Source organism: Acomys minous, assembly GCF_964271855.1.
Source record: "Acomys minous genome assembly, chromosome: 16".
Classification (NCBI taxonomy): Eukaryota; Metazoa; Chordata; class Mammalia; order Rodentia; family Muridae; genus Acomys; species Acomys minous.
The window spans coordinates 58024647-58166360 of NC_140498.1; the positions used below are offsets into that span (position 1 = coordinate 58024647).

A 141714-nucleotide genomic window follows, 5' to 3' on the forward strand; every position below is an offset into this window, starting at 1 on the left:
TGCCCACCATATTCCCTGCATGCACACTCTCGTGTCTGTGCCTGGGTGTGCCTAGGTACCTGCAGGCATCTTCTGCCATTGCATCTACCTTCTGTGGTGCTGGGTGTGCTCTGTAGTTTCCTGGCCCCTCAGAGCTGGGGTGCCTCAGCATGCTGTCAGCTCAAGGCTGGGAGTACATACCGCAGAGATTAAAATGGCAGACACATGTGCTTCTGGCTCTGTTCAGTTTTCTAAAAGACTTTAGCTAAAAATAAAGGAAAATGACATTTTTGAAGGCTTCATAATATGACAGTTTGCCCCCAAAGTTAACTCCCTTTCATAACAGAAAAAAACATTATTTTGATTTTTTAAAAATGAAGGTACTTAGAGCCACACACATCCTTCTTAGGACTGCTTTTACTGTCTCTCATAGGTTTTAGTGCTTTCCTAATTCACTCATCTTGTCTTCCATCTCTGTCTGATCCATTGTATTGATGATGCTTTCTACTGTGTCTCTCTCTTCCTTTTCTTTTCTCTCTTTCTTTTCTTTCTTTTTCTGTATTTCCAGACAGGGTTTCTCTGTGTAGCCTTGGCTGTCCCAGACTCACTTTGTAGACCAGGCTGGCCTTGAATTTACAGAGATCCACCTGTCTCTGCCTCCCAAGTGCTGGGATTACAGGCTTGGCACTTCCAAATTTTCTTTTTTTTTTTTTTTCTTTTTATTTATTTATTTTATTTATTTTTTATTTTTATTTTTGGCACTTCTAAAATTTCTTTCTTTCTTTCTTTCTTTCTTTTTTTTTTTTTAACAGAATTAATCCACTTTATTTTTCTTGTAGTAATAACCCTTATGTGGTAGCCACAGCTGGAGCCTGGGTCCTCTGAACAGACACTCTGGTGTGGGTTTTCACAAGATGATCAGTGAATTCCTGATAAGGAGACTTGGTGAACACAGTTTCCAGAGGTCGGGTGTCAGGTAGCTGTAGGTCTTGGAAATGGCATCAAAAGTGGCCTTGGCAAAGTTGCCCAAGGTGGCAGTACAGCCCCTGGCTGATGTGTAGCAGTCATCAATACCGGCCATCATCAGTAGCTTCTTGGGCACAGGAGCTGAAACAATGCCAGTGCCTCTGGGGGCAGGGATGAGACACACCAAAACAGAGCCACAGCGGCCTGTCACCTTGCATGGAACAGTGTGGGGCTTGCCAATCTTGTTCCCCCAGTAGCTTCTACGCACAGGGACGATGGAAAGCTTGGCCAAGATGATGGCCCCTCGGATAGCAGTGGCTACCTCCTTGGAGCACTTAACACCAAGACCAACGTGCCCATTGTAGTCCCCAATAGCGACAAAAGCCTTGAACCTGGTCCGCTGGCCAGCCCGTGTCTGCTTCTGCACTGGCATGATCTTGAGAACCTCATCCTTTAGGGATGCGCCCAGGAAAAAGTCAATAATCTCGGACTCCTTAATGGACAGGGAGAACAGATAAATCTCCTCCAAGGACTTGATCTTCATATCCTTAACCAGGCGGCCCAGCTTGGTGACGGGGATCCACTCCTTGTCTTCGGCTTTTCCTCCACGAGCCCCGCGGCCTCGACCACGGCCACGGCCTCAGTCACGACCACGGCCCCTAAGGCCGCTGCCGAATCCTCCGCGGAAGCCGCCTCGCCCTCCTAATCCTGGGCCCCCGGGTCCTCCGGGCCCTCCCGCTGCACCGGCGTCATCCGCCATTTGGTGTTTTCCCGAGGAAGAAGAAGCGGCACTTCTAAAATTTCAATGGACATTTTCAGTGTTTTCTTTTATTGAATTTCTGTTTCTTATCCTGTATCATTTCTTATTTCATTCAGCTGTTTATTTGCATTACCTTTGAATTAATTTACAGTTTTATTTTGTATCTTCTTTGACTTCAATAGACAATCGTATTACTATTTTTTAAATTATTGGTTTAGATTTAATGTAATTTTTACTCTTTAAAGATTTATTTATTATTTATATGGTATTCTGCCTGCATGTTCACATGCAGGCCAGAAGAGGGCACCAGATCTCATCACAGATGGTTGTGAGCCACCTTGTGGTTGCTGGGAAGTGGTGCTGATGGAGCCCAGAGAAGGTGGCAGTTCCCGAGAACTGGAGTTTACAGACAGTTGTGAGCTGCCATGAGGGTGCGGGAATTGAACTCAGGTCCCCTGGAAGAGCAGCCAATGTTCTTAACTGCTGAGCCATCTCTCTCCAGGCCTCTAGTTCACATTTTATTTGGGGGGGGGGGGATATATTACTGTGGAACTGGTATTGGGAGCCAGAATAGTCCCGCCCTGACTTTTCATGTCAATTTATTACTGTTTGTGTGCATAAGTGTGACGTGTTTGTGCATGCCTTGCGTATGATGGGAGTATGTGTGTGTGTGTGTGTGCGCGTGCGCGCACACGCGCGCCTGTTGGCCTACATGTGCACCAGGAGTGAGCAGTACCTGTGGAGACCACAAGAGGGCATCAGATTCCCCCTGAAGCTGGAGTTAGCTGGCAGTTGTGAGCTGCTTGATGAGGGTGTAGAGAATTAAAGCCAGATCTTCTGAAAGAGCTGCAAGTGCTTTCAGCCTCTAAACCAGCTCTCTGGACCGTAGCTAGCCACGCCTCCGACCCTGACCCCACCCTCGCCCTCGCCTCCGCCCCCTCGCCCCCGCCCCCCAGGTTCTCTCTGTGTGGTTCTGGCTGTCAGGAACTCACTGTTAACCGATATCCGCCTGGCTTCTGAGTGCTGGCATCACAGGCATGCACCGCCACACCTGGCTCTCACAGTAAACTCCTTAAACTTCTGGTAGCTACTCCGTTCTTAGGGTTCTGGAAGACACTGCAGCATCTCCCATATAGAAAAGCATGTCTACTTTCAAATCAGGAGTTTAAATTACGCTTGTCTGCTGTTGTCAGTACGTTTTCCTGAGCTATGGCACTTGCTAGACCCTTCAGAATCACACGCAGCGGAATATAGAAGGAACGTGGCTCGACTGTTATGGTACCTAGGTGCATAACCACGGGTTTGGCTCTCAGGGGTGCATTGCATAGTGTGGTGGTGCAAGTCTGTAATCCCATTGCTCAGGAAGTGGAGGCAGAAGGATTATAAACTCAAGGTCATCCTTAACTAGATTCTGAGGCCAGTCTGGGATATATGAGAGCCTGTCTAAAAAAAAAGAAAGTACCAGGGCCAGGCGTGGTGGCGCACGCCTTTAATCCCAGCACTCAGGAGGCAGAGACAGGCGGATCACTGAGTTCGAGGCCAGCCTGGTCTACAAAGCGAGTCCAGGACAGCCAAGGCTACACAGAGAAACCCTGTCTTGAAAAAAGAAAACAAAAACAAAAACAAGTACCAAAAATTTGCCTTTTTGTTGTTTTACCAGACAGGGTTTCTCTGCGTAGCCTTGGCTGTTCTCGAACTTACTCTGTAGACCAGGCTGGCCTTGAACTTAGAGAGGTCCACCTGCCTCTGCTTCCTGAGTGCTGGGATTACAGGTGTGCACTACCAGGCCCAGCTAAGAATGTGCCTTTTAAATTATATAGTGTGAAGAGTGTGATTTAAACATTTATGTCCTTTTGTCTCTTAAGGAATAAAAAATGTGTAACTTTGTAACAAAAAGAACCTTAAAAAAAAAAAGGCATGTTAAAAAAAAATCCCAAGACTATAGCGCCTCTCTCTGGTTCTGCTCAGTAGTATTCCTTACAAGTCACAGGGCCTCAGGCTGGTGGCTGCTGCAGCTGGGAGCCCATGCTTGGGCTGGGAAACCCCATCGCTGAGGCCTTTTGGTGACCTCGTTTCACTCTTTGCTTCTGTTATACTGAGGACATTATGTATTTAAAACATGGCCTCCCTCTGCAGCCAGGCTCAATCCTCCTGCCTCAGTCTCCCAAGTCCTGAGATTTCTTGCTTGAGCCAGCACACCTACCTAGAGCCTCCTTTATCACTATAGCTCACGCATGTGCTGTATTTTTCCTTCAGCTCTTTTTCATGTAACTCCACCAATGGTTTAGGGCGATTTGGGTTTCAGCCACTGGGTTAACCAGACCTTTTTTCACAGTGATGTGATACTTTGAGCAAGACTCTGCAGGGAAGCAAAGGTTTGTTTGGATCGATCTCTGAGTTCCGTTCATTATGGAGAGGAGGAGGGTCAGACAAGAGCCTGGAGCTGTGGCGCTTCTCTCCCCTCTTTGTTTCTATCTGGGTTCCTAGCCTGTGGGATGGTCCCAGGGTACCTCTTGGCTAACTCTTTCTAGAAACGTCTCACACACATTGCCAGAGGTAAGCACGGGCAGTGTCCCAGTGCTCCTCATGCCAAGCACGGAAACCAGGCAGCTGCACGATGAGCAAGTCTACCGTGTCCCCTTGGCACTGGCCTCCCTTAAGCAGGTTTCAGTTATGGCCTCCAAAAGGCTCCTAGACACAGACCACACATGGGCCATTTTCCAGAGCCTCCATAGCCTTACCAGCCCCAACAGCAAGGCCAGGGTCCCAAGCATCCTGTGAGGCCAAGGCAAATTCTTGGATGTCATAAAATAAGCACAAAGAGGAACCTCAGGATGGAGAAGAGAGACAGACAGAGACTATGAGGGTGGGAGTAAGTGGGAATCCCTTTCTGTGTGTTCTTCCCCCTTGTACTCCTACCCTATCTGGGTCCTCTGCTATGGGGACTGCCAGCTGGGGCCAATCATCTCTGGGAAGGCCCTCACAGCTACACAGATACAGCAATCTCCCCGGAGACATCTCAGCTCTTAGGCTGACAATCAAACCATCCACCACGTGTGTCTCGCTGTGGCTTTCTTCATGGCTTCCTGTTTGTACACTTTACATTTTATTTGTCTGGGGAATGTCTCACTTATAGGCCAGGGCAGATGTACAACTTGCCATGTAGCCCAGGCTAGCCATGCACTCACAGCAATCCTGCCTCATTTTCCAAAGCGTTAGAATTACAGGCATGAGCCATCAATTTGGCTTAGATTTTTGTTGTATTTGGAAAACTTTTGTCAATATTCCTGCAAATGTTTTTCTCGACTTAGCCATCTTTACAGACACCAACTCTGAATGCATTTGGTCATCTGGGTTTGTACTGGTCCTCTATTTCTCTCAGTCCAATTATTTCTCTCTGTAGTTCATGCTGAGCAGTGTGTTTATTGCTACGTCATTTTAATACAGTGTTTCATCTGCTGTTAATCCTTACGCAATACATTTCACATGTTGTTGTTTGGTGACATTTTTGAGATGCTCATATTTGAGTCATCAGATTAGAATTTGTAAATTGAAAATTTTGAATTATAAGAAATTTTTTATAAAGATTTATTTATTTATTATGTATATACTGCTCTGCCTGCATGGACACCTGCAGGCCAGAAGAGGGCATCAGATCACATTATAGATGACTGTGAGCCATCATGTGGTTGCTGGGAATTGAACTCAGGACCAAAAATACCTTTTTATTTATTTTGTGGTGTGTGTATGCACACGCACATGGTGTCAGTGGTGTGTGTTTGTGTGTGCAAAGCTTGTAGGAGTCAGCTCTCTTCTAGTGTGTAAGGATTGAACTCAAGTCTTCAGGCAACTTTACCCCCTGGGTCAACTCGCTGGGCCAAAAGTGTTTAGGTTTTGTTTTAATGAAAATGAAAAGACCTGTAGCCATTAACTAGACAGCACACTAATGTAGAAGGTTTGATTCCCCTGGGGAGGGCCCCAAAACGGTCAAGAGGAAGCAAATGCTGTGTTCAACATGTACCACATACCTTTTTTTTTCCCTCCCGAGACAGGGTCTCTCTGTGTAGCCTTGGCTGTCCTGGACTTTGTAGACCAGGCTGGCCTTGAACTCACATCGATCCACCTGCCTCTGCCTCCCGAGTGCTAGGATTAAAGGCGTGCGCCACCACGCCCACCTCGTACTGCACACCGTTAGGCAGGGCACACAGCCTAGCTTTTGAGCAGCAGTGGAATGGGCGTGGCACTCGTATGTGCTTGCTGTAATGTGCGTGGTCTCCAAGTGAGCGCTGCCTGACTGAAGGGATGAAAACATAGACTTGTTATGTAGCCATCTTCTTGAACTCAGCTGTGCCTGCTTGCAAGAGTCAGCACAGCTGGGCTTGTTAACTGCTAGTAAATAGTCATGACACCGTTGAGGGTCTTATTTAAAGTACTAAAAAATTGCCTTATCTAAGGCATGAGTTTGAGAACCAAACAACAGCCATTTGTTTACCTTTCAGAGCAGGCTCCGAGCATTGGTCCAAAGCTGTGCGTAGAGCGTTCCTTGCTCAGGTCACTTAGGAAACACAGAGCTTAGCATCTGCCACCCAAAAGAGGACAGCACACCATTTGAAACTATTTTATTTGAGAAATTCGGGGAAATGACCACAAAAGTGCAGTACATCAAAAAACTAGAACTAGTTCTTAACAACCTGAAAATTTCAAATTCTAGAATTGCTTGTTTCGAAACTAACTTCCAAACAAGCTAGAATAAAAACAACACGGGTGTGCAGGGCAACACTAATCGGCTGACTCGCCTCGACACCTCCAGCAAAGGTAGGTAAGATTTGTTTTAGTAAAGTTTCTTTGTTTTTGTTTTGGTTTCTTTGCCTGTTAACAACAACACTAACACACAACAACAACAACAACACCAGCCACCTTAAAACATAGACCCCCACTGAGGAAGTCGTTCGCGGGTGTCAGTGGCCCTGCCGTCTCCCGGCCTCACTGCACGCAGGCGCAGGCGCAGTGCTGGGCTGGCCCTGCTGCCCCACCTCATCGCCTGCTGGACCTCGGCTCGCCCTTGTCCCTGGAGGCCTGCTTCCGCTTCCGCGGGGGAGAGCCCCGGGTGGAGTGCAGGCTGCGCTTGTACGAGTGGCTTCTGTGCTTCTTGCCACTTGTTTCTTTCTGGTCTTGGCTTTTGCTGGGCTCCTTATCGCTCTCTTTCTGGTCATGGTCTTGTTCCTTATGGGAGGGCAACGTGTTCTTAATGGTGTTAATTAGGAATCTTTTGTTTGTCCCGGCAAGAGGACACTTCATCCTGTGGAGAGAAGAGGAAGGCAACTCATAAATGAGACAGTTAGTTTCCCTCTCAAGCTGACTCACTACCAGGTCCCACAAGCCAGCTTTCCTTTCCTTTGTAGCACTCCAGCAGGAGGCCTGCCATGAGTTTGAGGCCAGCCTGGGTCCGTAACAATTAAAGTCTCAGGTCAGTCAGGCCTATCCAGCAAGACCCTGGAAAGATGATGCAATGGCCCTGTCCCTGGACATTACAGTGTTATCTCCCTAACAGGCACCACCACAGCAGAGCCGGCGTCACACCACAACAGAGTCATTGTCACTCTACAGCAGTCACTCCTCACACCACTGCCTGGCTATGGCCCGTTTGGGGAGAGCTCACCACGGTCTGTGTGGCTAGTTACCAGCAACCAGGGAAGGGTGTCAGTGTGCTTGCAGCTGGGGCCCTTCCAGCAGAGACACACATAGCCCATGGCCCCTGCTCCACAGACAGCCCACAGCCGTGGAGGACATAGCCCATGGCCCCTGCTCCACAGACAGCCCCACAGCTGTGGAGGACATAGCTCACAGCCCCTGCTCCATAGACAGCCCCACAGCCGTGGAGGACAGCCCATGGCCCCTGCTCCACAGACAGCCCCACAGCCGTGGAGGACAGCCCATGGCCCCTGCTCCACAGACAGCCCCACAGCCGTGGAGGACAGCCCATGGCCCCTGCTCCATAGACAGCCCCACAGCCGTGGAGGACAGCCCATGGCCCCTGCTCCACAGACAGCCCCACAGCCGTGGAGGACAGCCCATGGCCCCTGCTCCATAGACAGCCCCACAGCCGTGGAGGACAGCCGATGGCCCCTGCTCCACAGACAGCCCCACAGCCGTAGAGGACATAGCTCACGGCCCCTGCTCCACAGACAGCCCCACAGCAGAGGAGGACAGCCCATCTTTGCTCTGCAGAGCCTGCAAGTCTAGAATGGCACCTCTGGCAGGGCTGAAGCAGAGATAGCCTTCTACACAGTGACGCTGTGCATGATTACAACCCATGCTGCTGTTTAATGCTGTCACAGCTATCACAGTCACCCATGACAGTACAGTTGACACCAGGTCCTCAGGGTGTAGTCACAAGCAGCACTGCTCCTTATTATTCTTCACACAGCACTCCTGAGGGCTGACCATGCCCCAGCACTGTACCCTAAAGTAATGTGGCATAGTGGATGTGTGTGCGCATGTGTGAGAATGGACGTACAAAAGTAGTCATTGGTTCTCAAAGCCCGAGTCTCTTCCATCTGGGGGCCGTTACACTAGGCCTGTTCGGCAAAGACAACCAGGCTGCCAGGACGGGTCTCTGCTGAGGGGAAGAGAAGTGGGTGGGCATACAAGGGTTTGCTGGACAGCCTCAAGGCCAGCCGCAGCAGCAGGGATGGGACAGGCAGGCCAGTGAGCCCTGCGCTGCAGAGCATTCTCAGGCAGGAGGAGTGAGGCAGCCAGGCAGCGTAATGTGTCAGCCCCTATGCAGACACCTTTAATCCCAGCACTCCGGAAGCAGAGGCAGGCGGATCGCCATGAATTCGAGGTCGGCTTGGTCTACAAAATAAGTCCAGGACAGCCAGGGCTACACAGAGAGACCTTGTCTCAAAAACAAAAACAAAAAAAGTTTAAAGATTTCTTTCTTTCCGTGTGCATGTGTGTCTATGCACCGTATGTGCTCTTGCTGCCTAAGGGGCCAGAGGCGGGCGTCAGATCCCCTTGTCTGCAGTTAGGGGCGGCTGTGGGTGAGCTGCCGAACAGGAGCCAGGTCTTCTGGCAGAGCAGGCAGGGCTCTAACCACCGAGCCATCTCTCCATCCCCCAATAGTTATTGTAGACAAGGACCCCAACAAGGTATCTTATTTGCTGTGCCTCAGAGCTGTTAATTCACAGCATCCTTCTTTTCTCCTTGTAATACATTTGCTAAAGGCACCTTGACCGGTCATTTAAAATGCCCGTCTGCCCTCCATAGGAGTTCTAACTAGACACTGACCAGACCCTGGCTCAGCATCTCGTGTGTGGTGTGGTGTGTGGTGTGGTGTGGTGTGTGTATGTGTGTGCTCTTTTTATTGTGGCTTTTTGTGAAGATTCACCAACATAAGGGCTACACCTGAGCTTGCCTAGCACTGTGTAAGGCCACACACGGGCTTTATTCCCAGCACCATATAAAATAATCACTAAGATGGGTATGCCACAACCCAACATTCAGCAGAAAGTGTCTTTTCCCCACGACTTGACACAAGCTAGGTATCTAAAAGGGAACTGCAATTGAGAAAATGCTTCCGTAAGACTTGTCTGCAGACGAGTCTGAGTCTGTAGGACATTTTCTTGATTGATGATGGATGTGGGAAGGACCAATACACTATGGGTGGTGCCACCCCAGGGCAGGTGGTCCTGGGTTCTATAAGAAGGCAGACTGAGCAAGCCATGGGGAGCCAGCCAGTGAGCAGCACTCCCCTGTGGCCTCTGCCTCAGCTCCTGCCTGCAGGTCCCTGCCCTGACTTCCCTCAGTAATAAGGCTGTGAGCTGAGGGCTGTGAGAGCTTTTGTTCATGGTGCCTCAGCGCAGCAACAGAAACCCAAGAGAGTGTTCTGTCACTTGTCATTCAGCAGCTGCTGATGGTCTTCTCAGACACAATCAAATACTGGAGTTTGTGAATGGTTTTGCTGTCCTGGGGGACCAAGCATAAGGCACTATGTGTGCTAGGCAAGTGCTTAAGCACTGAGCTGTGGCCCCAGCCACCCTCTTTAAAATAGGTTTTACTATGGCATAATTTGCATATGAGTTGCACACAGTTTCTGTCTTTTTAAAAGCTTTATGTGTGTGAGTGTTTGCATACATAAGTGCATGTGCACACACCACGTCCATACCTGGTGCCTATGGAGACCAGAGGAGGTGGCCACACCCCTTTCTCCCTAACTGGCATCTCAGGTGGTTCTGAGCCACCATGTGGGTGCTGGGAACCCAGGTCTGGAAAAGCAGTCAGGGCTCCTAACTACTGATCCATCTCTCTAGTCCCCAAATTTATCTTAAAGGGACAAGTTTTCTAGGCTGTGACAAATACAAGAAAACAGATTCTATCACAACTACGATACAGAACATCTGTAAGTTCTTCTCTCACCCACTGTGTCCCCTCAACTGGTGACATAGACTATGTCCCTAGTTGGGGTCTCCACAGTGTCACGTAAACGGAGCCCCACACTGTGTCTGGGTTCTTCATAACATCACCGAGACTCATCCAGGCAGTTTACCTCAACCACTCTGTTCCTCTGCACTGTTGGGCAGTGTGGGTTTAGGGGTACAACCACAACTTGCCTATCATGGGTAAGGTGACAGCCATTTGGACGGTTTTCAGTCGGGGCTTTTGAAAACAAAGCTGGAACAAGCACCATGTGTGAAGCTCTGCCCAGGCGCCAGTTTTTAATTCTCGTTGGGAGTTTGAAGATTCTGGGTGTCACATGTGTGTTTTTGAGAAACTGCTGGCTGCTTCCGGAGCCGCTGCATGACTTTACATTTCCAGTTGTTCCACAGCGTCCCCTGCACTTGGTTAGCCAAGCTTTTACACTTTCACCCCCTAGCACACTCACAGGGAGCTAACTATAGTGTCACTATTTCCCAAACTCATTTTGGCACCTGTTTACTAGCCAGTCCTATAGTTGTATTAGTAAGGTTTTGTTTTTTACAGTTATTGTTATTTCTTTTTTTTTTCTTTAAAGATTTATTTCTTTATTATTATGCATACAATGTTCTGCCTGCATGTACACCTATCCACCTGGAGAGGACCCCACATCTCAGTAAAGATGATTCTGAGCCACCATGTGGGTGCTGGGAATTGAACTCAGGACCTTTGGAAGAACAGTCAGTGCTCTTAACCTCTGAGCCATCTCTCCAGCCCAGTTATTGTTATTTCTTATCAGTCTCTCTATGTAGCCCTGGCTGGCCTGAAATTTTTAAAATGTGGACCAGGCTAGCTCAAAACTCAACAGACCAGGACAGCCAAGGCTACACAGAGAAACCCTTTCTCGAAAACTCCCCAAAAAAGATCCACCTACCTCTGCCTCCTAAGTATTAGGAATAAAGGTGTGGGACTCCATACCCAGCTTTATTTGGTCTATTCCTTTTTTTTTTTCTTATTTTTTAATTTATTCACTTTATATCCCGATTGTAGCCGCCTCCCTTGTCTCCTCCCAGCCCCACCCTCTCTCCCTTCTTTTATTTGGTCTATTCTTAAGCAGGATTGTTTACCCTACTACAGTTCAGGGCTGGGATGTAGTTCAATGGCAGAGCGCTGCTTAGCATTACATGGGGCCCTGGGTTCAACCCCTAGATCCCACAGAAAACCTAACCACTCAAGCACGGTCATTTGCTCTAGCATATGTCTACATTTGTTGGGTGTAACTCTTTTGAGGCAGATGTCAGGGGAGTCAAATCTAGGAATTTGTACTTGGCATGTCTGAGGATGACTTTCAGTGTATCCAGGGTCAATCTGGAACTTGCTATCTTTCTCAGACTGGCCTGAAGTTTGCTCTCTGCCTGCTTCAGTCTCCTATGTGCTGAGATCACAGGCACAAGCCCCCACCTAGCTAGGTGCAGCTCTTTTGTAAGTTGTATTTCGTCAGTTATTTGGCAGTGTTGACAGGCAGTTGAACCTCTCCTTGTACGTCTTGTGCATCAGTGACTGGGCCCCTGGCACTCTTCAGCGGGACCACTAGGGTTTGTGGGGTGATGTTTCTAACACCCTGTCCTCATCAGGGTTACGACTGCCGTGATGAAACATCTGAGCAAAAGTAACCTGGGGGCAAGGGTTTACTTGTTACACTTCACAGAACGGTTCATTGTCAAAGGAAGACAGGACAGGAACGCACACAGGGCTGGATCCTGGAGCAGAGGCCATGGCAGGATACTGCTCACTGGCTTGCTCAGCCTGCCTTCTTCTAGAAGCGAGCACCACCCACAATGGGTCGGGCTCCTCACCATCAATCACTAAGGAAATGTCCTCCAGGCTTGCCCACAGCGCAGTCCTATGGAGGCACCTTCCACGCTGAGACTCCCTCCTCTCTGATGACTTAGCGTGTGTCAAGTTGACACAGAGCAGCCAGCACAAGGCCTTAAGGGTTTCAACATGTTTTAAGTGATTCAATCCTTATGATTTCATATTTTTGATCAAATTATTTCATCTCTGACATTAATCTGCTTCTAGAGACTTCCCAACCATATAGTAAGTAGTCTTTGACAGTTTCTTTGCTTTCTGGCATGACAGGCTTTTCCAGATCTTACAGCATTTGCTCCTGTGGAGTAAGAGTTTGGCTTGACCTCAAGGGAGGAGGACTGGAAAGTGAGCCACAGCATATGTGATGGAAACGACTTTGTTGAGGGTGGAGCCGGCCACACCTTCCAGTCTTAGAGGAGAGCTGGCCACAAAGGAAAGGTCAGCTGTGTTGAAGTAAAGTGGGAGCTCTAGGTCACGTGATACGGGTGAACCTCGAAACTAAAAAACAAACCCTCTCAACCATGTAGTCAGTCAACCAACCGTGTAAACAATCAAAGAGCCACACCTATACATGAGAGCACAGTAAAAATGTTGAGCACCAGGACTCATGGCCCTTCTGTGGCTGGCAACACTCCAGGGCCCTCACTATGTCAGGGAGGCAGTAAGTTCTGACTCCATAGGGGACAGGCTGAAAGGCTTCCAGCTTCAACCCTCCAGCTGCCCGGCTTCTAGCCTCTTTTTTTTTTCAAGATTTATTTATTTATTAAGTATACAATGTTCTGGGCTGGGCATGGTGGTATACGCCTTTAATCCCAGCACTCTGGAGGCAGAGGCAGGCAGATCGTTGTGAGTTTGAGGCCAGCCTGGTTCACAAAGCTAGTCCAGGACAGCCAAGGCTACACAGAGAAACTCTGTCTTTAAAAAACAAAAAAACAAAAAAACCCAAAACCAAACAAATAAGTATACAATGTTCTGTTTGCATGTACACCGGACAGAAGAGGGCACCAGATCTCATTATAGATAGTTGTAAGCCACCATGTGGTTGCTGGGAATTGAACTCAGGACCTTTGGAAGAACAGTCAGTGCTCTTAACCTCTGCGCCATCTCTCCAGCCCTGGCTTCTGGCCTCTTATCCTGCCTCTTTCTTTCTTTCTTTCTTTCTTTCTTTCTTTCTTTCTTTCTTTCCCCCTCTGTATAGCCTTGGCTGTCCTGGACTCACTTTGCAGACCAGGCTGGCCTTGAACTCACAGCGATCTGCCTGCCTCTGCCTCTGCCTCCAGAGTGCTGGGATTGCAGGCGTGCACCACCGTGCCTGGCTTCCTGCCTTATTTTAATCTGTATCTGGCTCCTGTGATAACCGGTAATGACGAGTTTAACAGATTCTAGCAACTTTGTAAGTTACCCAGTGCACACTGCGCTGAAGGCATCCTGGGAATCTTGGTGTGAGAAATGAAGGCCCTCTGACGGGCAGTCTGGCTTATTTTGAGCTCCACTCCAGATGTGCACACGGCGGTCCCTCTAAGGACCCCTTTCAGAGAGAAATAGTATTTTCCTATCAGGCTGGTGCCAGGCCTCAATAATCAAAGCTGGGCAGTATGTATTTCTAGGGCTTTTCTGTGTCCCAGAACTTTTTTTAAAAAAAGTGTTGTCTGGATTTAAAAAATGCAGCACAACATCATATGGATATTCCCAGTTCACACTTAGGATCAGAGTTAAGGTTTGAACTTCGAACTTTACATTTGTTATGTCTTTTACATTTGACATTCTGGAGTTCATGTAGAGGGATTTCCCTTTAATTTTATCCTTCTCCATAATGTTCAGGATACCAATATTACCAACAGGGCTGGGGATACAGCATGCCCCAGCACTTTCAGCTGGCCGACTCAGAAGCCATGGATGTGCATGTGTATAGGAGAGCAGCATTATCTTCAACATCACAATCAAGGAAAACAAGTTCTTTGTATTTTCTTTTGTCTTCTAGAAATATAGTCAAATTTTAGATCACCTGAAATACTTCCTTTCTGTGTGTATGCCTCTGGGCCAAGATACTTACCCACTTATGGTTTATTTGGGTCTATTTGCCTTATTTGCTTGATTTTAGGAGTTAGGAACTTTTTCTTTATTTTGATTTAATTTAGCTTTACATTTTATGAAAACTGTGTGCATGGTTCTAAAAGTCAAATTTACCAAACAAAGGGCCAGAACATAGCTCAGTTGGCAGAGTGCTTGCCTAGCAGGCATATATAAAGCCCTGGGTTATAGCCCAGTAGCACATGTTAGCACCTAGAAGGTAGAGGCAGGAGGATCAGAAATTTAAGGTCAAGGCAGAGAGAAAGCTCAGGGGGTTGAGAGCACACACTGCTCTTGTAGAGAAGGGCTCCCAGCCCCCACATGAGGCAGCTTACAGCCGCCTGTAACTGCAGCCTCAGGGGACCCCATGCCCTCTTTTGGCTGGAGGGTACACACACACACACACACACACACACACACACACACACACACAGATACAATCAAAGAAGAAATCAAAGTCATTCTTGGCTAAACAGGGACATTGAGGGCAGCCTAAGATACAAGAGACCCCCTCTCAAAAACAAAACAAAGAGCCTTTAATGCCAGCACTCAGGGAGGCACAGGCAGGGGGATCACTGTGAGTTCAAAGCCAGCCTGGTCTACAAAGCAAGTCCAGGACAGCCAAGACTACACAGAGAAACCCTGCCTCAAAAACAAAACAAACAAAACAAACAAAACAAAAACCCAAGCCAGGCAGTGGTGGCCGATGCCTGGTCTACAAAACAAGTCCAGGACAGTTGGGGGTGGTAGCAGGGGTGGGGGTGGGGGCTGTTACAGAGAGAAACCCTGTCTCCAAAACAAAAAACAAAAAAGAAAAGAAAGAAAAACCAAATTAAACAAACAACAAGAAAAAACAAAACAAAACGAAGGGCTGGAGAGATGGCTCAGCGGCTAAGAGCACTGGGGCTCCTGCTGAAGACTTGAACTCTATTCCCAGCTCCCACACGACCACCTGTAACTCCAGTTCCAGGGCTCTGCTGGCCTCCCTGGGTACCAGGCATGCATATGGTGGACAGACATACAAGTAGGCAACACACACACACATATGAAACAAAGTAAGAAAAGTCGGCTTATTATTATTAGTCACACACTTATCTCCCTCACATAGGTAAACATTAAGGCCGGGAGAGGAGTGCTGTGCCGTGCTGCCCTCTGGACAGACCCGGCCGTCACACTCAGAAGCTGTAAGCATCTGCAGCTACCTGCACCGGGAGCAAGCCAGCGTAAACCCTGGCACGGTGGGTAGGTGACCTCTGGGCACCATGCTGCTCTAACAGCTGCCAAGAAGAACCACTCTTCTCTGAGGGTGTTGGGTTTCTACGCGACAGTTAGCACCCCCCACCCCCACCCCCCAGCAACTAACAAGACCTAGTGGGTTATTGAAAAAACAGACACTAGGTTGGGGGGGTCAGTATGGGATGGGATATGGGGGGAGTTGGAAGGGAAAAATTGGAGGCAGATATTATATTTCTTTTTACACATGAATGAAAACCTCAAAAAGGAAAAATTATATAAAGGAGGAAAAGAAACAAAACACAAAACAAAATATACTGGAAACTTAAGCTTCTGTTCTTACCCCACTTTTTTTTTTCTCCCTGAGACAGGGTTTCTCTGTGTAGACCTGGCTGGCCTCCCTGCTGTGGCCATCCGCCCGTTTTTGTTCTGGGTGGTGGTTGAAGTTTCACGGAGGATCACTCAGGAACTTACCAGCCCATGGGTCCCATGGTCTCCGCTCGGGTTTTCCCACGCTTTGCTTCCTTTAGCAGCTCTTCTATGGCTTTCCTGTTTGGAGAAGGGAAGATGTCTGAGAAACACACACACACACACACACACACACACACACACGCACACGCACTTCTGGAAATCATCATTGCTGGAATGAATTTTTAAGATTGGCTAATAGTTCCCAATATAAAACGGAGTCAGAAACGGCCTCTCCCCTCTCCCTCCTCTGTGTGCGTGCTGCTAGGCAAGCACTCCACCACAGCCCTGAAAAAGAAGTGTTTTATGGGGCTGGTGGTAGAGACAAACTGGAAATTACGACACAAATTATTAAATTATATATCCTTAATATAAGAAATATATCTCATCTAAACTTGAAAACTAACCAAAAGACATGAGTTGACAGGTGTGTACCACACAAACACACACATACACACATGCATTTAAAATGTTCCTAAAATAGCAAAAATAAAAATAAAAATAAATGGCAGTGCCGAGGCTGTAGCTCAGGGCTGCCGAACACGCACGAGGTGCCATGTGTGCTAGGTTTGCTCCCTAGTACCGTTCATATTCTGTCTGTCTCTCTCACATACACACACACACACACACACTCACACACACACTCACACACACTAACACACACTCACACACACTAACACACACTCACACACACTAACACACACTCACACAAGCATACATGTACCCAAACACACACTCACTGACTCTCACTGAGTTCTTTTGGTCGTAGCGGTTTATCATGGCAACAGAAACTGGCTAACAGTTCCGCTGAGGTGTCTCCATCCTCAGGCTCGCTGGCTCCAGCACATCTCACAATAGCACGTCTTACAACAACACATTTCACAACAGCCGAGCTATAAGCCCAACTGTGCTCACTCAGCACAGAAAGGACAAAGAAGACGGCTCAGGAATTCTTCTCAGCCTTAGAAAAGGAAATACTGCTACTTGTGACAACACAGACAAGACACTGACCAGGGACATGGCCAGGGCACTGACAAGCAAATGTCCTGACAGCAGAACAGTGCTAACCAGGGCTGGGGAGTCCGGGGAGATGACACATAGAGGAAGAAGTCTGAGTAAGCCACTGCGCAGTGTTTAGACTCTAACAGCAAGCAGGGAGCCCTTCAAGTTCTCAAGAGGCATGTGAAGGGATGTGCAAGCTAAGTAGCTTGACTGTGCCATTCCACTGTGTTTGACAGACTTTAAAGAAGTGGTTCTAAGCCTTTCTACGGCTGCACCCCTTTAATATGGTTCCTCATGTTGTGGTGACCCCCTCCAACCATACAATTATTTTGCTGTTACTTCAGAACTGTAATTTTGCTACCATTGTGAATCACAGCATAAATCTGTGCTTTTCGATGGTTTTAGGTGATCCCTGTGAAAGGATCATTTGACCCTGAAGGGGTCGCAACCTTCAGGCTGAGCATGGCATACAAAATGAATGCACATCAGCTATTTGTTACTTTATGTTAATTAATAAACCAGATAAACATATATTGTATCTGAGGCAGATAGGCATACAACAGGAGACATGGAAGTAGAGGCCAAGCAGACGTGGCCTGAAGCAGGGTAGCATGTCCCTGAGGGAAGTGTGGCCCAGAGATGAAGAACACCACAGTCCCTGGACACGCAGCTAACTGCAGTGGCCATGTGTGGGCAGAAACACAACAGCAGCACTGCTCCTAGTGACACGAGGAGGTCAGCCGTGACTACAGGTGAGGAGTGAGGCCGAGCTAGAGCTCTTCCTTCACGGTGGAGGGTTTCAGCCTCTAGGGCTGTTCAAGTCTCAGCAAGGACAACACCCAGAAAACACCCTTGTCCTAGGGAGCGAGACCCACCAGAGGCCTGGCCTCCGCTTTGGCTTAGCTGCACTACACCAAGCCGAAGTCTCGTTTATTCATGCAGACACTGCTCAGATTCCATTGCCTAGAGAAGCTGCTATGGAGCATCAGTGTCTGGACTTGACGGTCAGGAGCCTAGCTTGACTACGATACCTTGGCTGCCCGCAGCACAGCACCCGCTGGCGCAGCAGGTCCTGATGCCCTTAGAGCCATGAGAAGTGGCCCAGATGGTGATGGCACATAGTAAACACAGCTGCTCAGCGACAATGAAGCAGAAACAGGAAAAGGAAGGGACTTAGGTTCCATTGTCATCGTCCCCCCCTCCCCCGCGCCAGGAGGTACTGCACCCCAACTTCCACTACACTCCATCTCTGAAAGGTTTCTCTACCTCCCAAAGCACCAAGCTGGAATCGACCCTTTAACAGATGGGCCCTTTGTTGGCATCTAAGATGCAAACCCTAGTGTAGCTCCAAAACCACGGACTACAATGATAAGAGAAGGCAGGCTCTACTGGGAAATACTGTCTCCTCTCCCTCTCTTCTCTCTTCCTTTCCTTCCTTCCTTCTCTCCTTTCTTTCTTTCTTTCTTTTTTTTTTTTCCAAGACAAGGTTTTATTATATAGCTCCAGCTATCCTGCAACTCACTATGTAGATCTGGCTGTCCTTGAACTTACACGCAGCACTATGTGGGGGCCAGACATATTTTCTAAATATAAGGCTCTTCTCATTCAAGGACATAGGTCAAAACACAGTGAGAGTGCTTCCTATGTTATGAGCTGCACCAAGTGCAGGGCCCCTGTGATAGCAACATTAATTTGATGCCTGAGGGTACCACTTTGTCTTAGGCAATTTCCCCATGGATACTGACATAACACACATTGCTGGGGATGTGACACACAACAATGGCAATAGTAGGTATGCATCCACCATATACCTATTCCTAACCCGTACAGCTCCTCTGTACACACACACACACACACACACACACACACATATGCACAGATAAGTAATGTATATACAGACACATGTATATATACACACATGAACCTTCACCTGGATGGGTCACTGCCACAGCGATGGTGTCTTCAGCTAACAGTTAACGTGGGTAGATTTTTACCACCTTAGCTCTGAAAGGAAACACTTCTCAGTCTATAGGCCACCTGCTTGACCATAGGTGGGTACACTGACCTCATTTTCAAAGCACAAATATTCTTCCAAGTATTTATTCCTAAACCTAGATACAGAAAAGTCATTAATGTTCACTTGATAGTATAATACCTGAATAAACATGCCATACGTGTGTGTATACATACAATACACACACACACACACACACACACACACACACACACACACACGAAGAAAGACATCTCTTCTGAAAATAACTGTGAGGTGGTAGTGTGGGGCTGCTTAGGAAATAATAAACTAGAAATAGAAAAGCCCATGGGTTATGTAATCCAAAGGACAGCAGGTCTGTTTGGTGGGCCAAGTGTTAAGTTAAAAAAAAAAAAAAAAAAAAATATATATATATATATATGTTCTATTGAAATACTAGTTGGTGAAATAACATCCAAGCAGAGAAATACGGTCAAAATAATTACTGAGATTTTTTTTTTCTTTTTTCCTTTTTTTTGTTTGCTTGTTTGTTGTTGGTCTTTTTAGACAGGGCGTCTCTGTGTAGCCCTGGCTGTCCTGGACTCACTCTGTAGACCAGGCTGGCCTCCAAAACACTTGCTTACTCTTGGAGAAGACAGACAAAATAATGTGCGGATGAAAAAAAGGATTTTTGGCCATGAAAAGTGAATGTGGATGGAAGGCAGTACCCTAGTCACCCCCCAAATCCCACACCCCATACCCTAAAGCTTTAATAACTAACAAGGCAGACACAAAATCAAATCCCAACTCTCAGCAAACAGCAGCTCAGAATTTAAACAAGAAAACAGTACAGAATCTGTACCAAAGAAAATGCCACAGCGACAAGTCTGAGTTTGCTACCATAGCTCCCTTGGTGCTAAACACACCAGACAAAAGAAAAAGTCCCTCACCGAAAGCTCGGTCTCTAAATCACTCTTCCAATCCTAAAGGAGCCCTGCTCTCTACAGAGGCCCTGCAGACTGTCCTAATGCACTGCAGAGCTCTTGGCCCTCAGCTTTGAGGCTGGCATCAGTGGACAGGCTGCTGGGCCTGCCCGAGCTGTTTTCCTCAGTGTGTCAAGGCTATGGCATACCCTTGAAAACAAGCTGTCCACCGCACAGATCTCAGGCACTGACTCATCAGGTGACTCTGAATTATACCCAGAGCTAACAGCCCAGGAATGAAGGTGAGAAAGGCCCAGAACCACAGGCTCCTTACAGCGTATCTTCAGGTTTTAGTGCGTGTAGAAACCAGTCCCTGCATCTGCTCTTTTTAAGGTAAATACCGTTCCTGTCACTAAGCAAACTGAGTGGATTCTAACTCGGATATAAACCTCTGTGCATCTAACATTTGAAGTTTGCCTAGAGAGACGGCTCATCTGCTCAGAGCGCTGGCTGCCCTTGCAGAGGGCCTGGATTTGGTTCCAAGCACCCACGTGGCAGCTCACACTCACCTGTGTCTGCAGTTACTGGGGATCTAACTTCTGGCCTGCACAGGCACCAGGCACACATGTGGTATACTTACATATATGCTGGCGAACACTCGAGACACAAAAAACAAACAAGCAAGTTGACCTTTAAAAGCAAGTCTGGCAATACACCTGAGAAGAGGAAGGCAAAGCCTGCGCTCTATACCCCTAGCCATGATGAAACACATGGCTGGGGCCCCCACAGTACAGAGCAGAGCGTGGCTCGGGGAAAGCGATGAGGAAGAGCCATGGCAACTGAGCCAGTAGCCCACACCAGAGCAAGGGTGCCGTGTTCTCCCACACGGATTGCCAAACCAGCCCTTCCTGACTATCAGCCGCCCCTGTCTTCCATACTTTAGGGGTCAAACAGTGCTTTGAGGGCTCTATGTTCATCTCCTACAAAAACAGCAGAGATCAACGAAACAGACACACACACAACCATTTTTACACCAAGAATTAAGTACAAACATCTACTCTGTATATACTTTACTAAAACAAGTCAATAGATTCTTGACTCTTTAAGCTCTGCAGTGTCAGGTATCAGGTTATTATTGAGGTATTAACTCGTGTAGAATGAACTTAAGTAGGGCAAGGCAACTCCAAATCCTCTTTCACAATTAAGAAAGCAAACTACTTAAATTTAAAAAAGAAAAAAATGTGTTTTGAACCCAGAAAACAAACAAACAAACAAACAAACAAAGAAAAACATCCTACTTAAATCACATAACCAGGGCTTGGATAGAGAACTCCTTTCTAGAATGTAAAAAGTTAATAGACTCTAGAGGCTAAACACGCATGCATGCATGCACGTACACAGCCTAACTTGGAGGGCAGTGGCCCTCTGAAGCCAATGCTTTAAAACAAGTTCAAGGCACTGAACTCAGGCGGCTCACTGAGCACCTGGGCCAGGGCTGTGTGAGTAGAAAGGAAAGGGTGTAAACATTGACCTTCACAGCTGAGGGCTGCTGTGGGACTCTGATGCAACGCAAACATGTATGGCGGCTCACACCTACAATCCCAGCACTTGGAAGGCTGAGGCCAACCTGGTTGACACAGTGAGACCCTTTCTTTAAATAAAAACGTAAACACTAGAAAGAATAGAGAAAAATGGGAAGGAAGGAGCCAGCACAGGTGAAAAGGCCAAGGCAGCAGAGTCCACTAGCGATCGTGTCAGCCCCTATGCTTCCGGCATACGACACAGCAGCTGCTGAAGGCAGCAAACACCGGGCAACGCACTCAGCACTCTGGACGTCATGGGCCAGAGTGCCCGCTAAGGCCCGCACACACCAGGGGGACTTCTACACACTCTTCTCCTAGCCCTTCGTTACTGTCAAGCTTTAAACAGCTGCACACCCCAGAACCGGCTCCTTTACTGCTGAAACACACACCATCTTTAAGAAGCAACAGCAGCTGTAGTTGAACTGGATGGAGCCATGCTAGCCATGCTAGAGTCTAGGATAGAACTAAATAGAGCAGGTGGACAGCCAAGAGCACCGCGCACTGCTGAGTCACACCCTCTGTACTTGCTGCCCGGGCCACATGTCATCACTGCAGAGGCTGGGACCACTCATCCCGTGACACTCCACCAGGAAGAGCAAGTCACGGAACCTGGCCACGTGTCAGCTTCTGTACACTGTGCTTCAGGAAGGCTCCACCTAAGCACTTACAGCTCTCTGTTTAATGTTATCTACAATGAAAAAGCCCCAAAGTAATTAAAATGCTCTGGCAAAGACCCATTAAACACAGTATTATTTTTAAAACTGCAAGGTGAGAGTTACTTGCATGCCACCACCAGCAGTCAGCGAGACAACGGTCATTCAGAGCCAAGCAGGTCATGGTTTAGAGAGGCTAACTTGCCCAAGACTAAGTAACTAACTGACTTGGGGGTATTTGATGCAAAACTACCAACAGTGCCCCTCACCCCACCCAGCAAGAATGGGCTGCCTGCCAGTCACCCCGACAGCACACACAAGGCACTCCAGATGTGACATCTCAGCACCTGCTCACTCCCTGAGCACAGCACAAGGACCAGCACTAACACTGCCCCCATGTTCTTTCATGCCCATTACAGGACACTCTGAAACACACAAGCTGCATGGCAAAATTTCAGGTCTGAAATATCCGTCCTGAGTAGATTTAGCCAACTGCTGACCGTAACACAGTTCCCGATGCTTTGAGATGAAGGACCACGCAGTCTCTAGAAGTCTTGAACCGAGAACACACTGAAGTTGCCTAAGAGCAAACAGTAGCCACAACACTGGCGAGACACTGAGTTTGGCCGCTCGATAGCTTGCGTGGCATTCGAGATCACAGAGCCAAGGGGGCTGTTAACTGGAGACATTCCTACAAGCCTTTTAGAGCTCTGATGGGGATTAAATATAGTTATACACAGTTATGCAACAATAAGGCCCTGAATACATAAAAGGTGCCATTTTAAGATTTTCAGAATGAGCATTTTAGAGGTATAATTTCAACAGAGCACCGATGGCCGTGGCATGTGCTTGTTAAGAAAATCACACACATGTGCTAATACCCACCACATAGACAGTGATCACTTCCCTGACTCCCAGAAGAATCCTTGACCTTGCATTCTCCTCCTTAGTGATGAGTCAGCTGAGCCTTGGGGGTGGGGGCGTGGGGTGGTGGTGGTGCTGATGTGTCCTAAGCCCACAGTAAGGGGCAAAGATGCCTCGGACCTCATGTCTGCACAACCTTCCTAGTTTTACTCATCTATGAAGATGATCCCAGTATTTCTGAGGCTGTTCAAGTTGGTTCTTTGATGTAGTCTAAGCCCCTGCCTTCTGCATGGTTGTCAGCTCCCTGACCTTCTACCGGCCTCAGCTCCTTTCCTATAGGTGGGAGGCTGTCAATTCTCCCAGGAGGGTTAAACTGGTCTCCCTGCTGTAGTCAGAGTTTTGTGGTGGCAGGCCATCTGCTTTTGGCTAGAAATAAGCCGAGTTGGCTTCCTCAAGTCTTGGCTTGCTGAGAAGCACACAGCTCAGATAAGGCCGACCCACTGCAACAAGCCAACCAGAAGGGAGGCTTCGGCTTTGCCTGCCTCAAGTCTGGGCAGCAGACAGGGACACGCCCAAAGGCTGACATTTTCAATCAGGTCCCTAGTCACAAGCCTCTAAAGGCCGTTTTCACTATCCCACAAGGTCTAATCCTCACATGTGTCAGGAGTAAACTGTAACACCAAGCCTGGACGCTTAGGTCACACATAAATCTGACTCACTCACTGACAAAGACAATGATGGCTGCACTCCACACCTCATCTGTGGAATGCGGTGCTAAGTGAAACGTATGTCTCCAATTTCAGACATTAATCACTTCTGAGGAAGAATTCTGCTAAGTATTCTTAGCACCAAGATTTATGCTTAAGTATGCAGAACCAAGTGAGTAGGCCAGCCAGGATGTGAAACCACTTTAATGAGGGATCTTGATGGAGCATGACCCTTGAACTCTAAGTTCCAATTACAACTTATTCTGGGATCCCAGTTGGTTAGAAACTAACATTTACGCAATGCTGCTCCCAGAAGACACAGGTTATTAAGTGAAAATTGCAGTGCAAGGCATGGGGTGCCTCCCTAGGAGTTACTGGCGAGGCTGGCCCAGAGGGCTCCAAAACAACACAGCTACCACCACTGCCCTTGGCTACCCTCCATAATAACCACATGTTAAGACCCTGTTTGGCTGCAGGGCTAGGAAAATCAATGTCAAACCAACCAAGAAGCCTCCTTCCTGCTGGCTAGCTTTCACAGTGTCGGAAGGTACTGTGCCGGCTGCAGGGGGAGAAAAGACATTGGTAACCTCACCCAGCATTGGACGCTGCATGGCAGCCGCCAACACCAACCTGCCTGGGCAGGATGGGCCTTATGGTGCAATAGTGGTAGTGCTGTTAAAGGCCAGAATCCGTTCCTGGGTAGCCCTGAGGCCTGGTCCACAGGAGGAAACTTCATGTCTGGCACTGTAATCTTGGTCAAAAGCCCACAGCTGGGGAGGTACAGGCCCAAGGGTAGAGCCTGCCACTGTTACCTCACAAAGTGGTAATGCTGGCACACTGCTTTATAGCCACAGACTCAGACTACCCCCAACCTCAGTCAGAGAAGCTTCTTTTTGCAGCTGGCAGCAGTGAACACAGAAACACATCAACTGACCCAATTGAGCACTCAGCCCTCAGTGGGCTCTTTTTCATCACTGCAGAACAAGGACAAACAGTTGGGTACCTGAGTTTGCCATCTTGTCTTATTTATTTATTTGCAGTATTACTGTCTGTGGGCCCCCTCCCCCAACTGAGTCCAGATAGCATGTGTACAGAGTAGAAAATGCAGTCACAAACCAAGTGTGCCTTCACATCAGCTCTCAGCAATGTGTGTGTGGTGGGGAACTCCAGAGATGATAAACACAGCCAGTTCTCCTGAACTCAGGCTGGGCTCACCCACCTGGCCACGCCCACCAGCCCTGCCTGAATCCTACTACACAGCCAACTTCCCTGACATTCTGTGTCTAAGCATGGCCACCTTGGTCTCAGCGCACTCCATGTGGCTACAAACTGGCCTAATAGTTATTACAATCTCTGAAATCCAAGGTCAGCTCTTGAGGCAGAGTCGTCTTCATGAGCACCCACTACGAGCCAGGTGCTGGTCTAGGGTCTGTGGACATGTTAGTGAACATTCAGACAAAAATCTCTACACTCAAGAGTTTATACTGCATGGGCTGGGAGGTGGTGGTGCCCGCCTTTAATCCCAGCACTCGGGAGGCAGAGGCAGGTGGATCGCTGTGAGTTCGAGGCCAGCCTGGTCTACAAAGTGAGTCCAGGACAACCAAGGCTACACAGAGAGACCCTGTCTCGAAAAACGACCAAAAAAAAAAAAAAGTTTATACTGCAATGTGCACCAGACTGTGTATATGAGTGTGTGTGCGTGTGTGCGTGTGTGTGTGTGTGTGTGTGTGTGTGTGTGTGTGTGTGTGTGTGTGTAAGCGTGGATGAGAGAAAGCAGACAACAGACACTATGTAAAGTATGATATATAGTTCTATGTCTGTACGCATGTGTACACACACAGTATGTTTAGGCTTGAAGGCAGGAAGTGCTGTAGAAGGAGAAGAAGTGCAGGACGGGCTTGAGCAGAGCGCTTGCAGTCTGGAGTTAGAAGAAACGCCACGGAGACAGAGCAAGCACTCAGATGGACATCACTCTAGCACCCCCTCACACACCAGGACTCACTGACGCGCTCACGCATTTGTCTCCCTAAGTCCACAGTGTCAGCAGAGGACGCAGTCACGCCACTGCGAACGGTCAGTGCTCTCAGCTTCCTTCCCGCTGTGCAGAGCTGACGGTCGTCACACACTCCTTCCCCCATGCGCTGTAAACCAGGACACCCTTTGCCTCCAGAATTTAGTTAGAGAGTCAAGGAACAAAGCATTCCAACTCAGTGATGGCCGCGTGCTGTGAAGGGACGCAGGAAAAGGCATCGCAGAGAGGCAGGTTTTGAGGGTGTAAGACGCTGCGTCAGAGGTGATGGTAGGCAGCCTCCACAGCGGTCCTGAGGCTTCTACTTGCCCATGTACGGAGCAGTCCTGGAAGAGCCTGTTCTCCAGTGCGGCCCGCACACACACAGACCCATGGTTAACAGCAGGCTTGGTGAGACGCCTCTTCTGAGATCAGGAATACAGAGCGGGCTTTACGCTGGCCCTCTCTCCTCTGTAGTCATTGTTCTGAGAGAAACCAGCCCTCCTCCATGGAGCCTCAGAGCTGCAGTGCTCTCAGGGGCCCTGCCTCTGAGGCGTGTTTGTTTCCGGCCTGAGTGTGGGGTGACTAGTTACAGCCGCTGAGCGTGGTGCTCCTGAGTGTGGGCAGACCACATCAAGGGGGAAGGGAAGAGAATTTAAGGCAAGCACCATCTTATAATTTCTACTGCTGTGAAGAAACACCATGACCAAAAGCAACTTGGGGAGGAAAGAGTTAGTTCATTCACACTTCCATCACAGTTCACCGTGAAAAACAGGCAGCCATGTGGAGACCACCCGTGACTTCTGTGACTTGCTTAGCCTGCTTATTTTTCTTCTTCTTGGGTTGTTTGTTTGTGTTTTGAGACAGAGTCTCACCACATAGCTTTGGCTGTCCTGGAACTCACTCTGCAGACCAGGTTGGACTTAAACTCACAGAAGAGATCTGCCTGCTTCTGCCTGCTGAGTGCTGGGATGAAAGGTGTGCACCACTGCGCTAGGCAGCTTTCTTATAGTACCCAGACCCGCCAGGCCAGGAGCAGCATCACCTACAATGACTGGCCCTTCATGCCTGTGCCTAAGATGGTCTGAGCCCACTGCTGGCTCTGCTGCTCTCTGCCACTTACTCATTCTGCACTAATTTTTAAACCACTAATTAAAAAAAAAAAAAAGCCCTACAGCCTGCTCTAATGGAGGCATTTTCTCAAGTGAGGATCCCTCTCTCGGATGACTCTATTTGTGTCAAGTTGACATAAAACCAGCCAGGACAACAACCGTGGTAGACAGTGCCAGCGACAGTATGGAAAGGTAGGACTTTGGCTGTGCCCGTAGATGACAAGACATGGCCCGTGGACACCATTAGTGTAACCACCATTAACTGGTTGGACCAAGCACCAATACAATAGATGACATCTGTGGGTGTGTATCTGCTAGGAACTGTGCTGAGTGTTTAATTCATGTCATCTCTTTATTAATCCTGCCAAGGGAGTGCTCACTCCGTTCATTGATAAGGAAATCAGAGGTTCAGCCTGGTCACTCACCCACATTCACAAGCTAGGAGGGAAAGAGCCACCAGGCCCTCTCACCTCAGAGTCCTCACTCTTGGCCCCTGTACAGTACCATCCTGGAAAAGTGGGCTCTCTGCCCTTGAAAAGGGAAAGAAACCCAAGCCCCACAGCTAAGCACACTGGTCCGTCGCTTCCCCCTTGCATGTTCTAGGCAGCTTGACTTTCTCATGAGCCCTTTACATAGACCCATTCTCTCTCACTCCCTTTTTCCTTCTCTGTTTTGAGACATGGACTTTCTATGTTCCAGCTGGCCTGGAACTCCCTCCGTAGACCAGCCTGGCCTTGAACTCACAACTCTGCCTCCCAAGAGAGCTGCGGTTAAAGGCGTGTGCCACCACACCCGGCTGAAGCTTTTCCTTTGATGCAGGTAGGAAAGATTATTTACAAGAAATAGGCATTGTTGGCTAAGGCGTACATGACCTATTTTGTGCAGTTTTGTGCTCACTGGCCTAGACTGAGGCCTGGCTTCCTACCAAGACTCCAGACACCTGGCACTGCACCAGGTACCATCTGCTACAGACTTGCCAGTCCCTCCTCATCTTCAAGTCTGGGGCAGACTGCAGATGTCCCAGCAGAGTCGGAAGCTCTTTCTGGAAGGGGAGAAATCCCATCCACTCATGTTTGACTGTTACGTATATTTTAGTAATAGGGATGCTATTTCAGAACGGTGGCTCCTAAACGCTCTTGGAGACTGGGAGCCCACCACATCTCTTTACAGTGTTCCCTGGGGCTACAGGAGCCACGGAGGCCACTGATGGAGCTTTTGTTTGTTCCAAGGTTTCCACACAAGATATACAGACCAACTAATGTGTTCAACACATCGAACAGTGTTGTAATAGTCACTTTAACGGCTAAAGTTGATTGGCAGCACGCATTCATTGCCTCGCGGTGCCACTAGAAACTACAGTGTGTGCAGGCCATCTTGTTCCCTGCTAGACCCCTGCACATAACACTTAAAAATGTCCTTTTATGCTTTGAAGGCAAGGTCTTGCTGTACGACTCAGGCTGGCCTCAAACTCTCCATCCTCCTGCCTCAGCTTCCCAAGGGCTGGGATTAGCTTTGTATACAGCCATGTGTGACTGAGCTGTTTCCTTTGAAGAGACCAACTTCCCTGACTGCCTCTTTCCACCCCCAGTTTTTACACCTGGAAGCCCTGGATTTGCATCCTCTTTAAAAGATGCCAATTACCCTGATGTGTTTGGCACTGAGGTGGACTTACAGCGCAGTTCAATCACGTAACTCTTAGCAGGTCAGGCCTGGGAGAGGTAAATCTCGCCTTACTGGTTTTTGGTTGAGGGAGTGGTTGAAAAGCCTCAAAGTAAACATGGATATGGGCCCCAGAGAAGTTTGGGTTCATTTCCAGCCCTTCTGTCTTTATCTTTACTGTGATACAGAATTTCTTCTGGAAGTTTTTCTGTCCTCCAGCCCTCCATCTACGCTGGTAGTCCGTCACACCTGTACTGTAGATGGTCTGAACTCACCACTAGCTCTACTGCTCTCTGCCTCTCACACATTCTGCACACAACTATGGGATGAAACCCCACAATTTCTGGCAGGTACTGATTCAAAACTACTGCTGTTCACCCTGCTTGGTGGTGGTCGTGATCACAGCCTGGCTCTGCACATGCCAGGGCAAGAGCTCTCCTGCAGAGGGACATGCGAAGCCTGCCTCCCCAGCCACCACCACCACCACCCCTCCCCCCCGCAACCCGTGCTACTCCCTAGTAGCTGGTATTATGTGCATGAGAGACCAGGCCCAGGTAAGGGCTCCTTTATTGGGGAAGAGGAAAGCCATACATGTCTAAACACTGACACTTCTTTCACAACCCACTAACTTCAGCGTTTCACGAGTTCCTGGAAAGCAGACTAAATCTGCTCTGTTTGCTGTCCTCAGCACTAGCATAGCATCTGCCTGGACGGGTGGGTGTGCAGGAGACAGCGTGGCCTCCGCCCTGCCTTGTGTTCCATTCTATCTGCTGCACTTGCCTATGCAGCACCACACGCTAGCAGTCTTCCTTTTCATATGAACAGCTCATTTCCCCTGCCCCAAACCACAAAGGCTCGTTAGAAACGGCCTCATAGACCCTCATTTCCACTACGTCTCAGGACGGGGCTACCTGGCCCATTCTGTGTGTAGACAGTGTGAGGGTTCGTGTGAGCTAGGTTTGATAAGCATTCCATCCCTGAAATTAATGGACCCACACTGCAACCACACCACAGTATCTTACAGAATCTAAAGTAGCAAAAGAAAATAGTTTTAAGAATTTGACCAGAAGCCGGGCGTGGTGGTGCACACCTGTACTCCCAGAGGCAGAGGCAGGCGGATCTCTGTGAATTCAAGGCCAGTCTGGTCTGCAAAGTGAGTCCAGGACAGCCAAGGCTACACCGAGAAACCGTGTCTCAAAAAAACCGGAAACAAGCAAATCCAGAATCTGGCCAGAAAAGGGCTAGGTCTGCAGTTATTATAGGTCTTGGGAAGCAAGCTGGTGGATCTAGAAGGATCTTTTGGGGCCTCTAATTTGAAGGATGTTCCAAAGGTCACCAGAATCTATGAGCGGAATTAACCAGAAAGATGACTTTTGTCTAATGACCTGGAAGGTAATAATATATATATTAGCTGAGTGTGGTGGGGCAGGTCTTGGAGGCAGAGGCAGGTGGATCTCTGTGATTTCGAGGCCAGCCTGGTCTACAAAGAGCGTCCAGGACAGCCAAGGCTACACAGAAAAATCCTGTCTGAAACTTCCCCCCAAAAATAATTTTTTCAACTAAATTTTTTTTCAAATCTGTTTTGATTATAGTCTTTCCTTCCCCTTAGAGTCTCTAATCTTTTTTTTTTTTTTTTTTTTTGAGTCTATAATCTTAATACATGAACTGAAAGAAGGGTTTTCACTCACGGATCAAAGAATCCAACAAGTTTCCTACCTCTTGAGATGAAAGATACTCTCAAATAAATGGATCACTTGTTCTTTTTTTTTTTCTTTTGGTTTTTGAGACAGGGTTTCTCTGTGTATTCTTTCCACACATATGGGACTCCCGATTATCCTGTTTTCTCCCTTCACCTGTCTGCCTTCTAAAGGTGTTTTATGTGAGCCTGTTATGGCCACCCTCAACAGATCCATACAGCACGGCACAGGAAGAGTGACAATGTTTACTGCAGTGAAACTGTGAGATTCAGTGGTGGTCCCTGTGTGCTCTGACTCGGCCTTCTTACATCCTCCAAGACTCCTTACTTTCAGAGTTTGCTTTTCTAGACTCTTCACCACCCTAGAATATTCTTTATCTTTGGACCACGACTGAACTCTCATCATCCTGGCTGCCACCTAACTTAGCACTCCAATGGCCGTGTCTACTTCATCTCTGGAAAACTCAAGCCAAGCCACTCCTCAGCTGAGCCCTCTGCACACCGAGTCTGGTGGCCTCTGTGCTAACTCTACCAGACTCCCTCAAGCCCCAGCTGCCACACTGACTCATGATCACATTCCGTGGCTTCCATAGCTCCAATCTCTACTTTCCCGCCTCATCGGTTATCCGGTCAGCCACACCTTAACGCTGAGGCTGACCAAGGCTTGGCTCTGGGCTCCTTCCTTGCCGCTGTCTGGCTTTGGTTGACTTACATCTTTATGATGAGGACTCACAACTCACATCTCTCCTCATCTTATATGGCTCTCATCTCACTATCTCACTGCCTACAATCTTCCAAACCCAGCCTTTGCCTTCTTTTGAGCAGATAATCTTGTACTAGTAATTGGCCCCGAGCTTAGGTGGCAGTGGAGCCTTCCATTTCTGTGTCTTCCACATGCTGTTCCTGAGGACTTCCCTCCTCTCCCTACTGTTAGCTTACCACCACTCTGGGCCACCTCACAATCTGTTTCTCTAGTTCATCGTCCCACACTGTAACGGAAACGACACAGCACTCTAGCTCTGCCTGCCTGCTATACCGAATCCCGCAAATCTTTCAACCATTAGCTTCTACTTCAGGACCAGCACAAGCCTGCATTTGCTCTCCGGGCTGCAGAGCCGCAAGAGTTTTCCTGGCTTCTATGGCCAAAGCAACTACTCCTCGAGGTATCTACTTGACCTGCATTTCTTTCTTTCACAGAACTACAATTTGAAAAGTTCTTACTGCTAAGCAGGCGTGGTGGCCCACGCCTTTAATCCTAGCATGTGGGAGGCAGAGGCAGGCGCATCTCTCTGAGTTTTAGGCCAGCCCAGCAGTCTACAGAGTAAATCCCAAGAAGGCCAAGGCTACACAGAGAAACCCTGTCTCAAAAAAACAAAAAAAGTTCCTCCTGTTATCTGGTTTTCAAGGCCTAGTACAATCCTGGCACTCAATGAATACAAAACTATCTTTTAAAAAAAGTGGGCCAAATGTGGAAAATACAGGCTCTCGGCGGAGTAGAGAGGTCAGATTTAACTGAAAGGTTCCTTTTTTTTTTTTTTTTCCCTTTTGATTTTCTGAGACAGGGTTTATCTGTTACACAGAGCCTGGCTGTCCTGGACTCTTTGTAAACCTGGATGGCCTTGAACTCGCAGAGACCTGCCTCTCTGGTTAAAGTTTCATGCCACCACGCCCAGCTCAAGTATACTGGGGATGTTTTCCTGAGGCAAGCCCTTGCTACATATAAACTTAGTCAGGCCTTCAATCTATAATTCTCCTGCCTCCGTCTTTTTAACGCTGAGATGACAGGCACACACCATCATCCCCCAACAATGAAGCTTTGACTGAAGACTAGCATCAACAAAGATTCCAAAGCAACAAAACTCTAGAGAATGGGGCTACTGAGCTCAAGGGCTGACAGATAGGGTGAGTTAAGTCACACTGTGGTAGGACACCTGCAAGACCAGAGTGAAGAGATCAACGGAGGACTATTTGATATGCTTTGCTAATTTTGTTTTTTGTCTTTTCAAGTCAGGGCGTCTCTGTGTAGCCTTGGGTGTCCAGGACAGGCTGGCCTTGAACTCGGAGATCAGACTGCCTCTGCCAGGAGTGCTGGGATTAAAGGCCTGTGCTACCACGGCCAGCACTTTGCTAACAAGTTTCCAAAAATGTCACCTCTTTTCTTTCTTTTGTCTGGGACTAAAGGCATATGCCACCGTTACCACCTGGCCAAAAGTGTCATTTCTTCTGTACAGAATTCTCCAAATTCTGATTTTCTATCAAATATTTTCTCTTCTATGTAACTGTGGGGTCTAATCACACACCTACCTAAAAACTGAAAACGTTACTGGTAATTCCAGCTTTTCCTATACTTAAAATTGGGGCTGAGGAAATGGCTCAGTTGGTGAAGACCTGACCTCACTCTCCAGAACCCACATAAAGAAGTTGCAGAGGGTGCTGTCTGCAATCCCAGGGATCAGGAGACAGACACAGGTGAGCCCCTGGGGTAGCCTACCAGAACTGACAAATTCCAGGCCAATGAGACATTGTCTCAAAATATAAGGTAGGGCTGAGAGTCAAAACCCCTGACTTGGCCAAATTATCAGTCAGTTCACTTTTAGTGTTGGCTCACTTAAGGGGTGGCACCATTCTTAGGGACCATCTAGGTGCAACGAAGAGAAACCACTCACAGTAGGTTAACCAAGAGAGAATTTATTAGTCAAATATACTTGCAGAGATTCCAGTAGCTGAGATGGGTCAACAGCTAGAATCACACGTTTCTACAGGACAGAACATGCTGCAATCACAAACTCTAGGTCTGGGCTCTGCACCACGGCGAGGGTGGTCCTGCATGTACCTTCACAAGGGGCTAGGGTGTGGGTTCGTTGCTGCTTGCCTTTTGGTCTTTATAGTCCTTTATGCTGGCCTCAAACTTGACAAGCACATGCTGGCAGATAGTCAACAGCTCATTCAGGCCTTTCTGAAACGGCTCAACGGCTGGAAGGGCACCCCGAGTCTGAATTCGCAAATTAATTTTGCTCTCTGAAGGATGGGTCGTAGTGTAACCACAAAACTCCACTTCCGGGTTCTTCATGATTATGTACCGCAGAGAGTTTCCTAGGGTATGGTCCTCCTCGTGCAGTACAAATGTCACACACTGTCTATCTGTCCCAGCCGCCTGGACCATTTCCAGGGCAGTCTTCCGCTCGCCTTCAGCCATTGAGGTCTTCAATCCTGATATTTTTCTACACACATATTTTTTTTGTAAGAATAACATCATATGGAGTATCGTTTTGTGACTAGCTTTTTAAGATACACTGCCTCATTTTCCTGCCTCCGCAACTTCTACCCATATTTACCTCCTGTTTCTCTCTACTTCATTTGACTCCCACAAAGAGGAGTCATCTCAGAAATAAAACCACGAGGTTAAACGTTTGCAAAAAATCTTTCTTTAGATAGAGCAAAAGGAAGGGACGGAGTTACAATAGGGCAGGCCCTGCTGGAAGATGAAAAGGGAAGTCGACAGGCATAAAAAAAACACGATTACTGTAGCATAAAAAACGGCAACCACGAGTTATCAGGGTGGCAGGCTCAGTTACAGCTTCCACTTGAAAGAGGTAAGGAAACCAGGACGTGAAGTGTTTAACAGGAGGGAGATTTTTTGGCGGACAGGATTCTGCGCAGGGAGGAGCTGTAGTTAACTTTAGCCGACTTAACACGCCAGCGCCGGTTCTCAAGGCGACTGGCCCGGTGCGTGACCTTACACACGTGGCAGTTCTAGCAGGGGGATGGCAGTTTGGGACTTAGAGCGGGATCCCCAACCTCAGTGGCCCCCTCCCCCGGCCTCCTCCGGTCGGGCCTAGCCGCCACGCCGGGGCCGCGTGCCCTTCCCCTACCCGCTCCGCCAGCCCGTCGTCCCGCCAACCCGTTCCCCGTTAACCTTACCTCTCCAGCTCCTGGTCGTCTTCCATCGTGGGGCGAGGGGCGGGGGGGGCGGCTCCGGGAGCTCTTTAGGTGGCACTGGCGATGAGGAGGCTCTTCCCCATGTCGCGAAAGGAGTCGGGAAAGGCAGGAAGGAAGAAACCACCGACGGAAGGAGCGAGCGGATGACGGAAGGAGGGGGGCGGAGCCGCAGCGGCGCGGCAGGGCCCGGTGGATGGGCGGGTCCAAGGTGGACCACGCCCCTGGACACGCCCCCCGCGCGGGCTGGACTGCTCACCTGGAGCAGCAGGGCTACCCGGCGCAGGCTCTCACCTACCCTTCGCCCCGGGACACCTGCCATTCAGGGTCGGAGCCGGAACAGCTAGAGCCTGCAGGGCGGGACAGAGGTCCTCAGGGACCCTTCACAGAGCACCAGGCACCTCGCAAAAGCAGAGACTGTAGTGCGGAGAACACTTTGCTCACCACACCGGGGGCGTTTTCCTCCCAGGGGTGCAGACGCACACGTCCACTAGGTGCAAGGGCGGCATCTGCCTTTCTTTGGGGAAGAGAGGTGTGAGCCTGGAGCAGCGCCCTCCGTCCTCCGGAGCTCCCGCTTCCCCTCAGTGAACCCGCGAAGGTTCCCAGGGAACCGCCCTTCTCTTTCCTTCAGGTGCACGCTCCCGGCTCCCGGCTGACCCTGGCCAGGCTGGGTCCCCGCCCCACCGCAGCTGTCCTGTCGCCCCGCAAGCACACCTACACGTCAGCCGCCCCGCGCCACCTGTTCTCGCGCAGCCCTTCCCTCCCAGCCCTCCCTCCCTCCCTCCCTCCAGCTGTCCCACGCCAGGCCCGGCCCGGCGCGGCGCTCCGGGGTGTACGCAGACACTTCCCGAGCGTCTTCCCGGCGTGTCTGAGGGACGAATCCGGCCGGGAGCGACGGCGGAGGGCGGAGCGCGCTCACTCTAACTCGGGAGTGACGAGCACGGCCGGCCTGCCCCTCTGGCGCGCCGATTGGACGAGCCCGCTCCCAGTCCCGCCTCTCCCCGCCGCCGATTGGCTCAGGTGCGTGTCGGGTTGGGTCCCAGCGCTCGCCCCCGAGGGGAAAGGCAGCAGGGGCGGTTGAGAAGTGAAGTCTTGGCCGGACTTTGCGTCTCCCGCGGCGGCGGCGGCGTGTCCCAGCGGAGCAGAGCCCAGCCCGGTGGCGTCCCGGTCTGTGCGCCCGCAGGGAGCTCGCCGCTCTCCCTCGGTGAGTTGCGTCGCCTCAGGTGCGGGCGGTGATGGGGTGTGGCGTCGGGGGGGAACCGCCGGGGGCCGCGTGGAGTCCGGCCCGGCCCGCAGTGGGGACCGCGGGTTCGAGGCGCCGCGGTGAGGGTGTGGGCGGCGCTCGCCTTTGCAGACGGGGAGGTTTTGGGGACGAGTTGGTGCGCTTCGCCGTCCGCACGTTGTCGGGAGCCGGAGTGGCGCTGGCTAGTCGCCCTCGGGTTTTGTTCCTTGGAAGGTGGAGCACAGACCCTCCTCGCCCCAGCCTGTTGCGGGAGAATTCTCGCCTTTCCCTTCAGGCTACAGACTGATTTGAGGTGTTTAGGCGAGGGTGGTGGTGGTGGGGGTAAGGTGGTGTATAATTTCCAAAATATAAATCTCGATTTGGAAGCATTTGCGCACAAAGCACCGCTTGGGAAAGACGTCGCTGGCTTTTCAAAGCTTTCTGCCACGTTCCACGCAAGGACTTTTTTTTTTTTTTAATGGAGTGTTCTACTATTTCCGTTCGCATTTAAGATTGTGTGTTTGCCAGGAGCCTAAGGACGCTTCCGCATGGCTTTATCAAACCAATTATTTTTCTTTCTTTTCTTACTCGGTAGCCCTGGCTGGCCTGGAACTCAGAGAGACCCGCCTACCTCTGACTCCAGATTGCTAGTGCTGTGGGGTTAGAAAGGCGTGCGCTCCTCCCCCCCCAACACCGCACCAATTTTTCTTTTTAAAACAGCACAGAAACCAATGGCTAGAACAGTTGGAGGAATCTGTGAGCTCCAGCTTGTGCAAACTGCCTTCACTTTAAGAATGTCACATTCTTGTAGTCACAGTACTTAGAAGTTGGCCAACTTCCCAGGACACGTTTTGCCTTTTCTCTAGCCTGTGCAGTGACACAGCACAGATGAAGTTGGATCTCAGTAGGTCGAGTCTGTTTGCTTTGATAGCTTTGGACACCCTCCCCCACGGCTTTGGAGAGAAGGACTTTGGCAGGTAGAGAAGGAAGGTGGGGGAACCTAGTGTCCTATTTGGCCGGCAGAGCCAGAACTAACAAGGTTTTGCCATTTCAGCCTGACCAAATTCCACGTGAGTTTTCCCATAGGGGTCAAATGTAGGCCAGGTCACAAGAGGCAGGACAGTCACATTGCTTTTAACTCAGTCCCCTGTTCAATTCTAATTAACACTGTGCTGTGTTCCCCTAGTCTTCGCATTTGAACCTTTTCGTTGTATGTGTGTTTAGCCACCTGGTGTCTACAGCATTCCAGGCGTTGGTGCGAGGGACCCTTTCTTGCCCAAAGTGGCTCAGTGTCTATATATTTATTAGTCCACTAGTTACCTGCAGGTAATTTGAACGAAGAGATGTGGGAATTTAAAAGTGTTTTTGCCTAGAATGTGTCAGATAAATCCTAGGCAGTCTTCAAATTGTTGTGGGCTCTCTCTCCAGGGACGTCCTAAATGCTGTTGGTAGGATATGACATGATCTACTGTGCCCATGGTGAATCTGAAGAGCACAATGTTTGGGGGTGACATCATGGTCTGGGCATCGGGAGCCAGTCTGTTGTCTGTCTTAGGGTCCATGGCATGTTCTGTAGTGACCACCCCCCCCCCTTAGACACCTGCTGAAATGGTGAAAAGAAAGGATTTTTGTATAATCACATCAAGACCTTCGGACTTATCTGGTCTGTGATAGTTCATTTCAATCAGGAAAACGCTGTGGTAAGGTTTGCATTCCATAAAAGATGACTGCAGCGGGCTGGAGGATGGTGGCCGTCCAGATGAGCAGTGAGAGGCAGGATAGGCGCTGCTACTGTGTAGCCTGTGTGTATAGAGTCTGGGTTGGGAAAGGTTTTGTTGCCCCCCTCCCCCCCCCCCCCCCCCCCGCCCGGGGTTCCCTCTCTGCCCTTTAGCATCTCTGTCTGGTAGGATTTGGAAACTTGGAAAAATACAAACCAATATGGCCGTGGCTCAGTAAGAGCATGGCGGGTGCCTGTTGTCAGTGTGTGAAGAAAGCTGGAGCGGCACCCAGGAGGGGTGGACCACCAAGTGGCTGGCTGAGTAGGACTAACAAAGGGAGATGATTCCAGCTTTTATTGATTCTGTTTGGTTGTTTTCCACACAGGGTCTCTCTGTGTAGCCCTGGTCTTGAACTCACAGCAATCTGCCTGCCTCTGCCAACCGAGTGCTGGGGTTAAAGGTGTGTGCCACCGTGCCCTGTGATTGCTGATTTTGTTTTTTGTTTTTTAATTTGGGCCATGTGTGTGGGCTAGTTAAGCTGCTTGTGGAGGCAGAAGAGAGGTCAAGTTCTTTCAGTTACCTTTAGGATTACTTTTCCACCTGAGTTTTGCTTCCAGGAAATAGTCATAGTACAGTTTAGTAAGGTTTAAGGATCAAGTGAAATAGTGCATGTAATGCCCTTGACACAGTCCATGGCGCATTCCAAGTGCTGAATAAATATTAGTTGTTCCTTTAATGACAACATTAGTGAGGTAGTGGAATGTCGGAGGCTTGAGAAGTAACAGCAGAGTGAGGGAAGCTTCGGGAAGTTCAGCCTTGGCTCAGTCCTGGGAGTTGCTGCTGCACTGATGATTGACATGTCAGCCAAACATGTTGGATAGACATTGTCAAGAGAAGCCTGGAGAGAAGAGAGAAAGAAAACGGCTTTGCATGCGGTCCTTTCGGGTGTGTGTGGAAAGCTCTGTGTGGGATCTGGGGACAGGGGAAGCAAAGCTTGGGAGAAGGGGACGTGGGCTTTATAGACCAGCGGTGGTGTGACTGTGCAGCGCCAGAGGTCGGACGCACACTGTGGAGCCCAGCATGGAGGTGGACATCTGCCACCTCATCACTCCAGAGACTGTGACGAAAGAGCACCATGAGTCCGAGGGAAGCCTGTGGGTGTATAGTGAAATCCTGTTCTTAAAACTTAAAACAGCAGCCGGGTGGTGGTAGCACACGCCTGTAACCCCAGTGCTCAGGAGGGTCTCTGAGTTTGAGGCCAGTGTGGTCTACAAAGTGAGGTCCAGGACAGTTAAGGCTACACAGAGAGACCCTGTCTCAACAAACAAACAAACATGCCCCCCACGTTGCAAAAACAGAATTTTTAAAAACCTCACCTCGATGTGGTGACACACATTTTTGATCTCAGCGCTTGGGAGGCAGGGGCGGGCCGATCGTTGAGTTCAAGGCCAGCCTGGTCTATATGTTGAGTTCCAGGCCAGCCAGGGCTAAGTAGTGAGACCCTGTCCTGCCCACCCCACCCCGGTAAATTAATTTTGGTCATCATCCAAGGAGAATTCCAGGCTCCTACAGCGGTTGGCTCTGATTCCTTCTTACTCTCTGCTTTCTGATCATCACCCGCCTGTGTCCCTCCACCCACTCACATCCTTTCTACTGTGGAGAACTGTGTGACATTGTCCCCTTGCTGCCTGAGCTACAGTCCTTTCCATATCTGCCTTCCTAGGCAAGAAGGATGGGAAAAGAATCAGGTCTTATTTCAAAAGGTGGTGCTGGCTGAAAAATCTCTGTCTCTCTCTCTCTCTCTCTCTCTCTCTCTCTCTCTCTCTCTCTCACACACACACACACACACACACACACACACAAACACACCCTCCCATACAGGATTGTAATTGTAGTGTTCTCTAGGTCTAAACCCGACCGTTAAAGGGCCTGGAAGCTTCAAGCAAATGTCTATTAGGTGTGCTGCCAGGTTCTTTTCCCTTAGGAAGCAGATATAGTAGAAAGACCCGAGGTGACATAAACTTTGGGCTCCTTGCATCCAGAAAAGAACGATTAGCCTAATGAGGAGTTATTTGGAGGACATCCCCCAGCCCAGTTTGTGTGACTTGAAAAAACCTACATGTTGGAGCTCCTATATTTTAGAATAAATGCTTTCTGGAGCAACGGTTCCATCTGCTTTGTTTGCTGTAAATTCCCCAGATACGTAAAAAACCACATTAATGTGTGTGCATGAATGAATGGGCCACTGGCTGTAGCCTGTCTTTCCCCATATGTTTGGTCAGAGGGAAAACAAAAGAGAGTGTGGTATGACAAAGAGCCACACAGTACTGCCGAGCCGAGGAGAAGATACACTAATTATTCGCTTTTCATACTTCATGCCATGGCTGTGGGGTGTGGCAAGTTCTCCAGGCCTGTGTGTCATAGTTCAGCTGTGACACACAGCCATTTAACTTTGTCCATAGGTTACAGACCACAGCTGTCACTGAGAGAGCTCCAGCCAGAGCTCTGACATCCCAGTGGGGATAATTGGGGGTCTGGACAGAAATGTGTCCAGATAAGGTTAAATACTGCATACTTTATTCCCTGAGCCCGGGCATTTTAGAGGCCATTTCCTTCAGTGGAGAAAATGAATGAGTGGAAATTTTGGAGCTTTTTAGTGTTAGTCTAGGTAGAGAAATGAGAATTAGAAACAAATTCGGAGTTCCAGGACAGCCGGGGCTTCATAGAGAGACTCTTGTCTAAGGGGCATGGGGAATGGGCTGTTTTAAATAACAAGGCCCCCCAAAATGGACTGTGGTGAAAAGTTTATAACCAAATTTTGAGGGCTATAATCTTAGGTTAAAAAAAAAAGTTGTACTTCACTATAATAAAGATTCCGTGTTGGCTATTAGTAGATCTGAGACATATTTTTACCTGCCCAGACGGTGTCTGTGTCTTTTACAGATTATGATAGCAGGCTAGATAATACCACCGTAATAACTATAGGCTTTTAATAACAAACATCATTAGCTAATTTATATTTCCTACAATACCGTCCCATGAGACTTAGACCACAAAGTCGGAACTAAATTTGAAGTTTAATTCTTCACCAGAATCCTCCTTATCAGTTAAGCCACATAAGTAAGGGTGGGTCTAATCACGTGGAACCTTTCATCTTCAAGTGTTGTGAGCCAGTTTTTCCTCTGCGTGATTTCAGTATTTCTCTCTCTTTTAAAAAAAGATTTATTTATTATGTATGCAGTGCAAATTAGATCACATTATAGATGGTTGTGAGCCACCATGTGGTTGCTGGGAGTTGAACTCAGGACCTCTGGAAGAACAGTCAGTGCTCTTAACCGCTGAGCCATCTCTCCAGACCCGATTTCAGTATTTCAACTTCAGTTTTCGCCTTAATCCTGCCTGCCAGATCCTGAGCATATGCTATGTGACTGGTGCTGCGAAACCCAAAAGGTGCCTTCTGCCTTTGGAGAAATTAAAATCATAGAAGACCTTCACTGGAGGAGGCGATTATCACTCAAAGTGGGGCGAAGAAGTACCCTCGGCTTCAGTTGCTCTGCTCCCAACTGCTGTGGCCTTCAGCTCCACTGTGGTTTAGCATTCATTTGGTATCTCGGGGTTCTCCACATTAGAAACTTACATCCCATTAAACCCGTGTTCTGTTGTGCCCACAGTCACCCACCACAACCAGGCCCACGCTTCCTAGTTCAGCTCCCATCCTCATCAACAAGATGGTTTGCCAGCCTGCCTGCCCCTCCCTGTGGCAGTAATATCTGCTAGGCTTGCTGTCTTCACGGTCTGATCCGGAGCCCTGGCTTAAGCATCTGGCATGCACTATTACCGGCACCTTCGCCTCTCGCCAGCTTGTCTTGGGCCCTGCACCCCCTTTCCTCAGTTCTGGGAATCCTCTCAGCTGCCGTTCTGCCTCTTCCTTCCCCTTAGTCCATCCTGTATCTGCGGGGTGCTCTGGCCCTGACCTGAGAGCTGAGACATCATCACCCAGTTCTAGGCTGGTAAGTGCTCTGCAGCAGCGGAGGGCTGCGCCCTCGGTCCTGTAGTAACGAGCCGTGCTTGGCTGTGGAGCTCCGGGCCGAGAAAACCCGTAAAACCCCAGTAGCTTTTATGTTGGTTACATCTTGAAATGGCAACATTTGGGTGTATTAAATGAGATGAAATATTAAAATAGTGCATTTGCCTGTTTTTGTTAACATGGATGTTAGAGCAGGCTCACATATTTCTGTGGGACAGTGCTGGACTAAGGTGTCATCTGGCGACGTGATAAGGGTGTCATGGAAGCCTTCCCCGTGTACGTTTAGTTGGAAGGCTGTGTGAATGGGTTGGCCTTAGAAAGATAAACCCTCTTGGAGGAGTCAGAGGTAGTGCCACTTTGAGGAAGAAACAGGAGTGGCAAGGGAGGAGGGCAGGGAGGTGATGGGTCTTCACGAGGCTTTTATTCCTCAGGCATCATTCGAAGCCTTCACTGTCTACAAGCTCTCAGACCCACCGCTAGGTCTCCTGCAGTCTCCAGGCGAGCTGGTAGGAACTTGCGCCTGCTTGTGATTTCTCTCAGGTTTGTTCTTCCCCTGCCCAGTTTTCCTGCTGAAGTCTCAGGTCTATCAAAGTCTGCCTCTGACCTGGTCCTCAGGCCCATCCTGTGAAACCTCTTCCAGGAGAGCTTCAGGGTTTGGTTCTGTTCCTTTCCCAGCCAGTCTGTAAAAACGCTCTCACGTTACTCATAAAGCAGACAGCACCACTGACCCCGGTCTCCCTATCACTGCTCTCAATAGCATGAGGTCTTAAAGACGTCAGTATATTGAAGTTTGCAGAAATGTCTCACAAAATGGCTAGTGGGCCAGAACAAACTACTACCAAGATTTCTCTCTTCCTTCCTTCCTTTCTTTCTTCTTTTCTTTCTTTCTTTCTTTTGTTCATTGGTTTTTTTTTTACCCTTATTATTTGAAATCTGCTGAAATATTTATTTAGCATATCCTCATATGTCAATCCAGATGCTAAGTTTTCAATGGCTTACTGAAAGGCATCCTGCCAAAGTAGTGCAAAGTTAGCAAAAACCTTTTTTACGTTGCTTTGGGTTTTTTCCTAAGATTATTGTGAACCAGATCTCCAAAAAATTTTTTGTGCTGCAGATAGGAACTGTTTCCATGGTCAACTTTCCATCCCCACCTTCCCAGCCTCTGGGCCCATTGTCTACTCTCTGTTCCGATGCATTTGACAGCTTTAGGTATCTCATGTGGGAGATGGGCAATGTTTCCAAAGAGATTGTTTTGCCAACATAATGACCTCAGGGTTCATTTGTGTTGAAGCATGTGACAGAAATGCCTTCCTTTTTTTTTTTTTTTAATGACAGAAAATCTTCCAATATAGAATATCCCACACTTTGTTTAGCCACTTGTGTGCTAGTGGAGTTCGGCCTTCTTTTCCCTTTTGAGTGCAATTATCGTATCCCAGGAATGGAATTGATAGATGGAATGTCGGATCTATTTTCAAGAACTTGAAAACTCTCCTGTTGTCGGCAGTGATTGCACTATTTTATGACCCCACCCCGTTTCTCTGCAGCCCCAGCAGTGCTTGCTCCTTTTGCTTGGTTGGGTGACAGCCAGTAGTGTGACAGAGATCAAGACAGTAGTGGGTACAAGGCAGCATCTTTCTGTCTTGATCTCATTTCTGTGACATAAGTGACTTTGCACATCTTGCCATATTTGGTGGCCATTTGTGTATCACTGTAGGAAAGTGCTTTCCAGTTCTTAATCCACTTTTTTGGTGTGGGGGGTGGTGGTTCAAGACAGGGTTTCTCTGTGTAGCCTTCACTCACTTCGTAGACCAGGCTGTCCTCAAACTCACAGCAATCCCCTGCCTCTGCCTCCCGAGTGCTGGGATTACAGGCCTGCGCCACCATGCCTGGCTTCTTAATTCACTTTTGAGTAATTGGAGTTCTTTACAAATTTTGCATAATAACTCCTCGCCAGGTCTGGTTTGCAAATGCAATCTCCCATTCCATAGGTTGACTTTTCACACTACGGCCGTGTCCTTGGATGTGCAGAAGGTTTTAAGGTTGGTGTGTCCCGTCGGCTAGCCTTTATCAGTACTTTGGACATCATATTTTTCATGAAGCTTTTACCCTGTTTTGTTTTGTTTTTTACCCTGGAGTTGTACAGTGTCAGGCCTCACAGTGAAGTATTTAATCGGTTTTGAGTCGAGTTTTGTGGATGATGGAAGATTAAAATCCAAATGAAACGGTTTACCCAAGTCTCTTAGGCTTGACAGTGGGAATGTGAGACGCTCTGAAATGCAGAGGCTGGTTTTAACTGGGATGGGGTAGTAGTTGGTGGCAGGGGCTGGGCCGGGCCAGCGCGCAGCTCCCAAACCATGCACCTGTGCACTGGATTTCTCCGTGCTTTTGTTTCTTATGTGGAAACAATTGTCTAGATTTAACCAAAGCTAAAAACAAAATCAGAGAGGACAAGCTAGTTGAGGGGAGTTGGTGCTGTGTCCTGAGCCCTGGTGCAGGTGTGTGCTGTCTTTGGTCAGTGTCTGTGCGTGTGAGCACTGTTAGTAGATTTCAAAGTATCCAACGGAGGTCTCAGCTGAAGTATGCACTGACTCCACTCATTTCTCTAATTTTAGATTTTGTGCTTTCATTATAGATGAGATATTTATGTGCTTAAATAGGCTGACTTCAGTTTTTATTAAAAATAGATATTATTTTTCTGAAACACTGTCTTTTCTAGGTATTATATCACATTTTGAGTGACATTTCTACCTTTGAGGAAATATAATAGCATGAGAAACCTTTCAGGGTTTCTTTTTTTTTTTTTCAAATATAATTTTTTAAAAAAATATGGTGTCTTAGTTACTTTTACTGCTGTGATAAAATTCTTTCTCTTTTTCTTCAGTTTACCCGCAGGATGCAGTTCCTCCTGTATTCAGGATGTGCCTTCTCAACCCTGTGAACCTAACTTAGAGACACTTCCACACATGCCTGGAGGCCAAGCTAAACTAGATGTGGTCTCACAAAGGCCATCACAGGCTCATCTGTTCCAATGCTTGGTCCCTAATTGGTAGAATTGTTTAGGACACATTGGGAGGCATGGCCTTGATGGAGCAGGTGTGTCACTGGGGCATGGACTTTGAAGTTTCCAAAGTCCATTCCAGGCCCTGTCTGTCTTTCCTTCCTCCTCCCACCCCCACCCCTCTCTCTCTACCGTTTGGATCAGAGGTGAACTCTCAGCTCCTGCTGCAGTGCCACGCTGGCCTACCTGCTGCAGGTTTCCTGCCATGGTGACCAAGCTGTAGCCCTCAGAGACGTAAGGAGACAGCACTAGCTAATCCTTCATCTGTGCGCAGGCCAGAAGAAGCTCGTTTCCTACCTGATGTATTGTAGGCCTGTCACGTTAAAGGAAGTGACCACCACAACATGGAAACTTTATAAAAAAATGTATATTTTAATTTTTATTTATTCATTTCTTTAGCGGATGGATGTATTTTGGAGAATACAGAAGGATGGAGTTGTGCGTCCAAGGGTTCAGGTGTTGGGAGTTTGGCACCTAATTAGATGGGACTCAGGTGGTGGGAATTTTAAGAAATGGGGCCTAATGGGTGGCAGTAGGAGGGCAAGCTTGTCAAAGGGATTGCTGCTGTCTGTCTCTCTTTCTCATGTGTGTGTGCTCTGTGTGTATGTGTGTGCGCGCTTGCAATCACACAAGCGTGTATTCTCACACACCAGTGAGAACACGTTTGTGTGGGAACCCACATGTGGAGGCTGGAGGATAGATAGAGCCTCAGCTGTCATTTTCAGGAACCCATCTGCTTCCTTTGAGTCATGGTGTGTCACTGCCTGTAGCTCTGGTGAGTTAGACTAGCTGGCACGCCAGCCCCAGGAATCCCTGTCTCTATCTCTGAGGCGCTAGGGCTGAGGTGCAGGCCACCTTACCCAGCGAGCGCTTTGCAGACTCAACTGTTCCCCAGCTCCGGGCTGGTTAGTTTGGTTGGTTTTTATTGTTTGGTTGGTTGTTGGTTTTTTTTGGGGGGGGGGGGTTCCAGACAGGGTTTCTCTGTGTAACAGCTCTAGCTGTCCTGGAACTCACTTTGTAGACCAGACTGGCCTCAAACTCACAGAGATCCTCCTGCCTCTGCCTCCCAAGTGCTGGGATTAGAGGTGTGCGCCACCACCACCTGGCTGGTTTGTTTGTTTTAAGACATCAGGTTGTCGTAAAAGCTTGCCTGGTCCTTGAGTGACATCTCTGTCTTCCTGTGTGAGCTGGTCTTGCCCTCTTGAAGTTGTCCCTGGTGTGTGTGTGTGTGTGACCCTCATGGCCTTGAGTGTCCAGAACTGTGGCTGTGGAACATAAAGGCAGCCTGGTTCAAGCATTGTGCGGCACTTATGACAAATGATGATGAATACATGTGGCCAAGCCAGAATGCTCTTCTTTTATGTGTGTGAGTGTGTTACAGCACAGCCTCTAGAAGCTGACTTTGTCCTTCTGCCATGTGACCTCTAGGCATTGAGCCCAGGGGGGAAACACTTTTTTTTTGGAGAATCTCATTAGAGTAAGCCATTCCCTCCGACTCCTCCATTAGCTCCATCTCCTCAGATTCTGTCTTGATGGTGATGGTGATGATGACATAACCTATTTGAGCCCGGTGAGTGTTGCCCACGAGTACATGGCTATGAGGTTGGCCGCTGAAGTGTGAACAACCTAAAGGGTCTCATCCCTGAAGAAACCTTGGCTCCCTCCATCAGCAGCTGCATGCTGGCAGCCAGTCAGGCGGGGGTGGGGCCTGTGACTGCCTCACCCTTGCTACAGGTAGCCATGGCTGTTGAGTTCCTGCGCAGAGTCCCTGTTATGACCAGAAGACACTTCACAGCAGTCTTCCTGGTCCTCTGATTCTTAGACTCCTTTTGCCCCCTTGTCTGTGAGGTCCCCTGAGCCTCGGGTGTGAGGACTGTGTTGTACGTGTCCCATTTGGGGTGGGCACTCTGCACTTTGACCAGTTGCGGTTCTTTGTGGTAGCCACCACTTGCAGCAGGAAGATGTCTCCAGAGGACGCATACACATCATGCCGACTCTCCAGTGCCATGTGTGAGGTTACCCGCCTCCCTGCTGGAGTGTGTGCCCCGGTCAAGTCCTCAGTCTGGCTCCACAGGCTTCAAGTTGCTCTGCTGTGCTTTGAGCCTGAGTAAAGCTGGAAGTGGGGGAAGCAAAGCTGAGTGTGAGGTCGATCCTGCCTACTGGAAATGCAGCAAGATGACCCTCAGCACAGACAACCATGCAGGGCTGTGAGCAAAGAGCAGTCTGACCCGGAAGTAGATGTCATGAGTGTGCTAGTCCTGTGGCAGCTATGTATCTGGTTAGGTTTTCCCTGCTACTGTGCTGGCACTTCCCCCTCCTGTCCCTGGGTATTTGTTCAGTGTGTAGTGTGTTCCAGGCTGTGCTGAGAATGTGTCAGAGTGAGATGAAGGGCCCTTTTACAGAGCTTACACAACCGGGGTGTGTGTGTGTGTGTGTGTGCGCGCGCGCGCCCGCGCAGCATTACTCTTTATTAGACACAAACAGGTAGCCACATTTATGGAGGGTTAGTGATAACTGTCACATGGTTAAGAAGGCAATGTGTTACATCTCTCCATCAGATCCTAGTGGCTGGAGTTTGTAAGTGGCCTCCATATTGTCTATTTCACCAGGGAACCTGGGAAGCAGTTCTGCCACAAAACACAGTGCCTGGAAGCCAGCATGGGGCCTTGTGCATCCTGGGTAGGTGTTCTACCACGGAGCCATCTTCCCCTCACACACCCTTCCCCTTGCACACCCTCTCCCTTGCACCCTTCCCCTTGCACACCCTCTCCCTTGCACACCCTCTCCCTTGCACCCTTCCCCTTGCACACCCTCTTCCTTTGCACCCTTCCCCTTGCACACCCTCTCCCTTGCACCCTTCCCCTTGCACCCTTCCCCTTGCACTCCCTTTCCCTGTACACCCTTCCCCTTGCACACCCTCTCCCTGTACACCCTTCCCCTTGCACACCCTCTCCCTGAACACCCTCCCCTTGCACACCCTCTCCCTGTACACCCTTCCCCTTGCACACCCTCTCCCTGAACACCCTCCCCTTGCACACCATCTCCTAGAAGTTTCCCCACACGAGAGGTTGAAGAGCAAGAGGAGGAAGGAATGAAGAGAAGCCAGGCATCTGGAAAGTCAATTCTAGAAGAATTTTATTTAGCTTTCTCATGAAGATAGGAGTTTGTTTAGTTATGTCTGTCAGCATCTCAACTACACTTTATGTTCATATTCTTCTCTTCTAAATTAAGAAAAGCAAAACCCCACAAGTTACTAGGGGAGCAAGGAGAATGGTGCTGTCAGTGCTGGAGCCCTCAGTTTGTCCTGAAGCTTTTCACTTAAAGCTCATCTGTGTCCCTTCCTGGAAGCTGCAGTGTGTACCTTAGCCTGTCTGAGGATTGCTGGGGACTTCTGTGCTCGCTCTCTTCGGTATTAGGCATTTAGTGCGATCTGTGATCTATGACTCACCCGCTGACGTCCTGGTGCAGTTTTAGAAACAAAGGGGTGATAGTAGATTTCCTGGGGAAGGAGTAAGTAAACACAACAAAAACAGGAAGTCGTCTGTACATGCCATTGTGGTTAGAGCTGTGACTTGGATGGCTCTTAGAAATATCCATTCTAGATGGTTGCATGATTCCAAATAGAACCAGTAATACTTGGTCTCCTGTAAAAAGGTTCGTATAGCAGCAGATGGCTGCGTTTCTCCCAGTTTTAAGTCTGCAGTAACTTTGCCAGTGACTGCGGTGCTCGCTCTTTAGGTTTGTTTTACATAATCATTGTTAAACCAAACAGACAAGGCAATCAGTGGTCGGTAGTCTGGTCTGGGGCTCTCCACATCATCGGGGTTCTGGGAATCAGCTCGTCCTTGTTGTCTTTTGCCTTTAGATTCTAACCATGTACAAGGTTGAGCTGGCTCATGTTAGTTCTGTTCTTGCACACCCCTTCGTCACTGTCACAGCATATAGCATGAGAAACCGGTGTGTGCACATAGGTATCTAAGCATCTCCTGCTCACTCCTGGACCCCAGCCACTCACTTCCCACTATTGGACCACAGGGTGACCACTGTGTTCTTCTATATCCCAGCAGGTGTGTTCAGCATATGACATCTTGCATATACATCTCTATATGTGTGGATAGTTTAAAACATGTTATCTTGTACCTTGATTTAAGTTAGCTCACCATTTGTCCTAAATTGCTGGTCTTACTGAAATTTCACTAGGAACCTTTTAGTTTCCTGATTGCACAGTGTTTATCTTATGTACTTGTTAACCGTGTAGAGACTTTCTTTGATGGATACAGACAAGAATGACGATTTGAAATTTTGGGGGGGAGGGGCGGAGCATCTAGTACTGGCACGCCTTACAACAGGCTCCATACACACACAGCTCTTTTTTGGTCTTTCAAGGGAGGCAAGGTCTTACTATATATAACATGCACTGTCTGGACTTGGTGTAGCCCCGGCTAGCTTCACCACAGCAGAAGGACCTGGGTGCTGGGGTTATATGTATGTGCCTCTGCACATGGACGCTTGCTTCTTTTTAAAGGGAATGCTGAAGCCAAGGGCAATTATACCCACCCAGAACCTCAGCTGTTTGTAACACAGCGGCTTCGAGAGGCTGAGGTCAGAGCGAAGGCCAGCCTGGACTGTCGTCTTAGAGCAGGCTGTGGGATGATGAACACAGAATTAATCTTAATCGTCTGTGTGATAACGCAGAAGGAATTGGGAGTACAATCATGGGAGAAAATGCCTACTTTGGCCATGTTTTAAATTTCTCTAAAAAGCCAGATTATTAAGGAATATTATAGTACAAATTGTGCCTAATTAAAAGTTTGCATGCTTGGCACTATCGATTGCTAACTGAGGAATGTCTTGGTGCATTTTGCAAGGTTCACCAACCCTACACATTGTACCTTGTCAGCATTTAAGGCTTGTCTCTGGCACAAAGTATATCTGAGTTGTAGAACTGTTTGTTGCATCTGTCATGTACATTTTAAAATATGGTCTTTCCACTGAATGTCTGACCTGGAGGGGAGTAAACTATTTTCAGAGGTATGCAAGTGCCTCTTTAGAAGGCTTGGGTGTCTTCAGTGTTTACAGAGATGGATGGAGTTGTCCAGCTGCCAGTGTTAATCGTAATAGTGATCACTATTTCCGAGATTTCTCTATCGCCATCAGTCAGCTAAAACTTCACATTTCATGCGGCCAGCTGTCAAAGGCACCCTCCCAGGGCAGGGATGGAGAAGCTGGGGAGGCAGTCTGCCGTTTGCTAGGGGTAAAGTGGCTGACAGTGTTTAGAAACCACAGCTGTGTAAAAGTAACTTTTATTCTCATGGAATTGTCATCTTAGAAGCTCACTGCCTCTACCCCCCCCCCCACCCCTCTTTCTGGCTAGAATGCTGTAAAATTAACTTTTATTTGTCTCTGTAATTGTTGTCTCAGAAGCGAACTGCCTCTGTCTGCTGACTTGGCCTAGTCCTGGAAGGTTCTAGCCTGAGTACCGTCTAACCTAGGCCTAGATATTCTCAGCCTCTGAGACAGCTTCCTGCTGGATAAGCTCACCCTTTCTTGTTCTTTCTGAGCTCTTGCCGGCTGGTTCAACTCAGCTGTTCTGGCTCAGACTCCTCTCCAAACTGACTGATTCAATGTGGCTTCTCACGCAGCCTCTGAATTGCTCTGCTTGGCCTCAAACTAACGCAGCAATCTGCTCTAATCTTCTGGCTCGTTCTGTCTTCACCTGAGTTTACCTTGTTCTCTCTCTGCAACCCATCTCTCTCTCACTGCCCCGGTAAAACTGCCTCTTACGTAGCTTCCCTTTCCCCTTTCTTCTCATGAGAGTTGGGTGTATCCTATTCTGTCAGATCTTCTCTGATTTGTCACCTTTTCTGCCACCGAATTAGACATCACTTTCAAACATGGGTGCTTCCTTCTACAAACTAACTTTAACTTCATTGTTTTGGGTTTAAAGGCGTGTACCACCATGCCTGGACCTAAGCTTTTCTTTACTTGCTCTATACCAGGCTGGCCTTGAACTCAGATCTGTTTGCCTCTGTCTCCTGGGTTAAAGGTGTGTTTGCATTCCAGCCAGATCCCACAGACCTAGAACCTAGAAGGTTTTTGACTGATCTCTTGCTGGAGCAGCCATGTTCTGGATGACAGTTTCTCTGCAGAGCTGCCTTACCACAAGCCACCTTCCTCTGCACTGTACTGGGCTCTGTGAGAAGTGAAGACTTTGATAGACTCTTAACTGTCTTTCCTTCTTGCTGGAAAGGACATGGCTAGCTAGGGAGGAGGTGGGCTCAGGGTAAAATCTGCATTTGTATTCTTGAACCCAAGACACAAGATTTCAGCCAGGCAGTGGTGCACACACTTCTAATCCCAGCACTCAGGGGGCAGAAGCAGGAGGATCTCTGTGAGTTCCAGGACAGCCAAGGCCACACAGTGAAACCCTGTCTTGAAAAAAAAACAAAACCAACCAACCAACAAAAAGTGCTTCAGATTAAGCAGAACAAAATGATTTCCTAAAAGAAATTCAGAGTGATTATTTAGTTCAGATCCAGGGGCCTGACTAGACATGGTGGCACATGCATGTAAACCTAGCAGTGGAGACAGAACTGTCAGGAATTCAAGGCCAGGATTAGTAAGTCAGGGCAAAGGGGCTACAAACACACACACACACACACACACACACACACACACACACACACACACACTTTTTTTTTTTTTTTTTTGGAGACAGGCTTTCTCTGTAATCTTGGCTGTCCTGGGAACTTACTCTGCAGACCAGGCTGGCCTCAAACTCCCAGAGATCCTCTTACCTCTGCCTCCTGATTGTTGGAATTAAAGGCCTGTGCCACCACTGCTCACCTAAATCTTTTTCCTGGAACTCACTCTGTGGACCTCAAACTTACAGACGTCTGCCTGCCTCTGCTGGGATTAAAGGTGTATGCTGCCATCACTACTGGGCTCAAACTTTTTTTTTTTAAGGAGTAGGCAAGAGAATGTGGGTTCCCTCCTTGTCTGCGTAAGTACCCCTTTAGCTCAAGCGCCTAATTTTATGACGGTGCTTGGAGGGTGAGTGGAAAGGAGGGAACTTGACTCTTGATGGCTGAAGCTGTCAGCGCAGCCTGTTTCTGTTTCATCAAGCCCTGCTCACAGCGCTTGAGTGAGATGTGCTCCTGTGTGGAACTGTGTTCATATGGAATTTTCAGAAAAGACCTTCCCTCACCAGTTCAATAGAAAATGGCAGCAAAGGAGCAAGCGCCAGGAGAGGTTGCAACCAGCCCACGAGTATCTTAGATGAGAGGTTCTGTCCAGCCTCTCCCTCCCCCCCCTCTCCTTCCCTCCCTCCCTCCCTTCTTCCCTCCCTCACTTCCTTCTCAGTTTGTGGAGCAGTGGAATTTTCCCTTCTGTCACCAGAACACTCATAGGTGCATCTTCAGAGTAAGCTCAGCAGGCTGGTGCTGCAGATGCCCTGTGACAGGCAGTGGGGAGAAAGAGCCCACCTCTGCTCACAGCGTATGCTCGATCCCCCGTTCTTAACCGTGGATCACTGTACTGTGTACGGTGACGTGGTGATTGACTGCGTCTGTCTACAGGGCCGGGGCTTCCACCGAGCCTTGCCAGCCTGCTTCCTTGGAGTCCCACTTCCCAGAAGCTGCCCAGGCTCCTGCTGTAGAGCTTCTCTGCCATAGCTTGCGTCCGTGGCTCGTGGGTCAAACTGTCACTCTGCTGTCACATGAAGAAAGGGAACCCAACAGGTCCTGTCGATAGATCATATAGCATGTAGAACTGGCCTCTGTGCGCTCCTCAGCTAGCAGCCCTTGCACCATGCAGCCCGCCAGCTGAGATGTGTTAGGAGTAGCTTGGAAAGTAGGTGCTAATTTTGTCTGAGGGTTATTGTTGTTTGTTTTAAGAGAAAACTTAGACAAACTGACTCTTTGTGAAGTGGCACTAATAAAATGTTCAGTTGGGTATCTGCTCTCAAGGGGGTACAGTGCTTGCAATCGTTTGTTTGTTGTTTGTTTTTCTTATAAAGCAAAGTGTTTAACTGGGGCTGGCTTGCAGTTCAGAGGTTTAGTCCATTATGGTCATGGCAGGCAGTATGGCGGCATGCAGGGAGACATGGTGCTGGAGACCAGGCAGCTGAGAGTTCTGCGTCTGGACCCATGCACCAGCAGCAGAAGGGGACCCTGCCACACTGGCCAGACTTGAGCTTATCTGCTTTGTTTTGTTTTTTTCTTCTGAGTTAAAGTTTCTCTTTTTACAGTTAAATGCCATCAGGCTGGTCAGCAGGTATTTCTTAAAACTGTGTTCTCTCACTGGCATTTGTGTAGAAGAAAAATAAAATGTACTTATTGAGGTGTGAGCTGCCCCTCGGCATGTAATAAGGGTAGCTGCATGAAGAGAGGCCTGGGCTCGCGTGACCTGCTGTTGTCGCTCTTTCTTTGTTATGGGGCAGATGGTACTTTATTAATTTGGACAGTCCCCCACTGGGCTGTGTAATGACATTGGTTATGTAAAGGCCTATTGAGAACGGTCACAATGTAGTCAGTGGTTCCCACTTAGTCTCAGGACACACCGCTGCTTTGTGCAGAACGTGCAGCTCTGCCAAGGAGCTTTTGAATTTTAAGGTAGACATCAGGTGCTAACGTAATTAAAACTGTTAGCTTCAGTTGGAAGAGAGTCGTGTTGGGGAAGGTATCAGTCCTTCTAATGTAGAAAATAGAAATGAAATTTCTGAGAGAGACTGACAGGGTCCGGCTCACTGGGCGGCTTTCAGTTTTTGTCACAGATCTGAGTTGTGGGTAAAGTCATAAGTTGTTGGTAGCTTAGATAGTGACAGATAAGCAGAAAGGGAAGTTATTGGGGTGTGGCGCTAATATTTGACAACATATTTTTTTTTAAGATTTACTCATTTATTATACCTTCAGTGTTTTGCCTGAATGTACTTCTGTACACCAGAAGAATGCATTAGATCACATTATAGATGGTTGTGAGCCACCGTGTGGCTGCTGGGAGTTGAACTCAGGACCTCTGGAAGAGCAGTCAATGTTCTTAACCTCTGAGCCATCTCTCCAGCCCGACAACATAACTTATAAAGGAGGTGCTAAATGGAAGTATAGTTTCAGTCACATGACTGAAAAGTACAAAACCGTTCATATGTAAGTACTGCAAAGTTACAGCAGGGCTGGAGAGAAGCCTCATGGTTGAAAGCACCAGCTCCTCTTCAAGGGGCCCAGGTTTGTTTTGCAGCACCCACAAGGCAGCCCACAGTGAGGGGATCCGACACCCCCTTCTGGCCTCTGTAGGCACCAGGCAGTCACTCACCACACACATAGATACAACTGCAGGCAAACACCCATATATGTAAAACAAATAAGCACAATTTTTAATTCTTTAAGGAATTTTTAAAAATTTTAACATTATAATTTCTCTTTTTGCTTTATATTTTATAAGGCTTTAATTATTGTGTTTTGTATTTTATAACCATATTCTGTTATACTTGCATCATTGATCTTAACAAAAATATTCAATTCAAAAGTAATTAAAATGTCTGTTGTTCACCTGTTACACAGAGGCTAAAATTTAAAAGACTGAGCCAGGCACAGTGGCGCACGCCTGTAATCCCAGTACTCAGGAGGCAGAGGCAGGCGGACCTCTGTGAGTTTGAGGACAGCCTGGCCTACAAAATGAGTTCCAGGACAGCCAGGGCTACACAGAGAAACCCTGTCTCAAAAAATAAAATAAAAGACTGACAACATCACAAGCAATGAAACAAAAGCTTAGTCCTTCTTGGAAGTGTAAAGACCCTGGGGGCAGGTCTGACTTGCTTAGGAAACTCCGCACATACCCTGTGACTCAGCCCTTCCACGTTTAAGTCCTCGCAAGAGAAGGGAAGTACAGGTAATGGGAGCTCCTATCTATAATCACCAAAGACAGACACAGTCCAGTTGTGTGTCTGTAAGGGGCATGTTGTCATGGGCAGCTCGAAAGCAACTGCAGGGACACACACTGACATGCGTCAGAAACAGACGGCCCTCCAACCTTCGCTGAGTGGTGAGTGGGGGGGCGTGGTGTTAATCCCAGCACTCTCTGAGTTCAAGTTCAACCTTGTCTAAATAGTGAGTTCCAGGCCAGCCAGGGCTACATCATGAGACCCTGACTCAAAGAAAAACCTCAAAAACAAACAAAAAATCTTGCTAAGTAAAAGGAGCCTCTCGCAAAAAGCTGTATATTCTGTCTCCACGTCTAGACAATACCTTAGAACGGCCACAACTCATCTGTGAGGATAAAAGCAGAGACTTCCTTCCGGGTTGCTGGAAAAGGTGGTAAAGCGGAAATTGACACAGAGAGTGTAAATGATAGTAACCCTCAGGGGTGACTGACTCTCTAGACAGACACATGGGGAAACCGAGGCAGCCTGTCTCAGGACTCCCATCAAGACACTAGCCACTGACTCCCTAGCTGGCACCTGGGTGACCTGGGCACCCTCTCGGAGGGCTCAGAAAGATGCCTGTGTGTTCCTCATGATTATTATTTTATAAGTTTTGTTTGCCCCTGCCTCGGTGACATGTATCCTGAGCGTGTGACCTTATGGCTGTCTGAGGATTTCTAGGTGTCACCACCTACCTGAGAAGATACATGGCAGAGCAGGGTCACTCTGCTCGTCAGTGTGCTTCTTTCTTTGGGACTGTCACAGTTTTCCTCGTAAAGTCTTCAGTTATATCACCCTTTGCCGAGGCATGGCTCTTCTTTAGGGACAGGAAAAGGAAGTTTCCCAGTTTCAGGTTCCACGAACGTGGACTTAGGGATCAGACTGGCCAGGGTTTGAGTCTCATCTAGACCCTTTCAGCCTGACCTTTAACCCCTAAGAGTCACCTTCCTTCTGTAAAAGGACAGTACGACTTCATCAGCTTGCTCACAGGAATGACTGCATGAAGGGATGCTCGAGAAGGCCGGAGAAGCAGCTGGTGCGGAGTCCAGCGTGTGAGCTTTAGCCTGTGTCCCTGGAGCAGCACCCGAGAGGTGGGGAACTGCAGTGCAGCCCGGTCTGGGGAACGAGGAAAGACCGGGGCACAGCCTGGCCTGGTGCCCATGCCCCACACCTTACTCACCTCCAGCACAGTCCTTGACTTGCAGTTTTGGGAAAAGTCGATATGGTGCCCTGTCTTGGAAGTAACCAGGCTCTGGCCTACTAAATCCTCACGTGTTTCTGGCTACCGACAGTGGCTTAGATTGCCTCTGGGACCCAAGTCGGACTGAAGCTTAAGTCTGGGAGGCGGCAATGTTGTGGAAGCCGAACAAGGGCTCTGGCTCTGCACTCCAGCCCTGCACAGCTTGAGTGTGCACGCGCACAAGTCAAAGGAAGCAGAGCTGGCGAGTCAGCCACACCTAGCCTACCGGCCAGTGTTACCCAGGCCTCCCATTGAGAATCGCACACACACTTACTCAGCAGGCAGTGTGCTCACGGCTTCCTTCACACCCCATCTTCAGTATGCATCTGTGGCTCCGCCCATGTGCACACGACCTCGTCTCTTGTTTAATCTTGTGGGCAGGGTTGGGCTTATTGAAAGAAGGGACTTTTTTTTCCTGCTGTGCACGGTGTCTCTGTTCTGTTCAGGACATTAGCAGAGCCATAGAGGATTGGCCAGTGTTTGAACTGTAGCGTGTGACATTAGCATAGAGTAATATGGTGCTGCAGAGGTGGCGCAGCAGTCAGGAGCCTGTGTCGCTCTTGCAGAGGACCTGGCTTTGATTCCAAGCACCCATATGGTAGCTCACAACCATCCATAGCCTCAGTTTCAGAGTGTCCAACAGGAACTCACATGATGCACATACACGTGTACAGACAAAACATTAATACACTTAGAATACAAATAAATAGATGTAGCTGGACTGGGGTGTCTCACGCTGTAATCCCAGCACTACTAGGGAGGCGGAGGCAGGCAGATCTCTCTGAGTTCGGGGCCAGCCGGGGCTACACAAAGAAATCCTGTCTTGAAAATAAATAAGTAAACAAATAAATAACTAAGTCTATAAAATGTTTAGATAAACATTGGGTTCCAGAAGCCTAGCATGAAGACACTATTGAGACAGTTCAGTACTCTTTTTACACGCTGGTTATATGGTAACTGATACTTGTAGACACACTGGATTAAAGCATCGTTGCGTGTTACAGTGGAGACCATCTGGTTCTTCTTAACGTGGCTACTGAAAAATTTACATTGTATGTGCCTCACATTATCTTCCTCCCGTGCTGCTGGCTAATTAAAGTCTCTGTACCAGGCTAGTCTCTGTGAGGGGAGGGACTGTTGGCTTAGGCAGAGTAACCCTATCTCCAAGCTTGGTGCCCGGCCTGCAGCATATAATCAACAAATACTTGGTGAATGAGCTGTGAGTGTTCTGGCGCTTAGCTTTGGTACCTGCCACGTACCCTGCTAGTTCACTGATAGGAAGGAAGAAGATAAAGTGGTCTGAAGAACACATTCCATGACATGTTTTCTTCATCCCGGCGTTTCCATGGAAGCAGTACCCAAAAGATTGCCACGGGATCTCGAGTAGTCGTCTTCAGATGCTGTTTTCTCTCATAAGCCAATGAAAGTTTAAATATTTGGATAGATGTTTCTTGGGTTTGAAGTTCAAATTATAAAAATTTAGTTTGAACAAAAACTGTTAAGTACTCATTTTCCTCCTGTGTTTGAGAGAAACTTTCTATAAAAATAATTTTCATTGTTTTAATTTTTATTACCTTATATTGTAATAATTGGTTTTGTTCCAGTGTTTTCATGCCTGTATTTAATATATTTTGATAATCTCCACACCCCTTCCCTTGTCCCCCTCCACTGACACTGATCTGTCCCCTTCCTAGGCAGTTCCCTCCCGCTTGCGTGTCTTGCTGGTTGGTGCCCAGTGGGTTCCTGAAGGCTGCTTACAAAAGTGCCCATGCAGCAGTAGCTTGCTGGGAAGCAAAGGGCCTGCCAGAGACAAGCACCAGCGCCTCTGTTTGGTGCCTTTGTGCTCCCATCTTTTCTCTCTTCACTTGTTCTTGCTGCCTCCTTTTCCTCCTCTTCCTCCTCCTCCTTCTCTTCCTCCTTAAGGTTTTTTTTCAAGACACGGTCTCTGTGTGTAGCCTTGGCTGTCCTGGACTTGCTTTGTAGACCAGCCTGGCCTCGAACTCCCAGAGACCCACCTGCCTCTGTCTCCCAAGTGCTGGGACTAAAGGCGCACGCCACCACGCCCGGGTCTTTACTCTGTCTTATGAGTCCTTTATAAATACACGTTGCCAGTTGACCTTTGCATGGTTAAGACACAATTGAAGGTTTGTTAGGAGTACAAATTCAGATTGCATTGGAAGATCCAGGGAGTGGTGTGTAATCACTTATGTGTATAACCTGGAGCCACCTACCTGAAAAGACCAGACGAGATTCTAGATGGAGAGTAATTAAAGGTAGGTGGCCATGGAGTATGGTTTGTTCTAAATGGGGAAACACAGAGGTCTCTTCTGACTGATGTCTGCATGTGCAACACCTACAAAAGCCTTAACCCTGGCTAAACCCTCTTTGCAGACCCTTTTATGTATGGAGGTTACATTCCAATCCTTATAAAAATTAAGTGCCTTGATGCAAATACAAGTGAAGAGATTGATCAAATGTTCAAAATTTGAGCCGACACCCAGTCTTAGTTCATTCAGACTGATTTTGCTATGTGAATGCAGAAACAGCTATTGGAATTCTGTGATTGTAAAAAGAAACGTCAATTCCAGGGGGCTGGAGAGATGGCTCAGCAGTTAAGAGCACCGTCTCCTCTTGCAGAGGACCCAGATTTAACTCCCAGCACCCACATGGTGGCTCACAACTATCTGTGACTCTGGTCTATGATGTTCTCTTCCAGCTTCCGTGGGCACCAGGTATGCACATGGGACACAGAGGTACTTGCAGGCAAAACACCCATACACATTTTTAAAGTGTGTTATTTAAAATAAGCAATGTCAGTTCCAAACGCTCTAATTTATGACAGCAAAAATTTAAAAACAGATAAAACTGTCAAGAGTTCCCGTGAAACTAAGAAATGAGGTCCTTCTAGCATTGTAGCCTTTGTATAAATAGGAGTAAGTGTGTCATTTCTTCTGAAAACTCACCTCCCAGATCCTAAAAGAAACAATTTGCCTGTGGGTTTGCCATCCAGTTATTTATGTGAGATATATATGTATGTATGAATGTGTATGTGGGGTACTTATGTGTTATAAAGCATATCATGTGCAGCCTCTGTTTGTATTTTTTACCGTTGTTTGTATAACATGTCTGTCCCTGTGTGCGCGAGTCTGTCTGTGTGTGCCTATATGTGTTTATGTGTGTGCATGTGGGAGTGTGTCAGTGTGTCTGTGTGTGGTGTGCATGCGTGAGTGTTATGTGGGTATGCATATCTAGTGTGTTTGTAACCTCTGAAATCAGACTCCCTGATCTGAGTCCCGTTTTCATGGCTCCTGGCTTGGGATCTTAGCAAGCTTCCTCTTAAATTTCCTCATTTGGACAAAAAGGAAGAGGGTGACAGTGACCCCAGCATGGGTTATCATGAGGGCTAACCCTGTGACCTCATCTCATCAGGCCTGTCCTACAGAGAGTGAGCACTCAGTAAATGTTAGCTCCTCAAGTCCACCCCTTTAAGGGGTTCCCCAGATGGGCAGGAACCTAGTCCCCTGATGTCACTGCCAGTAGAGGTGGGATCTGCATGCTCGCCAGTCAAGCGTCTTTAGCTATCAAGCCTCTGCCTTGGGGTGTGATCTTCACTATTGCGGTAAGGCAAAGATCACTCTAGTTCACCCGAGAAAGTCTTCCACGGCAGGGCGCGTCCACCCACAGCACTCAAAGGGAGGCCGGGAGTTACTACTCTACAGGAAGCTAAGCTAGTGACTGGCTGTTGTCAGAGTAGCCATTGCCCTAACTCGGCTTTCTCATTCTCCCGTGTTTCCCTCGCTGTCTTGGCAAGCATGCAGGCAGGTTCCTTTACTCTGTTCGCCTCCCTTCTCTCTGATTCTCTTAGTTGGAAAACCAGTTGTTTGTCATATGCAGTGAAACAGAAACTAGAAAGGCCTCAAGGTGGCCTTAAAGGGGTCAACAACATTGGCTCTTACTTTTAACACATCACTCTGTACTGAAAATAGAGTGAGGCAATCAAGGACTCCCTGAAGCATCCCAGGCATGGGACGGGGCCGACTGAGCCGTATGGACAGAGCTGAGCTAGTGAGAAGTGACTCATTTTAAATGTATGTAAGACAGGTCAGCATGATGATTTGCTGATGGCAGGAGACGGGTCAAGGATGACTCCAAGATTTTTGGCCTACACAGCTGGAAAGGTAGAAATTGAGGGTCAGAGACAGACAAGTTTGAAAGAGCAGGTTTAAGGGGGTGCTCCGGTTTAGATGTGGGAAGCCTCTGAGAGACGCTGGCCCGACAGTTAAACCAACAAGTCCAGTGCAAAGAAGAGGGCAGATAAAGACCGCATCTTAGGAGGCAGTTCACAGACCGCAGGAGCGAGCGGTCCTCAGGCGGAACTCCCTGGAGATGAAGTAAGAATAGCCACAGTGGCGCGACAGCGATTAGGAGCATGTGACCTGGAGACACCAAACACAGGCCTCCCCTGCAGAAGGACATAATCAGTTGTGTCAAATCTTGCAGACAAGCCCAGTTAAATAAGATTAGGACTGAGGGTTAAGCAATGGATTTAGCAACCTTGACACAGAGTTTTGATGGTGAAAACAACTCCTGGAGAAAGGTCAAGAGAGACTCAGGAGAGGAACTGGGGCAGAGAGGATTCTACCCTGCGGAGTAGGTAGAAGTCTCAGGCTGTGGAGCGGTGAGGCCTCTAGCCTTCTTCCTTGTCCCCATCTGTGAGCAGAGCCCAGCGGACCTTGCTCCTCCCCTCACGAAGCCTTCCTCATGCGCGTCTCTGTGTTCAGCGAGGGAGCGCAGCTCTTGTTAACTATCCTGTCCTCATGGCTAGCTGTTACTTCTAGCTCAGTGTTCTTCAACTTCTTTTTTCTGGTCAGTTAAGAATGTTCACCTCTCAACAACTTTGAAAATGAAAGTCCTCTCCCTCAGGGCTGCCCTCCCCCCTTCCCCCCACCTGCCCCATTCCCCCCCCCCCTTCATTCCACCCCGACTATCTCTGGAGTGTTAGGCCTGCAGTAAGTCTCCAGTCTATGCAGAGGTTTGCCACCACAGCACATGGCTTGTTTGGGGTCATGAATGTCATAAATGTGGACAGAAGTTGAATGGCCACTTCTGCCCTTCCTTCCTGGCTTTTTTCTCCTCAATTCTGCAGAATTTATTAGTCCATCCTGTTCAGTTTTTGAACTACCTTCCACTCTTTTGTGAGCACAGTACAATTACTTCCTGTGGACAAACTAAAAACCAAACCCAAACAAACAAAAACAAAAACAAAACAAACAAAAAAAAAACACCTCAAATAACCAGGCCAGAGTAAAAAGAATTTATATTACAAAAACTACCCTCTAGTTAGTGGTTCGCAATCCGTGGGTCTCAAGCTCTTTGGGTTATTTACATTACAATTCTTAACAGTAGCAGAATTACAGCTGTAAAGAAAAAAGGAAGTAATTCCCTGGCTGGGGTCACCACAGCATGAAGAGCTGTGTGAAGGGTCGTAGCAGCGTCAGGAGGTTGGGAGCCAGTATCTAGGTAGTCAGCACAATGTTGATTCCCATGAGCAATGTATGTTTTTAACTAAGCGCTTCAGTCCTGCTTGCTTTTGTGTTGATACCGGTAAATCTTATCCTTGAGAACTATCTTTCTGGAGCTGGAGAGATGGCGCAGAGCACAGGCTGCCCTTGCAGAGGACCCAGGTTCGAGTCCAGCACTGACGTGGCAGCTCATAGCCGTTTGTGACTCCAGTTCAGGGAACCCAGTACTCTTTTCTGACCTCCACCGGCACACCAAGTACATGTGGTGCACAGACACATAAAAGAACCCAAGTAACTGTCTAGCTGCCTGTTTTGCTGGTTATTAATTCAAAAGAATTTTAACTGAGCGCTTTTCTGACTGCCCTGGCGGCCCTTCTTGGATTCTGTCTTCCTTGCTTTTGTGTGTTCTGTAAGGGCCGGGCACACGGTCTAGCGGTAAGAGCATGCGCTTAGGAAGCACCCTGAGGCCCTGGCCCCACACCCAGCATTGAAAACATGTCACAGCCAACGTGTTTTATTTATCTCCACCACTGCCCCACCTCAATGTAAACTTCACAAAGTCAGGAGCTTTTTGTTTTTTCAAATCTTTATCAGTGCTGAAGCAGAAGCCCAGGAGTCTGGTCTGGGAGGGGTCGTTGGAGACAGATCTTGCCTTCTTCCCTCTTAAAGTAGCCTTCAACTTCAGCCTTCCCTGAGCCGTGCTGGCACTGATGGTGTGTGCACCACAAAGGCTCATTTTGATTTTGAAGATAACCTTGTTTGTAAGCTACCCAGTGGAGCTGTCAAAAAATTAAATTGATGCAGTCATTTGTGAAATATAAAACCTAGAGGTTTAATGGGCTCTGAAAATTGGGAAATTAATATAATTGAGGGTGCACGCAGCCTCTGTAGTTGTGGTCTGACAGCAAACATTCTATCTCCGACCATGGAGCATTAGTCACGTGTGTTTGGAGAGGCTGTGTGTGGAGTGTCTGCATGGATACTGACCTGTAACATGGGGAAAGGTTTACTCCCCAGCAGCACAGGACTCTCATTCAGAGTAAGTGCCAGGCTTGCAGGGTCCCTGACCTGAGCCCTTGGCTGTTGTGGGGGATCACAGTGATTCCTCAGAAGTCTGGCCCAAAGCTGTTGTGATCTGAAAATTCTCATCTGTATTAACCTGTAACTGGGGCAAACTGAATAGTGTAAGTCTGTTCTTTTAATTGTCGGTGTTTGATTCACTTGGAAAGCCGAGATATTAAGTTACATTTGGCATAAATAGGGTAATGAAGTCTTAAAGAAACTGTAATTACTACTGATACCGTCACAGTGACCCCCCTGACAGCTTAGCTCCACCTCATGTGCAGAGAGGCAGCGCCCTGCTGGCTCCTCTGTGTATGTTGGGGGCAAGTACTTTTTATAGAAACCCATCTACTTATGGTACACCCCATCACCTGTGTCACCTTTGGAGATGGATGTGGCTGTGTCTCCTGCAAAGCACCTTAACTGGGAAGCAGGGAAGAGACGTAATAATAATAATTAATAAAATAATAATAATTATTATTGTTGGATTCTTTTTTTCAAGACAGGGTATCACTATGTATGTAGCTTTAGCTGTCCTGGAAATCATTCTGTAGACCAGGCTGGCCTTGAACTCACAGCGTGAGCCACCATGCCTGGCAGAGAAAATTACTTTTGTTTAAAACATGGAGCATCTTACTGCCGTGGTGGAAATAACTGGTGTGTCCAGTTGTGTACCCCTCCACTCCTTAGTATGTGGTACTCCTTAGGACTTGTGAAAACAGGAACTTCCAGCGACAATAGACAAATACAACAGAGAGAAGCCCTACATGGCGGGACCTAGGTCAGTGCTGTGGGGAGCACGGCAGTGGACAGCAGGAGAGAAGAGTGCTCGGGGTCCTAGGTCATGGATCTGTGAGTGACAGTGCTCTAGGTGAGAGTGGGCTGGTAAAGCCGTGAGTCCAGGGGGACAGCGCAGCTCCCCAGTGCTCCACCACCCTCTCCCATCAGGTGGTAACCCTGAGATGCTGCTCTATGGCAATGAAAAGACTGTACGCCATCCCTGCTTCACAGGAAGAGGCCAAGATCTGCAGGAGTTTGAGTGGCGTGGCTGAGTGGCGTGTCGGATCAGTGGCTAGTGCGTGGCTGAGTGACATGTCGGATCAGTGGCTAGTGCGTGGCTGAGTGACATGTCGGATCAGTGGCTAGTGCGTGGCTGAGTGACATGTCGGATCAGTGGCTAGTGCGTGGCTGAGTGACGTGTCGGATCAGTGGCTAGTGCGTGGCTGAGTGACGTGTCGGATCAGTGGCTAGTGCGTGGCTGAGTGACGTGTCGGATCAGTGGCTAGTGCGTGGCTGAGTGGCGTGTCGGATCAGTGGCTAGTGTGTGGCTGAGTGGCGTGTCGGATCAGTGGCTAGTGCGTGGCTGAGTGGCGTGTCGGATCAGTGGCTAGTGCGTGGCTGAGTGGCATGTTGGATCAGTGGCTAGTGCGTGGCTGAGTGACATGTCGGATCAGTGGCTAGTGCGTGGCTGAGTGGCGTGTCGGATCAGTGGCTAGTGCGTGGCTGAGTGACATGTCGGATCAGTGGCTAGTGCGTGGCTGAGTTTTGAGCCTAGGGCCCTAACTCAAAGCAGCGCTTTTTTAAAATGACTTTTCCTGCTTTGGGTAATTTCAAGGGTAAATTCAAAATTATGAGAAAAGCCTTAAAAATGATTCAGCAGCCACCCGAAGATCGTATCTAGAGAGTTTCTTCTGGGAGTCAAGCATTGAAAGCTGTCATCTGCTCAAAGGAAACAGGCAATGGTTTGATTAGAATTTGAGCCCTCGCCTTTGAGTGCCTTATAAAGCAGCATTTAAATACCTGTATAGCACCCCAGCGGGCAGCAGCAGTAAAAGCAAGGCAGTGGGCACGACAGCTCCCTCCCCCACCCTCGCTGCTTGTCTATTATGTGATGCTGGTGAGGCTGCGGGCATTCTCCCAGGCATTAGGAATGCCGCTATTCAGCAGGCTGGCAAGGCATCCCCTGGGAAGGAGCCATGTGCTGTAGGCTTCTCTGCAATAGCGTTTTTTCCACAGAGACTTTTTTGTGTTTTGTTTTTCCTCCTTAAAGTCAGGATCTAATGTATAGAGTGAAGACTGGCTTCAAACTTGATTTTAGCTAAGTTTGACCTTGGGCTCCTGTTGTTTTTTAACAAAATCCCAGCTGTTCAATTTTACCAACAAAGACTCAAGAGCTAAACCCTGGGGTGAAAGCCTACTACCTCAGAGAGGCAGAGAAAGTTCCAGGTGTGTGCTAGGACTGAGCCACACCGCAGCTAGAAACAGGTTTTTCCAGTACATAATAAGCTCAGGCTCACAGTGTGATCAACTGTCCTGCGGCAGGCTCCAAACAATCTTTTTTTCAAAGATAACACAATTGCCGCTGGGAGGATAGTCCAGTGGTTGAGAGCACTTGCTACTACTGTTGGAGGACCAGATCCAGTTCACAGTGCGCACGGCGGCTCACAGCATCTTAACTGCAGTTCAGGGGTCCAGAGCCCTCTCTGGCCTCTGGGCACCAGGCACAGTGTCCTATACATACACAAACACACACACACACACACACACACACACACACACACAGGCAAAACCCAAACACATAAAATAATAAATACAATTCTTTAAAAGAGAAATAAAAATGATAAGCATTTCTGTATTAAGTTGCTGTGGAGTGGACTGGTAAGATGGTGCAGAGGCTCTTGAGAGAAAGCCTAATGACTTTAGTTCAGTGCCCGCCCATATCCAAGGGTGGAAGGAAAGACCACTTCTGGAAAACTCCTCTGACCTCCACTCACATGTTGTGGAACAGGTGCATCTGTGTACTCACACATGTGTGCTCACGCATGTGCACGCACACAGAAATAATGGCGGTGACAAAGAAAATGAAAATGGTTTAAATTGCTGTGGAGCATGTATGTGATCAGTACTGCTTAGGCACAGCTGCTGGTTCCAGATGGGAGCTGAGGCTCCAGGGTGGGTGTTTGGTAAGCGTGGTGAGTGCAGGAATGTGTTCTGGAGCGACGGTGTTGCCCAGCTGCCATATCTGGGCTTTAGTTTCATAGTGTCTAGTGTCCTGTTCGTTTAGTTTACTAATTTTGTAGGTTATTAAACAGGGATACATCTAACAGCAAGTCAAAACTTGGGAATAAGTCTAAAGTGATTTTTTCAGATATGTGAAGTGATCTCTCAAATATTGCAGAGTGGACAGGAGATGAGTAGCCGGACGCACCGAAGTGAGAAACCGTCCAGGTGGAACTGTTGAGACTTCCTTTTCTGATGTCTCCTGCTTCCTAGTGTCTGTGTTAGGAGTCAAAGGTAGATAAAGGGCAGAACTTATGTGAAGCTCCCGTGTAACGTGCTAACTGCTTGTTTACAGCCCAGGGCGCAGATGCTCCTGTAGGCGTGAGGGAGCCCTTCAGGCTCCCTAGGAAGGCCTGCCTCAGCGCTGTGGTTCACTGTTACTTAGCTGACGTGATGTGTGAGGCACTTACTCACTATTTTGACACAGTTTCCGAGCTTCACGTCTGTTCCCCCATGACCCTGGGCGAGGGGTGGGAGTTGCATGGCAGAGCAGAAATGCTCGCCCTGTGGTGAGGAAGGAGGGACCAGGGCCGCGCCAGGCCCCACCTCGTAAAGGGCCTGCTGTCGTCCACCAGCACCATGCTGAGGGCCAAGCTTCACTGCATGGCCTTCGGGGACGCCTAAGTAAGATCTGACCTATAGCAGCGGGGCCTCTTCAGTTCTTACTCTTTTCCAGTGTGACGGGCCCTTCTGAGACTCCGTGGGTTCTGTCTGTCCCTTTTTTATCACCAAGAAATATTTCACAGTACACATGTGTCGCCGTGTGCTGGTGTGCTGGTCAGCTGTAGAAGAGTCTGTGGGTCCTTCCCATCGTCTGCTCTTGTTACTTAAACATTCTTGTGCAGGTTTGTGTGGGAAACAGGTGTTTAGCCTCTCTGTGGTGGTGCACAGGGACGTAGGCGCTGTGTTCTGTGGTGGCTGTGAGGTCTTTGGTTTTGTTTGTTTGTGTTTTAATATCCTGCCGAACTTCTGAGTGTCTGGAGGGATTCTGAGGTCGGTTTCACAGGCACTGCTTCCTGGAAGGCGGCTGTCAGAGCCCACGGCAGGGTGAGCTGGAGTGAGAGCTTGCTGTTGGTGGCACGGAGGATGTTTCTTCTCAGCCTGTGAGATAAGGGAGCAGCATTTGTTCTTTGTGTGTAAGCTGCAGGGTCAGCCTGAGTGTGTTCACTGCCCTGTGGAGGCACAAACACTTCCCCCTGAGTTCTTATATATATAGTCACCTCCCGTCTGAGTTCTTATATATATAGTCCCCCTATGCGCATATATGTGTGTATGTGTGTATATAGTCACCTTCCCAATGTTCTTATATATAGTCACCTTCCTCCTGTGCGCATATATGTGTGTATATACAGTCACCTTCCCCCTGTGTTCTTATATATACAGTCACCTTCCCCCTGTGTTCTTATATATATATAGTCACCTTCCCCCTGTGCTCTTATATATATACAGTCACCTTCCCCCTGTGCTCTTATATATATATAGTCACCTTCCCCCTATGCTCTTATATATATATAGTCACCTTCCCCCTGTGCTCTTATATATATAGTCACCTTCCCCCTGTGCTCTTATATATACAGTCACCTTCCCCCTGTGTTCTTATATATATATATAGTCACCTTCCCCCTGTGCTCTTATATATATACAGTCACCTTCCCCCTGTGCTCTTATATATATATAGTCACCTTCCCCCTGTGCTCTTATATATATAGTCACCTTCCCCCTGTGCTCTTATATATACAGTCACCTTCCCCCTGTGCTCTTATATATACAGTCACCTTCCCCCTGTGCTCTTATATATACAGTCACCTTCCCCCTGTGCTCTTATATATACAGTCACCTTCCCCCTGTGCTCTTATATATACAGTCACCTTCCCCCTGTGCTCCTATATATATAGTCACCTTCCCCCTGTGCTCTTATATATATATATATAGTCACCTTCCCCCTGTGCTCTTATATATATAGTCACCTTCCCCCTGTGCTCTTATATATATAGTCACCTTCCCCCTGTGCTCTTATATATACAGTCACCTTCCCCCTGTGCTCTTATATATACAGTCACCTTCCCCCTGTGCTCTTATATATATATATAGTCACCTTCCCCCTGTGCTCTTATATATATAGTCACCTTCCCCCTGTGCTCTTATATATATAGTCACCTTCCCCCTGTGCTCTTATATATACAGTCACCTTCCCCCTGTGCTCTTATATATACAGTCACCTTCCCCCTGTGCTCTTATATATACAGTCACCTTCCCCCTGTGTTCTTATATATATATATATATATATATATATATATATATAGTCACCTTCCCCCTGTGCTCTTATATATATATATATTCACCTTCTCCCTGTGCTCTTATATATACAGTCACCTTCCCCCTGTGCTCTTATATATACAGTCACCTTCCCCCTGTGCTCTTATATATATAGTCACCTTCCCCCTGTGTTCTTATATATATAGTCACCTTGCCCTGTGCTCTTATATATACAGTCACCTTCCCCCTGTGCTCTTATATATATATATATATAGTCACCTTCCCCCTGTGCTCTTATATATTTATAGTCACCTTTTCCCTGTGCTCTTATATATAGTTGCTTACTTCAGGCTCAATGTCAGGTTTTTTAGCTCATCATATGAGCCAAGAAGTAAAAATGGGGGGACTTACTGTTGTTGTTTAGCAAAACACATAGGAACCAGGCTTCCTTCTAAAATGCGTGTCTACAGCTGTAGAGCAGTGCTGCCTCCACTCCACCTTACTCAGGGAAGCTCAGCTGGCAGTGAAGCCAGTGAGCGCCGAGAAACACGGCTGCTCAAGATGGCAGGAGCAAGTGACAGTGAGCACTCAGTCCTAAACAGGGCCTTTACACCCCTCGTAAAGGCTCAGGGGACATTGCAGAAGAGAAGGGGAAAGCATGGAAGAGCTAGGGGCCAGGGAGAAAGGCTGGGAGTGCTGTCTTCTGCCTGACACAGCCAGCGCAGCCATGTTTTCCCAGCACTGTGCTCCCTGCAGTGGGCCTGCACAGGACCGAGCCTGTCAGCAGACTGTCAGCTGAGGATATGGGGCAGGTGCAGCCGCTGCCTTTAACTACAGGCCCACTGCTGAGCCACCCTGGCTCCAGTGGACAGACCCAAACACAGGTAGCCCTGGTTTAACTCGGGGTCACAGAATGAAGCAAAAAGACACAAATGTGGGGAGGACTAGTAGGGAGGGATGGGACAACAGAGGAGAGGGAGAGTAATGAGAATGCCTGACATTATCAACAAACTTAGTAAGAAAGGACAGTGCCTTTCCCTTCCAGGGAGAGGAGGTGCATAAGCAAACACACTGTATAGACGTTGTTAATGTGCAGGTGTGTAAAGAGGTCACAAGCACAATGGGGAAGGAGCCGCACTAAGAGGCAAGACTCCACAAAAGAGGGTGTGGTCGGGAGGAGGAGAGGAGGGGTATTCTTAGGTGTTGGAGATGCTGGCCTAAGGAACTACAATTGGTAGCACCTGGTGTTTGCCGGCACTTACGTATGTACACCATGTGTGTGCAGTGCCTGCAGAGTCTGGAAGAGGGAGTCTGAGCCCCTGGAGTTCCAGATGGTTGTGAGCCACCATGTGGGTGACAGGAACAGAACCCAGGTCCTCTGCAAGAGCAGAAAGGCTCATAGCCGCTGCTCCATCTCTCCATCTCTTCATTCAGCACGTGCTGAGCTCTTTCTCTGTGGTAGACCTCACAGATAAAACAAAGAACTGTCTTAAGTCTGTTTTCTGTGAGTATAACAAAATACCCAACGCTAAAAGCTTTACAAAGAAATAAAGTTATTTAGCTCATTGTGAAAGGCAGAAAAGGTTCAAGAGCAGCAGGCTTATGTGCTTGGCCCTGGTTACAGACAGCAGAGAAAGGAAGTTGCTGAAGTGGTAAGGTGAGAGGCCAAAGAAATTCAGGACCAGGCTTATTCTCAGATCCCTCACTTTCATGGGAACTAGCCAGGGTCCTGTGAGGATTGTGTTCAGCTCTTGCCAGGGTCTTTCTTCATTGCCCTGAACACCTTCCACTAGGCACCTCCCCAACACCAAAATGTTGGGACCAAGCTCTGAGCTTAGGCCTTTCAGGGACATGCAGACGCATGGCTTAACACTGAGCAGTGTGTAAGGCTCATAGTGGACTTACGCACACAGAGGGAAAGGCCTTGCTAGGCTGGCAGACTGGGGTGCAGTGAGGATGGGAAGGAACCAGGCCTGCCCTCCTCTGCACTGACCTCACCTCAAGAAACACTTCTCACATCACTTGGTTCACCAGTCACCATTTGGATCGAGGGAGAACTGGGGTTTCCTTCTCTTACTAATTGTAAGTTGTTAGCGTTGAGCCAGTGACAGGCCGGTTCTTATTAATAGCTAATGCTTACGGAGCACTCGGATGCACACAGTTCTGTATATGGGCGCCTTGTCACCCCCTGACAGGTCACTGACAGGTGGGTCAGTGGCCAGCAAGGACGTGACCCTACCAAGGCCCACTTGGGGTATATACCCCTAACTGCTTGCGCTCTAAGTTCAGTTTGAATGAGTGTTTATTTTGTGGCAATAAAGACATGTTTCGTGGGTGGAGATAATGTAGTTGCTATTATGTTAATTTTCCTCTTGAAAAGATTTTGTGGTAAAATGAAAATAAAGAACTAAAGATATTTAGGGACTTAGGGAACAGTTAAACATAATAGTCTTAAGATAAGTATTTTCTTAGTCATTATGTGGGAGGCTGGCAGTACCATATATTTTCTTGAGGAAAAGAAAAATTAGGATAAACACTACCACATCAAAGAAGAGCAAAGGATATGTGAATTTCATGCGGACTAGGTGGGAAAGCAGAGGCTGTAGGAGTTAGGAGTTAGCGGTGTTGCTTTCGCTCGTTTCATGCATGCTACGCTGACAGGAAGCTGCCATGTTCAAAGATGAGCAGGGCCGATGAGCTCCCACAGGATGCACTCGCTGTTTCAGGAAGACTGCAGGCAGGAGGCTGGCAGGTGTCTTGTGATTGATCTGACACTGGTCAAGCTCCTGCTGGGATCCTGCTCCCAATCCGCCCCGTTCTTGTTAGATCCCTTAGCAGGTGGTGTTTGTCTTTATCTGTTTATGTAGGAGCATTTGAGAGACGGTCTTCCTGTGTGCACTAGGCTGGCCTTGGAGCAGTCACAGGCCTAGCAAGACACCTTGGCTCAGCAGGCCAAGGTGTCTGTCCCCAAGCTTGGAAACCTGAGCTCAGTCCCCGGGTTCCACATGCTTAAAGAAGAAAAATGACTCCCACTACCCTTTTAAGAAATATTCCCCACCACAATGCCAAACAGAATTAAATGTGAGTTTCTCACTCTCGCCTATGCCCTTGACTTTCAGTCTTGGTGCTCATGGCGTGCAGTGTTTATGGTGGGCTCTGTAACTGCCCGTCACATCTCTGCCCCTCCTACCCACTGTGGCCACTCAGCACATTGGAGCCTCCGCCAGTGTCTGCAGAAGGAGGCAGAGCGCTGTTGCCTTTGGAGTTGAGTTCTTAACCCCTAGAGCCTTAGCAGGAGGGGCAGAAGGCCTTGGAGGTGAGCATCCTGCGGGCCCCACCCACAGGTGGAGGACGGTCAGCGAGGCACCAGGCGCAGCCGGCTGCTCTCGGTAGACAAGACCAAGTGGAGTGTGGACTAGCAGGACAGAGCTCACTCACAACTTACTCACTCGTGCTCTGTGTCTTGTAGCGTTTCCCTTTGGAGTCAGAAGTGTTTGGAAAGTTCACAGGGATGCTGTTTTTATTTGCAGTGGGATGTGTCTTTCCCTTTATGTTGTATAGGGAAAATATTCAAGTCACACATGTTTTGAAATGTATTTTTCCCTTAATGGGGAGCAAAGGTTTTCTTAAATTGACCAACAAAATTATCTTAGACTGTACTAAAGACACACAGCCCTTTATAAAGGCTATGGAGGGCTCAGCTCCTGCAGCGTGTGGCACTGGCAGCGCCCAGCCTTGGTGCAGTTGGCTGTCCTTACGTTCCTCTGGGTGACACACAGTGCCTTTAACTGAATCTTTTTCTAGTATTTTGTTGACCCTCTCAGCTATTTCAGTTGATACTAATTCCTTTTGTTTGCTTGTACTTGGCTTCTGTCAGGCCGACCCCCCTGCAAGTGCTGGACCCATGAGCCCACAGAGACTGCCGACTCACAATGGGAACCACCAGTGACGAGATGGTGCCTGTGGAGCAGGCCTCCGCTGCCTCCTCCCTAGATCCCCTGTGCTTTGAGTGTGGCCAGCAGCACTGGGCAAGAGAAAACCACGTATACAACTACCAGGGTGAGGTGGACGATGACCTCGTCTGCCACATTTGCCTTCAGCCCCTACTGCAGCCACTCGACACACCCTGTGGACACACGTTCTGCCACAAGTGCCTCCGAAACTTCCTACAAGAGAAGGACTTCTGCCCGTTGGACCGCAAGAGGCTGCATTTCAAGTTGTGTAAGAAGTCTAGCATCCTGGTCCATAAGCTCCTAGACAAACTGCCGGTTCTGTGTCCGTTTTCCTCTGTGTGCCAGGATGTGATGCAGCGCTGTGACCTCGAGGCACACCTTAAAAACAGGTAGGCGCAAGGGCGGCAGCACGGGCACTGACACGTATCAATCAGAGAGTGACCACAACGACCATCGCCTGCCACATCGGGTCACCGCGGTGCCTCGTGCCTGCAACCCCAGCATGGAGATGCGGAGGCTGGGGGTGGGCGCTTGAGGCCTGCATAGGCTACCTGATGAGACCCTGCCTCCAGAAGGAATTAAAAGACAACAAAAAGTAAAGCACCAGCAAGTACATGAACCAACCAAATAAGAGGTGCGCTAACTAAGTGGGGTTGGTCTGCATTTAGTAACATATTTCAAAACCATGAATGTGGAGGTAAGCAAGTACCACTTGGTAACTTCTCCTCATGCCATGCGGCTTAGACACAGGTGGGTGGCAGGCAATGGTAATGCTACATCCTTTCCATGAGGAAGTTGGCATCAAAAAAGAAACGAAATGTAAATATTCTTTTGTCTGTTTTATTTTCATAAGGAAAGGCCCAATACAAGGAAAAATTGTCCCTGAAGATAAGTATTGCAGCGTTCTGCATGGCTGGTCTCACATTGGAGTCATTTAATTACTGAAGATGCTGAGAGCCTGTGGGGCACAGCTCTGTGGGTTCCAGGCCAGCTTGCAGTTCACAGTGAAACCTGTTTCAAACAGAACAAAAAATAAAAAGAGTGGTAAAGGGTTAAATATACCAGGGAACACTGACTGACTGACAGTGGAAATGGCTGGGGTTTTTTTTTGTTTTTTAAGGGGAAAAATGATTGGCTGGTTTAATTTGCTGACCTGTTGAAGGAGTTAGGAAAATACATATTAGGAGTGATTTTTGTTCTAACAAACAATTGCTTAAAACGTTAAATAATTTATTTGTATGGTTAGGTGGTAAATCCTAAGTTTTTATTTTTTTAAGACTTGGCCTTTGAAACAAATTATATTACTCTGAGCCTGAGCTGGCACCAGGGCTCATTATAGGCAGTTCGCAAAGTTCGATCCTTAGAACCTGGGTGGAAGGAGAGAACTGACCCCCTCCCCTCACCCCCCACCCACACTCCGTCCCTCCGCCCACGCACATACACTCACTCCTGTCTGTAGGCTCACACGAGGTGACACAAGTACGTGTGTTGGTTTCCAAGCATCAGTTGAAACGACTTGTGTGGTGTGGCCATGTTGACTCCGGCACTGGCCTTGCACCTCACACTGCAGGCAGGCACAGAGTAGGTCTGGTGTAGAGTGACACAAAATCATGGCGCTGAAGGAGATGAGCCCAATCCATTCACCTCACAGGGCATGGAGATTTAGAGCTAGCTAGTGCATGGTTAGGCTTCACCTTTGCTGTGTCCACGTCGGTCTGCCATGGAGTCTGTGCTCTGCCGTGGGAAGCAGGCGCGTTTCATGTGCATGTCACTGTGCGTGTGTATTCAGTTCTAAGATGCCAAGGTTATAACGGGATCGCACGTCAGCCGTTAGAAGGAACTGAGCAGTGTGAAGCTGAGGTGTGGGCCTTGAGAGCCTCAGACTCTGTCGACACAAGCTGAGGGCGAGTGGCAGCAGGCTTGCTCAGCACGTGCAAAGTCGTGGATTAAAAGGTTTTTAAAACCTGAGAAATGTGGAGATTGACAGAGAAACTGCTTGTACCCAAGAGGATAGATACTGTTGGAAAAGCAGGGACATAGCTTTATGTTCCATGCCTCCATCACCAGCAGGCAGAATCTGAGAATCCACCAGAGACATGAATGTGCTAATCTAAGTCATGCCCAGTTGTTATGAGTAATAGTTTGGGCCTCTTTTTTTCCTGTAATACCTCTTTTTTTTAATTAGCATACCAAATACTAGCATGTGACATCTTCATACCAGGCTTCTTATTTGTCTATTACTAGTACATGCTCTTTTGTGTTGTACCAAATGCGATTCGCTGAACGACATCACCTGTAGCACACCTGCTCTTTCCAGTATCTTCAGCCCATCTTCCACGCCTAATGTTCAAAACGAGTGGAAATGAAGGTGCTTAAATTTGCAGGCAAGCAATCTGCACCCTTATGCCCTGGCTTCCAGCAAGATTCAGAACTGTTTTTCTTTGCTCCAGTTTTCCTTGGAAGAAAAGCACTCACTGGATAGGCTAAGAAGGTCTCAGCCTGGATAACCTCAGTCAACCTGTCTTTGAAGTCCACGGACTGCTGCCTCTGCTCTGGAGCTCAAGGAATTTCTCATCTCCCTCACTGCCACTCTCCTGCTCTGGGGTTTCTCTGTGGTGGTGGTGGTAGTGGTTTGCAGTGAGACGCAGTCTTCGGTTTGCCTCTCCCACACCTGGCTCTGTTGGGGTGGCCCTCTCCTACACCTGGCTCTTGGAGGTTTGGGGTCCTTTTGTTTTGCTCTGTGTGCACAGGTCCATGTAGAGCCAGAAGACAGCTTGGGTGGAGTTCCTCAGGCATCAACCACCTGTTCTTTTTTTGTGTTTTGTTTGCTTGTGTTTGAGGCAGTCTCTCTCGCTGGCCAGCAAACCCCAGGGATCTGCCTGGCTGCCTGGGTCAGTAAGCACAGCACCAGGATTATAAACGTGCGCCATCACTCCTTTGTTGTTTTAATACGGGTTTGGGATCTAACTCAGATTGTCTTGCTTGCAAGGCAAGCGTTTTCCAACGTTATCTGCTCACAGCACTGGTTTGGCTTGTTTGTCTCCAAAGAGCATTGCCCTACCTGGCCTGGAATTCACTTTATAGACCAGGCTGATCTTGAACTTTAGAGAGCCACCTGCCTGTGAGATTAAAGGCATGGCCATGCCTGGCATGCTTTTTGTTTTTGCTGATGCATGATTTTGTGTGTGTGTGTGTGTGTGTGTGTGTGTGTGTGTGTGTGTGTGTGTGTGTGTGTAGAGGTCTCCCATAACCAAACTGGCCCTGAACTCTGTACAGCTAAGTTAGCTTTGAACTGAGCCCCCTGCCTGCACCTCTTAAATGCTGGGATTATAGGCACATGCCACCGCACCCATCTTGGCTTTTTGTTTTTTAATGATCACTGAGGTCTGTTTATCTGGATATTTCATAATAGTGTTTTGAAGTACTTGTTGGTAGAACAAATTCAATTTATTTTTATAGGACTTAAGAATTCCACACAAATAAACTTAGTATTGCTGTTGAGGAAAAGGCTGAAAGCCTTTGAAATCCGATCTGAGTGTATTTGGACTATACCTCTGCAATTCAGTTGCTTTGTGATGTTGACTTAGCTGGGCTTAAAGTGTTGCGTGCATATTAATAGAACAGGGGTAAGGATGCAGGGTTGTGTGTGCACCCAGGATGTTAAACAGGGACTAGCAGTGCAGCTCCTTTAGCTTCAGTTCTGTGTACCAGGCCAGGGAGGGTGGCGCTGATCTGGGCTGTGGCGTGAGTTTTTCTGTCTGAGCTTGCTCTGAATCGCTTGCTCCTGTGTATTTCACATGTGAAATTCACCTCTCTAAAGTATATGCTTGGGGGGGGGGGGTGGCGCACACCTTTATCCCAGCACTTAGGAGGCAGCGGCAGGTGGATCGCTGAGAGTTCGAGGCCAGCCTGGTCTACATAGCTAGTTCCAGGACAGCCAGGGCTGTTACACAGAGAAACCTTGTCTCCAAAATAGATAAATAAATAAATAATAATAATAGTATGTGCTTTAGTGCCTGTTGTATATTCCCAGTACCAGTACCATGTATCATCTGGGTTCTAGAACATTCAGACAACTGGAAAGGGTCCTGAAACCCCTTAGCAGCTCGTTCCCATTCTCACATACCCAGGCTTTGAAGAAGCTGCCCTTTGCACTTTCCCATGTTTACTTTCTGTCAGATGCTTGTTATTAAGCTGGCCAGCCTCTTGTGAGCGTGGACCAAGTGAAGGTTATGTGCAGAGCAGGAGCCCCAGCTAAGGAGCTGCCTCCAGCACACCGCCCTGTAGGCAGGTCTGTGGGGCACTTCCTTAATGGGCAGGAGGGTCCTGGACTGGGTGAAAGGCAGGTTGTCTGCTTCGGTTCCTGCATCCAGTTTCCTGCCTCAAGTTCTTGCCCTGACTTCTGAGCTGTAAAATGAAATAAACCCTCTCCTTCCCAGTTGTCCTTGGTTGTTGTGTTTCTCACAGGAGTAGAAAGCCAACTAGGACAGAAATGCCTGGGCATGCAGGCACACAAGCCGCCAGTGCTGGGGTGTAGGCATGCACCCCCAGACTGACACTTTTTGGTCTTGTGTCTTGCAGCACTGTGTCCTTGAGATTGAACTAGGACCTCAGCCATGCTGGACAGAAGCCCTGCCCCTGGGCCACACCCCAGCCACAGGGTCTTGTCCTTTCTCCCTTTGCAGCAGTTGGCCCTTGCTGGCCTTTTCTCTGTGGACCCCCTTCCCTGCCTTAATTAGTTCGCTGTCTTCGGCCATCGTCCCTGCCCGGGGCTGCCATGGTCTGCTGAGCTGTGGCCATCCTGTTGAAGCATGGGTGTTCCTCAGGGTCTATCTATAGACTTCCTCCCCTGAAGCCGCCCGGAGGACGTCATGCTCCCATGTTGTCTGTGACAGCATTTTCGTGTCTTCCTGTTCTGTGGATGGTTTCCTGTTGTTAAGCGTTTGCTCTCCCTTGGGGGATGTGAGCATGCTTGCTTCTTCCTTTCTAGCTCAGACTTTTCCATGGTAAAGTTGACTTTAACTGTATTTCCTAGCTATAGGCAGGTGGTACACTCTGTGTCGAGCTGTTGGCTCAGCTTGCTCTGTTTATGTAGATCAGGCTGGCCTCTGCCCTCCCCTACCGAGTACTGGGATGAAAGGCTCGAGGTTACCCCTGTGGGTACATATGTGCTATGATAGAGTTCAGAGATTAACTCTTCAAAGGTTTTTTTTTTTTTTCATTTGAGATTACGGTCTCACTGGGTGGGCTGGGCTGGAATCTGCCTGCTTCTGCCTCCTACATGCTGGGAGTAAAGGTGTGTACCACAATACCTGGGTTTTAAAAATGTTGCAAGCGTGCATACAGAGTGCTGGGGTTCATACATGTGTACATAAATAGACAGCGTATGATAACATGTTACAGTTTGTTCTTATTCACACTCCTCCACGACTGTCCTCCCCCTGGCTCCCTCCCCCTGGCTCCTCCCCCTGGCTCCTCCCCTGCTCCGGTCGAGCCCTTTCCTAGGCCATGTGCTGCCACATCATCCACTACATGCCCATCCCCCCTTTAAGATCTCTGGCCGCCCCTTCATAACCTCCTATTACTCTGATGACGTAAATGTGCACAAGATTCTGCACGAGTGAGTACCGTACCTGTCTCCTGCATCCAGCTCATTTGTCATTATCATCTCGTTCTCAGCCATCTTTCTGCAGATGTCATGATTTCAGTTTTTCATGGCTGAGTAAAGTCTCATTGTGTATACACACCCTTTTCTTTTTTCATCATTGACGGATGTCTAGGCTGGTTCCGTTTCATAGCTACTGTGAATGATACACATGGAGGTGCAAGTGTCTCCACTCAAGTACACCAAAGGCGCGTACCGAGAGTAGTGGAACTGGATTCGCTTTCTCACTTGGTTTGGTTTTTTTGAGGTGCTTCAACACTGACCGCCTTCCCCCCACCACATCACTTCACAAATTTGTGTTCTCAGAGAGACACCAAGTCAGAGGCCCACACCCCTCGCTAGTGTTTGTTGCCACCAAACACTTTGGGTAAGAAGGACTCTCGGAGTCCTGTCTGACCTGGCCCTGGGTGGCTAAGGAAGCGCAGCACTTTTTTGAGAAATAATGGCCATTTGTGAGGGACTGTCTCTTCTTTTCATCAGCCCATTGATTCATCGATGAATTGAGAGTTTGCTGTTTAATGTTTGCAGTTACTTATGAAGCGCCTGGTGAAGTGTTCTTGGTAAGGCTTTTCCCCGTTGTGTAAGCTCTCCCTCATTCTGTCTCCTCTGCGGGGAGAACCTGCTAGCTCTGGGCAAGCCCGTCCATCAGCTCTTGGGTTTGTGGAACTCAGGTCTGAAGCCATCTTTTCTGTCACGTCGCTCTGCGGCCTCCACTCTTCCCCCTTTTGCAAAGTGGCTCTTGGATGCATGCCTCTGATTAGTCTACTTCTTTGACAAAGGCCTCGTGTTCCTTGATCTCATTTTCAAAAATACTTGCCAGGAGTCTGGAGTGCTGTGCAACAGTGCAGAATGGATGCTCTGCCATGCCCCTCCATCGCAGAGGGTGGGAGGCAAGAAACAAGGGAGCAGAGGTGTGTTTCCATGATCATCCTCTTCAAAACTTGGAAGCAGAATTAGAAAAAAACTCAGTTTCGGAGGGAAACATACTGCTTTCATTTTTCACTGAATCTGTCCTGAACGTTGTGATGGCGCAAACTTTGCAATTCTTAAGTACTGTCATTGAATGCATGACCCTCGGCATGTGGCCCTTGACTGACTCAGCAGCGTGTTCCACCCTTCATGCCGCATGCTACTGGTCACCTTGTCCAGCCAGGACAGGTCGGAGGAGTGTGTGTGCGCCCTGGCCTCTTTCCTGGAAGACCAGCAAGAGGAGCTTTTGTTCAAACGCGCCATTGATTTTGAGTGTCTCCCTCCCGTGTGTGAGTTCTTGCAGCTTGCCCCTGGAGACTCTGATTTTACAGGCTAGGGAAACAAACGCGTGTTGTCTCTTGCGTTTAGCATAAGGCAGATTGGCCGGGCCTTGCTGCCAATTGTAAAGCTTCCTGTATGTACTTGCCCGCCAAGTGCGGAGAGGCACAGTGGCACACTGACATGAGAAGCCTGCAGGTGGCCACCCATGGCAGAGACACCTGGAGCACTGTTGGGCCCAGATGTCACGCCTGTTCCTTCAGTACAGGAAGCCATGACTCTCACGGTGTTCCCAGGCAGCTGGTGTTTCCTGGAATATTGGCTTTTGGGTGGCGTCTGCCAGGTCAAGTAGTGAGAACTTAGTTTGGGCAGAGATTGGGATCAGAACCGTGTGCTCAGTTGTGGGTATTTTAGGCTCTCTAGGTGCATAAGCAGTTGCCATCCACTTGTTAAGGGGTACACTGTTAATTAAACCCACTCACCCCCTCATCCCCCGTCCAACTTTGCAACTTTTCACCCAGGTTCAGTTCCCAGCACCCACATGGCAGCTCACAACTGTGTGTAACTCCAGGGTCCGACGGCCTCACACAGACATACATGCAGGCGAAACACCAATGCATATTTTTTTTAAAAAAATTTTTGTCTTAAAAAATTAAAGCTTATAGAGTGGGAGCAAGACCAGAAATGGTAAGCTCGGCGAATATGGTCAGAATGCATGGTGCAGTTGGACAAAAATGTCACCTTCCTTTTCAACCCACCTGAAAACCAGCTGCTGCTGTCTCTAGGTGTCCGGGAGCCTCGCACCGGAGGGTTGATCTAGAGAGGAGGAAAACCAGCCACGCTCAAACACAGATTGAGGGTGAAACTGGACCTGCTGTAACAGACCCTCCGAGCACCTCACCCCCAGAAACAGACTGCGTGGGCACTGTGCCCATTGAGCGGACCGAGGAGGCCGGCCTGGACAACCCTGCCTTCGAGGAGAGCACCGCAGCCGACTGTACGTGCACTCACCTCTCCTGGCTCATCTTGTCTCCCCCCCCCCCCCCGCTTTCCTCCACTGCCCTGTCACATGACAGTCACATTGGAGTATGGTTTGTATGCCACGTCACACATCCTGCACCGTGCAGCTCTTGCTGGCTGCAGTCTAGAAATAAAGTGAGAGTCTTACCTGGAGGAAAATGGTCAGTCTGCCCCCCCCCTCCTCTCCCCTCCCCTACTGGAATTCACTATTGTCATGTGCGTGATCAGAAACACGCTTGCATCAATACCCAAGCCACAAAGCAACAGGAACAACAAATAGTGACTATACTAAACACTGTGTGTTAATTAGATGAACATTTGTAACCTTAGGAAAATTTAAAAAGCAGGTTAAGCCCTGAGCCCTGAAGGATGGAGGTTCAGACAGCTACTCCGTGCTGCAGGTACATCATCTGACTCCGCACCAGTGCTATCCAAACACCCACCAGGCAGCACACAAAGCCTGGGACGTTGGCCGTTTATTTACAACTCATATTCTCTTAAAGACCCTAAGTCAGCCTCCATGCCCATCCCCCAGGCTCATGCCCCCCCCAAGCTCAGTCCACGCTCACCCGCCCCCTGCACTCACCCCATGCTTACCCCGAGCTCACCCCCAACACTAACCCTCCACACTCACCCCATGCTTACCCCGAGCTCACCCCCCACGCTCACCCTCCACACTCACTCCGAGCTCACCGCACACTCATACATCATGCTCACCCCCACACTCACCCCACACTCATACCCCATGCTCACCCCCACACTCACCCCACACTCACCCCACACTCATACCCCATGCTCACCCCCATGCTCACCCCACACTCATACCCCATGCTCACCCCACACTCATACCCCATGCTCACCCCACACTCATACCCCATGCTCACCCCACACTCATACCCCATGCTCACCCCCACGCTCACCCCACATTCATACCCCATGCTCACCCCCACGCTCACCCCACACTCATACCCCATGCTCACCCCACACTCATACCCCATGCTCACCCCACACTCACCCCACACTTATACCCCATGCTCACCCCCACGCTCACCCCACATTCATACCCCATGCTCACCCCCACGCTCACCCCACATTCATACCCCATGCTCACCCCACATTCATACCCCATGCTCACCCCACACTCACCCCACACTTATACCCCATGCTCACCCCACACTCATACCCCATGCTCACCCCACACTCATACCCCATGCTCACCCCACACTCACCCCACACTCATACCCCATGCTCACCCCACAGTCATACCCCATGCTCACCCCACACTCATACCCCATGCTCACCCCACACTCATACCCCATGCTCACCCCCACGCTCACCCCACATTCATACCCCATGCTCACCCCCACGCTCACCCCACATTCATACCCCATGCTCACCCCACACTCATACCCCATGCTCACCCCACACTCATACCCCATGCTCACCCCACACTCACCCCACACTTATACCCCATGCTCACCCCCACGCTCACCCCACACTCATACCCCATGCTCACCCCACACTCACCCCACACTCATACCCCATGCTCACCCCCACGCTCACCCCACATTCATACCCCATGCTCACCCCCACGCTCACCCCACATTCATACCCCATGCTCACCCCCACACTCACCCCACACTCATACCCCATGCTCACCCCACACTCACCCCACACTCATACCCCATGCTCACCCCACACTCATACCCCATGCTCACCCCACACTCACCCCACACTCATACCCCATGCTCACCCCCACGCTCACCCCACATTCATACCCCATGCTCACCCCCATGCTCACCCCACATTCATACCTCATGCTCACCCCCACATTCACCCCACACTCACCCCATGCTCACCCCACACTCACCCCATGCTCACCCCCATGCTCACCCCACACTCATACCCCATGCTCACCCCACACTCATACCCCATGCTCACCCCCACGCTCACCCCACACTCATACCCCATGCTCACCCCACACTCACCCCACACTCATACCCCATGCTCACCCTCCACACTCACTCCGAGCTCACCCCACACTCATACCCCATGCTCACCCCACACTCATACCCCATGCTCACCCCCATGCTCACCCCACATTCATACCCCATGCTCACCCCCACGCTCACCCCACACTCATACCCCATGCTCACCCCCACGCTCACCCCCACACTCACCCCACGCTCACCCCCACACTCACCCCACGCTCACCCCACACTCATACCCCATGCTCACCCCACACTCATACCCCATGCTCACCCCACACTCATACCCCATGCTCACCCCCACGCTCACCCCACACTCATACCCCATGCTCACCCCACACTCATACCCCATGCTCACCCCACACTCATACCCCATGCTCACCCCCACGCTCACCCCACACTCATACCCCATGCTCACCCCACACTCATACCCCATGCTCACCCCACACTCATACCCTATGCTCACCCCACACTCATACCCCATGCTCACCCCACACTCATACCCCATGCTCACCCCCACGCTCACCCCACACTCATACCCCATGCTCACCCCACACTCATACCCTATGCTCACCCCCATGCTCACCCCACACTCATACCCCATGCTCACCCCACACTCATACCCTATGCTCACCCCCATGCTCACCCCACACTCATACCCCATGCTCACCCCACACTCATACCCTATGCTCACCCCACACTCATACCCCATGCTCACCCCACACTCATACCCTATGCTCACCCCCATGCTCACCCCACACTCATACCCCATGCTCACCCCACACTCATACCCCATGCTCACCCCCACGCTCACCCCACACTCATACCCCATGCTCACCCCACACTCATACCCCATGCTCACCCCACACTCATACCCTATGCTCACCCCCATGCTCACCCCACACTCATACCCCATGCTCACCCCACACTCATACCCTATGCTCACCCCACACTCATACCCCATGCTCACCCCACACTCATACCCCATGCTCACCCCCACGCTCACCCCACACTCATACCCCATGCTCACCCCACACTCATACCCCATGCTCACCCCACACTCATACCCCACGCTCACCCCACACTCATACCCCATGCTTACCCCACACTCATACCCTATGCTCACCCCCATGCTCACCCCACACTCATACCCCATGCTCACCCCACACTCATACCCCATGCTCACCCCACACTCATACCCTATGCTCACCCCCACGCTCACCCCACACTCATACCCCATGCTCACCCCACACTCATACCCTATGCTCACCCCCATGCTCACCCCACACTCATACCCCATGCTCACCCCACACTCATACCCCATGCTCACCCCACACTCATACCCTATGCTCACCCCCACGCTCACCCCACACTCATACCCCATGCTCACCCCACATTCATACCCCATGCTCACCCCCACACTCACCCCACGCTCACCCCACACTCATACCCCATGCTCACCCCACACTCACCCCACACTCATACCCCATGCTCACCCCACACTCATACCCCATGCTCACCCCACACTCACCCCACACTTATACCCCATGCTCACCCCACACTCATACCCCATGCTCACCCCACACTCATACCCCACGCTCACCCCACACTCATACCCCACGCTCACCCCACACTCATACCCCACGCTCACCCCACACTCATACCCCACGCTCACCCCACACTCATACCCCACGCTCACCCCACACTCATACCCCATGCTCACCCCACACTCATACCCCATGCTCACCCCACACTCATACCCCATGCTCACCCCACACTCATACCCCATGCTCACCCCACACTCACCCCACACTCATACCCCATGCTCACCCCACACTCATACCCCATGCTCACCCCACGCTCACCCCACACTCATACCCCATGCTCACCCCACGCTCACCCCACACTCATACCCCACGCTCACCCCACACTCATACCCCACGCTCACCCCACACTCATACCCCACGCTCACCCCACACTCATACCCCACACTCACCCCACACTCATACCCCATGCTCACCCCCACGCTCACCCCACACTCATACCCCATGCTCACCCCACGCTCACCCCACACTCATACCCCACGCTCACCCCACACTCATACCCCACGCTCACCCCACACTCATACCCCACGCTCACCCCACACTCATACCCCACGCTCACCCCACACTCATACCCCACGCTCACCCCACACTCATACCCCATGCTCACCCCACACTCATACCCCATGCTCACCCCACACTCATACCCCATGCTCACCCCACACTCACCCCACACTCATACCCCATGCTCACCCCACACTCATACCCCATGCTCACCCCACGCTCACCCCACACTCATACCCCACACTCACCCCACACTCATACCCCACGCTCACCCCACACTCATACCCCACGCTCACCCCACACTCATACCCCATGCTCACCCCACACTCATACCCCATGCTCACCCCACACTCATACCCCATGCTCACCCCACACTCATACCCCACGCTCACCCCACACTCATACCCCACGCTCACCCCACACTCATACCCCACGCTCACCCCACACTCATACCCCACGCTCACCCCACACTCATACCCCACGCTCACCCCACACTCATACCCCATGCTCACCCCACACTCATACCCCATGCTCACCCCACACTCATACCCCATGCTCACCCCACACTCATACCCCACGCTCACCCCACACTCATACCCCACGCTCACCCCACACTCATACCCCACGCTCACCCCACACTCATACCCCACGCTCACCCCACACTCATACCCCATGCTCACCCCACACTCATACCCCACGCTCACCCCACACTCATACCCCATGCTCACCCCACACTCATACCCCATGCTCACCCCACACTCATACCCCATGCTCACCCCACACTCATACCCCATGCTCACCCCACACTCATACCCCACGCTCACCCCACACTCATACCCCACGCTCACCCCACACTCATACCCCACGCTCACCCCACACTCATACCCCACGCTCACCCCACACTCATACCCCATGCTCACCCCACACTCATACCCCATGCTCACCCCACACTCATACCCCATGCTCACCCCACACTCATACCCCACGCTCACCCCACACTCATACCCCACGCTCACCCCACACTCATACCCCATGCTCACCCCACACTCATACCCCACGCTCACCCCACACTCATACCCCATGCTCACCCCACACTCATACCCCATGCTCACCCCACACTCATACCCCATGCTCACCCCACACTCACCCCACACTCATACCCCATGCTCACCCCACACTCATACCCCATGCTCACCCCACGCTCACCCCACACTCATACCCCATGCTCACCCCACGCTCACCCCACACTCATACCCCATGCTCACCCCACGCTCACCCCACACTCATACCCCACGCTCACCCCACACTCATACCCCATGGTCACCCCACACTCACCCCACACTCATACCCCACGCTCACCCCACACTCATACCCCATGCTCACCCCACGCTCACCCCACACTCATACCCCATGCTCACCCCACACTCATACCCCATGCTCACCCCACACTCATACCCCATGCTCACCCCACACTCACCCCACACTCATACCCCATGCTCACCCCACACTCATACCCCATGCTCACCCCACACTCATACCCCACGCTCACCCCACACTCATACCCCATGCTCACCCCACACTCATACCCCATGCTCACCCCACACTCATACCCCATGCTCACCCCACACTCACCCCACACTCATACCCCACGCTCACCCCACACTCATACCCCATGCTCACCCCACACTCACCCCACACTCATACCCCATGCTCACCCCACACTCATACCCCACGCTCACCCCACACTCATACCCCATGCTCACCCCACACTCATACCCCACGCTCACCCCACACTCATACCCCATGCTCACCCCACACTCACCCCACACTCATACCCCATGCTCACCCCACGCTCACCCCACACTCATACCCCATGCTCACCCCACACTCATACCCCATGCTCACCCCACACTCATACCCCACGCTCACCCCACACTCATACCCCATGCTCACCCCACACTCATACCCCATGCTCACCCCACACTCACCCCACACTCATACCCCATGCTCACCCCACACTCATACCCCATGCTCACCCCACACTCATACCCCATGCTCACCCCACACTCATACCCCATGCTCACCCCACACTCATACCCCACGCTCACCCCACACTCATACCCCATGCTCACCCCACACTCATACCCCACGCTCACCCCACACTCATACCCCATGCTCACCCCACACTCATACCCCATGCTCACCCCACACTCACCCCACACTCATACCCCATGCTCACCCCACACTCATACCCCATGCTCACCCCACACTCATACCCCACGCTCACCCCACACTCATACCCCATGCTCACCCCACACTCACCCCACACTCATACCCCACGCTCACCCCACACTCATACCCCATGCTCACCCCACACTCACCCCACACTCATACCCCATGCTCACCCCACACTCATACCCCATGCTCACCCCACACTCACCCCACACTCATACCCCATGCTCACCCCACACTCATACCCCACGCTCACCCCACACTCATACCCCATGCTCACCCCACACTCATACCCCATGCTCACCCCACACTCATACCCCACGCTCACCCCACACTCATACCCCATGCTCACCCCACACTCATACCCCATGCTCACCCCACACTCACCCCACACTCATACCCCATGCTCACCCCACACTCATACCCCACGCTCACCCCACACTCATACCCCATGCTCACCCCACACTCATACCCCATGCTCACCCCACACTCATACCCCACGCTCACCCCACACTCATACCCCATGCTCACCCCACACTCATACCCCATGCTCACCCCACACTCACCCCACACTCATACCCCATGCTCACCCCACACTCATACCCCATGCTCACCCCACACTCATACCCCACGCTCACCCCACACTCATACCCCATGCTCACCCCACACTCACCCCACACTCATACCCCATGCTCACCCCACACTCATACCCCATGCTCACCCCACACTCACCCCACACTCATACCCCATGCTCACCCCACACTCACCCCACACTCATACCCCACGCTCACCCCACACTCACCCCACACTCATACCCCATGCTCACCCCACACTCATACCCCATGCTCACCCCACACTCACCCCACACTCATACCCCATGCTCACCCCACACTCATACCCCATGCTCACCCCACACTCACCCCACACTCATACCCCATGCTCACCCCACACTCATACCCCACGCTCACCCCACACTCACCCCACACTCATACCCCATGCTCACCCCACACTCATACCCCATGCTCACCCCACACTCATACCCCATGCTCACCCCACACTCACCCCACACTCATACCCCATGCTCACCCCACACTCACCCCACACTCATACCCCATGCTCACCCCACACTCACCCCACACTCATACCCCATGCTCACCCCACACTCACCCCACACTCATACCCCATGCTCACCCCACACTCATACCCCACGCTCACCCCACACTCATACCCCATGCTCACCCCACACTCATACCCCATGCTCACCCCACACTCACCCCACACTCATACCCCATGCTCACCCCAAACTCATACCCCATGCTCACCCCACACTCATACCCCACGCTCACCCCACACTCATACCCCATGCTCACCCCACACTCACCCCACACTCATACCCCACGCTCACCCCACACTCATACCCCATGCTCACCCCACACTCACCCCACACTCATACCCCATGCTCACCCCACACTCATACCCCATGCTCACCCCACACTCACCCCACACTCATACCCCATGCTCACCCCACACTCACCCCACACTCATACCCCATGCTCACCCCACACTCATACCCCATGCTCACCCCACACTCACCCCACACTCATACCCCATGCTCACCCCACACTCATACCCCATGCTCACCCCACACTCATACCCCACGCTCACCCCACACTCATACCCCATGCTCACCCCACACTCACCCCACACTCATACCCCATGCTCACCCCACACTCATACCCCATGCTCACCCCACACTCATACCCCATGCTCACCCCACGCTCACCCCACACTCATACCCCATGCTCACCCCACACTCATACCCCATGCTCACCCCACACTCACCCCACACTCATACCCCATGCTCACCCCACACTCATACCCCATGCTCACCCCACACTCATACCCCACGCTCACCCCACACTCATACCCCATGCTCACCCCACACTCATACCCCACGCTCACCCCACACTCATACCCCATGCTCACCCCACACTCATACCCCACGCTCACCCCACACTCATACCCCACGCTCACCCCACACTCATACCCCACGCTCACCCCACACTCATACCCCATGCTCACCCCACACTCATACCCCACGCTCACCCCACACTCATACCCCATGCTCACCCCACACTCATACCCCACGCTCACCCCACACTCATACCCCACGCTCACCCCACACTCATACCCCACGCTCACCCCACACTCATACCCCACGCTCACCCCACACTCATACCCCACGCTCACCCCACACTCATACCCCATGCTCACCCCACACTCATACCCCATGCTCACCCCACACTCATACCCCATGCTCACCCCACACTCATACCCCATGCTCACCCCACACTCATACCCCACGCTCACCCCACACTCATACCCCACGCTCACCCCACACTCATACCCCATGCTCACCCCACACTCACCCCACACTCATACCCCACGCTCACCCCACACTCATACCCCATGCTCACCCCACACTCATACCCCATGCTCACCCCACACTCACCCCACACTCATACCCCATGCTCACCCCACACTCATACCCCATGCTCACCCCACACTCATACCCCACGCTCACCCCACACTCATACCCCATGCTCACCCCACACTCACCCCACACTCATACCCCACGCTCACCCCACACTCATACCCCATGCTCACCCCACACTCACCCCACACTCATACCCCATGCTCACCCCACACTCATACCCCATGCTCACCCCACACTCACCCCACACTCATACCCCATGCTCACCCCACACTCACCCCACACTCATACCCCACGCTCACCCCACACTCATACCCCATGCTCACCCCACACTCACCCCACACTCATACCCCATGCTCACCCCACACTCATACCCCATGCTCACCCCACACTCACCCCACACTCATACCCCATGCTCACCCCACACTCATACCCCATGCTCACCCCACACTCATACCCCACGCTCACCCCACACTCATACCCCATGCTCACCCCACACTCACCCCACACTCATACCCCACGCTCACCCCACACTCATACCCCATGCTCACCCCACACTCATACCCCATGCTCACCCCACACTCATACCCCACGCTCACCCCACACTCATACCCCATGCTCACCCCACACTCACCCCACACTCATACCCCACGCTCACCCCACACTCATACCCCATGCTCACCCCACGCTCACCCCACACTCATACCCCATGCTCACCCCACACTCATACCCCATGCTCACCCCACACTCATACCCCATGCTCACCCCACACTCATACCCCATGCTCACCCCACACTCATACCCCACGCTCACCCCACACTCATACCCCATGCTCACCCCACACTCATACCCCATGCTCACCCCACGCTCACCCCACACTCATACCCCATGCTCACCCCACGCTCACCCCACACTCATACCCCATGCTCACCCCACACTCATACCCCATGCTCACCCCACACTCATACCCCATGCTCACCCCACACTCATACCCCACGCTCACCCCACACTCATACCCCATGCTCACCCCACACTCATACCCCATGCTCACCCCACGCTCACCCCACACTCATACCCCATGCTCACCCCACGCTCACCCCACACTCATACCCCATGCTCACCCCACACTCATACCCCATGCTCACCCCACACTCATACCCCATGCTCACCCCACACTCATACCCCATGCTCACCCCACACTCATACCCCACGCTCACCCCACACTCATACCCCATGCTCACCCCACACTCATACCCCATGCTCACCCCACGCTCACCCCACACTCATACCCCATGCTCACCCCACACTCATACCCCATGCTCACCCCACACTCATACCCCATGCTCACCCCACGCTCACCCCACACTCATACCCCATGCTCACCCCACACTCATACCCCATGCTCACCCCACACTCATACCCCATGCTCACCCCACGCTCACCCCACACTCATACCCCATGCTCACCCCACACTCATACCCCACGCTCACCCCACACTCATACCCCATGCTCACCCCACGCTCACCCCACACTCATACCCCACGCTCACCCCACACTCATACCCCATGCTCACCCCACACTCACCCCACACTCATACCCCACGCTCACCCCACACTCATACCCCATGCTCACCCCACGCTCACCCCACACTCATACCCCATGCTCACCCCACACTCATACCCCATGCTCACCCCACACTCATACCCCATGCTCACCCCACACTCACCCCACACTCATACCCCATGCTCACCCCACACTCATACCCCATGCTCACCCCACACTCATACCCCATGCTCACCCCACACTCATACCCCATGCTCACCCCACACTCACCCCACACTCATACCCCATGCTCACCCCACACTCATACCCCATGCTCACCCCACACTCACCCCACACTCATACCCCATGCTCACCCCACACTCATACCCCATGCTCACCCCACACTCACCCCACACTCATACCCCATGCTCACCCCACACTCATACCCCATGTTCACCCCACGCTCACCCCACACTCATACCCCACACTCACCCCACACTCATACCCCATGCTCACCCCACACTCATACCCCATGCTCACCCCACACTCACCCCACACTCATACCCCATGCTCACCCCACACTCATACCCCATGCTCACCCCACGCTCACCCCACACTCATACCCCACACTCACCCCACACTCATACCCCATGCTCACCCCCACGCTCACCCCACATTCATACCCCACGCTCACCCCACATTCATACCCCACGCTCACCCCACACTCATACCCCATGCTCACCCCACACTCATACCCCATGCTCACCCCACACTCATACCCCATGCTCACCCCACGCTCACCCCACACTCATACCCCACACTCACCCCACACTCATACCCCATGCTCACCCCCACGCTCACCCCACATTCATACCCCACGCTCACCCCACACTCATACCCCATGCTCACCCCACACTCATACCCCATGCTCACCCCACACTCATACCCCATGCTCACCCCCACGCTCACCCCACATTCATACCCCATGCTCACCCCACACTCATACCCCATGCTCACCCCACACTCATACCCCATGCTCACCCCACGCTCACCCCACACTCATACCCCACACTCACCCCACACTCATACCCCATGCTCACCCCCACGCTCACCCCACATTCATACCCCACGCTCACCCCACACTCATACCCCATGCTCACCCCACACTCATACCCCATGCTCACCCCACACTCATACCCCATGCTCACCCCACGCTCACCCCACACTCATACCCCACACTCACTCCACACTCATACCCCATGCTCACCCCCACGCTCACCCCACATTCATACCCCACGCTCACCCCACACTCATACCCCATGCTCACCCCACACTCATACCCCATGCTCACCCCACACTCATACCCCATGCTCACCCCACGCTCACCCCACACTCATACCCCATGCTCACCCCACGCTCACCCCACACTCATACCCCACACTCACCCCACACTCATACCCCATGCTCACCCCCACGCTCACCCCACACTCATACCCCACGCTCACCCCACACTCATACCCCACGCTCACCCCACACTCATACCCCATGCTCACCCCACACTCATACCCCATGCTCACCCCACACTCATACCCCACGCTCACCCCACATTCATACCCCATGCTCACCCCACACTCATACCCCATGCTCACCCCACATTCATACCCCATGCTCACCCCACACTCATACCCCACACTCACCCCACACTCATACCCCATGCTCACCCCCACACTCATACCCCATGCTCACCCCACACTCATACCCCATGCTCACCCCACACTCATACCCCATGCTCACCCCCACACTCATACCCCATGCTCACCCCACACTCATACCCCATGCTCACCCCACACTCATACCCCATGCTCACCCCACACTCATACCCCATGCTCACCCCCACACTCATACCCCATGCTCACCCCACACTCATACCCCACGCTCACCCCACATTCATACCCCATGCTCACCCCACACTCATACCCCACACTCACCCCACACTCATACCCCATGCTCACCCCACACTCATACCCCACGCTCACCCCACATTCATACCCCATGCTCACCCCACACTCATACCCCACACTCACCCCACACTCATACCCCATGCTCACCCCCACACTCACCCCACACTCATACCCCATGCTCACACCCCGTGCTCACTCCTGAGCTCACGCCTCACGCTCACCCTCCATGCTCACACAGTGCTTGCCACATCTGTGGTGCTTTTTGCCTCTCAGGACTCAGTACCATTGTGACCTCTCTTGAGCTTCCGGGGTTTCCTCGGCCTTGTACAGTCTACTTGTTTCCTGGTCAGGCCTCTAACACTGAAAGCATGGTGGCTTTCTGTCAGCCTGTGGGCCCTACTGACCTGGCACATAGTAATTATGTATTGGTGGTTACTGATCACCTGCGGAAGGAGGAGGCTTGTCCGACTCTAACAGTGGCATGGTCGTTGTTCACCCACAAGCCCCCGTGCGGAGCTAGAGAGATGCTGAACAAGTCGGCTTTCTCATTTGACTTGGCAGCCGTACAGCAGCCGCTCAGTTTACCAGAAGGAGAGATCACCACCATCGAGATCCACCGCACCAACCCATACATCCAGCTAGGAATCAGCATCGTGGGTGGCAACGAGACGCCACTGATAAACATCGTCATCCAGGAAGTCTACCGCGACGGGGTCATCGCCAGAGATGGACGGCTCCTCGCCGGGGACCAGATTCTTCAGGTGACAGCTCTACTATTCTGCCAGCTTGTGCCTTTTTGTTTTACAACTTAGCCAATTATAATATATATAGAGAGAGAGACAGAGACAGACACAGAGACACAGAGACAGAGTGGCATGGTCTTCCTATGTAGCTCTGACTGGCCTAGATCCTGATAGTGTAGAGCAGGCAGGCCTCAAACTCAGGCTGGCCTAGAGCCGTCAGGTTGCGGGGTTGCGGGTGGGGCTGTCACACCCAGCTGACAGCTTTGCTGCATGTGCATCACTTCATTTCTTCCTGTGCCTGGATTGTTACTTCTCTTCTCTCACTTTAATTTTCAGTACTGCATGTGACCGGGCACTTGGTGCAGGGGCAGGCCTCTCTGGCATGTTGGACACTGCACACTTGTGTCCTGGACTCTGGACTCTGGACTCCCAGGGCCACCCTTGACCAGGCTAGACTTTTCTTTCCCATTGCTTTTATTTTACACCCAGCTTTCCGTCCACCTCGTCCCTGCATGTCTGCTTGTTCCTTCCCTTCACCTGCTCTGCGCTGGCTGAAGATGGTGTGTTGTTTTTTTCACCATCCTGGGGATTCAGGGCGGGTCTGTATACATGCTAGGCAGGCACTCTGCCCCTGAGGCACACCTACGTTTGTACCACAGAAGGGAAGATTCAGAACTCTCACCCCATGGCACCCTGCCAGCATCCGGCTCTGGGTTTGCAGCCACTGCTCTCCTGTCCCCCGGATCCTGCCTTAAGAATAGAATGTTAGAAGCAGGCACCCGTCCCCAAAGCACCAGAAGGCGTTACTGATAGGGTGGGAAAGCAAATGTCCTGTTTCATAGGACTGGTGTCTCAGGACAACCACCCTGAGCATCTGAGTCACTGTGATTTAAAAAAAAGGGGGGGGGATAATTTCTATAAGGAAAAATATCATAAACAAGGGGGAAACTGCCTTCTCAGAGCCCAAGCAGAGCCCGTCTTCCTCAGCCCCATTTAGTCCTTGCTGCAATCTGCTGAGGCCTCCTGTGTCCCTGCTACCTCTCTAGGCCTCCAGCACTTCATTCCATCTCGTACCGTGTCTCTCCTCTCCTCTCTGGAGTCCAGCTGTGACCCTCATGTGCCAATGGCGCTCAGGATCCAGGTGCTTCATGTAGCCTGGTGAGACAGGATTTCTCTGTGTAACAGCCCTGGCTGTCCTGCAACTCGCTCTGTGGACCAGGCTGGCCTCAAACTCAGAGATCCACCTGCCTCTGCCTCCCGAGTTCTGGGACTGGGATTAAAGGTGTGCGCCATGACTGTTCAGCTGCAGCGTCCCTTCTTAATCAGAGCTCTTTCCTACAGTGCTCTGGACACCATACTAGCTGCTGCAGATACACTTAAAAATAACTCACCCTGTCTCAAAAAAAAAAAAAAGTCACGAGGCGGCACTGGGCAGGTCAGCCTTCCTGTGGGAAACCTCTCTCCCTCCTCAGCTGGCTCTCACCTGTGCTAACTGTTGAGCCGCACTTCCCACACTGATCTGTCACACCCCACTAATGAAGGTGTTCGTGAGGTTTAATTGTGCGCAGCCTTTCTCTGGTAGCTGCAACAACGCTCGTGGTCTGCTCTGTGGCACAGATTTGTCACCGTGTAATAGAGAGGAGATATTCTGAGCCAACAAAAGAGTGAACTTGGCTGAGACACACTGTTAGGAACAGCCACGTCCCTTAACCTGACACCTCGGGCACTTTGCTGTCCCCAGGGGGATCTTCAGGTGTGGGGGCGCACTGGCCTGGCTGCAGGGCAGCGGGGATTGGGGTTCACTGGGGTTCTTGGCTTCAGTGTGTTCTCTTCAGTCCTCAAGCCCCACACCCTTCCGTGGCCACTGGCACGGCTGGCACAGACTGAACTTACAGATTACATTTGTGATTTGACTTCTGATCTGTCGTTTCTATGTACAGTATCTCTGCTGTCACTTTACATTGGTACTCTGGCTGCCCACGGCTGGCGCCATGCTGAAGACACTTCCCCGCATTGCACGATACTAACCTCTGCCCTGTGTTTAGAGAGACTCTTACCGCTGTTTCCCCCAGTGCAGCCCTCCCAGACATCTCGCCACCGCGGTCTTTACTGCAGCCCTCGTACGGTTGTTGCTCCGCATCTGGCCTTTCTAGCAGTAACTTAAGTGTATGCTCTGCTTCCTGTTTTAACATGTGCCAATTGAAAATCCTCTTGCAGTAAGGTGGTTCATTCGCAGACTAGTGAGCGCCTTGTACCTTAGTAAACACGCAGTTAGGGGGAGTAACGGGATTTTTCCACATTAAAGTACACATGCGCGTGTACACACCCACACATGTGTACCCACGCACATGCACACACGTGTAGGGAACCTGTGCTCTCACAGCTCTATGCAGCTCTGCAAAGACTCGTATGCAGCCTTTTGAGCAATTTTAAAGGAAAAATTATAATTATGCCAACATTAAAAGTGACACAGCTTTTAGAACATTAAAAGTAAATAATTTTAGTTTGATCAGAAACAACAGTGATTCACATCATGTGAATTAACAACAAAAGCCATATTTAGTGAACATACACAATAGAGTTTACTATTTGTGCTCTTTTTACAAAACCTGAAACAGTATGTCCCAGGCTGCTTTCTCTGGGTCTCACTGGCTACCGTGCAATCATGGAGAAGGAGTCAGTATACAGTATAGCCAAGTATCTGCTGTCCTGCTTTACAAAGAAAGGAGGCTGCATGCTTACTTGTCTCTCAAAAACAGCTGTGTTCCAGCTGGGCATTTTGTCCTTGGTGACTGAAGGTGGAAAACGGCGATAACCAGCTCTTAGCTGAGCAGCTAAAGTGACAACGGGCCCATGGGTCCTGCCAGCCTGGTTTCCCTAAAGATGCCTTGGAGTTCTGGTCTCGTCCAGTGTTAGTTGTTGGTTCTGTCAAAATCTCAGAATGGCTGCTGCTTGCACAAGTGTTATAAACATGGGAGAATAGTAAGCTCGTGTGTAATGCCTGCAGATTTGATGTCTGGGTTTAAAAAGGTATCCATAGACCAAAATCAACAAAATTCAAGGTCGTACTGTTAGAAACTACCAAACCCAGAAAATAAGAGAAGAAAGACGACAGCCCAGATCCAGCGAGACAGAGCTGCCCTTTGCAGCTGTGTACAAAGGGGAAGGCCTTGCTTATGTAAACGTCTGTGGACAGCCTTGAGGAGCCCTGTATTCACACATTCCTGACTCAGGGCTGTCCCATCAAAGGTGGTCAGAGAACACCAGCTTTATCTCAGATGGATTCAGAGCACTAATTGTGATAAATAGGAAAATTATACTCACCTCCTAGGTGGATAATTGAAGCTGGACTATTTTCCTAAGTGACGTTACATGTTCAAAGATCAGTCACTGTAATTGTGTCAGGGCTGTCTGTTGTAATGATTACATGAATATTGAATTACACTCAGCATATTAAACATGTATTATATGTACATGCTCATGATTACAGTGGAATTGTAATTATATACTTTAAACATCACTCAGAATGTACAACTTTTAAAGAAATAAAATGCTTTATTTTATCTGAAGTAAATGTGTTTCATTAGGCAAAGCAGGTTTGAAATCCCAGAGCCCGAGCCCATGAGCCACCAGAGCTGCGCTGCTTGTGAGTTCGCCCTGCTGGGATGGGGTCTGGCCCTCTGCACTGCTCCTGTGAAGTAGAGGAGACACAGATGGGTTCCGTATTCCCAGAGGTTATCAATAAGAAACTAGCAGGACCAAGGACTGTACTCCCAGAGTGTCGCCAAGGCCAGCGTTCCGACTACTGTTCAACAGTGCTGTTAGTTCATTTTAAATCCGATTCTGTAAAGTCGTTAGAGTGGCTTTCCTTGTAGGCAATGGATCCATTTTCTCCATAATGGTTTCCTTTGGAGATGTCGCCTAGACATTTCTGCAAGTTAGGAAAATAACATCTTGTCATGCATTGGTCAGAGGAGGTTTTTTTGTTGTTGTTCCTTTGTCATTTCAGGTCAACAACCACGATATCAGCAACGTGTCCCATAACTACGCTCGGGCTGTGCTTTCCCAGCCTTGCAGCTCGCTGCACCTCACCGTGCTTCGGGAGAGGCGCTTTGGCAGCCGAGCAAACAGCCATGCCGACGGCAGCGCACCGCCCCGGGATGAGGTCTTCCAGGTGCTGCTCCACAAACGAGACTCGGCCGAGCAGCTCGGCATTAAATTAGTCCGAAGGACAGACGAGCCAGGTGTTTTTATTCTGGACCTTCTGGAAGGGGGGCTGGCAGCCCAGGACGGCAGGCTCAACAGCAATGACCGGGTGCTGGCCATCAACGGGCATGACCTAAAGCACGGGACCCCGGAACTCGCAGCCCAGATCATCCAGGTGAGTGCCCAGCAGTGAGACGGGTGTCACACGGCACATAACCAGGGCCATCTGTGGGTGTTTCTTTGGAAGAAAGGCTTCAGAACCCACAATATTACATATGACCTCCCTTAAACAGGGCTTGGGGTTTGGGGGGTTTATTGTTGATGGCTGTTTAGCTGAAACCCATGTCCCCATGTGCTTTGGATTTTCTGTTTGTACAGTGTAGGCACGTCAGCTTTACGTCACTTCAAGAGAGCTAGCGAGGGCTTACTTCAACCAATAAGCTTGTCAAAGCAGTTTTCAAGGAAAGCTGAAGTGCTGCTTTGGGCTCTCGGGGACTAACAGTCATGGCAGTGAGTGTGTATTGTAAGAAAAGCCCTCTAGCCCCTGGACAACTCCCACGGCGCAGTGGAATCAGCACAGTGGGCCTGTGACTGTCACCTCAGCATTTGTTTGTCAGACCTGGGATGCTGCTGACGACCGGGCAAACGGTTTATAGCACACTGTTAAAGGCCTGTCACTTACTTCCAATCAGACAGCCAAAAACAAAGCAATTCTTTGTTCTTATTATTAGATGGTGTGTGTGTGTGTGTGTGTGTGTGTGCATGCCCATGTATGTGTGTGTATGTGTGTGTGCCTGTGCCTTCCATGGTGCACATGGCAATCAGAGGACAGCTGCAGTAGCTGCTCGTGGAGGGCCCGGCAGTTGAGGTTAGATCAGGCGTGACAGCAAGTGCCTTCCCCTCTTGAGCCACCTTTCCAGCCCAGGACAGGCACAGTTTCCACTTAAGGCCGGCCATCAAGTCTTCCACAGGAGGAATGGCGAAGTGGGGTTGTGGTGCTGACCGAAGAGAAGCATCGGGTACATCAGATGTACTTTAAAAAGCAAGGGCAGCATGGCCTGACGTGTAATATGCATGTGAACCTCCATGTTTAAAACAAGTCTTACTCTTGTTAAATGTATAAACTGGCACAAAAGAATTTAACTCTTAAAGGTGGGTATGCACAGGGTGCGCACGCGTGCGTGCGTGCGTGCGTGCGTGCGTGCGTGTGTGTGTGTGTGTGTGTGTTTCAGTGTCAAAGATTTGAAAACATTAGCCTATGACCTTAGCTTCTGACCTTCCTGCCACCAGGTAGTGACTACCCACGAGGCTTTGGTTCAGGGATTGATTAATACACGGAAAGTTAGCTGTGTCCCCAGGCGTTGTTTGCTTGTAGCATCCCTGGGACTGTGGCAGGAGGCACTGGCCTGGGTTACTTAACGAGAACTTGCCGTGATGAGAGAGAAGAGGAGGGTTCCACTAACGGTCTGGAAACTACAAAGTCACCTGTGACGGTTAGTGACGAGTGTGTCTTCTCCAGGCCAGCGGAGAGCGGGTGAACTTAACAGTCGCCAGACCAGGGAAGCCCCAGCCCAGCAACGGCAGCCGTGAAGCCGGAGCGCACAGCAGCAGCCAGCACCATGCTCAGCAACCCGCCCACAGCCGGCCGAGCTCGCACAGGGTGAGGACCAGCCTCTCCTTTAGTCCCTAGCACCCTCTGAGGGTCACTGTTGCAGACTAATAAAGTGTAAGGGTGGGCTTCTCGTGTGCCTGCCAGTCGTAGCACCATGTGAAGTGGTTGGGGGCTTTTTGTTTTGTTTTTGGCTCTTTTGACTTTTTTGTGTTGCTGTTTTGTTTCTTAATGCTGAAATGTGGGCTGTCATTCTGTTGGAAGGCTGAGCCTACGCTTCTGGGGTGTGAAATCTAAGAGTGGCCCCCCAAGTCATTCTGTGTAGTTTCTTGTTAAGAAGGCTTCCTCTGTCAAGTGACAAGAAGTGACACTCCAGGAAAATCCACACGCTTGTTAGTGCTACTTGTAAGCAGGTGCTTCTCAGGTTGCTGGTTTAAATGTGATCGTTGGCTTTACGATTGGCTTCATTCACAAGCCAAGCAGTGGTGGCACACGCCTTTAATCCCAGCACTCGGGGCAGAGGCAGATGGATCTGTGGTTTCGAGGCCAGCCTGGTCTATGGAGTGAGTTCCAGGTGAATGAGGACTCATAGCGAGGCACGATCTCAAAGGCAAAGAGCTTTGTCCTCAGTCAGGAATACAACGTAGAACCCCGTGTGGCCTTGTCTGCTGTGCCTCCTCCAGCTGCATGGGTCGGGTCACGTTCCAAAGACTCTCCTTTCCTGCCTAGGACCTCACTCAGTGTGTCATGTGCCAGGAGAAGCACATCACTGTAAAGAAGGAGCCACACGAGTCCCTTGGGATGACGGTCGCGGGGGGCAGAGGGAGTAAGAGTGGTGAGCTGCCCATCTTTGTGACGAGCGTGCCACCCCATGGCTGCCTTGCACGAGACGGCCGAATCAAGAGAGGTAAGACGGTCTGAATTACTGTGTTTCGGGTTAAGCATGACTCCTTAAGTCTTTTAAAGTGTCCTTGTTAGAAAGCATGCTGTTTCTGTAAGGTTGCAAAGTTAACCCTGATGATGGTCCCTGACTGCAGCTCCTCAGACTTGGCCGCTTGTCATCTTGGCATGGAGCCTGTGAGATGCTCACACCTCCAGCTGCGGCAGATAACCCTGAAAGTGTCTTCCGACCTAGAGCAGATGCCATGGGGAGTGTGCAGAAGACTTGAGAGGCGGCGACAGAGGACAGACTTTAGAGAGAACTCCTTCGCGTGTCATGTTCCCGCTCCGGTCTGTCACTGCCGCGATAGACTAGCAGTCTCTCTTCACATGGGAAGAGAGCTGAAGCTGAAAAGTTAGTTTCTCGGGAATGAAGGAAGTCGCCACTGGTTCTCAGAGGTGGGGCCCAGACGCCCTCCGACTGCTCTCGGTGGTCTGCAGTCATGGCGGTGCTGCCTGGCGGTCAGCGCTCTAAAGTGCATCTGTGCTCTGGCAGGGATTGAGTAGAGGATAAGAGTCCGTTTCAGTAAGGCTACTGTGTTTTAAAAGTTATTTGTCCAGTTATAGAATTTGGTGACATTTCAGTTCCTCCATGGTTTGTTTTGTTTTTGATGTGTGTGTGCGCATGTGCCTGTGCCTTCCAAGTTTTTTTTAAATCCACAGCCATTTGTTTATTTTAGTAATGCTTTCAAAAATTGGGTTATACAAAATAACAGTCCAAACCCCGCCTTTCCTCAAGGATTATACAAAAGGACTGTTTTAGTGGCAGCCACTCCTCATAAATGGAGAGTCAAGCTAGTGTGGCTCGTGTGTTCTCACTGCGTGCTCTGTGCTCAGGTCCCTGCTGCTGTGCCTCCACCCTGGTCCAGGGCGTTCTCCTCCCACCAGGATCCTAGCAGTCAGTGATGCGTTACTAGCTGCAGCAGGCTGCACTTCGGGTCACAGAGCAAAACATCCACAGTGTAGTAAAGGCGGGCACTCTGCAGTGTATGTTCCTTCTGCCCGTAAACGTGTGACCGAGACATCCAGGTGTCCGAGTACCGTAGGAAAAGTATCAACAGTGGCCATTTCCCCTTGACTTAGTGATGTACGTGTAACTCAAAATGTTGTATGAGGTCTTATTTATTTACTTATTCTCTCATGCAACACATTCCAACCAAAGTGTTCCCTTCTCCACTCCTCTCCCCCAGGGCCACTTTTCCTTGGTTTTTCTTTCAGAAAAGAGCAGGCCTCCCAGGGATACGAGCGAATCATAAACCGGGGCTGGGCAAGGTAATCCAGGTGGAGGCAAAGGAGTCAGGCACCCCAACTCCCATTTGTAGAAGTCCCACACCACCACCAGGCTACACAACCATAGCATTTACCTGCAGGGGACATAGCAGAGGTCCCTGCATGCTCTGTGATTCTGTGGTCATGTTCTTCTGGTGTGTTCAACCCCCCTGGCTCCTACAGTCCTTTCTCCCCCACTTCCTTGGGGTCCCCCGAGCTCGAAGGGGGAGAGGCCTGATGGACATGTCCTGTTGAGCTGTCTCCACCTAATGCCTGGCTGTGTCTGCTCTGTCAGCTGCCAGAGGCCTCTGGAAGGACAGTAGCGCTAGGCACCCACTGGAGTTCTGCAGCCGGAGTAGCCTCTCCCAAGTTTTCAATACTGAGAACCTGATGCTTTAACCTGAAAGATTAGCAGGGTGGTGGTGGCACGCACTTTAAATCCCAGCACTCCAGAGGCAGAGCCAGGCAGATCTCTAAGTTTGAGGCAAGCCTGGTCTACAGAACAAATTCGAGGCCAGCCTGGTCTACAGAACAAGTTGGTAGACAGCCAGGGCTACACAGAGAAACCCTGTCTTGAACAGCAAAACAAAACAAAATCTAAAAGGGAGGTTTTCTGTAGCCACTGCAGCCCCAGTGTCTACAACCAGAATTGTTCTGACCTCTTTACCCCTTGGTCCTCTGTGGTCCCTGTGTCCCTTTGTCATTGTATTACTTGGGACACCTGTTGTTCCCTTCAAGCAAGGGAAGATGTTCAAATCACGTTTTACTTCCTAAAGCGGCCCGAATATGACTGCTCTCATATTCCGGCTTGGTGCCCTGAGTGGGGCTGTTTCATGTATAAAATTGTGTAACATTAATTGGAATCTATTAAAAAGTTGTTTCTAAAGCAGAGGATCAAATGAACTGTGGCGCTCTCTGAAGCTCAAAAGAAGAGAAGCCGGCGCACTCACCCCGACCCACAACCCTCACAAGGCGACTAAGCCACAGCTTTTCCTCCATAGTCTGACACTGTTAGGAGTTTTGAAATATTTTCTGTGAACTGTAAAAAATTGTCCTTGGTGGTTCAGAGACTCACAAATAAGTAAAAACCCATCTTCACCGCACCCTAGCTCTTGAAACTGACCTGGCGATTGGTTGGCAAACCGGGGACTTCGGGGGTCACGTGGTGCCCGGGTCATCTTTCTGGCTTTCCCGACCCTGCAGGTGACGTGCTGCTGAATATCAATGGCATTGACCTGACCAATCTAAGTCACAGCGAGGCGGTGGCCATGCTCAAGGCCAGCGCTGCGTCTCCGGCCGTCGTCCTCAAAGCCCTGGAAGTCCAGATTGTGGAGGAGGCAGCCCAGGCCTCCGAGGAGCAGCTGAGCGCAGTCAGTGAGAACGAGTACGACGCCAGCTGGTCCCCGTCCTGGGTCATGTGGCTCGGGCTGCCGAGGTACTGTGGAGCGACCCTGCTCAGAACCTTTATCAGCTGCGTGGTTACCTCACCCAGCGGGGGGAAGGACCCAAACTGGGCAAAAGTGCATCAGATTGTAAGAGCAAGTTTTAGGTAGACTTAGTAACAACTAAGCTAAAAAGATTGGTATCTACTTGTGAAAAGAAGACGGTTCCCGTTCAGGGGCAGCAGTGATTTGGTTTGTTCTAGTGTGGGGGATGGGGCACGCTGGGACCACAGCGGCACACCTGTCCTCTCTGTGGGGTCTGGCAGTCCAGACTCAGGCCCTCACACCTGCACAGCAGGCATTTACCCACTGAGCCAACTGTCTTTGAAAAGGCAGAATTGTGGCTTTTTGAGGCAGGGTCTCACTCTGTAGCCCAGGCTAGCCAAGAACTTATGCACATTTGGTAAATAGGCACTTAGACGTCAGTCTGTATTAGACACAGGAGGCACAGCCAGTGAGATGCTCCGGCTGCCTGATGGGGGCCATGGAGACAGTGGGGTGCTTGCCTTTCTCCAGATGGCCGGTGTTTGCTGTTGAGCTAGGAAGAGCATTTGTTACTATGGTTATTTGTGTCTGACGTAGTTTAGATTCTCATTATCTATAAAAAGCATTGTGAAACATATTTGACTATTAGCCAAGTATGAAGCTGCGGGTTCTTAAATAAAAATAAACCAGAAACTGCAGCAGTTTCCGAGTCATGTGACTCCCGTGGGGTAACTTGGAGCAAGAAGCTTTGTGGAGCACCATCACATGATATTCTGTCTGCTTGTTCATAACCCAGCTTCCTGGCTTGCTCCCAGTTTTTGCTTCTGTTTTTAATTGCTAGGCCTAGAACGTCTGTCTTACTGACAAGGCAGGACCTTATGAAGTGACACTGGTGATAGCGAAAATGATTTCTTACATCCACCGTGTTTCTCAGAGGCACTGGCTGCTCTTGCCGAGGACCCTGGTTTGGTTCTCAGCATCTCCGCGCAGCTCACAACCATCTGTAACTACATACAGTTCCAGAAGATCCAAGACCCTCTTCTGGTCCCCACTAACACTGTACATATGTGGTACACATACACACATGTAGGAAAATACCCATACATGTAGAATAAAAGTAAATCCCTTTTGAAAAACAAATTAGATGGTTATTATCAAACTGCTGAGAGCTGCTGTGTAAACTGGGGCCTCACGACCCCTGGTGAGCTGTACGTGGCTAGTCCGTCATTCCTGAGTGTCTGGCAGAAGAGGGTGGGAGCCAGAGGCACACAGAGCTCTGTTAATTAGAGGCCAGCCTGGTCTACATAGAGAGTTCCAGGACAGCCAGGGCTACACAGTGGGACCTGTCTCAAAAAAACAAAACAACAACAAAATGAGGGTAGCTGTGTGTGCTCAGTGTGCTGCCTCGAGTAGTGGGTCAGTCAGAGTAGCGACCTCCTAGAAGAATCCCATGGCCCTGGTGTTCCCTTCAGTTGTCTTTGTGCTGGACTAGCTTGGGGGATCTGCGTGTTCTCTCTTCTGTTTGTAGCATTTTATGGTTCACCAGGTGTGCACCTGTCTGTGTGTGCCTGTCTGAACATCTCTCTTGTGTGCTGTCTGTGGGTATCTGTGCGTGTGTGTGTGTGTGTGTGTGTGTGTGTGTGTGTGTGTGTGTGTGTACCTGTCTGTGTGTATCTCTGTATGTGCATGTCTCTGTGCCTGTGTGGTATGTGGAGGCTGTTAAGATCAGCATCATCTGTCTTCCTTGATCTCTCTGCAAGGTTGATTTTTGAGGCAGCATCTCTCACTGAACCGTTTAGGCTTATAGTGATCTGGGATGCACCTAGCTCTGCTGCCCTCCCCCATGCCCCAGCACTGGGGTCACAGATGTGGACTGGCCCATGTCTGGCCTTTTTAAGTGGATTCTGAGAACCAAACCCAGGTCCTCCAGCTTCCTTGGCACACACATTGCTAAGGAGGAGCGGCAGCACTGTAAAACACATGGCTAGCTGTGTGGCTGCCTGTTCTGAAGGCTGTGTGTGGGTGGCAGGGCTCTGTGTCACCTGAGGCACAGAAGCCCCGTGGACAGCCTTCTGCTGCCCTGGTGCAGCGGACACTGGCCTGCATGCTATAAACGACAGAGAGCCATGAAGGTGGAGGTCTAGGCAAGAGCGAGGCCACGGTTCCTGCTCTTCCCTACCGTGAGCTAGGAGTTCCACACCTGCCACGCTGTTTTACCAGTTCCATTCAGAAATCCTTTCCAGTGGGTTAGGGCAGAAAGCCTTGCCTTCCATCTAAAACACCTGATACTTGCCTCGTTGTGTGACAACAGCGACATAAAGAAGGAGGGTCCCTGCAGTCTGAGGCTGCACTGTGACAGAGGAGGGAGTGCTGCATCTGAGGAGGCAGTGTGAGGCCGCTGGCCTCCTGCCATCCTGACGAAGAGATGGTGCTGGAGCTCAGCACACGTCCTCCCTCATCCCTGGGATGGCGGCCCTCCCTCTGTAGGAACACCTTCACAGACATGCCCCAGGTGTGTCTCCCAGGTGGTGCCTGACCCTGTCACATTGATGATGACGACCACTGCACATCGATTCCACTTAATATAAAAGGATTTTCACTGTCACTTATTTTCAAGCTCTTTCTCACCACTCAGTCCCAGATGTATACAGCTCTGGATTTATACTTAGATTTGTTTCCTCCCTCCCTGGTCAGCATCCTATAAGCCTCCTCCCTGTGTTTGTGTCTTCACTTGGCAAGTGAAGCCCAAGAAAGCTGGAGAGAGTAAGCCTGTGTGATAACACAGACAGGGCTGGTACCGCATGCCCAGCGCGCCTGGGCTCTGGGTTTGATCACTAGTGCACACACATGCACGCACGCGCACACACACACACACACACACACAGAATCATAGAGTCAAAGGGAAGTAAACTAATGCTTCCCCGTGCACGCTGTGAGGGAGACGAGCCAAGTGAGAAGCCTCCATGCTGATTGTGTCGTTTCACAGCGCCCTTCATAGCTGCCATGATATAGTCCTACGAAGAAGCTCCTTGGGAAGCTGGGGCTTCAGCATTGTGGGCGGCTACGAAGAGAACCACACCAACCAGCCCTTCTTCATCAAAACCATCGTCCTGGGGACCCCTGCCTACTACGACGGGAGGTTAAAGTAAGTACCGCTCTGGGCAATGGCGTTCATCCTGTTTCTCATACTGGGCACAATCTAGCTGAGGGCTCAGCACTCGTGCTCACTCTTGGTTTTGTAAATAGTGATATTTCGACACATCCTCGCTCATCCGTGTAGTCACCGTCTGTGGGTACTTCCACCCAAGGCTAAGGTGTGGGGGCAGGGTTGAGGGGGCTGTACAGATGAGCCACACACCTGAAATACTTCCTGGCCCATCCCTGAGTGACTCTGCTATAAACTTCCTTTGCCATTCTTGTCCCTTAGAGCTCTATGTTATTTATTGAGTGTGTTGCAGAACGACAGTGACCTCTAAGCATGTCCCATCCAGCTGGTGCAGGTCTGATCCTGCCTCCGATGAGCCCCATCATTTCTCCCAGGGCTCGATGTGTTTGTGTTCTTGTGTGAGCTCCATGAATGAGCAGCCATAGCAGTGTAGTGAGTTCCCAACAATGGCTGGACGTGTCCTACCTGCCTTAGAGCTGTCGGGCAGGACACAGAGCGCTGTCTGCTTGTTTATTTCAGTGGGGGTGGGGGGTGTTCCCACTGCAGGTGCCCATGGAGGCCTCAGAGCCCCTGGCACTGGAGTTATAAATAGTGGTGAGCTTCTTGATGTGGGTGCTGGGAACCAAGCTCAGGTCCCTCAAAAGAGCAAAGTGCTCATACCACGAGCCATCTCGCCAGCCTCGCTGTGGTGCTTGTCAGAGAGATGGACACAGCGAGTGGGGCTATTCTTCATGACCTTAAGTCCCCGTCAGTTATGGGAAGGTGGACTCGGGGCTGGTTTTGATTTGGCAAAGGAGAGACTTGTGACATTTCTCAGAGCTGACGAGACTCTCTGCTGGTGACAGTGATTTTGATGCTAAGTCACTGGGGCCGTGTGTGTGACGCCGTTGAGATAATGACACCACACTTCTGCTTCTCTTTGTGCCCTGTCCAGATGCGGAGACATGATTGTAGCCGTAAATGGCCTATCGACTGTGGGCATGAGTCACTCTGCTCTGGTGCCCATGTTGAAAGAACAGAGGAACAAGGTCACTCTGACCGTCATCTGCTGGCCTGGCAGCCTCGTCTAGACTGTCCACGTTGGTTTCCAGTCTTGCTTCTTCCTGCAGGCTCTTGAAGGAGGTGCCTCCTGTGACGTTTCCACACAGCTGCAGACACAGGGCCAAAGCGCTAAAACCATCCCGTGTTTCCTCTTTGCTCGGAAGTCGGCTCCCACTGGCCCCCGGGGTTCTCAGTGGCCACCCTCTGTGGTGCTGCTCACAGCCTGCCAGGACTGTCACCAGGATGGATGAGAGTGCCTTCTCCACCTGCAGAAGCTCGCTCATCAAACCTGTGACAGCGACAACTTCCCTGGCCTGGAAACAGTGCTGCAAGCGGATGCGGCCCAGTGTTCCTCATTTCCCATTGGTGCCAACATTTCAAGACTTTTTATACCGTTTATAAAGTGACTTTTTAGTTTGTTTCTACTTTAATCCTCAGTACTCAAATGAAGACATAAATCTGACACCACTAACGAGACTTTGTTTAAAATACTGTGGTTAGCATAGTAGAGAATCAAAAATAATGCTATTCAGGGACAGAGCAGCCTGGGAGGTGACTGTCCCAGAGCTGGCAAAGCTGCGTTGTTGTTGGAATGGCCCAGAAGCACGAAGGTTCTTTTCCAAAGGAAGCTTTGTTACATAGGAAAAGTTCAAAGATGTTTTTCTAAAAGTCATTTCTAGGGTTTATATTTATCAGCAATCTTGTCTGAGATGTTTTTGTGATTTATGCAGTTGAACTAGGTGATTAAAAACCATTAGTGTGTTAACCACACACATATGCAGTATGTTGAAGGGGAGCCTTTGGTTTTTATTCCTACGTGTCTTAGAAACCCTTAGTTTCCCCAAGAGACCAAAAAGCTCTGTTGTTGTTTTTTTTTAATCTAAAGCAGTAGGTTTTAGATGTTAATATCTTTAGCTGTTGGTCACTAAACTTTTTTCTCTTTCTTTCTTTTTTTTTTTTTTAAACTATGTCCTTTATTCAACATAGTCACCCCTTAGAAGGCATAATGAGAAAGTAAATAAGAGGGAAAAATACCTTTACCTGGTTAATATATATACTTGAAAAGTTTCATTTAGAAACCTAGTTCAAAATCAGAGCTGACTGGCAAGGATAAGGCGCATTGATAATCATACGGCTGCTGCTGGCCCGGGCATGCGCTTGGTTCTTTAACAGTACATTGCCGGGCTCTGGATCCACCTCACTGATTATGCCAGTTAAACTTATATTTTTTTAAAAATCTCTTTGTGATAAATAAGAATTGGCAACAAGAGTTGCTGCCAGCTTGTACTTAGAGCTCTGCGTGGTCACCATGCAGCCAGCCCACGGAGGGAGGGGGGGGTTCCCCGGCTCTGATACTGAAGTGCAATTGATGTGAAAGTGTCTCCTGCTTCCCAAATGCAGTTTTGTGACCAACCTTGCTACTTTGTAAAGACTTTGTAAAACTTGTCATTTCTCTGGGGAGCGGCCATCCAAGAGATGCGGTAACTGCCACTTTGTTATACATAAAATATGTCCAACCTGGTGGTCTGGTGAAGATGATTTTTCTCAAGGTCTCTGAGCGGGAGTGCTGGCTGTCCCAGGGCCTCTGTATTGGAAACATCCCTGATCTGTGAATGCTGACGTATTTGCACTTTCCCAGTTAGTTAAACACGTGCACTTGAATATTTTGATTTGTTCCAGAAGTCTCCAGATGTGTTTAAATAATGGCGTGGTGGCCATTCTGGATGAAAACTAAATGTCATCCTTTTCAAAGCAGCACAAAAAGACATTCTTCCGAGAGCCCCGCTCTTGTTCACAGGAGGGCTGCTAATCTCGCTACCTGCTGCTCCTGAGCCACACACACACACCCTCACCTACACCCGTGTTGCTCTTGCAGACAGAACACACACACCATAGATCCTGTACAGACACAGACACAAACATACACATGTATGCTGGGACCAGAAGAGACCGTCTGACCCCCTGGTGTTGGAGTTTGAGGTGCTTAGGAACTGTCCATTGTGGGTGCTGGGAGTTGAACTCCAGTCCTCTGCAACAGCAACAAATGCTCTTAACCGCAGAGCCACCATAATATATTAAAAAGGATGAAAGGTGGGGGCTGGAGAGATGGCTCAGTGGTTAAGAGCACTGACTGCTCTTCCAGAGGAACCGTGTTCAATTTCCAGCACCCACATGGTGGTTCACAACCAGCTATAATGGGATCTGGTGCCCTCTTCTGGCCTGCCGGCACACGTGCAGATAGAGAGCTGATGGACATAAATAATAGATAAATCTTTAAGGAAAGATGACCAAATGTGGTGGCTCACATCTTTAATTCCAGCACTTAGGAGGCAGAGGCAGGAGGATCTCTCTGAGTTCCAGGACAGCTCAGGATAGCCAGGGCTGCACAGAGCAACCTAGTCTCAAAATTACAAATGAAATACGACAGGTGAAGAACTGAAGATACTTGACGCCTCTCCCTAAGTGTCCACTGAAGTGGTTGGCACGTGTGTCACTAAACAGCGCATTGAGCACCCAGCTGTAGAGGTAGGCAGGCTCCGGGTAGCTTCTTCACCAGGAGTGGTGCACTTCGTTTGTTACATTCTGTGGTCCAGCCACAGACCACACCAGCGTGCCAAACTTAGGAATTCAGTGGCTGAGCTTGTCTCTGAGTCTGTGCCCTGCCTGCAGGAAGTGTTTCAGCCCTCGGGAGTTCTCACACAAAAGCTCTTCTGTCACTTTATAGCGCAAATCTGTTCTGTTTAACTACACTACCAATTAATTTCTATGGCAACACCGAAGCTCTTCAGAAGTAATGTTGTATGTCTGTGCAATGCCTAATAGCTACAAAGTGCCTGAGTAGGAGAAGGTGAACTGTGATCGCATACAAGAAAGGCCTGTGCCGGGAGACTCACACCAGCGCGCGGTGTTGGCAGAGCGTGCGCCCTCCAGCCTGAAGCTCCTCATGGTGTCCCACAGGCTGTTTTAAGTCACTGAATCCAACCACAACCCACTTTGTGCTACCCAAGGGCTGACCAAGAGTGCCTAAGTTAGAAGCAGCAATTATTTCAGCTCTGGCCACAGAAGTGACCATTGTCCAATGTCAGTATCGGAAGAATAGGGGCGGCTGTCTGGTCACTCTGTCTTCACCTGTGTCCTGCTTGGTCTCTTCAACCTGTCCCTGTAAAACTCTCCCGGTAAAACTGCCTCCAGCTCAGCTCCACTGCACTGCCCCTCAACTCACCGACTCAACCGAAGTGTCTGCACAGACCTGGCTAGAACTCAGAGATGTGCTTGCCTCTCTCTCCGAGGTCAAGGCGTGTCTGTACTCCAGCTGGATCACACAGACCTAGAAGGTCTTTGAATGTGATCTCTTGCCAGAGCAGCCATGATCTGAATTAACATTCCTCTACAGAGTGTAGAAACTGTAAGGAGACCACCGTCTCGTTTAGGCAAGGACAAGACACAAAACATTTATCTTTTATTAAACTCAGTATTTTCTTTTGTTAAAAAAGATTTCTTTTTTTTTTTTTTTTTCCTGAGACAAAGAGTTTCTCTGTGTAGCCCTGGCTGTCCTGGACTCGCTTTGTAGATCAGGCTGGCCTCGAACTCACAGCGACCCTCTTGCCTCTGCCTCCCCCAGTGTGCCAGGAGTCCAGCTTTGTTATCTCTTAATATGTACATACCTCTTGCATATGAACACTGGTGCTTGAGGAGGCCAGAGGTGTTGGAGCTACAGACTAGGAACTATTTGACGTGGGCACTGGGAACTGAACCAGCTCTGTACCATCTCTCCAGCCCTCAGTAGTTTCTTAGCATCTACTGTATACCAAGCATTGTTCCAGGACCTTTCTAGGTAGAGCTGCTGAGCTATCTGAGAAGGAAGGAAGGAAGGAAGGAAGGAAGGAAGGAAGGAAGGAAGGAAGGAAAAGAGACAGCCCTAGAACAGGCTGGTCTTGAACTCAGAGAGCTGGCCATCTGCCTCCACCTCTAGAGTGCTGGGATTAAAGATGTGCACCACTACACCTGGCCTGTTTCTGTTTGCTTTTTTGTTTTTTATTCTTTTTTTTTTTTTCTATACACAACGTCCCACGGTAATCCATGTTGGCCTCAAACTCAGGACAGCCCTCCAACTTCAGCACCTCCAAACTGAGATTATAGAACCAAGCGCCACCAAGCTGCTTAGCACCACTTCCCGAATCCCTCTGGGGCTGATGTCTTGTTTGCTCCCAATAGTATGTGTGTCTGTTTGTGTGGTTCCTAAAAAGGCTCTAATCCTCGTGATCCCTGTACAAGTGACTCATCCCCCAGAGAGACACCACCCTGGACTTTCCCATGACGCTCAGGCTTCCAAGGGAACCTAGTGCCGATTCACTGATCTGGCTCCGACCTGTCCAATCATGCAGGCAAACGCTGGCTACACCAAGGCGGACCTCAAACTAAAAGCCGTTCTGCCTCAGCCTCCCACATAGCTAGGACACCAGGAGCTCAGCACATGCTGACATCACTGTGTCCTTGTCTGGTCTATGCCTCCAGCACTGAGAGCTGTCCAAGGTCTGAGTGTTGGGACACACACACACACACACACACACACACACACACACACACACACACACACACAGTCTCCTGATGCCAACTTCAGCAGTGCCAGGGACTTGGAAGCTGGGGTGAGAATTGAGGAACAGGACTCTGGTTTCCACCCACAGCAGGGCCACTTGGGGAGACAAAAGTGTTAACGTGGCAATTCGTAGGCCACCCTTTCAGAGTGAGGTAAGCATCTGTGGGACCCACCTTTAAACTCTACAGCAAAGAATGAAAAATGAGAGAAGCAGGTTGGGACAGGTTTGCAGTTTCCCTGTGACAAACAGCAGTGGCAGCATGGTGACAGATGTGTCTGGGTGTGTTGCACGCACAGAGCCCTGGATTCCAAGATTGGCAGCCTGAGTCCGCCGGAAGTCGCAAGACCATCTTTAACCTCCGTTTACCCACATGAGGGCAATTCCCAGGCAGATTTGCTGTTTCTACTGCATTCTAGAAATACGGCTGGGTTCCTTATCTCCAGCCCTTGGGAAGGAGTCAGAGACAGGCACATCTCTGAGTGTGGTCTACATAGCTTCAGTCCAGCCAAAAGCTACATGGTGAGACCCTGCCTCAAAATCAGCACTCAGGGTTGGTGGGTGGCTAACACAGGCGCAATGATTCTGGCTGGCAATATCCACTCCCCTGAAGACGCTCGTGCCCATGCGTGTGGCATCCTCCACAGATGCTTTACCTGCCAGCAGCCTGGCAAGGTGTGTGGAGATTGTTTTCATCGGATCCGTGAGAAACATGGAAATATTAGTCATGTGACTCATCTGCCCAAAACTTGCAGGAGAAAAGCCTGGCAACGCGTACTCCCCACTCTGCCGTTCTGCCTTCGTTTGCACCCTAACCACACCACACACCCTGATAATAGGGGCGGTAGTCACCCCCGTTGCTTCAGTCTCCCTCCCCTTGTGGATCTGAGGCTAGCGCACACTACCTTAAGTGAACTGAGAGCAGGCTACATATATTTGTCACTTGGTATATCCAGGGGACTCTCTTTCTAGTGCCCCCTCTCAAGTTACAGATCCCTCATGGAAGGTGACAGAGCACACACATGAGGTCTGCACACATCCTCACAAGACTTAGAATCGCAGCTGGGCATGGTGGCGCACGCCTTTAATCCCAGCACTCAGGAGGCAGAGGCAGGTGGATCGCTGTTGAGTTCGAGGCCAGCCTGGTCTACAAAGTGAGTCTAGGACAGCCAGAGCTAACCAAAAAAACCCTGTCTCAAAAAACAAAAACAAAAAAAGACTTAAAATCTCCACATGCTGCATAAAACCACCTAATCTGAGGCCGCTGCTGTGGGGTCATCTGCTACACCCGGTCTAGGAAATTCTGGCCAAAACTGGCTCTATATATGTTCCAAACAGACATTTGTGCTATTTTCTGTCTGTGGTTGGCTGAATCCTGGGGAGTGTTATACCCTGTGGGAATGTATAACTTTATACAAACTCCCCTAGATTGCAAACTGTAGAGACTCCAGTCTGTGTTCTGATTTGTGTGTTGTTGTTTGTTGTTGAGACAGTGTCACCTGTGTAGCCCAGGCTAGCCTTGAACCTCTCAATTTTCCTCCACCAACCTCCTGGGTGTTTTGAGTACAACAGAATATCACTATGCGTGGCTCTTCAAATTCATTCCATCTTTGTTTTTGAACAAACATAGCATTCTTGATTCATAGTGTCACATTTTCCTCCAGACTCTCAGGAGCGCCTCACTGCATCTCCCAAAGTATGAGTGGGCTAGCCTGGACCAGTGACTGACTTATGTAGATCAGGTTACTCTTGAACTCATAGAGCTTTACCTTTCTCTCAAGTGCTGAAATTAAAAAGCCCCTTGGAACTGGAGTTATAGGCGGCTCTGAGCCACCATGTGTGTGCTGGGAAACTGGACCTCGGTGCTCTGCTAAAGCAGCCAGAGCTCCTAACCACTGAGCCATCTCTCCAGCCCCCATTTTAGAATCTAAATGGGGACATCCTTGGAGGTGTCTCCTGGCTTCCTGCTCTCGGCTCAGTAGTCACTTCCCTAGGCAAGTCTCAAGTGCGCATGATGGTCCTTCAAGTGCTTAAGTTCGACCCGGACAAGGTTTCTCTGGCTTTAGCAGTTCAACGCTGAGAGCTGACCACGTGCCAAGTGCTGTTCACATGCAGGCAAGTCGGAGCCCCTCACCGCATCTCCCAAAGTACAAGTGGACAGTTAGCCTAGTGCTCCGGCCAGAGCGTGTGCTCCAGCAACGTCAGTGCTCGGCAAGCCCCGAGTCTGCTACAGTCGATCCGAGGTTTACCACAACACATACTCCAGGGCACCCTTGGTCCACTTGCCTTTGTGTGAGCTCCAGCCAGAGAGTCTGGTCCACCGTCGGTCACAGGCTGCCATTCCCCTAACCTTGCCATTGCAACTCAGCCCTCCATATCTGTCAAGATCTTGTCACCATGAGACTTGCCTCGGCAGCAAAGCGAAGACTGAAAAGGTGCCCTCGGGAGATGGCGCTGTGGATGAAGGCCGCCACCCCCTCCCTGGAAAGTTCCCGCCTCGGAAAGAATTTCTGGTGTGCCAGGCCATAGTCTGTCTCTGCCACTTCACTAACGGGCTCAATGGGCCATTGTCTCTTCCTGATCTATAGACGGAGCTCCTGTTTCTAAGAATAAACGTGAGACAGGGCTTCTTAGAAAAGCCTGCTCTCGACAAAAGTGTCCATGGCCAGATTCCCCCCAAGGATGATATTTTTAAAAGCTAGCTGTCTTTGGAGGCTTCACTCTATGCAGGGTGTGTACACACATGCCACGTCAGTAAGGACTGGTGCATATGCAGGAAGCAAAAACTGACAAGGTTCCCAAAGGGTTCAGGCTCCTGCCTGGCTCTGTTCTCCTTCTGCCCTTCCCTCTGCTTTCTGCAGTTTGCTTTCAGACTGGAAAAGGCATTGCTTTTAACATCCCCCGTCTAGAACTGTCTCTTTGCCACAGCTTTTCTGAAACTGGCGAAGTTTTGGGGTTGTTTTGGCCTGGATCTCTCCCCCAGAAAACCTTCACCAGGGTACTTGGCCAGGCCCTGTCTGCCCCCATCACTCAAGCTGGGTGACCCTGAGCCCTGCCACCGGCCCCCACCGTGCAGAGGACAGGAGAAGGCCCAGCACAAGGGCTGCTTTTGCCCCTTCTCGAATGTGAAGAGGCTGTACTCCTTCAGTATAGGCACGGCCTTCACTGCTGAAATGAGTCTGGTCCTCCCTGCTGCCTGCCACAGAGAAGGTCCCAGACCCTTGGCAGAAGCAGCTACTGCAGCGGCTGCAGATCCGGATCTCAGGATGCAAGCACATCACATGGACCCTGCAGTCCCCACCAGGCCTGGTGGATGCCTGGCGAGACCTTCTGTCAGATGCTCACTCATACCAGGCACAGCCAGGGTAGCAGTGCACCCAGGGACAGCCAGAAGTCCAGCCATGCAGGCCACCAAAGCAGGGCTCCTCAGCAATCACTGCCTCTTTGCCCCTCTGGGTGGAGAAAGGCCAACTTACTGGTGTGTGTGTGTGTGTATGTCTGTGATTCTGTGTATGTGTCTGTGTGTCTGTGTATGTTTCTGTGTGTCTGTGTGTCTATGTATGTGTCTGTGTGTCTGTGATTCTCTGTGTGTGTCTGTGTATGTGTCTGTGTGCATGTGTATGTGTGTGTCTGTGTCTGTGTGTTATGTGTCTGTCTCTGTGTAGGTGTGTGTGTGTCTGTGTGTCTGTGTATGTGTCTATGTGTGTGTGTCTGTGTGTGTGTGTCTGTGTGTTATATGTCTGTTTCTATGTAGGTGTGTGTCTGTGTCTGTGTGTGTCTGTGTATGTGTATGTGTGATTCTGTGTGTGTGTCTGTGTGATTCTGTGTGTGTGTCTGTGTGTGTGTGTGCATGTGTCTGTGTGTGTCTGTGTCTGTGTGTTATGTGTCTGTGTCTGTGTAGGTATATGTGTATGTCTGTGTGTCTGTGTATGTGTCTATGTGTGTGTTTATGTGTGTGTGTGTGTCTATGTCTGTGTGTGCGTCTGTGCTATGTATGTGTGATTCTGTGTGTGTGTGTATCTGTCTGTGTGTATGTTGTGTATGTGTGTGTAGGTGTGTGTCTGTGTATGTGTCTGTGTGTATGTGTGTGTCTGTTTGTGTCTGTGTCTGTGTGTTATATGTCTGTTTCTATATAGGTGTGTGTCTGTGTGTGTGTGATTCTGTGTGTGTGTCTGTGTGTGTCTATGTAGGTGTGTGTATGTTCTATGTGTCTGTGTCTATGTGTGTGTGTCTGTGTCTGTGTGTCTGTGTCTGTGTGTTATATGTCTGTTTCTATGTAGGTGTGTGTCTGTGTCTGTGTGTGTCTGTGTATGTGTGATTCTGTGTGTCTGTCTGTCTGTCTGTGTGTATGTGTGTGTATATGTGTGTGTTTGTATATCTGTGCTCATGCGCACACATCTCTCCCCACTTGGGAGGGCCAAAGATGATAATGCAGAGCTGAAGACCTATCTGAGCCTCAGTGGGTCTCGCGCCAGCCTACGCTACAGGATAACCTGGTCCTTGATGAGCGCTCCTCCCGGGCAGATGGCTGGTTGCCCTGAAGAAGTGCAATGCTGGCCAGGCTTAACCATCCTGCTCACCCTTGTGTTGCCTACTGACTCTATCAAGTTCTGCTTAAACTCTGCAGCTTTCTCCTTCCCTCTGTATGGGTCAGCTCTGGCATGTTAGTCACAACCACGGCTACATCCGACATCGTTGTATTCTTGTCTTCTTAAAGGTAGAATCTTACTATGTAGTCCTGGGTGGCCTAGAACATTCTATGTAAAGCAGACTGGTCTGGAACTCACAGAGATCCTCCTGCTTCTGCCTCCAGAGTGCTGGGGTTAAAGGCGTGTGCCAGTATGCCACTGTTCATGAATGGACTCAAAACACTGTGAGGAGATTTGATGGGTTTTCATATAGTCAGAAAAAATTCTGCCAGCATAATGAATTTATGGAAGTTTTATGGGTTGTGACTACAAATGTAATTTTTTTTTTTGCCAACAAAACTATCATAACAAATATCCAAATATCCCATTTTCAGATTGTCCTCATACGGTGTATTTTCTCTGAACAGAAAACTTTTATTTTCATTTACTGTTAAAACGTGTTTTCTAGGTATGGTGGCATGCACTGTAATCCCAGCGCTCAGGAGGCAGAGGAGTTCAAGGCCAGCCAGGTTTACGTAGAGAGTTCCAAGCCACTCAAGGCTACATAGTGAGATCCTGTCACAAAAAACAACAGCAAAGCATTTTCCTGGAAGGGCTGATTTGTGACTTTTCTAAAATACACCTTGACTTGCCTAAGACCACCAGAGCCTGACAAGGCTGAGGAAGAGCACCTCCCAGGAACTGGAAACACTGTAGCCCCAACCGGAAATACTGCCAGCCCAACCCATTTCCCACCTCTGTTTTCTTGGCTGCTGTCTCTTTAAAGTCACCTACCCATTTCTTTCTAAGCTTACTTCAGTTAATATTAAACAACGACAACAAAATTCTTAGGTCCACGTATCCAGGAGCACACAAACTACAGTCAACAGGACAGACTGAGATCAAATGGAGATGTGGGGGTTCCCAAACACCCCTCTTTAAGGACAATTTGTGGCGAGTGGTTTATCTCCTCAACCTCAGGTACATGTGTGACTGACGTTCAGAGTGAGAGAGAGTAAGCTCCAGGCTGGATTGTGGTGAACTTGCTTAGTTGATTGTTCAGGAAACAATGAATAGATTTTTAGTTGTTTTTTTTTTCCTCAGTCTCCAAAGACATTACTGGGGATGCTGCCCACACACACACACACACCAGGTGTGGACCAGAGGCCACAGCCAACCTGTAGCCCTAGGATCCAGGTGAAGAGTTAGGGGGTCAAATCTTGGAAGCCACCAGGGCGTCATGTAGAGGAGAGTGGGCTGTCCTGGTTGGTGGGTGTTTCTTTGGTCAACTTGGCACAGCTGGAGAGATCTGGCAAGAGAGACTCTCAACTGAGAAAACGACTCCATCAGATCAGCCTGCAAGCAACTCTAGAGGACATCTCCTTGACTCATGATGTGGGAGGCTCAGCCCACTGTGGGTGGTACCAGCCCTAGGCAGGTGGACTCGGGGTCTATAAAAAACTAGGCTGAGCAAGTAAGCCCTGTTCCTCCACGGCCTCTGCTTCCGGTCCTGCTCCGGTTCCTGCCCTGACGTCCCCCAGCGATGGACTGATGGACTGCGGTTGGGACAAGTGAGCCGAATAAAGCCTCTCCTCTCCGGAGGACTTTTGGTCCTGATCTTTTTCACAGCAATACAACCCCCAAGGCATGGCCATAGTTCTGTCCCGAGTGACACAAGTGACAAACAGAAAAGCAAGGTGTGTAGACACACAGTCTGCCTTCCCCACTGCCGTGTCTCTGTCTGGGGTAGCTATGGCTACATTTGCCTGACTCCTGTGTGTGAGTGAGTGTAGCATCTATGGTACAGGGCTCTCTGAGTGCCGCTGTTGCTGAGGTTGTGTGAGTGTAGCATCTATGGTACAGGGCTCCCTGAGTACTGCTGTTGCTGAGGTTGTGTGAGTGTAGCATCTATGGTACAGGGTTCCCTGAGTGCCGTTGTTGCTGAGGTTGTGTGAGTGAGTCTAGCATCTATGGTACAGGGCTCTCTGAGTGCCGCTGTTGCTGAGGTTGTGTGAGTGTAGCATCTATGGTACAGGGCTCCCTGAGTGCCGTTGTTGCTGAGGTTGTGTGAGTCTAGCATCTATGGTACAGGGCTCTCTAAGTGCCGTTGTTGCTGAGGTTGTGTGAGTGAGTCTAGCATCTATGGTACAGGGCTCTCTAAGTGCCGCTGTTGCTGAGGTTGTGTGAGTCTAGCATCTATGGTACAGGGTTCCCTGAGTGCCGTTGTTGCTGAGGTTGTGTGAGTGTAGCATCTATGGTACAGGGCTCTCTGAGTGCCGTTGTTGCTGAGGTTGTGTGAGTGTAGCATCTATGGTACAGGGCTCTCTGAGTGCCGCTGTTGCTGAGGTTGTGTGAGTGTAGCATCTATGGTACAGGGCTCCCTGAGTGCCGCTGTTGCTGAGATTGTGTGAGTGTAGCATCTATGGTACAGGGCTCCCTGAGTGCCGCTGTTGCTGAGGTTTGGATAATTATGCGCCTTCAAAAGATGCCCAATGTAATTCCGATCATTCTCCTCTAAAAAAGCCCCAGATTAAAAGCTTTCACAGGCTCTTTAGACCACGGGCCTGCAATTACAGAGAAAGACCTGCATTTTAGCCTTCCGTTGAAATTAATAACAACGTCTCCCCGGTTGACTCTGCGAATAGTTAATGGAACAAATAGGATACTTCAGTGCCATATGGGTTGGAAAGCCACCGGAGTGAAAGTCTTGGTCTCCAATGGGAAAATAATTCATGCCGCACAAACCTGCACCACCTGTCAGTGTGTGGCGTGTGTTCCTCCACAGCAGAGATGGCGGCTGTTAACGCGGGACCAGCCACACCTCAGGGAGTAAGCACCCTGGTGCACACAACTAATTTATAATAAAGGGGTCAAGGAGGGCAAAAGGTGAAAACTACCAAGAATGCCACAGGCAGGCGAAGGGATCTGGAATGGAAAGAGCCTGTGTTCAGGTTGGAAACACTGTCACGAGGCCAGTGCTGCCTAAAGCATCCGGTGCTGTCAACGCAATCCACACCAAACCACCAGTGGTTCTTTTTCTTGCAAAAATAGAAAGGAGAGGGGGCGTCTAGATGGCTTACAGGTTAAGGGACTTGCTGCTCGTCCAAGCACCCACACTGGATTCCCAACACCCACATGGCAGGTCACCACCCTCTGTAACTCCAGTGCCAGGGCATGACACTTTCTTCCAGCCTCTGTGGGTCCTGTCAGCCTGAGCTACTAAGGGGGACACCATCTCAGGAGAAAGAGAAAGAAAAAAGGAAAGGAAAGGAAAGGAAAGAAAGTGAGAGAGGGAAGGGTACATCACGCAGAAGACAGTAAAAGCTAAAGGAGTTTGTGACAGGTGTTTAACGGGTACAGGGTGGTATTTGATACAGTACAGACATGTCAGAACAAATGACACCCTGGCTCCTCTGAGCTGACATAAAAGTACCTAAAAACCCATCTTTTGGGAGCTAAAAGAGATTAATTTGGGGCTAGGACGATGGCTTAGTGGTTTAGAGCACTAGCTGCTCCTGCAGAGAACCTGTGATCAGTTCCCAACATCCACACGGAGGCGCCCAACCACCTGAAACTCCAGCTCCAGGGGCTCAGACGCCCTCTTCTGGCCTCTGTGGGCACTGCACACATGTGGTGTGTCTACTCAGAAGGAAAAAATACACATACAATAAAATGAAAAAAAATAAGAAGATGGGCGTGGCAACACACGTCTTTAGTCCCAGCACTCAGGAGGAAGAGGCAGGCAGATCTCTGTGAGTTCAAGTACAGCCTGGTCTACAAAGAGAGTTCTGGGACAGGCAGGGCTACACAGAGAAATCCTTTCTTGACAAAGTTAACTTGTAAAGTGTGGAATGGACATAACATTTCCAGATGTCAACACATGGTTAAGACCAACAGTCATCTAAGCTGAGAGCATTTGGTGCTCTTGGGCTGTACTGAGTGAATTTTCACTTCAAACTGGTTCAAAACTAGGTGAAACAGCTGAAAGACCAGATAATGTATTTTTATGAACTTAAGCAAGCTATTTCTCTTGGCTTGAAAGATGCTCTCTCTCTTTCCTAGGGTTTTTTTTTAATTTGGTGTGTGTGTATGTGTAAGTGTGTGTATGTGTATGTGTGTGTGTGTGTGCTGCACTGCTGTGTGTATATGCTGTGTGCTGTGTACTGTGTGCTTCACTGCTGTGTACTGCACTGCTGTGTGCTTCACTGCTGTGTACTGCACTGCTGTGTGCTGTGTGTGTGTGTATATTGCTGTGTGCTATGTGTGTGTGCTGCACTGCTGTGTGCTATGTCCTGCACTGATGTGTACTGTGTGTGTGTGTATACTGCTGTGTGCTATGTGTGTGTGTGCTGCACTGCTGTGTGCTATGTGTGTGTGCTGCACTGCTGTGTGCTGTGTCCTACACTGATGTGTACTGTGTGTGTGTGCTTCACTGCTGTGTGCTGTGTACTGCACTGCTGTGTCCTGTGTATGTGTGCTTCACTGCTGTGTGCTGTGTATGCTGCACTGCTGTGTGCTATGTGTGTGTATACTGCTATGTACTATGTGTGTGTGCTGCACTGCTGTGTGCTGTGTACTGCACTGCTGTGTGCTGTGTGTGTGTGTATACTGCTGTGTGCTATGTGTGTGTGTGCTGCACTGCTGTGTGCTATGTGTGTGTGCTGCATTGCTGTGTGCTGTGTCCTACACTGATGTGTACTGTGTGTGTGTGCTTCACTGCTGTGTGCTGTGTACTGCACTGCTGTGTGTGCTATGTGTGTGTGCTGCACTGCTGTGTGCTGTGTATGCTGCACTGCTGTGTGCTATGTGTGTGTATACTGCTATGTGCTATGTGTGTGTGCTGCACTGCTGTGTGCTGTGTGTGTGTGTATACTGCTATGTGCTGTGTACTGCACTGCTGTGTGTGTGTGTATACTGCTGTGTGCTGTGTACTGCACTGCTGTGTGCTATGTGTGTGTGTATACTGCTGTGTGCTGTGTACTGCACTGCTGTGTGCTATGTGTGTGTGTGTGTGTATACTGCTGTGTGCTGTGTACTGCACTGCTGTGTGCTATGTGTGTGTGCTGCACTGCTGTGTGCTGTGTACTGCACTGCTGTGTGCTGTGTGTGTGCTGCACTGCTGTGTGCTGTGTACTGCACTGCTGTGTGCTATGTGTGTGTGTGTGTATACTGCTGTGTACTGCACTGCTGTGTGCTATGTGTGTGTGTGTGTATACTGCTGTTTGCTGTGTACTGCACTGCTGTGTGCTATGTGTGTGTGTGTGTATACTGCTGTGTGCTGTGTACTGCACTGCTGTGTGCTGTGTGTGTGTATACTGCTGTGTGCTGTGTACTGCACTGCTGTGTGCTATGTGTGTGTGTATATACTGCTGTGTGCTGTGTACTGCACTGCTGTGTGCTATGTGTGTGTGTATATACTGCTGTGTGCTGTGTACTGCACTGCTGTGTGCTATGTGTGTGTGCTGCACTGCTGTGTGCTGTGTCCTTCACTGCTGTGTGCTGTGTGTGTGTATACTGCTGTGTGCTGTGTACTGCACTGCTGTGTGCTATGTGTGTATGCTGCACTGCTGTGTGCTATGTGTGTGTGCTGCATTGCTGTGTGCTGTGTCCTACACTGATGTGTACTGTGTGTGTGTGCTTCACTGCTGTGTGCTGTGTACTGCACTGCTGTGTGCTATGTGTGTGTGTATATACTGCTGTGTGCTGTGTACTGCACTGCTGTGTGCTATGTGTGTGTGCTGCACTGCTGTGTGCTGTGTCCTTCACTGCTGTGTGCTGTGTGTGTGTATACTGCTGTGTGCTGTGTACTGCACTGCTGTGTGCTATGTGTGTATGCTGCACTGCTGTGTGCTATGTGTGTGTGCTGCATTGCTGTGTGCTGTGTCCTACACTGATGTGTACTGTGTGTGTGTGCTTCACTGCTGTGTGCTGTGTACTGCACTGCTATGTGCTATGTGTGTGTGTATACTGCTGTGTGCTGTGTACTGCACTGCTGTGTGCTATGTGTGTGTATACTGCTATGTGCTATGTGTGTGTGCTGCACTGCTGTGTGCTATGTGTGTGTGCTGCACTGCTGTGTGCTATGTCCTGCACTGATGTGTACTGTGTGTGTGTGTGTGTATACTGCTGTGTGCTATGTGTGTGTGTGCTGCACTGCTGTGTGCTATGTGTGTGTACTGCACTGCTGTGTGCTGTGTATGCTGCACTGCTGTGTGCTATGTGTGTGCATACTGCTATGTGCTATGTGTGTGTGCTGCACTGCTGTGTATGCTGCACTGCTGTGTGCTATGTGTGTGTATACTGCTATGTGCTATGTGTGTGTGCTGCACTGCTGTGTGCTATGTGTGTGTGCTGCACTGCTGTGTGCTATGTGTGTGTGCTGCATTGCTGTGTGCTGTGTCCTACACTGATGTGTACTGTGTGTGTGTGCTTCACTGCTGTGTGCTGTGTACTGCACTGCTATATGCTATGTGTGTGTGTATACTGCTGTGTGCTGTGTACTGCACTGCTGTGTGCTGTGTGTGTGTGTATACTGCTGTGTGCTGTGTACTGCACTGCTGTGTGCTATGTGTGTGTGCTGCACTGCTGTGTGCTGTGTACTGCACTGCTGTGTGCTATGTGTGTGTGTGTATACTGCTGTGTGCTGTGTACTGCACTGCTGTGTGCTATGTGTGTGTGCTGCACTGCTGTGTGCTGTGTGTGTGTACTGCACTGCTGTGTGCTATGTGTGTGTGCTGCACTGCTGTGTGCTGTGTACTGCACTGCTGTGTGCTGTGTGTGTGTGTATACTGCTGTGTGCTGTGTACTGCACTGCTGTGTGCTATGTGTGTGTACTGCACTGCTGTGTGCTGTGTGTGTGCTGCACTGCTGTGTGCTGTGTGTGTGTATACTGCTGTGTGCTGAGTACTGCACTGCTGTGTGCTGTGTGTGTGTGTGTATACTGCTGTGTGTGTGTGCTGCACTGCTGTGTGCTGTGTGCTCACTGAGGGTGGCCACCATTCCTCTCTCCCCCTTTTCCAGACACCTTGTCTCTGCCCCTCTGCCTTGTTCTGGAAGTAGCCATGCTGTGAGCATCAGCGCTGGCTGCTCAGAGGGGCGGCAGGCGGAGGATGCCCAGAGTGACCAGGCAGAGATGAGAAAACCATCTGGGCCTGGATTTGGTCCTGCATTCCGGGCCTCACTTTCCCTGGCCACAAACAGGAGCCTTTGACAAGTCCCTGGAGTCAAAGACTGGAAAGAGCAAGCTCGCTGTTGTGTTACAACAGAGAGGTAAAGCATCAGCTGACAGCTCCGCAAGCCAGGGAGTCCGAACAGTCTCAGTTCAAGGTGGCTCACTGAGTGCTGTGTCTTCCCAAAAGAGTGGGGACACTCGGTCCTCTTCAGGGTGCAGGCAGAATGGCCAAGGAATAAGAGGTGTCTTGTGATGGCGCCCATCCCATCCATGGGGGCAGAGGCCTCACAGTCTTAAAGGAGGCCCCACCTTGCTGACTCTTACAACAGGGATTAAATGCCATGTGAATTCTGTAAGGGACAAGCACCAATGCCACTACAAAATATAGCAAGAGTTCCTATGGGTGGGTGGGGTGAGCTTCTTAGCTAAAGACACCTGAAGGCGTACCAGGGCTGCCAGGTCACCTCGGGGGAGCTGGCTGTGTCCACATTCGCTATCTCCCCCAGAAACGTTGCCTCCCTCCCTAGCCTCGGGCTCTGGATGAGCAGTCTGGGCAGGCTCAGCTGGCCCAACTGTTGCCATGACAGCGTGCCTTAGACCATCCCGCTGAAGCAGACACCAGGGAATGAGGTGTGGCCACACCCCGTTACACAAAAAAACCCAGGTGTGGCTTCATGCCCACAGTCGATGGATCACCACCACGTCATCCTCCTTGTCTATTTTGGACTCGTGGATGGAACTTGCTCGCCAATGACTTATGGCGAGGTGAGGACCTGGGGACAGACGTCCTTATGGGTGGCATCCGCTGCTTCCCATGTCCCACACATGCCCAGTGGCCCACTCCAATCACGGGTGTTTTGCCATTGTACATGGCTAATGAGTTGGCTCTCTGGGCTCCAGATTGTGGGAGTGTAGATGAAGCACACTCCCCCCCAACCCTCTATGTGCGTCAGTGTTTGCCTGCATGAAGGCATAAACACAACATGCGTGCAGTGCCCAAAGAGACCAGAAGGGGGCATCAGATTCCCCTGGAACTGGAATTAACAGATGGTTGTCAGCTGCCAAATGGGTGCTGGGACTCCAACCCACATCCTCTGGAAAACCAGCTAGTGCTCCTCACCCCTAGATCACCTCTCTAGCCCTGAGCATGACAACTTCTGTTATATAGCTTCAGATTTATCACACTGGTAATTTCTGCCAGCTTAAGGACCTGTTCCCAGAATGCCAACCTTAGCTCGTGTGTGTGTGTGTGTGTGTGTGTGTGTGTGTGTGTGTGTGTGTGTGTGTGTGTGTTTATTGTTCTGTTTAATTCTGGGTTTTTTTGGGGGGGCTGTTTGTTTGTTTGTTTAGACAGGGTTTCTCTGTAGCAGCTCTGGCTGTCTTGGAACTAGCTCTGTAGTCGAGGCTCGAACTCATGGAGATCCACCTGCCTCTGCCTCCCAAGTGCTGGGATTAAAGGCGTGCACCACCATCGCCCTGCATTCTGTTTAATTCTGATAAAAATATAAAACATTAAACTATCTCCTTGTGCCGGGCGGGGTGACACACGCCTTTAATCCCAGCACTCTAGGAGGCAGAGGCAGGCAGATCACTGTGAGTTCCAGGCCAGCCTGGTCTACAGAGTGAGTCCAGGACAGGCAAGGCTACACAGAGAAACCAAAAGAAAAAAAAAAATTACCTCCTTGACCACTTCAAAGGTACAGCTCAGTCAGAAGCTGTGCAGCCCTCATTCCCGGAGCCCTCCTGAAGGCACTCTGTGCTGACTAGATCTGGTTCTTCATGTCCCTTCCTCCTGTGGTCAGCACGTTGCTTGGTTTCCCTCTGTGAGCCGGGTGACCCCACATGACTCATTGCTCCAGATTGGATTAAAAGCACATGTCAACACCACCCAAGCATAAGAGAAAGGAGTTATGGGGCTGGAGAGATGGCTCAGTGGTTAAGAGCACCGCCTGCTCTTCCAGAGGTCCCGAGTTCAATTCCCAGCAGCCACACGGTGGCTCACAACCATCTATAATGTAACCTGGTGCCCTCTTCTGGCCTGCAGGTGCACAAGCAGACAACACTGTATACATAATAATAAAATAAATCTTAAGAGAGAGAGAGAGAGAGAGAGAGAGAGAGAGAGAGAGGAGTTATTTCAAAGTTAGGCTCGAGGCTCTCTTTTGAGGAGTAGGAAGGTTTCAAATGGCAAAGATGAGAATAGACAGACATTAAAATCCAAAATCTCCACAGGAAGTATATTTAAAATGTATCTAAAGCAACAGCAACAACAACACAGGTACAATGAGATCATTGTTTTCAAAAGAACCAAAGAATTCATCTTCCCAGATAATCATCACACGACAGACTGAAGAGATGGGTTGGCCATGAGATCACCAGCTGCCGTTGCAGAGGACGCAGGTTCAGTTTTTTTTTGTTTGTTTGTTTGTTTTTGTTTTTGTTTTTCAAGATGGGGGTCTCTCTGTGTAGCCTTGGCTATCCTGGACTAGCTTTGTAGATCAGGCTGGCCTCGAACTCACAGTGATCCGCCAGCCTTTGCCTCCCGAGTGCTGAGACTAAAGGCGTGAGCCACCACCGCCACCACCGCCACCACCGCCCGGCTCAGGTTCGGTTCTTAGCACCCACGTGTTGTCTCACAACCATCTGTCACTTCAGCTCCAGGGAATCTGACGCCCTCTTTTGTCCTCTGCAGGTACTACACACATGGTGCACTGGCACACGCAGGCAAGACACCCACCCATACGTGTAATAAGTATAATTCTAAGTTGTTATGAAAATGGCTCCGAGACAACAAACAACAACAAAATAACCAGTGGAAGAAAGCATGGAACCCTGATATGGGCCTGAAGTCTGTGAGGACTGTTAGTAACAGTAACATAGAAACACAGGGGAAGACCTGGCTTTCCGTGACTCATCGTTGAGGAGCCTGGATGGCAGTGGTGGTTGGTACGTAATAAACACTGACTCCGCACGGGAGTTACTGACAAGCAGTGACCTAATCGTAATAACTCTGTGAGGAGTGTTCTATTGTCATCCCAGGTCTATGTATGAAAAAAAAAGAAAGAAAGAAAGAAAGAAAGAAAAGAAAAGAAAAGAAAAAGAAAAAGAAAGAAAGAAATGAAATGAAAAGAAGATGGCACCAAAAATCTGTTCAAACTTGCCAGAAAACGCATGGGCCGGGTACCCATCCTCAGGCCACACCTCACCTTCGTGTGTGTGGATCCTCTTACTCTATAAGGAGAGAATGTGCGGGCTGGTGCGATGGTTCAGTGGTTAAGAGCATGTGTTGCTCATGCAAAGGACCTGGGTTCCATTCCCAGCACCCACATCGAGGCTCACAACCATCTGTAACTCCAGTTTTAGGGGCTGCAACGCCCTCTGCTGTTCTCTAGTGGTACTGCATTTTGGGCATATGTATCTATGCAGGCAAAACATCACACAGATACAATCTCTTTTTAAAACTACAAAGAGAGGGGGTTGGAGAGATGGCTCAGTGGTTAAGAGTGTCCTCTGCTCTTCCAAAGGTCCTGAGTTCAAGTCCCAGCAACCACATGGTGGTTCACAACAATCTGTAATGTGATCTGATGCCCTCTTCTGGCCTTCAGGTGTACATGCAGGCAGAACACTGTATACATAATAAATGGAGGAGGAGGAGGAGAAAATCTGGCTAGTTGTTTCAATGAAAATGCTTTTAAAGCTCTACTAAAAAAAAAATTAACAAAAGTGACTTTAAAATGTCTCTTCAAAAGTAAGCAATTATCAGTGATAAGTGAGTTATTAAAATTAATTTTTGGAAGAGGTCTGTATGCTCAAACTCCTGAGCTCAAATGATTTCCTGCTTCAGCCTCCTGGGTGGCTGGACTATGGATGTGTACCACCACACCCAGCTTTATAAGTGATATTTGAAATGCCAGTAAAAATGTAAAATTTTGCTACAAAGAATAATTTGCAATTAAGTAAGAGATAATGAGAGCAGCACTGGCTTTGGCTGCCACTGTAAGTAGATGGTCAGACCCTAATGCTGAAGACACACACACACTTTGGTTGGAGTACTATAACCAAGCTGGAAATTTCCTCCCTCATGGCTACTTTGCAGAGTGCTGCAAGGGGTTGTGTCGCCTGCTGGAGGAGAAGAGACACCAGCCTTGCATGCTGCAGCACTGACTCGCCTACTTCTTGGGGGCAATCGTGGCATGGTTGCTAACAGGTAACCAACTGCTTTCTGTTCGGATTTGAGGCCTGCCCCACAGGAAGGAATGCGTGCCTGGTACCGTAAGCCTGGTCAAAAGTCCATGGTTGGGGAGGTCAAAGGTCTTGGGGGCGGGGGCTACCACTGTTGTTTTGATGCCTAGACATGTCAAGTTGCCTTCTAAATCTGTACATTTACACTCACAGATTAGTGCTGCTCGGGGCTGGCGAGGTGGCTCAGTGGTCAAGAGCACTGACTGCGCTTCCAAAGGACCCAGGTTCAATTCCCAGCACCCACGTGGCAGCTTACAAACCTGTAACTCCAAGATCTGACACCCTCTCAGACATACGCGCAGGCAAAACACCAATGCACATAAAATGAAAATAGATTAGTGCTGCTCTCAGCCTCGGTCAGAGAAGTGACCAAGAGACTTACACGCAGAGACTTACGTGGTGCTGAAAATAAGGGACCATTTAGCATTGAACCCTAAACGATAACATACACTTCAACCCCCTCAAAGCTCTGGGAACACTGAGCAATACGAGGCAGAGAGAGTATACGAGTCTGAAGACGGGAAAGAATGAAGTCTCCTGGACGTGACATGGCAGTGGCACTGTGTTCCATACGTGAGCTCATTGCACCTGTGTTACCTACACAAGACCTACACCGGATCAAACCAGTCCACACTGTAGCATGGATGGGAGAGAAGCTCAGCAGCGGGTGGATACTGGGGCAGGAGAGTCATTTTTCTTCAGGGCTGTGGCTCCTCACAGGTTTCTCACGTGCCAGTGAATGGCTCCACATACACACGTGTGTTGGCAACACTTACTGTACTCGGTGAATTATTAATAAAAGAAGTCATGAAGGCAAGGGGGGGTGTTTGAGGGCGCCAGGGGGAGGTGGCTGGGGGGGTTGGGGGTTGGTATGACCAAGGTACGTTCTGTACATATGTGAAATTATCAGAGAATAAAATTAAAATAATATTTAAAAAATAAAGGTTTCGGGGGCTGGAGAGATGGCTCAGTGGTTAAGAGCGCCACCTGCTCTTCCAGAGGTTCTGAGTTCAATTCCCAGCAACCACATGGTGGCTCACAACCGTCTATAATGTGATCTGATGCCCTCTTCTGGCCTATAGGTATACCTGTAGGCAGAGCACTGTATACAAAATAATGAATAAATAAATCTTTTAAAAAATAAATAAATAAAGGTTTCCCCATATTTGACCTCGTCCCCTGGATGGGGAGGCCTGGCGGCACTCAGAGAAAGGATAGCAGGCTACCAAGAAGAGACTTGATACCCTATGAGCATATACAGGGGGAGGAAATCCCCCTCAGTCACAGTCATAGGGGAGGGAAGTAGGGGGAAAATGGGAGGGAGGGAGGAATAGGAGGGATACAAGGGATGGGATAACAATTGAGATGTAATATGAATAAATTAATGAAATATATTTTAAGAATAAATAAATAAAGGCTAGTCCCAGCACCAAGTACTGAAAAGACAGAGCAGCTTAGACATGGTGGTAGCTAAAGCCACAGACACATGGTCTGACCCAGGAACGCCACTCTTTCATCTCAAAAGACCTATGTATGTCATCTTTGCTCACACTGCTAGACAAAGGAAAACAAAACAAAACAAAACCAAAAAAAACCCTAACAATAACCGAGGGGTCCATGGGATGGGCATGATGCCTCATGGGGATCTTTGAGGCTCTCTGGGATAGCCTGTCTCAGTGAGGGTGATGGCTGTGTACCCCAACTTGACAGTCAGTCTGTAGGCTGTGGGTGCAGGGGTGAAGCTGTGTGTAAAACCACAGAGCACCTGGGCTGGGGGCGTATTCTAACGCCGGGGAAAGAGGATGAATGACTAAAACTGAGATGAGCAGGGGTGCGGTGGGAATACTGAGGGAGGGGCGAGGGGAAGGAGGAGGGATGGCTTAGAATCCGGCGGAGCCGTGGAGACAGGTTGGGGACAGGGTAGGACGCCATGACAATTTAGCCAAAGGGCATCCCTACCCCAGTGAGTGCGGGCAGAAAGCCTGGCTACTCACAGAAAAACCCGTCATCTTTGGAGATAACAGAGTCAAGGCAGGAGGTGGGCATCAACAAAACTGCTGAAAGTTCACTTTTAAGCCATTAGGACTGAGTGTATCGCTACAAATATTGTTTTACACTTATTTATTTTGGGGAATGTTGCGACCAGACAACCTGTGGGAGTCGGTTCTCGCTTTTCACCACACGGCTCTGGAGATCGAAGTCGCCATGCTTCGTGGCAAGCATCCTTATACGCTGAACGAACCATCTCACAGTCCAATAAGCATATCGTCTTTTAAAAGATGTATTTTTATTTTGTATGTATGAGAGCTTTGGGGGCATATTACGTATGTGCACCACATTGCATGCAGTACCCATAGAAACCAGAAGAGGGCGTCGGAACACCTAAAACTGGAGTTACAGGCGGTTGTGTAGGTCTGTGTGGGTGCTGGGAACTGACCCTGGTTCTCTGCAGGAGCAGCCAGTGCTCTTAACCACTGAGCCATCGCTCCAGCCTCGCCCCGACCCCCAGCTAAGCTAAGCGTATCTTGAAGCTACCACAGAGGTGTAAGGAAAACCCAAGATGGTTTCAGTACAATACTGGAAGCAACAAGGACAGTCAGCCACGGGGGGAGCTGTGGAGTCATTTACCAGATACGTGACCAAACTGTTAGTGACGTTTTCTTTTTTTTTTAAAGTCAGATCGACTGCATTGAGGAATGCTAAAGAACTGATAAAGCATTACCTGCAGGTGTTTATAGAGAAGACTGTCGCGTGAGCGTTGAGGATGTGACGTGCGAATGGTGGCTGAGCACGGGTTCTCCAGCCAGCCCCGCAGCGCCCCCTATGCCCCAGACACATTGACAACACAGCCCAAGCCTGAGGACCAAACTACGGTCAGACGCCATTCCTCCTACCCCGGGGGTGGGGTGGGGGCTGTTCTGACGCTTGGGGTACTTGGGTGGGCCCGTTATCCACCTGCCTTGCTTCCTGGGTGCCTTCTGGAGACCGCGCCCTCCCTTAGCTCCGCAGCTGGCACTAACTTCCGGCCGCAGCCAGTGAAGGGGAGGTTCCTAATGGAAGCACCGAGCACTTTCCTGAGAGCCTCTCCAGTGGGCACCACTCTAATTATCCCATGGCCTAATTCCATTTATCTTTTGCGATCCATTATGTGCCCCTGACGGGCTGCGTCTTCCTCAGCAGGCACACAACCTACTCTAATGCACTATGGGTGACAACAGCCACGCGCACAGAGGGACTTGGCTGGCACCTAATTCTCCTCAACTATAATTTTATAAATGAACAAGGCAGACACATTTTCTGCTTTAAGATAAATATTTTATGAATTGCCCCTCTGGTACATTACATTATCGGTACATTATCCTTCATTCCTCCTCAGCTGACAAGAGCAACATATACACTCAGGAGTACATCTGGGTGATATTATTGAATACGCTGCTTTTAAAATCTGTTTGTATCTGTTGGGGACAAATAATTTTGTCTCATCAAAAGGAAAAGTTCTTTAAATGTTGTTTGGCCATTTCACTGTGAAAGTTGTCATTAGGGACTTTATGTCTGGGCACTGTTACGGTCTACTTTTTTAAAAAGACACTGGATTACTGAGTGTTTCTTCCTCGGCACACAGGGCCACACAACAGGGCCCGCGGGAAAGGTCTGCAAAGCCACGAGGGAGAAACTTTCTCCCTGTGTGAACCAAGCATTATTTCTCCAGCAGACTTTTTCCCCTGACTGGGTCTCTCTGCATAGACCTAGGAGACCTTGAGTTTCTCATCCTCCTGCCTCAGCATCCCCAGTGATTCAAGTCTGGCCTAGTATCACACCTGGATCCAGCCTAACTATGACTCCGAGTTCATATTTTTAAAGGATGTAGTCTGCATTTTGCAAGCCTTATTTTTAAAGAGCAAATATACTGTGTCTCAATCCCTCTTCATCCGTGGGTATTTTAACTTGTGGTGGTGGGAGTGGGTGACGGTGGGAGTGGGTGACGGTGGGAGTGGGTGATGGTGGGAGTGGGTGACGGTGGGAGTGGGTGACGGTGGGAGTGGGTGACGGTGGGAGTGGGTGATGGTGGGAGTGGGTGATGGTGGGAGTGGGTGACGGTGGGAGTGGGTGACGGTGGGAGTGGGTGATGGTGGGAGTGGGTGACGGTGGGAGTGGGTGACGGTGGGAGTGGGTGACGGTGGGAATTGGGTGATGTTGGGAGTGGGCGACGGTGGGAGTGGGCGACGGTGGGAGTGGGCGACGGTGGGAGTGGGCGACGGTGGGAGTGGGCGACGGTGGGAGTGGGTGACGGTGGGAGTGGGTGATGGTGGGAGTGGGTGATGGTGGGAGTGGGGGAGTGGGGTAGGTGGGGGCACCCACCGTGTTTGAGCACTGAGTCTGCAATGTCAGCCTCCTCTGCCTGCCAAGAGAAGCTTGCTTTTAATCGCACCAGCCGATTCCATACGTATACTGTGCCTTTTCATGGCTGTAATCCAAAGGACGTACAGTATCCAATTACAACCTCTTCTTCCCCAGCTATTGTTTGGCAGCTTTAATATCAGGGCAAATGTACTTAGACAATTCTAGAGCTCCCAGTTTTGTGGGTAACAGAATCTGTGCCAAAATAAAGATTTGGAGAAAAAAAAACCCCTACATTCTAAGGGTCTTTTTGTTGTTTGAAACGAGAAATGACCCTTGACGTCCGAGATGCTGTGCCAACATGTTCACTTACATAAATGAAATTAGCCATAATACCTTCAGAGGCTAATTGGAGCTGAATTTATAGAGTACATTAAATAATCTGAGGAAACGTGGTGGACATTGGCCCAGGAGTCGGCTGGGAGGGGGGAAGCTGCTGTCAACCACACGCCTTACCTTCTTAGGCTCGCCCGTGTTTTACCTCTGCCTCGAATGAAAACATTTAAATTTCTTTAAAATTACATTTGACTTAATTACACCCAGGCCCTGATACTGACTGCGACCCCCCCACCTCCCCAGCCCCCAGCCCCCCCACTGCCCGTTTTCGCCCCGCTTCTCCGGCGCATGGAGGCAGAGGCACCTCACCCCACAGAGACTTGTTTTTCTCCAGGACGCTCGCCATGTTCAGAATGTTAATAACCCTGAACATGAACAGCTCTGTGGCTCCACTTGAAATATAGAAAAATGGCCCAGACATTAAAAAAGATAAAAGCGAAAAGGGCAGTAATGAATTTAGAGGAAAATGAACATTAATGGTACTAGCATTACTTGTGTTCCCACACAGGAGATTATTGGAAATCTGTCAAGCACACCCAATTATCTCCTCGTCGGCTGCTGCGGGGCCCTCCACAGCCATCCAAAACCAGCAAAAGCAAGACAATTTAAGCTAATTTTACTATTTATAACAATAGAACAGGCCATTAAGATAAATTAATGTCATTATCAAGTTTCTATGAAAATGACAAATACCACCATGTGGAAGCAGCTCAGGGGCTGTTGACTATAATGAAACCCGCCACACAGGTACTAAAGACAGACACTCCAAGTAATTATACGCCAGTAGCCTGTCTGTTTCCTGGCCGTTCATTTGCTTTCCCCACAATTAGTTCTGTACACAATATGGTGGTAACTAAACAGTCAACACCACAAAGCATTAGGACTAATTGGGCCATTAGGATGTAGTTTCCAGCCTTTTCCTTCCTAAAGGGAGCTGGGAGTAAACAGAGCAGGGGGGCAAGGGCCTGGATCGTCTTAATTTAAAGAAGATGCAAACAGGGCAATCAGACCGACAGGTGAAGAAGAGCCCAGCATAGAATGCCCCAAATCTGCTGCTGCTGCTGCTGCTGCTGCTGCTGCTGCTGCTGCGCACAAACTCCCCAGTGAGGTCCCCTGCTCTACCCTCCATCCAGGGAGCTGTCACACCAGGATGAGCCAGCGACGGTGGCGGGCCAGCAACGTAGGCTGGACCAGAGCCATCCAGAGGTGCCAAGAAGTCCAACTGAGACTGGGACCTGGCAGTCCTCCCAGCTGGGACAATGCTGAGTCAGTTGAGGTTTGGCTAGGGAAGAGCCCAGGTCTGCAGCAGGGGTGTGCCATCTGTGGCCTCTAGTCATCGCCCTGGGGCTAAATCGGTGTGAGGTTCCTAGGAGACTGTCCACAGCATGGGTCATCTTTCCCTTCCCCGTGGGAAGGAGTTGTCCCTGGCCCTCTGGTGATAGAGGGCTGGTTGAGCAAAGGCGGTCAGAGTTTCAGTCCTTGGGCACGACCATGGGGTTGCCCGTGCGCGTCACATCACAGCCCACCCTGGAGCTGCAGATGCCACAGTGATATAAGAGGTAGTGTAGTGACTCATAGGGCCTCTTGCAGTAGGATGTAGCTGTCAGGGCCACAGTGCCCTCCACTCTGGCCTATGTGAGCTGAACTAACAGTGCTGGGGCGGGGGGTCCCGGTTCCAAAAAGCATGTGACTCTCAGGAGACAGGAAGTTAGCATATGCCTAAGAACGCCAAAGATCTCAGACCATCAAGGAGTTAGCCCACCAGAGCTACCAGTAACGGGAAGAAAAGCAAAACAAGCAATCGGGAGGCAGTGCTGCAGGGCACAGCATGCATTGAGTACCTCACGGAAGCCCGCATCTTGTGAGACCTGGCAGTGACAGCCACTTTATCATGACATCTGCCAGGGCTTGAAAAATACAGCCGGCAGAGGGGACCTTAGCAGATAAGCTCTTAGCCTCAGGCGGCTGAGGAGTGGGGGGAGGGGGTGGGGGACAAGGACCAGACTGTAGGGGCCTAGATTCCCTTCACCTGACTCCTCCACAGAGGTAGCAGGGTGTGTGTGTGTGTGTGTGTGTGTGTGTGTGTGTGTGTGTGTGTGTGTGTGTGTGTGTGTGTGTGTGTGTGTAGTGTCTGTCTTTCTGTCTCTTTTTGGGGGGCGGGGTGCTCCAGCTCAAACACCTTCTAACTCTCACCTCGGATAGACCCACTAACACCTGGAACCGCAAAACCAGGCTCTTCTAAGGAAAAGCGCGCCCCCGCCGCCACTTAACCTGCGAGAAGCTGTGAGGTGGCTGACGCTCTTTCCACATCACAGCCCTCCCTGCCTTGAAGGGCCAGCCAGTAAGCTACTGGCCCCTTATGATGACAACCACGCCTACTCCCTGAAGGGGGTGGGGGAGGGCCAGTGATGCGGGGCTGGGGGTGGGGTGGGGATGGGGGGCCAGGGATGGGGGTGTTTACTTTCCTTCCTTTAGTCTGGACACCTGGGCAGAGAGACTATAAGTCTTTCACTGGTCAGAGATAGGGTCTCTCCTCTTCCCAATGCCACTGTACAAAACAACAAGTTTTGTGGGTTTTTTTTTTTTATATGCGAATGTCACCAAAAAAAAAAAAGAGCCATATGTACAAATATCATATTCTTTGATGCTATTCAAACCCCCAATACTCTCGCTCCCCGCAGCCGAACTCTTTCTTCTCCCCGAGTCATCCCAACTCTACTCTCATACCTGTCCTACTTTGTTTTCTGTGACTGTGACCGAAAACAACCCCGAGAGTAAACGATTTATTTGACTTACACTTTCAGGTGACCGTCCGTCGCGGAGAGAGGTCAGGCCAGGAACTCTAGCCGGAGCTGAAGTAGAAACCATGGAGGAACTGCGCTTAGTGGTTTTCTCACACAGCGCAGCCTAGGGATGGCACCGCCCACAGTGGGCTGGGCCCCTCCTACATCATTTAGCCATTAAGAGACTGCCCCCACAGACACTCCCACAGGGCAGTCTGACTGAGGAAGTCCCCCGATAACTGTGGGCCGCGCCCAGTCCTGTTGACGGCTGAAGCTAACTAGGGGTTATCTTTATTTTACTTGCTGTACATTTTACATACAGGAGAAAAGATCTTTGTTTTCCTGTTTTGTTTAGTTTGCTTTAACAGGATGACCCCCCAGTTTCACCCATTTTCCTACAAATGACATAATTTCATTCTTTTTTTTTTTTTTATGACCAAATAAAACTCTACTGTGTATGTATACCAGCTTTCTTTATATGATTACCAGCTGATGCGCTCTGAGAACAGTTCCGTACCTTGGCTGACCTGAATAAACATGGCAGCTCAGGTGTCTCTGATATGCGGACTTGGGTTTCTTTAGGTATGCATCCAGGAGTAGTGTATTAGGGTTATATAGTGGTTTGCTTTTCTGGAAGAACACCCATACTAGTTTTGGGTGCTAACTCCCTAATAACAGTGACTGGAAGAGTACATGGCGCGTAGCCAAGGGCCAGGGAGGTGGGGGGTAGGGGCGGGGAATCCTGAGAATGAGCTATTTGCAAAGGGGTCCTGTTTGACTCTGAGGTCTCAGCTTCCGTGCTCCTTCCTGCTCAGAGCTAAGGTACCCTCTATACAGTGAGAGGCCTAGGGACTTGGGGGCTTGGAATGCAGGCTTCCATCCCATTTCTAAGTTCCCTGGCCACGTGCCCGTTCAGATGGGTGCCATCCAATTAATAAATTTACTTATTACTAGTGGTTTCGAAAGACCGGGGTTTCTGAGCCAATTGGGCAGGGCAGTAATTATACGCACCAGCTGAGTAATGGCGTAGCACTCCAATGATGAGGCGAGCTGTGCTCAGTTCCCCCAAGGCCTGAGCCACTCAACTGTATCAGCGTCTGGGTGAGGAAGCCAAGCGACCCAAAGGCGATCAATCCAGGGAACAGTCTGGAAGACGCCGCTCACCACTCTGGGCAGGAACGCCCCGAAGTGACACAGCTGTCTTTGCATCCTGCAGTTTCAGAGGCCTGCTGGGCCTCCGGGCTGTCCTGCAAGCCTTGTGGTCGCCTAGTTTTGTGCTGTGCTGAGAGACTCACTGCGTCCTTTAGGTAGACCAGATGGCGGGTGCTGCGTCAAGCACGCTCTCCTCTGTAAGGCAGGTTTCCTTAAATAACTCCATAGCCACGTCCGTGCCTGACACGGCTAATGGGTACAGAGATGGGTCAGAATTCAGAGCACCAACCGGAGAGGCTTTGTGCAGTGCTCATGGGGGGGGCGGGGGGGGATTCCTCCCCGAGGCTCTTCCGCCCGCAAGTTCAAGTTCACAGAATCCTGACTCCATCACCTTCCGCCCTTCACCTTGGCCCAGTTTTATAAATCGCCGCGCCTCAACTTCCCCATCCACGAAATGGGGTTGAGCATTAGCCCCATCTGGTCATTACGAATGTTAAGGCAAACCATTTCCACTCCCAGAGCCCTTTTGACCCTCTCTGGTTGTTTTCAAAGCTTCTAGCGCCACGCTAGCCGATTACTGACTGTGACAGCCTCATTCTGCGAAAATCCCACGGGCTTTTACCGATCTTTACGGGAAGGAAATAGGCTAATGCACTGTTTCCTCGCGTGTGCTGGCGCCCGGTGTTTCTCTAATGGGCTCAAATTGCAGTTTTAAAACGTAAGCCGTGAACTTAAACCCTCCCTCGGACCTGCGCAGGGGTGTGGTATCCTCGCTTCTTATGTTTCCAGAGAAAATGAAAGCTGAGGGAAAAATAAAATAAAATCTGGCCTTCTCCTGCCTCCGAATAGCAGGCTTTAAAGCAGGGAGGGGGTGTGTGTGAAGGGTGGACGGGGTAGGGGTGCAGGGGCGGGGGTCAGGACGACGGTGACCTCCACCTAAAGATGAGTGATGGGGGCATTTCAGGAGACCCTTCTGACTTCAGAATGGACTGCAGCTTTGAGCACGGGTGGATTCTTTGCGACAGACACTGTTCCCCCTGCAATCTTCCTACCTTGAGAAGGATGGGACAGGGCCCCTTAGTGTGTCCCTAGGGGTCAGGGGCAACAAGCCCCTGACCTGCATTACCTTCATACCTAAGCAGGCCTCAGCTTCCGGAAGCTGCTAGTCTGTTTCCACCCAGGCCCTCTGTGGCTTAGAGTTTTGTGAATCTATTTTTCCTCTAATAAATACTTTCTGGCCAAGAATTAGTAAAGGTAGCAATTAACCCCTTGCATGGCCCATCAACTGCTGTTCCCTGGAGACTTGCAAATGCTGGAACTGAGGGCCTAGGCTTGGATTTATTCATCCACTTGACACGCCCACAGAACTAGCTGGTTGGCAGGACTCTGGTCCTTCCAGCCTTGGGAGTGCCCAGGACCCACCATAACAGAGCACGACTGTGCTGGTAGACAAAGCCAGAAGAGGCCTTCGGATCCCTTGGGTTCAGAGTTACACAGGGTTATGAGCTACCCACTGTGGGTGCTGGGATCCGAACTCCAGTCCTCACCACCGAGCTGCAAGTGCTCTTAATGGCTGGGCCATCTCTCCAGCCCCAAACTTTCCTCTTTCCAAGTTGGCTGTCACAAGTATTTTGTTACAGTAACAGAAAGATGCCCTCTGACACTGGACTGCAGTCTCCATGGAGACAGGAGAAGCTCCAAGGGGACAGGAAAAAACTTCCGCTTTTTGTTTTGTTTTGTTTTGTTTTGTTTTGTTTTAGAGACAAGGTTTCACTGTGTAGCCTTGACTGTCCTGGACTCGCTTTGTAGACCAGGCTGTCCTTGAACTCACAGCGATCCACCTGCTTCTGCCTCCCAAGTGCTGGGATTAAAGGCGTGCGCCACCACGCCTGGCAGCTTTTCTTATTATTTCCTCCACAACATGAATTTCTGACACAAAAGAGTGATCAGTTAAAAGTGTACAGAATAAACTAATGAATTACTGAAAAGGTAAAAATCCCTAATGGGCCTCACATAGAGCCATGGACAGAGTTTGGGCCCCTTCCCTATTGTTTTGTTTGTTTGTTTATTTGTTTTGTTTTTTGAGGCAGGGTTTCTCTGTGTAGACTACCTGTCCTGGACTCACTCTGAGGACCAGGCTGGCCTCAAATTCACAGAGACCCACCTGCCTCTGCCTCCTGAGTGCTGGGATTAAAGGTGTGGCCACCACTCTTCCCTAGTATTTTTTTAAATATATTTTTTATATGCATGAATGTTTTGCTTGCATGCATGTGTGTGCACAATACATGTGCATAGTCAGAAGAGGGCATCAGATCCCCTGGAACTGGAGTTGCAGAAGGTTGTCAGCTGCCATGCGGGTGCTGGGAATGGAACCTAAGTCCTCTTTAAGAACAGCAAGTTCCCTTAACCCTAAACATTAGGGACGATGGCCCTTTTACAAAGGCCACCTAGGGCCATCAGAAAACATAGATATTTACATTATGGATTCGTAAATTACAATTAGAGGCGCTGGGTCAGGACCTGGCTCTGGGCTACATCCTGTGGTACCCACCTGACTGTGAACAAGTTTCCTAAGCCTTCTATGCTGGGCTTTTCTTACTCGTACCCAAGACACCAAATAATCCCAAATTCCCTTCCAAGTCTTTTTGGTTGCTTGTTTGTTTTGTTTTCAAGACAGGATTTCTCTGTGTAGCCCTGGTTGTCCTGGAACTCACTTTGTAGACCAGGCTGGCCTCGAACTCACAGAGATCCACCTGCCTCTGCCTCCTGAGGGCTGGGATTACAGCTGTGCACCACCGGGCCCAGCTTCATTCCAAGTCTTAAAATGGCTGTGCTGGATTTTTGTATTGGGTCCCAAATGTATTTCTCATATGCAAAATCTGAATAGCTTTGATTCTAACCATTAGAGGCTGAGGTGGAAGAGGGGGGTCGCTCCCTCCTGAGAGTCTGTGTGTAATCACTCATCTCCCGTGAACATCAACACACATTTACAACGCACGTGTGACACAGGAGCCGGCCTACACCAGCCATCTTGTCTTCATGGAGGTGACCCTGGTCTGACTCTCTGAACCAAAGTCAAGTCATAGGCCAAGCCATTCTATTTCCTTGGATTTTCTCATAGTTTTGGGCCGAGTTTATTTGATAAATTGGAATTTTATTGTCAAGCTAATGGTCGCAACAAGTTGTGACGTACTGTAATTTTCAAAGGCTATGGGCCAGAGCGGTGGGTTTCTGTCCGGATTCCAACTTATGGGTCAGTCCACAGCAGGTACCTCACTTGCCTCTGCACTAGGAACAAGAAACCTGACCCAGGAAGACCCAGGAGCCGCTTAGCTCCTGGTCATCACCACCGTGTTGAATTATCTGTCACCAAGGCTCAGCTAATTATATCCCCAAATGAATGATGACTCCTCCAGGGTGTTATGCTTTTCCGGAAATATTTTCTTTCAGATGGTGTCCCTGATCCTGTGGGACTCCGAGGTGGCCACTTCTGCTTAACCAGGGAGATGCAGTAGGCAGCCACCAGGATTTGGCTTGGCATGAGAAACCGAGGGGGGAGCTGACCCACCCCCACCCCCACCCGAGTCCTGTGGACACTGGGAAGGACAGAATGCCCAGGCTGCTGTGGACATGAAAAAGGTCAGAGTTCTCTGGCTGTGGAGACGGAGAGCCCCGTGCAAGGGGGGAAGCAGGCGTTCTTCCTTGCCTAATCAGTATCATGAGGCATTTTACAAATTAACCACTTTCCTCCAACACTTACCGTATTGAGTGGCTCTAGGTACAGCCATCAGGGCCGACTCCCGCCATCTGCATTTAGAAAATTGCCTATACATTTATTAAAGTGAAATTCACCCATTAATTAACGCTGTTCTCCCTGAAGACTCTCATTAGCACATTGAGCTAATTGCTGAAACAGCAGGCCCGAGGGTTGGTGGCAGTTTTTTGTGCCTTTTTTTTCCCCTGCCGCAATAAAATTTGCTCCAGCTTTGCCTTTTGTGTGATTTGCAAAGAGGTATGACTACGTGGGGACAACCTTTGGCATCAGGGACTTTCCCCATCTGTGTGAGGCATGGGCAGCTGCCACTGCATCAAACGATCCTTCAAGGATGAGAGAAGCCCAGCAGGCAGCCAGCTCTGCAGTGTCAGCCTCTTGGATGCTGAGCTTGGATGGTTAGGGGCCAATTTTTGGAAGGGACCCCAAGGCTCCTTTAGTGTATTCTGCCATACGCTGTATCTCCTCTCCTTCTCCTCACCATCTTGTGGCTGTCACATCCGTTTCAATAAGCAAATGACAAAAGGGACTCAAACAGGTCAAAGAGCTTAGGTCTGTGGGTGGAAGGCACAGGCCATCCAGGAGCTCAGGGGAGAGGTCGCCTTCCACTGGGGTGAGAAATGTGGAAAAGACCCTCCCTGGACCTGGCTTTAGTCCTTAATGTTTCAAAGGAAAAAAAATTTTTTTTAATTCTAGCAAGCCCAGGGACATGGGTTCGAGTCCCAGCACCAACAGAAAACAAAACTACAAACGCCAGGATTGAGTTTGGTCTCTTACATGTCACGAAAGGATGTCTGAGGCTCATTTCCAAACGCAGCACGCACTTGGCACGTTGCCATGTTCCGCCACACACTGGATCCTTGGGAAGGCGCTAAGGGTGATGGGATGGATAATAACCCTCCCCACCCCCACCCGCCAGTGCATCATCTGGATTCCACTTGCCAGAGTTTCCAACGTTAGCTCGTGCAGCAACAAGGACTTTGCAGGCTTCACAAAGGAAGGGCTGGAGATGGGACTGTGTTCCACTTTATCCTAGAGACTTAGACGGCCACAGGAGTCCTCAGAAAAGCAAGGCAGACGTGGCGACGGTCGTGGCGGTGGTGGCGAAAGCCCGGACCCCACTCACGCCCTCGGCGGGGAAACAGACTCTCCCTGGAGTCTCCAAGTAAATGACTTTCATCTTCAAGCCCGTAGAATTGTAGGGAAAGAAAGGTGCGAGGTTCGCAGGTGTTCAGGCTGTAGACCTTTGTTGCTGGAACCACACAAAGGAATCACTAGGCTGCCTTTACTGGGTAGACCCAGAGCTGCGCGTTGCCCTTCCGCACACCGGCCAAACCTGGGAGACATCGCCAGAGCTGCTGGACTTCCCTGCCTTACAGACAGCCTGGCGGCCGCAGGAACTAAACCTAGAAACAAGATTGCTTCCACAAGCCGGGTGGTGGTGGTGCATGCCTTTAATCCCAGCACTGGGGAGGCAGAGGCAGGCGGATCTTCGTGAGTTCGAGGCCAGCCTGGTCTACAAAGTGAGTCCAGGACATCCAACGCTACACAGAGAAACCCTGTCTCAGAAAAAAAAAAAAAAAAAAGATTGCTTCCACATACACGGGTGAGGCTGAAACTTTGACTCTGGGGAGTTACCGCTTACCTCGTTCCCCCACCTTTAAAGTGATCACGTGCCTAATACTACCTGGGTAACTTGAGAGGGTAAAATGAGGTCGTGTGGACATCATGCAGCCTGCTCACGGCAAAGGCTGTGACAGACAACTGTCACCTCCCGGATGGCCTGCCTTTTAATACTGCAGGAATGGCATCCGCTGTACCTGCCAGAGTCGGCCCAGCCCAAGATGATAAATGAACAATAAAGAGACATGTTGAGCATCAAACTTGAGTCTAAGTATGAAATTAATTTATGACTCAAGGTAATTTCATACAATGTTATTAGTGTGTGTGCATTTGGAGTGTGCTGGCCAAAAGGACTTCTGCCTCCTTGCCCTAAGGAGCAAACATTAACTCCTCTCTGTCTTTCTGTCTCTGTCTCTCTTCTCTCTCTCTCTCTCTTTCTCTGCTCACTGTGAATTATATAAATACAGAAAAAGATATCCCTTCTATTTCTTGTTATCTATTTATAGTCTGACAAATATATTTAAAAATGAATTTTGCATCAGTGTCAGAAATATTAAACAATACCTAGAGATTTTTTTTTTTGAGACAGGGTTTCTCTGTGTAGCCTTGGCTGTCCAAGACTCACTTTGTAGACCAAGCTGGCCTCGAACTCACAGCGATCCTCCTGCCTCTGCCTCCCGAGTGCTGGGATTAAAGGCATGTGCCACAATGCCCAGCTAATACCTATAGATTTATAGCCATGTTATTTCCTTTCTTTCCCTTACCTGAGTGCTTGAGCTTTTTTGAAATTATCTAAATGTCTGGGCTTACCTTACATGGATTTATTTTTAGGTGTATGTGTGTTTTGCATGTGTGTATGTGCATCATGTGTGCGTGTGAAGAGCCAGTAGAGACCAGAAGAGGCCATCGAATCCCCTAGGACTGGAGTTACAGATGAGTGCAAACTGCCCTGTGGGTGCTGGGAATCGAACCCAGGTCCTCTGTAGGAGCAGCTGCAGCTCTTACCCACCGAGCCATCACCTCTTCAGCCCTACCTAGATAGTCTTAAAAATCCCCGCATGGCAGCTGGGCTGTGGTGGCGCACACTTTTGATCCCAGCACTTGGGAAGCAGAGTCAGGCTGATCTCTGTGAGTTCGAGGCCAGCCTGATCTACAGAGTGAGTTCCAGGACAGCCAAGGCTATACAGAGAAACCCTGTCTCAAAAACAAAACCAAATCAAATCAACCAACCAACCAAACAAAATACCCATGGCACTTAAAGGCTGTCTTCTCTCCATTTAAAAGACTAACATGTTTTCTCTGATGCTCTGGGTCGCTTTGTTTCTTGTGCGCATGCTTGTTGAGATCAGGGCTGTCGGGTCGGCCTCAGACTTCCGAGTGTTACAACTGCAGGAGGGTAGCACCCCACGCAGTTTACTCTGGGTTTTTATTTCGTTGTTTCTCATGG

The 141714-nt window shown here is 49.9% G+C and overlaps 3 protein-coding genes and 1 pseudogene across 5 annotated transcripts; 1 reads left to right on the forward strand and 3 right to left on the reverse strand.

Annotated features, from left to right (window-relative positions):
* Positions 1-804: 804 nt before the first annotated feature.
* Positions 805-1751, reverse strand: LOC311586547 (small ribosomal subunit protein uS5-like; annotated as a pseudogene). Its single transcript has one exon. The product of its transcript is annotated as a small ribosomal subunit protein uS5-like (transcript).
* A 4558-nt stretch (positions 1752-6309) lies between these two features.
* On the reverse strand, positions 6310-34003 carry POLR1D (RNA polymerase I and III subunit D). Its single transcript, XM_084761836.1, has 3 exons — positions 33864-34003; positions 15770-15844; positions 6310-7004 (listed from the first exon to the last, which is right to left on the reverse strand). The coding sequence occupies exons 1-3, from the start codon at positions 33887-33889 to the stop codon at positions 6740-6742; spliced, it is 366 nt and encodes a 121-aa protein (XP_084617962.1). The 5' UTR covers positions 33890-34003; the 3' UTR covers positions 6310-6739.
* On the reverse strand, positions 32610-34003 carry LOC311586030 (DNA-directed RNA polymerases I and III subunit RPAC2). Its single transcript, XM_084761835.1, has 2 exons — positions 33864-34003; positions 32610-33163 (listed from the first exon to the last, which is right to left on the reverse strand). Exons 1-2 carry the CDS (start codon positions 33887-33889, stop codon positions 32788-32790), a joined length of 402 nt encoding a protein of 133 aa, XP_084617961.1. The 5' UTR covers positions 33890-34003; the 3' UTR covers positions 32610-32787.
* Positions 34004-34817: 814 nt separating this feature from the next.
* Positions 34818-107089, forward strand: LNX2 (ligand of numb-protein X 2). 2 transcript variants are annotated; one of them, XM_084761748.1, is made up of 11 exons: positions 34818-35082; positions 46513-46582; positions 70837-71301; positions 78611-78822; positions 91729-91928; positions 95920-96291; positions 97636-97776; positions 98455-98632; positions 101137-101368; positions 104347-104505; positions 105461-107089. In XM_084761748.1, the coding sequence occupies exons 3-11, from the start codon at positions 70892-70894 to the stop codon at positions 105594-105596; spliced, it is 2040 nt and encodes a 679-aa protein (XP_084617874.1). In that variant the 5' UTR covers positions 34818-35082; positions 46513-46582; positions 70837-70891; the 3' UTR covers positions 105597-107089. The 2 variants fall into 2 exon arrangements, with proteins under 2 accessions (XP_084617874.1, XP_084617873.1); XM_084761747.1 differs by lacking the exon at positions 46513-46582 and having other exon boundaries at positions 34819-35082.
* Positions 107090-141714: the final 34625 nt, after the last annotated feature.

What these genes read in the sequence shown, in the direction of transcription:
- LOC311586030 (XM_084761835.1), bottom strand. Translation starts at nt 33,889, where the DNA reads ATGGAAGACGACCAGGAGCTGGAGAG. An exon ending in GACGACCAGGAGCTGGAGAG is followed by an intron (nt 33,164 to 33,863) that starts GTAAGGTTAACG and finishes ATATGTGTGTAG; the next exon opens with AAAAATATCAGGATTGAAGA.
- LNX2 (XM_084761748.1), top strand. Translation starts at nt 70,892, where the DNA reads ATGGGAACCACCAGTGACGAGATGGTGCCTGTGGAGCAGGCCTCCGCT. An exon ending in GGAGAGCACCGCAGCCGACT is followed by an intron (nt 78,823 to 91,728) that starts GTACGTGCACTC and finishes TTGACTTGGCAG; the next exon opens with CCGTACAGCAGCCGCTCAGT. An exon ending in ATGTGGCTCGGGCTGCCGAG is followed by an intron (nt 101,369 to 104,346) that starts GTACTGTGGAGC and finishes GTCGTTTCACAG; the next exon opens with CGCCCTTCATAGCTGCCATG.
- POLR1D (XM_084761836.1), bottom strand. Translation starts at nt 33,889, where the DNA reads ATGGAAGACGACCAGGAGCTGGAGAG. An exon ending in GACGACCAGGAGCTGGAGAG is followed by an intron (nt 15,845 to 33,863) that starts GTAAGGTTAACG and finishes TTCTCCAAACAG; the next exon opens with GAAAGCCATAGAAGAGCTGC. An exon ending in ACCATGGGACCCATGGGCTG is followed by an intron (nt 7,005 to 15,769) that starts GTAAGTTCCTGA and finishes TTCTCTCCACAG; the next exon opens with GATGAAGTGTCCTCTTGCCG.